At 39.0% G+C, this 144,179-nt stretch overlaps 5 protein-coding genes and 1 long non-coding RNA gene across 10 annotated transcripts; 4 read left to right on the top strand and 2 right to left on the bottom strand.

The window, feature by feature from the left end:
- The first annotated feature begins 359 nt into the window (after window positions 1-359).
- On the top strand, window positions 360-13,292 carry vstm2b (V-set and transmembrane domain containing 2B). The gene is made up of 5 exons (XM_082161675.1): window positions 360-1,180; window positions 1,642-1,829; window positions 2,546-2,575; window positions 3,039-3,441; window positions 12,315-13,292. Exons 1-5 carry the CDS (start codon window positions 1,108-1,110, stop codon window positions 12,401-12,403), a joined length of 783 nt encoding a protein of 260 aa, XP_082017801.1. The 5' UTR covers window positions 360-1,107; the 3' UTR covers window positions 12,404-13,292.
- A 19,427-nt stretch (window positions 13,293-32,719) lies between these two features.
- On the bottom strand, window positions 32,720-65,462 carry LOC309492838 (uncharacterized protein). Its single transcript, XM_082161891.1, has 2 exons — window positions 62,991-65,462; window positions 32,720-32,770 (listed from the first exon to the last, which is right to left on the bottom strand). The coding sequence occupies exon 1, from the start codon at window positions 65,182-65,184 to the stop codon at window positions 63,529-63,531; it is 1,656 nt and encodes a 551-aa protein (XP_082018017.1). The 5' UTR covers window positions 65,185-65,462; the 3' UTR covers window positions 32,720-32,770; window positions 62,991-63,528.
- On the bottom strand, window positions 53,023-55,289 carry LOC309483307. Its single transcript, XR_014200538.1, has 3 exons — window positions 55,243-55,289; window positions 54,339-54,372; window positions 53,023-54,089 (listed from the first exon to the last, which is right to left on the bottom strand). It is a non-coding gene; the product is annotated as an uncharacterized lncRNA (long non-coding RNA).
- A 3,027-nt stretch (window positions 65,463-68,489) lies between the features above and the next one.
- Window positions 68,490-71,873, top strand: ciao2b (cytosolic iron-sulfur assembly component 2B). Of its 2 annotated transcripts, XM_082158108.1 has the most exons (6): window positions 68,490-68,728; window positions 68,915-68,994; window positions 69,109-69,234; window positions 69,324-69,369; window positions 71,124-71,246; window positions 71,409-71,873. In XM_082158108.1, the coding sequence occupies exons 1-5, from the start codon at window positions 68,602-68,604 to the stop codon at window positions 71,222-71,224; spliced, it is 480 nt and encodes a 159-aa protein (XP_082014234.1). In that variant the 5' UTR covers window positions 68,490-68,601; the 3' UTR covers window positions 71,225-71,246; window positions 71,409-71,873. The 2 variants fall into 2 exon arrangements, with proteins under 2 accessions (XP_082014234.1, XP_082014233.1); XM_082158107.1 differs by having other exon boundaries at window positions 68,491-68,728; window positions 71,124-71,873.
- Window positions 71,874-74,681: 2,808 nt separating this feature from the next.
- rrad (Ras-related associated with diabetes) lies at window positions 74,682-77,206 on the top strand. 4 transcript variants are annotated; one of them, XM_082161387.1, is made up of 5 exons: window positions 74,682-74,834; window positions 74,940-75,308; window positions 75,482-75,555; window positions 75,762-75,966; window positions 76,184-77,206. In XM_082161387.1, the coding sequence occupies exons 2-5, from the start codon at window positions 74,954-74,956 to the stop codon at window positions 76,459-76,461; spliced, it is 912 nt and encodes a 303-aa protein (XP_082017513.1). In that variant the 5' UTR covers window positions 74,682-74,834; window positions 74,940-74,953; the 3' UTR covers window positions 76,462-77,206. The 4 variants fall into 4 exon arrangements, with proteins under 4 accessions (XP_082017513.1, XP_082017515.1, XP_082017512.1 ...); XM_082161389.1 differs by having other exon boundaries at window positions 74,734-74,834; window positions 75,032-75,308; XM_082161386.1 differs by having other exon boundaries at window positions 74,739-74,834; window positions 74,944-75,308.
- A 171-nt stretch (window positions 77,207-77,377) lies between these two features.
- Window positions 77,378-119,194, top strand: cdh16 (cadherin 16, KSP-cadherin). The gene is made up of 18 exons (XM_082161857.1): window positions 77,378-77,455; window positions 78,341-78,399; window positions 78,490-78,585; window positions 82,236-82,370; window positions 82,786-82,915; window positions 83,982-84,140; window positions 85,769-85,965; window positions 91,437-91,562; window positions 92,811-92,961; window positions 93,058-93,270; window positions 93,685-93,761; window positions 97,929-98,120; window positions 107,197-107,438; window positions 107,876-108,006; window positions 112,027-112,266; window positions 116,989-117,105; window positions 118,527-118,643; window positions 118,751-119,194. Exons 2-18 carry the CDS (start codon window positions 78,343-78,345, stop codon window positions 118,849-118,851), a joined length of 2,481 nt encoding a protein of 826 aa, XP_082017983.1. The 5' UTR covers window positions 77,378-77,455; window positions 78,341-78,342; the 3' UTR covers window positions 118,852-119,194.
- Window positions 119,195-144,179: the final 24,985 nt, after the last annotated feature.

A 144,179-nucleotide genomic window follows, 5' to 3' on the forward strand; every position in this document is an offset into this window, starting at 1 on the left:
CCAAGGTGGTCTACCACCTTGCTGTAGCTAATGACCATCTAAGACCAGCTAAACAGTTCCCCATGTTCCAAAACAGTTTCCAGCTTAATCTGGATTTTCCAGCAGGGAGGAAGAGACATGCAGATTACCTCGATGGTATTATTATCAGTAACCAGAGGCAAATGATGGGTTAAGGAGATTAAGGGTATACTTTTAATCTGAGGTATCGGAGTTTCATATTAAGATTAAATACATCTGGTTGACGCAACGGCTGTTAATTTATTAGACGCTTGTTGATCTCGCAGAGTGAACCGCATGAAGAAGCGCCTTTTATTTCCCAGTGATTTGCTTTGTATCCGTCCGCTGCTACGGTTTGCCTCTTATTGGTCGAGCCGTATTCTGATTTGAGAGACAGAGACGGTTAGTTTTCTCCCAAACCCCGTCAGTCTGTCAGTGGTCTGGAAATGCCAAAGCGCCTCCTCGTTGCTCACGCGCTCGCTCTCTCACAAAGCTGAGGGTTCCGGTGGCGCGAGCTGGAACGATCCACTGATGTCGCTTCTTCCTTTAGGTGCTTAACTGCTCCTTAAAAACGTCGAGGGAATCTCATCCTCCGACGTTGGGCTTTTTCTTTTTTTTTAGTTTTTGGATTTTTTTATTTATTTTTTTGGTTTGCAAGGTTTAGACGCAGGATTGTTTTGTGATGGGTGGTGGAAGCGAATCACGGATTTCCTCTCTTTTTATGGAGACCAAAGTGAGCAGATTTTATACTGTTGAAAGCAAGTTTTATCTTGATAAGAAGCAAATGGTGGAACAGAGGATTCTTTAGGGGCGAAGGATAGTTACTCAAGATAACAACACTTTTCAAACACAGTTTTCTCAACAGAAAAGGGGTTTTCTGGTCCGCTACATTGGATTTTACATTTTGTTTGACTGACGCAGCATCGTTTTGGAGTATCTTATTTGGAGATTTCAGTCTTTTTATTCTACATTTCGGGGAAGAAACTATATCTTTAAAAGAATAAACCCGGACGAGACGAAGTTATGGAGATGCCGATGAAATAAAACCCTTATCTCCGGGTCAAATGACCGCTTTCACTCGTTCTCCAATCTAACCACCTTATTTATGACATGGAAAAACGGGGACTCCACAGCGTCCTTTATTATTTCATTCTGAATGCGTCCCTCCTATTCTGTGTAAAAGGTGAGTAAACTTGGGCAGATTAGTCTCTCGCACGTTGCGTAGGCTATTTACTCAGCGTTACTGCACAGTCCATTGAGATTCTCCACTTTTTTTTCTTCGTTTATTTTTATTTATTTATTTATTTATTTATTTATTTATTTATTTATTTATTTATTTAATGCACTGTACTTGGTTAAGTTTAATAGCTTTTTCATGCCAGATCGTTGCATGTTGAGCCTGTAATTGAATGAAAAGGTAAAACATTATGGCTACGTGTAGAGAATTGACCATGCTCCCAATTGAACCATAACATTATACGCCTTCTCAAATCAGATTCAATTTATAACAAAGGTGTTAAAACACAAACACACACACAAAATGTTATTCACATTTTACATACAGGCCTTTTAGTAGGCTATATCTATTCGAGGGGTTTCTTTTAACCAAACTATCTGTTGTTGTTGATGTGTTTTCTTCATAAGCCACATTTACTGAAGTGCCCAAAGATGTGAGTGTCGGTGAGGGCGAGGACATAGAGATGCCGTGCGCTTTTCGAGCCGTCGGAGTCTCGCCGTTCTCTCTGGAGATTCAATGGTGGCACCTCAAGGAAGCGGCCCCTAAAGAGCTCACTCACGAACTGCAAATTAGCGCTCCGGCCAACAGAGCCAAGGTAATGGGGCTTTCGTTGTTTTCAAAGCTGCCTAGACACAGGAAATGTTTGTTTAAGTTCTTATTCGACTAGAATGAGGACTGCTGTTTGATGGCCGCAGTGGGATGTGGCAGGGCTTTGCGTGCAGATGGATCCCTTGTGATGAGCGATCCCAACTAAACGCACTGAGGCTATGAGTTATTAATTTATGTCGTAAATTGAGTTGGGTTGTGTCTGTGGGTGGGCATTTACAAGGAGGATACGAGCGTGATGTCATGTTTAATGATAGATAGATAGATAGATAGATAGATAGATAGATAGATAGATAGATAGAAATCAAACAAACAAATAAATAAATGTGTTTTACTCTGCGATGCATGGTTCATTATGTAGGCAGCAAGAAAGAAAGAAAAAATCAGAACTTTCAATACTGACAGTCCAACCACATCAAAAATAAAATCTACTTTTATCAATGAAGCTGAAGGTCTCTTATAGCCTATTCAAAGTGGCATATAAACACTAGATGTCAGTTGAACCGGTAATAGGAATTCTGATGAAACACGAAAGGGAACTGTTGCTGTCCATGGTGCTACTGCCAATAGTGGGCCTCTCGTTCATTGTTAATTGTATGGACTTTCATAGCTTCAATAAAAGTTGCCCATGATATTTTGACACGAATAGCCTAATTAAACTACTCTTTCTGGCTACTTATGTTGTTTTGATGTGATCTATTACAGGTTACCCACCGGGACGCCACGAAAATAAGCGTGAGTAACAATCTGCATTTACAGTGATTGTATTTTTGATAATAACATTAGTGTAGGCTATGTGATGTTTAGTATAATCAGAATGTCGCTTGAAGAAAGAAACGAAAAAAAAAAAAACATTATGTAATTTAAAAGAGGTAAATTTAAGAGGTAAAATAACGCTATTATGACGTTCCTTAAATTCAACCGGAGAAGTTCAGCTGACATGTTTTATACCAATGACTAATAGGCCTACCATTTCAGATAATACAAAATAAAAAAATAAAAAAATAAATCTACAGGCAATTTTACACATTGGATTAGCTCAAAACCTATTGCTCAATTGCTATCCGCCAACCCCACCATTTCGGACATGTTTTGTTTAATGGCAAACAATATGAAACATAGGTCTAATGTTTAATAAGACTGGGTTGCACAAATCCCTGATTCATGTCAACAAAACCTGTTGTTTCTTTGTGAGCAGACGGTGAGGGTCCAGGGCAACGCCATTTCCCACAAGCTCAGCCTATCGGGTGTGCGGAAGGAGGACGAGGGAGTGTATGAATGTCGGGTTTTGGACTTGTACTCTGATGAGACTCAGGAATACAAGGTGCAGGCCACTCTGCGCGTGACACCGCGCGAGGGAATGCTGGCCGAGGAGGCCGTGTCTCACATCCAGAACCGATGGCCACTGAGGAACAGCAACACAGCGACGGGTGGAAGGGCCACTTCTGAACCGGGCCAAGGTCAGGGAAAACCCCGCGTGCCTCCGCCGGTTGGAATGGGACCCGCTCCCTCCTCAACGACTACGACGGGATCTGCAGTCAAGTCGTCTGCTTCGCCTCGGCCAGGCAATTCATCTATCCAGAGACAACAGCACGGATCCGGTGAGTGACAGTACAACAGCGACACCGAGCGGTCGAGTGAGGACAAATAATCAGGTTTATTTAGGTTTAAGAGACTTTATTATTAATGGAATTAAATTACGAAGCCATAATGTAAAACAAATTGATTTGGAGTTCTTATAGTGTATACTAGGCTATTATGTGGCTCATATTGAATTTCAGAAAAAATTTTTTTTTATTATTAAATTACTGAAATAGCCTATATGATTAAGGCCTTTAATTCTGATGTTATTTCCATGATGTTAGCTTTTTTTTTTTTTTTTTTTTTATATGAGCAGATTTAGCTTTTGACATGCCTCTTTAGTGCTTTCCATTTCTGATATATTTTTAGAAAATAAATGTGTGTGTGATGGGAGCAATTCATTTTTATTGCCCTACCCGTAAAAAGTGTAGGTGAATCCTGTAGGTCCATAAACATTGCTTTTCTATCATGGTGGGCCTGCATTGACTTTTTTTTTTTCCATACTGCGCTAATGATATTTTATTTATCTTAGCCCTAAGCCTAACCCTCCCATAACCGTCTTTGCACTTATATAGATTTTCATCAAGACATCATTTAGTATGTTTATCAAGCTGTTTTCCTCATGGGGACATTTGTCTGTCAACCCCCACCCCCTGCTTTCAGGCTATCACAGTGCGGACATTTGGTCGCCACGATGTTGGAGATTGTTGACCCACGCACACACTTATCAATGAAGCACATCACAGAATAATCACATTTGCTGGAAGGTTTAATTTGTCACCCTTCCATATCAAACCTCTGTCTGCTCAGTAGGCAGTCCGGGAGAAAATTGTTTGTTTGTGTGTGTGTGTGTGTGTGTGTGTGTGTGTGTGTGTGTGTGTGTGTGTGTGTGTGTGTGTGTGTGTGTGTGTGTGTGTGTGTGTGTGTGTGTGTCTGTGTGTCTGTCTTAAGCAGAAAGTGGCATTGCGATCTGTCCAGCCTCAGAGCATCAGTCTTGACCCTTCTTGTCTCTTTATGACCGTTGTGCAGTGTGACAGAGGAGGTTATCAAGATATCACCATGTCTCTTTAACTCTGGCCTCAGGGGTCAGGGCCTCTTATTTATTAGGGTCTTCATTGGAGATTTAGAGGCTTGGATGTGTTCTGACTCTGGCTTCTGTCACTGCGGGAGAGAATCCTGCAGACAACGGAGGGCGATTACATCAAGTCTCTAGCTGAGCCAGAGGAGTTTGTTTGTGGCAGGGATGCATTACCCTGCAGTGACTTACCTTGCTGTGGACTATAGATTGATACAGTGAATTCAGAAGTAGTTTCAGTTAATAGTGGAAGGTAACAGTCTCATGTCCCTAATAGTTGCGTTCTAGGGCTCCAATGGTGAAAAGGATCTAATATCATCCTGTTCATCCCATTTTATAACTGTAACATTTCACTTCTTCTCTTGAGAATGTTAAATAATATTTTAGATTTTCATTATATATCCTTCTAATATGCTGATTTTCTGCTCAAGAAACGTTCAATTTTATTATCGATGTTTTAAACGGTTGTGCTTAATATTTTTGTTGAAACAAAATAATCCCAAAAGAAAGTTCAAAAGAACACCTGAAATAGAAATCTTTTGTATCTATTAATGTTTTTACTGCCACTTCTGATCAATTTATTGTGTCGTTGCTAAGTAAAAGTGTTAATTTTTTAAAAAACAATCGTACTGATTTTACTTATCTGAACAATAGTGTATACCTTTGAGGCTTCAGCAAATGTCCCTGTGCATACAAAGTAAAAATGTCAAATGTTTAATAGACTAGTAAATTGAGCTTTTTTTATGCAATCTTTCTTGATGAAGAAGCTTAAGTAGCGGGATGCATTTGCTGATATATAAAACTGTGACGCATGCTGTTTTGGGACCATGACAACCGTGTGTATATATACAGTACATCCGTGTGTGTGTGTGTGTGGGAGTGACTGTGTGTGTGCCAACATGCATTGCTCAGCCAGCCCTGTCGTTAGTGCAGCCAGACATGGAGGCAGCCATTTGGCGAGCAAGCATGTCGGACATTAAGAGGGCCAGTGCTCTGATCCTCCACAGTATATCATTCCAGCCTTTATCCCTATATCTCTTTATTTATTTGGATACCTCATGCATTATTGTTCCCCCTGAGAATGGGTTAAATTTAGGATTGTAATGCAAAATCAATTAACCATATTTATTTATTTAAAAAAAAACAGGAATATGTTTTTGTATAATTAGGTAATTTGCCTTTGCTCGGAAATACATACCATGGTTTAAAATCATTAGTGGTTTGGATCAATGCTAATTTCTCCCTTATTTTACACAACTGCAGATCACAATAACAGGCATTATGGTATTAAAAAATTATATATATATATATATATATATATATATATATATATATATATATATATATATATATATATATATTAATTTATTGTTTAGTAAAAAAAAAAAAAAAAATGTTTTAGACTATTATTGTGTACCTTTGCATTGAATATGATGGAGAGCCTCTATATTACACTTATGAATGTGGAAAGGGATTTTTAAGCCTGTCTCTCTCACAGCGTCAGGCAAATTGATTCAAAACCAGCCAACCAATGCTAGTTTTATGTCTGTAAGTGTTTTGGCACATTTAGCATTGACAGAAAAATCTCAAATTTATCTTGGCTTTCTCTTTTCCCCCTTTTGGTTAAGAGTTCAGATTTTGTCATTGGAGTGAGAAGGTTAAAGAGTCATCTGCCACATTTGAAGGATTGCACCTTGGAGTTCTGACCACAGTCAGCTTTTGAGGACAGAAAGAAAATCCACCCCTCGCTGCTCACACTCACTCTCTTTCTTTCTCATAGACGCACATCTTGTCTTTTGGAAACATGTATCTGTCACTTTTCCACAGTGTCATCTCATTGAGTGGCAGAAACAATTAATATTAAAGGAATGCCACGGACGGGAGCTGATAAGCTTGGCCTTCTACACGCTGTCAGGTGCATCAAATTGCCTCTTGCTGCTTTCACTTCTTTTATTTTGTTATTTTTCCCAGCAGGGCTTGTTGGCATGTCTGTCCTTGCTGGAAAAAGCAGATTAACTCATTGGACTTTTGAGAATGGATACAGATTCCTAAAAACAAAAAGGTTACAAAAATGCTCTCTAAGAAACATTTCCTGTTAATATATTGTTTCAGGATGATGTTGGTTTTTAATTCAGATGCTCATTTCAAATTAATGTCAGTGCTTTCTGATTCTATAATTAAGCTCTTTGTGGTTGTCCATAGGTTTTTTTGTTTTGTTTTACAGTTTCAGCAGGTTTGAATAATCGTAATGCACAAGTTAATTACTCTTAGATTTGGCTATTTGCATCAGAAAGAGGAATGGGGCAGGCGAGAGGGTGAAAGAGGGAGAGTGTAAAAGTGATAGTTCACCCCAAAAAAAGAGAATAGTATCATAATTTACTCACCCTCAATGTCACTCCTAACCTGTTTGGCTTTATTTCTTTTGTGAGAAAAAAAAAAAAAAAGAGGATATTTAGAAGAATGTTTTAGCATTCCATACAATGAAAGTAAATGTTTTTTACTATGTTGATTGATCCTTTTGACTTTTTCATTGTAAAGACAAACAAATCTTCAAAATATGTGTGTGTGTGTGTGTTTCACACAATAATGCAAGTCAAACAAGGGTTTGTAAACGATTTTTGAGTCAGGTTGTTGAGTGACAATCCAAGAGCAAATAGTTTGTGAAAGAGAGAAAAAAAATACAATGAAGAGAAAAAGATATGAGAAGAGGAGAAGCACAAACAGGCTTACGCAATGCCTCTACCCACAATGCATCATGCCACCTCAGGTGACCTTGGCGCCCTTGATAAGTTAATATCACTCCAGCTGCACAGCTGTTTTAATCTAGTCTCTGTTTGTGTGCGTGTGTGTTCTCAGAACTCTACGTTCTCTCGACATCTAATGCGCTCCGACATCAATCTGGTTATTCTGCGTGTGATAATTATACAGTATGCATGTGTGCCAATCCTGGTTGATTTTTACTTACTTTTCAGCTCATTTTTGCCTCCCACACATTTTGCGAACTTAAAACACCTGTCATCAAATTGCTTTCCCCCCCGAGAGCGAGCGCAAGCGAGGTGGGTTGTGGTGGTGGGTTGATTGCATGCTTTAGGGGAGAAGCCCAGTGTTTAGTGCTGCTGGACAGCTTTCACACTTAACTGATGAGCCACATCCAGTTGTAGCCCCCCGCCACAGACATTTATTCACTAGATACGTTTGTGCATTTTCACTATGTGGGAAGCACTTCAGCGCTCATAGACAAGGGTTAATTGTTTCATATTTGCTTCTGTCATGTTGGGACACTGCTTAGTTGTGTACCTGCTGATTCCACTAGGGAAATCAAGGGGAGCGTTGTCTCAATCTACAGTAGCTTTTGTTTGGCTACATTACTCACATAAACAGAGAGAGAGAGAGAGAGAGAGAGAGAGAGAGAGAGAGAGAGAGAGAGAGAGAGAGAGAGAGAGAGAGGGCAGGTAAGCCTGAACAAAAGCTTCAGAGCATGAATCATAGATATATGATAGCTGGCTAAAATCTGTGTAAAAAGATGTTTAAAAATGGGAGGTGACCGAATAAATGGACAATCCAGGCGAAAATAAGAGAGCTTCATGACTCATTGTCAGCTATTTCAATAGTGCAGTGTCTCTCGAATTTGTATTTAAACCTGACATGGTCATAGTTTGTGTTTATTTATAAATTTTATTAAAGCTAAGGACGTCAAATTAAGGTAACAATTAACAACAAATGGTAGTATTTTTTTACACAAATTTCTAACCTTGTTGGCAGTGACTGTTTCCACTTACTCTGCCCACCATACTGTAGCTAAGACAATCCATTGAGACAAACAGCGTGTTACTTCTATTTAGACCTGTATTGATAGCATCTATTACTATTTGCACATAGTGCAAACAGGATGCTATTTGCTACACAGTATGTGCCAGTATTTACTACTGTAAATGGGATCTTACTTTGTTTTACACTTACACCAGTAAAAAATGTCCATTGTCTATTGTCAATAGTGTAGATGTATGAAACACAGAAGTCACTTTCCAACCAAGCAGCTTTCTGTTGAATCATATGTGAAGTCTGTGTGGGAAAACTTTCACCCTTACGCAAAATTCATGATTTGCATGGATTCTTATTGAAATGTCAATGAAATACGCCTGCACCTTTAGATGACTAGGCGGTGAGTAGATGGTGCTTCACCGCAGTCAGGGACACATTATGATAGATGAGCATTTCCACTACAAATGTGATGTAGTAACATCATATGTGGTTTCAGCGACCTGATCACAAAACATTTTTGATCCAATTTCCATGTGTATTTAATGCTGACCACTTGTGATCGGATCATGGAAAATGCATAGCTTATTAATATCAGGTGGTAACAGAGCCTGTCTCTCATGACATGCTACAGCTGAAAAGAGTAAAACTAAGAACACATCCATATTTAATGATTACATACAGTACATGTGTAGTGCTTCTTCAGACCCGTAAATGATGGGGGTGTGGCCACCTGGAGCGACGTCACAGAAATAGAAACCAAGCAACTGACAAAAAGAAATTGCTTATCATGATAATGGATGGTTAGAACAAAAATTCTGATTAAAGTGGATGAGATTGTTGTATCATTTGTTGCTGTACCAAGTTGCATCTGGTTAGGACACAGTGTAAATGTAGTTAGCTGCCAAAACATGCATCCTATAGACTTTAGTCAGATTAGACGGCATTTTGAATTTAACGTGGATGTAAACAAGGCAAGCACTGTAACAAGGTCTTCGATCACATTATGTTCAGAACAGCTTTCAAAACTCTATGTATTTTTTTTTCTACTGATTTATTTTTTTCTCAGAAATATGTTTCATCAACTGAACAATCTATATGTTGCTAAACAACAGTACAATCCATTGAATGTGATGTACTTCTATTTTTATTTTTTTTTTATGAAAAATATCATTACCCTGACTAAGGTCTATAACCTTTACAGTAACTGATTGTCTTTGTCTTTTTATTGGTGAAATGACTAAAACAGGTCAATTGCCAGTATATACAGAATACTGATTGTATTTGATCAATATTCCCTCTTTTTCAGCCATTCGGGCTTAAATGTTCTTGTTCGCTGAAGCTCTGCTCATGTCCAGAGGGAACAAGTGTCACCCGCCCTTTTTCATTTCCATAATCATTTATTGTTTATCATCATGTTTCTTATTTTCCTTTTCATAGGCTTTCTTTGTATGTGAAGATATCATAATTGCACTGCTTTGTACCACATTTTTTATATTATAATTCATTATAGATCCATTAGCATCTTAAGTACTTGAAACGAGAAATCATTCAAAGGTGTCATTGATTTACTATACCAGCCTCCGCATTCACAGGCATGCTGGGATGGCCAAACATATGCCCGCAGCTTATAAAGCAAGGCTTCGACAATCTATAGTCAATTGGATTTTGAGGTGTGCAGAGTGTGCTGCTGAAACTCTATTATCCCTCAGAGGGAGAGGGACACAGCCTCAGCTCAACAGATATGATCACACCATAACCCTCTAATCCTTCATCTTTAGAGTCCACTGCTTCTGATCCTCCAGTGGGTCCTCATGGGCCATTATAGCTCTGCGTAAGAACACCTGCTGAGATCAGAAGGGAGTAAAAACCGCTGATAAAATGACATGTGACTTATTTTTTTACAAATTCAAGAACACTGCATTTATAATAGTAATGTTACTACCAGTGTACAATGATTCATAAGTGGACTGCACATAGATCAGGATGGTTTGCCATCATTAAGACAATCTGCATTGCATCAGGAGAAGCTAATGGAGGATGTCAGGTCATTTATCCATGGCCCGAGGGCTGGACGGAAGGGAATATTACTGTGAGCTGATACATTTAAGCATTCATGTCTAGAAAAGAACAGGGTCGGTTAAGAGAATTCTGCTTTTACAGTGACTGGTACACATGAAGATGTAATCTCAAGGTTGTGGCAAGACCTGAGGCAGGATTCTTCATGTAGCATATAGTTAAAAGAGTGAGAAAAGGGGCAATGGGAACAAATGACCTAGAAATAAATGTTAGAGAATAAATATTCTGCATGCAGTCAGTCTACTGAAGATGTGCCTAAATTGACATATCTTAAATATCCTTACAATTCAATTCAGAAGACAATTCCCTCTTTTTTGACCAGCATTAATTATTAAACAAACAACTTGGGCTTTTTTTTTTCTTTCTTTTTTTTTTTGCAAGCATGTGATTTACCTTTCACATTTCTACAAAACCGAATGAGAACCATAATCCCTCAAAGGTTATAAAATATTATTAAAAGTGGCACTGACCTCGATCACTGGGGTGTGTTCATTAAATATGTTATTAAGCGAACAGACAGATTAATGTCCTTTTCTAGAGGGTTAAATGAGGAAGAGGAGGAGATTACCGATGACATGTGAGTAATGAGCTGGACGCAGAAGCCCTCTGCGTCGATGGTGACTGTAATTATTTCCACAGCAGTCAGGGTCATGACTTTGCCATTTTAGCTGATTTGCACGTCTGTTCGTGTATTCACTTACCCTTGTTTAGTCTAATCTCTTGTGTATCTATCATGTCCCTTGGTAAGAGATTTTCATTGCGTGCAGAGTGACATTTTGAAGGACGATCCTCTGGTTTCAGAAAATGTGTGACCCACTATAGCTCCAATATATCAGGGTTTTAAAGTCTGTTATGTCTTCATACAGTAATACTAATACAAAGTATAAAGAGGAAAAGCTGAATGTTTCTTTGTGTCAAATCAAGAGTAAGCTCTGCTGTAATGTTTGACTTTGCAGAAAGAGCATGAAATTGAACCACACCGTCTCTCCAAGCGCCCTGAACCAACTCAACCAACCATGCACGAGTACAACACCATCCTCTTCCCTCTGTAATAATGATGATCGAAGAGAAGAAGCAAAATAAACTTGGGTTCATCAGACATATGGACACGCTCCAGGAGCCCACTGTAAGACATGCTCCTAGAGCTTGTGTGATGTCGTGCTAGCGTGACGTGCGCAATGTTCGTGTCACGAAGCAGCCTGGCACACCATGCTAATCTGCTTGGGGATGATGGGAGAGTAAGAGTAAAGGAGCGTCGTGAGAAATGGCCATGGGAAAATCGGAACTGCAGAAAACATACGGCCGCTTCACACTCTAAAAGTCAGCGGCGCTGCAGCCCCGTTAAGCAATGAATCATTACTAGTGTGTTTATGTAGTGTGAGAATATGCGTACATTTCTATATTGGAGGGATGTGTGATCTAAATGCATCCTTCTGGCATTTTCTTGTGTGTTTGTATAAGTGCGCTCATGTCACAATCGGTTTCTGTATTCTGCTGTGCTGTTGTTGGCTAGCACTCAAAAGGCCCATGGGCTGCTGTTTTGCTGTCAGTCACAGAGATGATATGTCATGTAGTTTCCACACCAGGGCAAGTAGCTCACATGGAGGCTATTATCACTATAGGGCTATTATCTCCATGTTAGGAGCGGTGCACCTTGTTTTTTCAACATCTCCAGCAGAGCTGACTGCATTTTGGTCTTGTAAATTGAGATTGTCAACTTCGATGGAGGAATGAGGCGATAACAGCAAAATTGCTGTGCAGTTGTTATGAAAGAGCCATTTGAAAGACTTTAATGATGTGAAATATGGCCCACATGCTGAATCAGATTTTGATGCAATAAATGTCCTCAGACTAAAAGCAATGAAGATGCTCTGTTTGTCAAAATAATGCTAATGTTCTTGGTAAATGAAAAAAAACTGATGATATTTATTGTGCATGTGATCTAACAGACATTTCTGTCTCTCTCGCTGACATTTGCAGGTTCCGGAAACATGGCAGCCACTGAGCCACTCCTTTACATCACTCTGCTGATCCTGCATAAGCTCCTCCCCTTCCTGTTTGCCTACTAAGAGACCACAGCCAAACAACTCGCAATGATTTCACTTTATGTACCAAACAACAAAGGGAAAATATAACTATGTATCTATAAATATATATAAATATATCTACCATTATGGCACTTCACAAAGAGGGATGGGATATGACTTAGAAGAAAATAAAAATATCATAATAATAATGAGAAGGGACTTGTGTAGAAGATCTGTCTCAGATTTGGATGTAAATTGGATTCTATATGAAGCATGATGAAAAACAAAAATAAAAAAATTAAAAGGTGTCTATGTGAATTAGAGCTTCACAACTGTGTCACACACTCAACTGACATCCATAAACGCTTGCCTTGCCAAATGCATGGCTCTCTTAATTTATTTTATTTTTTCAATTATTAATTAAGGTCTTTTTGTTTGTTTTCCAGTTCACTACGGTTTTCATTTTAGCATTGTTCTTATTGGAGTATCTGATGTTGAATCATAAATGACTTAGTGTTTTGAGATTGCATTTATTTTTTTCATTTTATCAACTCTTTTTTTTTTTCTTTTTTTTTATGAACTGGTCTCATTTTTCATTTTATAAATGTGAAAGAAGGCACTCTCTCATGTCAGTTCTTTCTACAAGACTGTGTATAATACTGTGTATTCTGTTCCCTCACATCTGACTTCTGAGTTCAAGCATTTTTTGTCTCATAATGTATAAAAATGCAACCATATATATTTTGATCAAATAAGGCACATGTTACCATAGTGGTTGTTAGTCACCTCTAATAATGTTTATTTTTATTAAAGGTATGGTGGTCAAGATAAGACATTCATTTATAAAATTTAAAAAAGAAAAGAAAAAAAAACATTGATATGTTGCCAACACAGTTGAAATAAAAGTGGTTTCTTTAAATAAAAAAAACAAACAAACACTGTTTTTGTTTTATTCAGGTGCACAAGCACCAGGCAGCTGCATGACGGTAGTGTCTCGGCTAAACACTACAGCGTCCCACGGGTGTCATGAACTGTAATGTATTCTTCACAATAGGATAGGCCCAAATCCAGCTGAAAAACACATTACTCTCGCAAGCATCACCAACAGCTGCCGTGGTACAACTCACGGTTCATTTCATTGGTCAAATGCACGTCACCCTGTCAAATAACTCTGAACTCTCTGCTGCTGTCTTCACTGAACCCTGCTCCACTCTCTTCCACTCTACCTAAACACATCTCCTGATGAATGGCAGAGGCATTGCTCCTTGCTAAAACACTGCATTCTATTGTCTTAATGGAAGCCTGCAAGGCATCACATAACAAACCAGACTCTCACTGACTTAGACATTCATTGTGGTTATCGCCTTCAAGTAACTGACTTTCACTCACTTTGAATTTAACATGCATAATGAAAAGTCATCTTCCTTTCAATGGAATAAATAACAGTTTATACAAACATAAATGGATCTTACGGGTAAAAACGAGCAGCAAGCGAGTATCCACCACAGCATTAGCATTTTTCTTTTTTAAGCAAAATGAGCCAGGTGGCTTTTATTCTGCTTGGTGAAGGTCTCTTCTTCCCATCAAATTAATGAGTGTTTGACATGGCCATTTATATGTGTTACATAACAAGACCCTGAGTGCTTTCCCCACCGCTGTAAATCATCCCTCATTCAAATAAACTAACACAGCTCACTCTTGCTTCCACCTAAAATTCACCTCTGAAGGAAACATCAGGGACAGACTGCAAAAAAATCCCACTGCGGATTTGATGTAAATGCACTCATGCAAATAACTTGTGTAAGACACAACTGTTGACAACAACAAAGCACAAATATAGTGATTATAATTGGTTTGTCGTTGGTTAATTGATTTGCACTCTTTGGCTGTCAATGAGATGGCCATACCACAGAGGCTTGAAGATGTATATTTGGTTGCTCTTTTAAAGCTCAGATCACCTTAACTTTGTCTTATTACTATTACAATTACTGACAAGTGTAGTAGACCAATTACAATTAAGATGAATAGAACATTTAAGATGATTTTTGTTTTGAAAGAAAGATCAGAAATGTTTACATTAATATTAAAGTTTTACACACACAAAAAAGGTTCCCACTTATTATAGGTACCTTCATGTAATTACAGTCTAATGCCATCATATCTATAATTACACTGTTGACCCTTCCCTTACCTCTTAACCCACCCTTAAACCTTCCCAAACCACCAAACCTGTCCTTAACCTTATACCATATCCCACCTCAATCGCGGTTTTGCAAAACAGCATCAACACAATAACTACATTGTACTTAATTGTTACTTTAGACATAGTAGTTAAGGACAACTAATATAAAGTGTGACCAGAAAAAGGTTTGTAGGATTTACTTTGAAACAATCTTCACCCAGAAATTGCTTGTAAATTCCACAAAGAAATGCAAAGAAACAGCAAGTAACACATTGAATTAAACTTGAAATTTTTATGATGAAAGACTGAAATATATTTTTTGTAAAATGTACTCCAATAATCTTTTATTTACAACTTCAAAACAACTTTTTTTACAGTGTACAGGCAAATCTGAGAACAATTTGTGACAGAGATCTCCACTTTATATAGAGGAGACTCACATGAGATTGCAAGGGTTAAGATACAAATGTGAAAAGCAGGATACTCCTTTAGCTCTCCATTTTGGTCTGTGGAACAACAGAGATATGAAAGAGATATCTTATAATTTTTTCTAATATGCAGAAAGCCTCCAAGTAAAATGCTGTCGCTTTATGACACACTTTGTGTGCCTCCGGTTATAACTGTGCCTAAGCTGGAAACAGACAAACAGCCTAATGCTGGTATCCCTGGGATTTTGAGCATTGTAGATTAAAAAGAAACGGTAAAGTACATAAAAAAAAAAAAGATTTTCCTTAAATATATGTTGTATCCATCACTAAAGCGTGTTTGATCCAGAGAGTCATGAGTTAATATTTAATCTGTGGTAAAAAAGGGTTAGGAGAGGTTAATACTGTAGCTCCAGAACTAAACTGTGGTGATTTTGCTTTTATAAGGTGAAATAAAAATGTGTGCTGGACACAATGCACACAATATTTAAGTAATATACCGAAATAAATAAAATTGCAATCTAAATACGTTGTGTATCACCAGGTAATGGCTTCATTGTTTGCATGCAATAAAAGGTGATCAAATACAGTAATATATGCATTAGATTCTTGCTATAAGCTTTATGTGTGGTTGATCAGCAGATGGTGAGATGATAATCTTTGCAATGGACTAGCCGAGGCAGAAATTTGTGTTACCACACAAGAGACGCAAATCCTTACAGAAGATAAAGACTTCAGAGCAAGGTTTGCTGTATTACAGTGTGTTCAGTTCATAAGCCATGTCTGCCGATTAATCAGCTACACAGGGGCGAAAGTGCCTGGAATGGTGCAGGACATTGGGAATATGACTGAGTGTTTTTTTGTTTTTGTTTTTTTGTTTTTCATGGTGACAGTCAGCGCACATTGAGGTGATGCATTGTGTGCTAGAGACTTTTGCCCTCAGACTCTCACTTTCACTGAGGATGATAAATCCCTGATGCAATCTGTCCCGTTCTAATAAAGCGCAACACAGAGATAACCAAACAACAGCACAGGGGTGTTACCAGTGAAGTATGAATAGGCGTAATGCCAAACATGGTCTCAGAACACTGTCAGTTGGAGTGGCAGTGTCAGACCTCTTGACAAATTACAGATTTTTTCGATTGCTAAACGACAGTGAGCACAACTGGAGCTACATGAGCAAAACTCTAACTACAGTCTGCACTACCAACAGTCACCTGAGCTAAACAGTTCACATCACCTGCAAAACTCATTCCAAGCAACACAACTCTTAAGACACGGCTCAAAACAGGCTCAGTGCAGCCAAACACTATACACAACCCTCACTGAGATAACACACACTGTCACTCAGAACACACTGAGAGTAAAAGCACTAGCATCAAACACCAATACAGAAAATACTAACTTTTCATCTTTACAGTTTGAACAATTTCAGTGACTTCATACAAAGTAATGTTTTCTTCAAAGAAAAGAGTGACATTCTTTCACATGATTTATTAAAATTGTTAGAACATAATTCTTTAAGGTAAATGAAAATTAGCAGTTTGCTTCAATAGTCTGTAGTAATTTACGGAATTACAGTAATGAGAAAAAAAAAAGTAGAAACTAAAAGTACATACTGTAATTCGAACAAATAATTGAGGGGCTAATCCTGCCTCTCTCTAGCATCAGGCCACAGGTTTTCATCAACATCACATCTAATGTTCTCTCTTGCCATGAGAACCTTCTGGAGTGCCTTATCCATCCCTGGCAGTCGTGTCCTCACATCGGCACGCATGGCTTCCAAAAGAGACATTTGGTCATGTGGGTGGTGACCAAATACTTTCCATCTCCACCCATACAGAAAAAAAATATATTGAAATATATTTTACGTAAAGTGTCGAAAATATATGTGGCATATATTCCAAATACATTGAAATATATTTGCATTGTTGGTCACTTATATTTATCATTTTGAAATATATTCTGAAATATAACAAAAATATATGATGTTACAGTAAGTGTGAAATATATTTACATATATTTAACTAAAATATATTTATTGGGCCAATTTCGAATATTTGCATATATTCCAAAAATATTTTTCAAATATATTTATTTTGTGTATGGGAGTCTTTCAGCTGAAATTGCAATCAGCAGTGTTTGAAAGGCACAAGGCTGAAATCTATTCCGTTTTGAATGTGTGGTTCACAGTTTTGACAGCAGTGTGTTAGCATTTGAACAAAGTGCTGTAAATCCACAGTGTTGTGCAGGTTGTGGTTAAAGCAGCACTCAGTAGCTTCGGGACTTCTTCGCTGTATTCTCGCTTTTTGCTCGCAGGTTTCTCTCTAGAGCTCCCCCCACAGCTTCGGAATAGATATTTGACAACACTGTTGTAAAAACTCGTTGGTGATTCTCAGACACCAGAGGCTATAGATCAACGACATCAAAGCAGATGGGACGTTCTTTAAAACGTCGTCTTCATTCGGGTTCGGACAGCGTGAGGGAGCGCAATAATGACAGCATTTTAGCAGATTTCTTTTGGCCGTAAAGCAATTGTTTACATCGCGAGACCTGATATCACGCGAGACTTCCTGATGCAGCGGCCGGCGGCCCGCCGGCTCAAAGTTGCAAGTGCATATTTTCCGCTCACGGGCACCAGGGGGGTGCGAAACGACCACCATTCAACCCGAAATAAGTAATTCCAATGACTCCGAAGCTGTTCAGTTAAGGTAAAAAAAGTTACTTAGTTCACCTTTAAAGTCATGGGATAAGTGTGTAGAGTTTTGAAAACTGTGTTCAAGCAATGAAAAACGAACTAGAGTTTGGTCCACATGAACTGCTGCTGTGCAGACTGTTTTGCACATGTGACTCCAGTTGTGCCCACTGTCGTTTAGCAATCGAAAAAAACTGTAACACAGCTGATGCAGTTTCATAACTAATATTTTATAGGTCCTTACTACTCCAACAGGTTATAGCAATGGCTACATACTACAAAATTGTAGTCTCAAGGGATGTCTTAAGTGGTCACTGTTAATGAGATGCATTAGCTATAAATGCAAAGCAGCTGATGAGATGAGAATGTAACAGCAAAAATAAGGGAATTTGATCATTTATAACATCCTTTTAACTGGGTTGTAGATGTAAAGATATAGTAGGTTAAGTAAAGATATTGTGAGGGATTCACAAGTAGTTCGTACACTTCCTTCTTAAATCATAAAATTAGTTTGTGAGGAACTGGTCCAGAATAGAGAGACTACTCACAGAAAATCTTTTTCTCAGCTCTGCCCTTTCAAATACTGATACAACCGTTAACTTTAAGTGCATCCCCATCATGTACTTATGCTATTTTTTTTGTAGTGTGAGTGTGAAAACTTCACTTCAAATACTCGGATGATGCACTTACTTAAAAGAAAAAAAATGAGTTGTGGAACGTTGGTCAACTATCACAGCTTTATATGTAGCAGAGAGAGGGATGGGGTTCTCAGGCCCCGATGCTGGATGCCAAAATAACTTTATAAAATTCATACAATATACTGTTGAGTACATATGGCATAAGTGCATAATGTGTAGTATGCCATTTGTGATACAACTTTTGGCATTAGTGTGTGTTATTCAAAATTAGAAGTGCAAATCTCAAATCATGATGTAAATCTAATTTGAATAGACTGGTTTGAACTTTAAAGTAAAACAAATTTTTTTTACAAGCTAATGTGTGTGTGTGTGTGTGTGTGTGTGTGTGTGTGTGTGTGTGTGTGTGTGTGTGCGTGCGTGCGTGCGTGCGTGCGTGCGTGCGTGCGTGCGTGCGTGTGTGTGTGTGTCCTACAAAGGTAAAATATAGTAACTGTGATTTTAAATCTAAGATATCTTAGATTTAAATCATTTTTATCTAAAATATCTTAGATAGATGTGTTACATTCTGCTCTAGTACAAAATGACATGACCCTGTGTCAACCGGAATTCTGGGAAACTAATTTCCACTCGCTGTTACACACATCGCTGGCATCAGGAAGAAGAGATTACAACTGTTCTTCTCAAGAATACAGAGCTTGATGTATGAGTGGGGTTTTGTATCCTTCACCTTATGGAAAGCTTTAGTTTTTTGTTTTGCATTTAATTTAGATTTGCCATTGCATTCGTTCCTGAAGTTTAAATAGAAGCAATATTAGAAAAAAAACAAAAAACAGTAACGCTTTAGAAAAATTGTGAGATTTATAGGCAATTATGCATTAGCCTCATTAAGAACTAATAATTAGACATAATATGAAGATCTCCAAAGCCAAGCTTCCTTAAAAACACATGAACGCACACAGCAGAGTCTACTAAACTTCATGCGAGAGAGAGACAGCGTTAAATGTCTCAAAGCACATAACATTACAATAATAATGAACGTAAACAACTTACAGATATCTTACTTGTACCAGCTCACTTTTGCAATGATAGGACCTGTCATTTGGTCCTAAAGCCTGGTTCACACGGGACGATTTAAAAATTGTCGGCCGATTTTCCAAACCTGAGAGACCCCACACACGGGGATAAAAAATCACGGGTCTAACAGTTTTGGTCGCACAGTGTGTGGTGCGCAGCCACACAGCAAAATCAACACATCACACACGAACCGATTTGACTCCCGAGCATTCCCAGATCAGACGGAAAATCGCGCAAAATACCTCGAGATCAAACGTGACTTCAGAGTAAACAATCATGGCGGACAAAGAGGATGCAGTGGCAATAGTTTTTAGTTTGTTTTTAACCGAAAAAAAAAACGTTATCAAAAGAAGAGGCGATGATCTCTGACGTCCACCGGACTTTCTGGTGCTCCATGCCGCCGGCTGTTTTGATTATATTTCCCGGTGTTTCCTCGCCGCTTCGTCACCTCGCTTTCTGATTGGCTACACTCCACAGTCCACAGGCTGCGTGCTCGGGGGACACCACACACGAGAAGAAATCGGGCCAAATAAATCCAACATGTTGGATATCCCCGATTTGAGATCGGAGCGGTCCCGACGTCCTTCCGAGCAGACGAGAGCAGCCTTAACACACCACACACGGCAGGAATATCTGATCAGATTATTTTACGATAATCGGAGCATCCTTAAGATTGTCGGAAGGGGTGAATCGGGGCTAAAATCGGCCTAATTATCCTGCCGTGTGAACCAGGCTTAAGACTTCCACAGCAGATATATGTAAAAAAAAAAAAATATATATATATATATATATATATATATATATATAGAGAGAGAGAGAGAGAGAGAGAGAGAGAGAGAGAGAGAGAGAGAGAGAGAGAGAGAACTATTATTGATTGCTTCAGGGTGTGAGTTTCTTTCAACTAGTATAACAAAAAAGTGTTTATTAAAAAAATTGCCTGCACTACCTTTAATTTTGCTCATCAGTCCTTGTCCACCAAGTGTTAGATTTTCTTCTGTCTATATAGCATTGGTCTGACATTGCCAGTTAGACCATGGCTGGAAAGGACAATGTCTTCTAAGACAAAGCGACACACTCGAGCTTTAATGCCTTTAATGCCTTTTTTGTTGCCACGGACTTGTTTTGAATGCAAGCAGGCGCACTAACAGGACTCTGCACCCTCAGGCTAATTTTTTCAGTGTTTTAAAAATGTACAGCCACATGCAAACCCTGCATTTATCACGCTTGATTAAAAACCATATGCTTCACAAGTCCACATTAAGTGCTTATCAGCAAACGAAAGCAACGGGCTTTCTGACCTGACTCATTAATAATGGGTGTAGGTAATCAACGAGGATAAATTTCTAGCGCAGCTATAAAGGTGTTCGAATAAAGAGCGTTTTGGTTCCTCTCCCTGACACTAGTATCACTCTTTTACTGCTGTTTGGAATGCACAGAGGAAAACAGTCCTAAAGCTTATTTATAGTCCAGCACTTTAGGAAGCACATTGATCTTTTATAAAGCATTTCCACTGTGGTCGGCACTGCCTGTGTTCTTTGAATTTTAAGCTGTGGATGAATGTGAGATGTCTGGTGATGCTCACATCATCTTTCCTCGAGAAAAGAGAAGGAGCTAAACCATGAAAATATAAATTCAGGGCTTTTGTTCACTATACAGCTGTTCGTATCTCTGATCAGCTTGTGCAGTCCCAGCTAACCAAATTATATTCTAAAAGAGTGTTTTGCTCCCATTAAGTTATGAAAACATTATTTCTGAGGGGCTGTTTACACTACACCGTTTTCAACTAAAAACATAAAACTTTTTATGCGTTTTGGCCGTTCATTTACACGAAAATGGCATTTTGGGTGCCTCAAAACGCAATCTTTTCAAAACGGGTTTCAAAGTGGACGTTTCTGAAACCGGTCTCTGTGTAAACGTTGTAATGTAAACGTACCCTAAATGTTCTGATACAAGTAGTACCATTTAAAAATAGCGTTAGATAAACGTCCAACTAAAACTATTCAGAAAAAGAAAAGAAAAATGTTCCATGTATACCTAAATAATTTTTTGAGCTAATATTTTAAGAACAGTATTAAAGACCAGATTATTTGAATGAACATTCTATTAATGTTACAGGAAGAATGTTTGTTCATAACTTTGAGGAAACCTTGCCATAACAATAGCCAACGTTCTGAGAACATTCCCTGTTAGCTGGGTTGATGGGGACAAGAATACATTATACTGTGGAGACTTTAGGCCTGAATTGACTTGCAGAGAGCCTGCATGCAGTTGAGAAGATAGAGTGATAGCTTGATTAAATGTAAAAAAAAAAAAAAAAAAGAATAAATGAAAAAAAAAAGAGAAAGTGGATGTGTCAACTGCAAAGCCTCGGTCTAATCCAGTTATGCTTAAATCAGAGAGATTCTGGGTAAGACTCAAAACAATTACCCCTGCCAACAGCCTGTGTCAACTCTAATATTGTTATTGTCTGAGCGACACAATCTGGGAGAAGCGCACCTACACACAGATATATTCCCTGACAAGGCATGCAGACAAATGTAAACTCATTAATAAACCCACTTGCCAGCTGTACGCTCAGGCACAACAAAACTTCAAAGTAATGCCTGCCAAAGTAAGATGCGATTTGAAAGGGAAAAAAAATGCATATTTAAGGGGTAAATCAATTTAGATTCAGGCAATTAATGTTTATTCAGAACTTAATTTTTTGCTTGCTTGTTTGCTTCTGTTTAAAGCAGCACTAAACACTATTTAAAAATTCACACTACATATGCTATTGCTGACTTTTTTTGACACAAACAAGTGGAGCTATGGAGACTAAACTGTTTTTTAGGCGAAGATATACAGTCTGTAGAATTTATCTCTGTTACTTTTATGTATTATGTTTACTCTATACATTCCTTTAATTTTGTCCTATCAAGACAGATGGAAGTATAAACTGTATGTGTGAGCTCATATCAGTCTAAACCTGTGTTTCAAAACCTCAATGTATTTATCAATGTAGCAAACCTTGACAAATCATTTGGTCCATATCGCTTCAGAATATGCTTGAAGCTTCACTTTATTATCGTTTGTTTTGGCTTTATTTTGACAACAATATAGATTCAGAACATAAAGCACATTAATGATTTACAGCCTAGGTCGTGTAATGGCCGAGTAACATCTAGTAGAACCAGTGAACCTGCACAATGTTTACACATAAATAATTGATGTCAAATTATAGGGAAATTATTACATACGCATACTGTCAACAGACGAAGTTGAGGAAGACGGAAGACAAATATAAATGTAATTTAATAAACAAAAAGGCAGACAGGCATAACAGTGTGCATAACATTAGTATAGGCTACATGAACAACAACCGACAACCAAAGACTGTAAACAGAGGAACTAAATAAACAGAGATAATGAATACAAACAGGTGTGATGATTAGATGAGTGTGTGCAGGTGTGAACTAGGAGGGATTATGGGAAACGTAGTCCGAGGTGACTGGTCCGGTGATTTAGGATTCAGAGACATACTGCTTTTTCAAGTTACAACAGCTGCTGTAAAGATTTTAGTAACACTGGCTGTTTGTTTTCTTTTTAGGCAGTTTTAGCACATATTTTACTTTGTAGGCTTATGAATAAATAAAATTAAATAAATAAATAAAATGTAAAATATGAAGATGGAAGTACTAGAGAAAACGTCTCAGGTTACGAGCAAGACAATCACAGGCATGCAGGAAGTATGTCAGGGTGACACAGCGTATCATTCCCTTCTCAGGGAACAATGGTCACAGTCATAACCTGAGACGTTCCCTTTCGAAGGAACTTGTGCTGCATCTTAGTAGCGAGGCTGTGGGAATGATAATACCCACTACACCGTACTGACAAGTGCCTGTCTAATGTGAATCACAAGCATATGACATTAGCACCTGAAAACCTAGTGCACAGCCCAGGTCCACATCATAAAACCTTACAAATGTGAGCGGAGAGGACCAGCCCGCCGCATCACACACATCACAAAGGGATACTCCTGACAATAAGGCTTTAAAAGCCGCCAAACTTCTCGTTAAATGAGCTCCGAAAGCCATAGGGGAAGGTTGTCCAGAACTTGCTCAGCATCTGCATCAGCTTTCCCTGAGCCCACAGGAAGATCTGATCTGGCAGTTTGTAAAGTGGGTGTGACCCCATCCCCCCTGATTATTTATATAGGAGACCACCGATGTGTTGTCTGTACAGACAAGCACATAATGGCCCCGTAGGTCTGGAAGAAGGTGATTCAAAGCAAGAAAGGCAGCCACCATCTCCAGGCAATGTATGTACTACCACGAAAGACAATGGCCCCTCAACAGACCCTGTGCTGAGCGACCACTCATGATCGCTCTGTAGCCCTGTCGCAATTGTCACACGACATCAAGGAGCTCACAGCATGGGACCTTGGGACAAGAACCAAGGTTTTTCCACATCACCAAGGTATGAAGACCCCTGCACGTAACCTCGATCATGCGGAATGGGTTGCCCCTTGGGGAAAACCCCTTGGTCTTGAGTCACTACTGCAAGGGTCTCATGTACAGCAGGCCAAAAGGTATCACGATGAATGCTGCTGCCATCAGACCCAACAGTCTCTGAAACAGTTCAACAGTGAGTGACTGGTATAGCTTTAGGCTGCGAGGATCAATACGATATGAGCAGGAGACTGCATCGGCGCCGAATCCCACAGGTGATAAAGCTAGGCCGAATGGAAGAACCCGATATTGGTATGCTTCTTGTTGTGGAAGAAAGGAATACATGGAAGTATACGTCCTTGAGGTCTATGACAAACCAGTCCTCGGATCTGATTTGTGTCACAATTTGTTTTAATGTCAACATCTTGAGCTTGAAATCTTTGAACAAACAATTTAGATGGTGCAGATCTAGTATTGGACCCAGATGTTTTTTTATTATCACCCCTCTTCCATTTTAATCAGTAAGTGTGACAGACTTCCACCAGAAGAGGGTGAGATTTTAGCAAAAACAGTTCACATTAAGTATGAAACCCATGACCACACTTGAGTTGTTTGGAGTTGGTGAGTGGGACCTGAAACTTGTGGGATGGAAATCTTTGTAAGCTAAAAACTCGAAAGCAATTTGCCACAGCCAAAAATTTACATATTTTCATTATTAAAATACCCTAGTATGGTACAGTATAGCCGTGTTTCCACCGCAGTAACTTTCCCCAGGAACTAGGAACTTTGGGGTGGTACTCAGTGTGTTTACACCGCAGGAACCAGGGTCTAAATCAGGGGTGTCAAGCTCAGTTCCTGGAGGGCCACAACCCTGCAGAGTTTCGCTTCAAGCCTAATTAAACCCCTAATCAAGGTCTTCATGATTACTAGAAACTTCCAGGCAGGTGTTTTTGGAGCTGGTTGGAGCTAAACTCTGCAGGACAGTGGCCCTCCAGGAACTGAGTTTGACACCCCAGGGCCCGTATCCCTAAAGAATTTTTGTGCAAAAAGTGGCTCCTAGCGGCCAAATTCTAAGAAAATTCTCAGAGTCATGACGTTTTCTTAGAATTTCCCCTAAAAGTGACACGAAAATCCCAGTTAATATAAAAGCTATTCCTCAAGATTCCTAGCGCTTAAAAGGGCTCCTAAGGCGAGATCTGTTAAGAGCAGGGAAGAGGACTTTTAGTGGCTTAGGAGTTCCCCTAAGCAGCTGCACAAAATGGCCAACAGAGGAGGCAGGAGAGATGTCCTGCAAACACTGGATGACAGGGAATTATTGAGACGCTACAGATTGGATCGTGCAGGAATCATGTTTGTGGTGGATCTCCTTAGAGATGCAATTACTTCACCAACTCGACGCCACAACGCTATTACACCGGAGAAGAAAGTAATCACAACCCTGAGGTATTTGGCAACAGGGAAAATGCAACAATGCAGCAGTGATGACTTGGGTCTGTCCCAATCCTCCGTCAGCAGAGTCATCACCCAAACACTGACAGCTTTGTCACAACCTAACCTATTAATATGAGCAAATAAGACATGAATCATTATTTGAACAGGGTGTAATGAGCTTAAGTTTTCACATATTTTAGATTCTAATGTTAGGCTATAACCCCTACAGCTTACTATTCATTTTCCAGATATTTTCTTGAATGTGAAATATTATTTACAATTATAGTCTGCATAAGATTAGAGTGTATAATTATGTTTATTGATTTGAGGGTACATCCTTTGCTCATTATCACCAAAAGTTCATTTTCATCAAACTTGTAGGATCAACCAATCACGGCTTTTGAAATGATGACTCATACCTAGCAACGGGGTCAACCACACCTCCTCACTAAGATAGGATTTTCCATCCATTCCTTGCTCAGAGTTCACTGAAAATGTTCTGGAATCACTTCTAAGCTAAAACTCCTGGCAAGGAATTTTTAGGTTAAGGTAGGAGCTCTCTGAGAGGATTCTCAGAATCTTTAGGGATACGGGCCCTGGTCTAAATGAAGTTCCGGGTAAATATTTCCCCCTCTGAAAGTCCCTGCTCGTGAGGTAGTACGTTTTCAAAGTTCAGGAACGTTCAGGGGTGGGACTTGGGCGCTGAACATGCTGATTGGTTGAGTTCATGCCACATTTTGATTGGTTGACTCCACGCAGCATTTTATTCAACCACCATCTGTTGCGGTGCGTGCAGTAACAGTCGTCTGCTATTCGAATCAACAATGGAGTTTAAAAAATACGACCGATGGACCAACGACGAGGTGCAGGCTTTATTAAGCTTAAATTCAGAGGATGAAATCCAGTGGAAACTGTAAAGTCGCGCACAGTCCTACGTTACCGGACTATTTGCCTAATCTTCACGGTACTTTAGACCGCGGTGGAAACGTGGCTAGCAACAGGTCTAGGGGAAAAAAGTTCCTGGTAAAAAAGTTCCTGGGACAAATTGTTCCGGCTAATTTCGGTGGAAACGCCGCTGTTGTTATATTGTGTCTAAATATCAACAACAAAATGTGGTTTTGGTGTTTTGAATACTAAATATACAATGTTGAGTGTAACTGATAACTTCAGTTGTTCATTTTACCAACATTTATTCAATAAGGATTTTATTTGTCCTACTTTCTTTATTATATAATATTGTAATGCTGTTTTTGTGTTTCAGTCTGAAACATACTGAGGTGCATAAAGCCTCTGTAAATGGAAACTCGTAGCTTGAGAGATTTGTTATTTTCAGGGAGGCAAAACATTTTCACCCATGCAAGAGAAAATAAAAGCTGTTCAGAGTTGGATTTAATCATTTGACCCCAGGGGGAACTGGCTGGCAAAAAAGAAAAGAAAAAAAAAGTAGTAGTTCAAGTCCTCAATCTCCCACTGTGATTCCTGTTACTATTCACTATTCAGCACAGACTGTTCCACGCGTACATCTCTGTCAGAAGTACAAGTGCTATGAAGTTTTCTGTGACTTCTGCAAGAAATGTTCAAGTATAAGGTAAGGTAGCATTAAAAATATAGAAGTGTTTGATGACAGCTGTCCAGTGTTGCTGAAAAATCCATAATACACCAGCATGGATTCCATGCTAGTCCAGGCTGGTTTATGCTGGTATAGTGCTGGTCTAGCTGGTGGACCAGAATTTGCATGCTGTTCTCAAGCAAAACGGAGCTGGTTTCAGCTGCTGAAAGTAAAACTGAAATATATATATTTTAGTTATAATTACATTATTAATCAATGTCACTGGTAAGCTGAACGCATCAAAGGAATTGTCTCCTGTTTCAAAAGATCTGTACACAAATCAGTTAAATCAATTGCAAAGCAAAAAACATTTAGATATTTGAAAGCCAAGAAAAATGCCTAATAAAAACATAATCATTAGCAATTATTATAAGTTTGTTCAATAACAGGGATTATGAGAAGAGCTTTCAATGGGACAGTTAATAACAACTTGATAATGAAAGTTTAAATTGAAAGTTGCTGTTTTCAAAGACTTTCATATTTATTTGGGAACTCACATGTGTCAAAATCCATGGATTTTTACTTAATTTGTTTTACAGTGCAGCTGTCAGTCACTGATTCCAAAAAGCACACATAGTAAAAGGTTGCAGACAGGAACATGCAATATTGTCAACAATAGTGATGGTATACACTTTCGACAATTGCTGAAAGAGAATTAATTCAACCAAAGTCATTGGCCAAGTGCCAATAAGGGCTTCAACAACATTTGTACATGTACCACATTAAATAAATAAAGCCAAAAGGATTTGTAATAAGTCAATATAGTAATACTGTTAATCCTCTGGTGAGACATTGATTTTATTTGCAGTTGCTTTTATTTAAGGCTGTGTGGATGTAAGTCAGTTGTAATTGTTGTGTTTCTGCTCATCTCTTCTCCTTTTTTTTCTGTTCTTGTTGTTCCTCTTATCTTCAGTGATTTTGCTTGTTAACCACAAGTATCATTACTAATGCTCAATCATCACTTGTAGAGTTATACTTTATTTCACTAACTGCAACATTGCTTCTGTCTACTCTCTATAGATTGGGACCATATGCAACTGAGCAGTGTTTGTTTAACATTGAGAATTTTACTGTGTACCAGTTAAATATGTAACCATCATCATGCATTTTTCTTCATTACAGTTTTTCTCAATTGCTTAAACACATTTCTTGAAACTATGCCTCGTATTCTCAAAACAGTAAACACAAATCCATAACGTCTCACCCAATTCCCCAAACATCCTATTTTCAGGTCAAAATGAAGCTCTACACTCAAAACCATTCACTCTTGCTGAAAAAACAAACTTTGCCCTCAGACAGGACACACAAGCCCTCAAAATCACACACACTACAACATAGTCTAAGACACTGGTGCAATAAATTCAAAACAACATTTCCAAAACTGGTAAGTTATGTTGCTTGTGTTTCCCCATATCACAAACCGTTTCACATAATGAACACAAAAGACACAACCAATGGATACATTGGCACATTTTTATTTATTCATGTACTACACAATACAACACACAAAAAAAAAAAAAACTTTTTTTTTTCCTGTTTTACTTTCTTTGTTTTTCTTTTTTTACTCTCTCCTCAATTTTTTTTTATATATTTTTTTATATTTACTTACAGTAAGATGTGTGTGACCATCATATGACAGTAAAAGAGCACACACAAACCTTATTCTAATATGGAATTGTATTGGAATGGTAAAGAGTGTTGGTCGTGACAGGAGGGCCTCCACTCAAGGAGACAATGATGAACACGTCTAAGAATGTTCCACGTATGGTTGAAATACCATCATTGGCCCAGAAAGATAAAATTCTGGGAGTCAAGACTATAAAAGAGGAAGGGTGCCCTCCCTTCACCGTCACACTCTTCAGCCACTCTGTGTGACTGTATGACTGCTGGCCTTTTCTTGTAAGAAAATACACCTCATCAAAGACTATTGGAAATGTTTGTCTCTTATTCAGTGATAGAATTTTGTTTGCCACCACACCTCCCTGAAGGTTCTCGAGGCGACGGTAAAGCGACTCAAATTTGGCCTTACTCGTAGCCCAGCCTCCCTCATAGTCATACCATTGACAAAGACATGGGCAACTAGAGTGGCTTGAATTTCATTTGAGACTGCTTGTCTTCTTGCCCTTCCTCCTCCTCATTCTTATCCCTCTTCCTTCATGTCTTTCTAGATCCATTGTTCCAAAACTCAATAAACTGATTTGGGCCCTTTTATCTATCTATTGAAGGATCTGATTGATGTGTGTTAAATTTTGACTCTTAGTGTTTCCACCTGGGTAATTGTGTGCTAACTGAGCTGAAGCTGTGCTGACTTGAGTGAACAATATTGAATGCTAGTGCTTTATACATGACAACATGGTCTAGGCAATGAGAAATGAAGGGATTTGTGTGTAGAGTTTTGCAGTGAGAGTTCAACAAATCTGACTCATGTGTCAAAAGAGGGAATAGTGTTTATAGTTTAGTGAAATGGGTGTGCTTTTTGATAAATGGCATTATGGTTTTGAAAGTTTAGTTCAAAAGCCTGGTTATAGTGTTTAAGCAATCGAGAAAAACTGTAAAATTAATTTGGAAAATTGTCTTGGTCTTTTTTTAACTATGAACACCCACTAAGAAACGTGATATGTAACACATACACAAGTTTTGTTGTGGTCTTGCTGGGGTCATACCAGCACTCATATGCTGGTCCATCAGCACACCAGCATCCCAAGCTGGTCCCAGCATGTAAAACATACCTTATGCTGGTAACCAGCAATGCTGGATTTTTCAGCATGATAGCTTTAGCAATCTAATGGTTTCACAAACATTACAACTGCAGCAGAACTTAGAAGTTTTTTTCAGTCTGTCACATGGGTATCATCATTAGGTGATTATGTTGACCATCGTTATCAGTGTCAGCAGTCATGGCACTAGCTTCAGGGGAACTGCAGGACACAGCCGTTAGAAAAAGTGTTTGTGCTAGTATGGTATATTCTCGTCCAAAACACCAGAATAAAATGAATTTCATTCCCACTATAACTTTTCAAAGCTTCCCTATCAAAGGTCCTCCTTTCTGCCAGCGAAGGACATGCACATCTAACAGCAGGGATCTTTTTATCCAGGCCGTATACTGCCAGCTTCTCTTTTTAGCTCTGCCCATTTCAGCACTTTGTTTGCACAAGATTGCTACATTCATAACACATCTTCCATCTCATGAGATATGACAGCTGCACATCTGTTTCCACCTCCTTCACTTTCAAGGAACGGATCAGTCAACAGTCTCAGAATGCCACCAGCTGCGCTTTGTAAAACATGGACTGAAAGCGAACAGCTTCCTGACATGGACTCATGATTGAATTAGTTATCATTCTACTTATGGTATTGTCAAATTGTCAGCAGATGTTTAAGAACAGCTGGGGTGGAGACTGTTGATCAGTCCGTGAGCATGTGAGCCTTGTGTTTACGACTTAAACTGGTTGATATGCATACTAACTGAGCTCAGTTCTTTATTTGACGGAATGGGCTGAAGAGTTGACTGGAACCAAGCTACTAAAACATCACGCCACCAACGATCATACTCCGTAGACAACTTTTCAAAACATATTTTTCCTTTTTCCCCCTTGTGCTGAACCTAATCATTATATAATAACATCATAAAAGCTTCACGCAGGCAATATGACTTTATGAGCATAGTTGTCAAGCTGTCAAAGGAATTTGGTCTTGTTTTAGAGTTTAAAAAGAAAATATACTGCCACGCCATTGAAGGGGCAATTTGATCTTCCTGTGGCAGGTTAATGCTGATTTGATGCCTTAGAATTTAGTACCGATCCATCCATCCTCTTTTGCGCGCTTCTCCCTTCTGGTTTCTCAGCAACAGTCTCTGGTCGCATATTGTCAGGGGAGCTGTACACCACCCACCTAAGCATTTAATGAGATATTATATTAAGAGGGTATTAATTTGTTTCCATTTTCATATGCTTATTAAAATCCCGGGCAGGCCGCAGGCATTTAAAACCGTCCTTTTTAATTTCATTTAGACACAGTATACATATTTTCTGTCTCCATAAAACAGAATAAGAGCTTAGTCTTTAAATGATGAACTGTCATGCAGGATTTGTGTGTCTGTGGGTCTGGTATTGCTAACATTGTGGTAACCAAATGACCCACCTGAAATCACTTACATTGTGGAAACCATTCAACTGGGCAAATGAGAAAAACAGCTTAAATTACAATGTTATGGTGAGTCTCTGTTAATATGACCCTTAGGGCCAGATTTACTAAACAGGGCAAATTAGCATGAGAGCGCAATTCCAAAAAAGTGCAGATGGGAGTTGAAAGTTTAGCGCATGATCTAGTGATGATGCGCAAATTAATGAACAAATACCGGTAAACTGAGTAGCGCAAACCTTAGTAAATCAAGTTTGCGTGATTCATTTAAATATTCTCCTCCCATAAATTTTGCCTCTAAAAGGGAAACTCCTATATAACGTCAGCCACAAAAATATCTGCAATTCTTTTTCTAAGAATGTGTATAGGGTTGCTAGCTATGCAACAATAATTTAATTTCTGATGAGTCATTAAGTGTAATTCACCTTTATTCTTCAAGGTGGCAATGTCTGATACACAATGATGGTGTGATGTTTCACTCATAAATACTGCAGGCATAAAACCTACACAAGTATCATCAGCAAAACTTGAAATGGCTCAGTGATTTACTGCAGAGCAAGTACTGAATGCAATCAGATATTAGTGTCACTGTCACTTGATGGTGGATCTGGTGAAGAAGCTGTCAGCGATCAAAATATTGATTTTGAAGACGATGAAAATTATAGTTGTTTGGTTAAGTGCGCGGATATGAGCCAGATGCTGAATGTACTGGGCAAATTCATTCTAAGTGACTGTAATAATGGCAAAAAGCATCTGCTCAAATTTAACTCTTCCAAGTTTCAAAAGGTAACAAAATATGTTTTATTTTATTCTTTTGTAGTTGTTCTTAAAATATCAGGAGAGTTTTATACAATTGCAGCAGTTGACATGCCCCCACGGAAGAACATTTTGAAAACTAACCCCTGAAATGATGACTTCTGGTGAATATGGTGGAAACTAATTGATACATTTGGATAAATATATTTCATACATTATAGCATATTATAATACAACTTATTAGGCCTATATATTTATAGAATAGCAAAGTAGGCCTAATCAATATATAAGACTGAACCACATAGATGTGAAATATATGTGAAATAAAGGCTATCATGACCATTTTGCCAACAATGAACCATGGATTTGTTTAGTTTATAATACGTTTTATTTTTAACTTAAACAAATACAACATATAACATTCAAAACTCATCGGCTTAGACTGCATTTGAAGAAAAATAAACACAACAGTTTTCTGTTGCCTTGTGCGAACTTATTCAATAGAATTAGACTTGGCCTTGTATTCATTGTCCCTCACGCATTCCAGTCACGGGTAGTCATTTTCCCATTCAATTCTATATTTTTTTGAATATGTGCTTTTTTGTGCTCTTTTCTTTTTCGCCGGCTGCTCGGAGGTAGTCATTTTTACATTTCCCGCTGTTGTCACTTGTCGTCATCGTTGCTACAATACGTGAGTGACTCACAATGACTGAAACGACCAATTAAAAGGGCATTCTCTGATGATGTTCCAAGAGGTTAAAAACACTACGCTGATCATAGACAAACAGGGGAAGAAATTAGTATCTACCGCACCGTCAGGTTTTTTTTTTTTTTTCATAGCCTACAAATGTCTTCGTTCATAGTCTGACATATATTAGAAGCTAAGTGTCTGTCATGGATTTGCACTGAAATGATTCTCAAAAATACGGAACAAAGAGCGTTCCGTATCAGTTCAATGCGGAACAAGACTTTAATGTGTCAAATATGGGACGATTCCGTATTATACGGAACGGTTGGCAACCCTAGCCCTAACTGAAGACTCTATACAGTATGTGACACCGCTATATGTGACACCGCTATATGTGATGCCCCTGCTGTTTTGCTTTAATATTTTGCTTGTATTAGTTTTGTTCGTTTTGCTTTTGGAAATATATTTTTTTGTTTGTTTTGCTTCCTGGCAACTTTGTTGTTGGTTGTGTTTCTTGCCAACATTGTATTAGTCTTGTTTGTTTTGCTTTTGGCAACATTGTCTTTTTGTTTGTTTTGTTTTTGGTAATATTGTCTTTGTTTTATTTGTTTTGCTTTTGGCAATAATTTATTTTTGTGTTGATGTGTGTCCCTTTCTTCTCTCTCCAGGAGCCATTGAGGACTTGGTGTGGAACGGGGAGGCTAGCTGCTTCATTCGATTTGTGTGCTACACCGTGTGCTGTGTGCGCTACACCATGTGCTGTGTGCAATTCACTGTGTGCTGACGAAACTTCCTTATGATGTGGGCGCGTTGTGTCTGATTTGATGTGACTTGAGGTGGGTTGGACGACCCCTGGAGTAGTAGCCAGCCTGCCCTGTTCCCGCTAAGCCTGGCTCGGGAGAAGTTTGTCATGTGAGAGTCCTGAAAGCGAGAGAATTTTATTGACTCTGTTGATTTTATAATAAAGTGTATTTTTGTACTGCCCCTCACGTCTCAAGTTATCTGCCTTCTAAACGGTAACACTTACCTGTGTGTCCTTATTGGGGTTATTTCCCTGGCGCTCCACCAGGGAACTCCCAGATTGCTAAAGCTCCCGGACCCTCCATAAGTCATTAGGGACCCCCCATAATAATGTATTTTTGATTTTGGGGGGTCCCCGACAAATATATATTAACATTAAAAATTATTGTGAAAATTATAGGTCTTTAGTGACGTTTTATATTTATAACAGTAATTAATTAATTTCCTAGCGCGAGGCAGCAATCAGGGCAGCTATTAGCCGAGTGAGTTCCTATACAGCATCACAGATTGTTGTTGTGGTGCTCCCGCAGACACACACTGTAGCTGAACGTGGCAAAACGAAACCTCACAAAGAGTGAAATCCTGAATGAAAATCCTGTAAGTGCTTCGATTATGTTTATATCTCCATAATTGCTTATAGTAAAATATTAGGAGTTCGAGTTCCTATATCAAAAGTTGCATTAACTAGATACCCAGTGTAATGATTAGAAGAGTAGGCTACGTTTGTCAACGTTTCTTGCTAGCTGTGTGTGTATGAAGCCAAATGATCTGCCAGCTAACAGCAGACTATGGAAGCTTGTTTCCGCCAGAGTGAAAAATAAAAAAGGTAATTGCGACTTTTTAATCTCACAATTCTGACTTTTATCTCAGAATTACGTGATATAAAGTCGCAATTGCAGGATATAAAGTCGCAATTGCAGGTGATAAAGTCAGAATTGCGTGATATAAAGTCGCAATCGTGTGTTAAGTCAAAATTGCGTGATATAAAGTCGCAATTGTGTGTTATAAAGTCAGAATTATGAGATATAAACTCGCAATTGCGAGAAATATACTTGAAATTCAGACTTTTGTTTCTCAGAATTGCATGTTTATATCTCGCAATTCTGACTTTATAATACGCAATTGTGAGATATAAAGTCAGAATTGCATGATATAAAGTCGCAATTGCGTGTTATAAAGTCAGAATTGTGAGATATATATAATTCTGACTTTATCTTGCAATTCTGACTTTATATCTCACAATACTGACTTTATATCTCGCAATTCTGAGAAATAAAGTTAGAATTGCGAGATGTAAACTCGCAATTGTGAGATAAAAAGTCGCAATTATCTTTTAAAATGTTTTATTCTGTGTCGGAAACAAGCTTCCATAGCAGACCAAGCAGCTAGACTAGTTATTCAAAGCTAGCATAATAACCTACTTGTCCAGTCAGTGATTACGAAATATAACCAGGACTTAATTCAAGTCAAGGAATTAGAGTTGAGTTGATTAAAGTGAATGTGATTTGAGCATGAATGAGTATATACATGAGAGCTTGGTAAGCCATCTAAGAAGCTAATATTATTTTTCTTAATTTAGAATCCTGCATCATGGAGAGAAAAAGAGGAAAAATAACTTGTAACTTTGTTGCTCCAGAGTTAGAGGTTTACCTGTTAGATTATAGCCACTTCTCCAGACACCACTACAATACTGGGCCTAGCCCAAACCATGAAAAACATCCCAAGATAATTTTGCCAACAGTATATAGTGTAGCAAGGTAGTCTTCAGAATTTTTTATAATTTAATAATTTAATTTTAGGGGACCCCCCAAGAGTCCTAAGTCATTTCGAACCCTGCCTAAAAGCCAAGGCCAAACCTGAAGTCAGGACTTGCATCGGAGGACTGCGGACCGCGGTTGAGAGATGGCGGCAACGTCAGCGGGACGAGATCGAAAACACAATAGTCACCAGTTTACGGGAAAAACAAATCAAGCTGAAAATATCTTTTGTGAGGCGGTTGAGCACGACAGTTCCGTGAATGGATCTGAGGTAGATAGTTGGTAGGGATGGACAAATGAAGCCTCATGAAGCACAGAGGCTTTCCCCGGAAGAGGCTTTGTGGAAAACAGCACCATCTAGTGGCAGGTCAAAGTTATAGCAGCCATGTTTATGAGTGCGCAGCACCGTTGTTGTATCCATTAAGCACGAATAAAAGCTGACAACGCTAAATGTTCCGTTTTCTGATAATATAATTCACATATTAAAGTGTGGCAATAAAATAAATTTAACAATTATATTAATACTAATTATAAAAATACAAACAGAGTTGCTTGATGCAAGTAAATGTTGGTCTAATTATTTTATGGTTTCTATGCTGTTTATGTGTCAGAATATATGATCATGTAACATAGGCTATAGGCTTATATATATATATATATATAAAAAAATATTAGTAAATGGACTTAAACTTCCAAAAACCTGTAGAGTAGTGGTCTGGGTTCAAACATTCCGACACGCAAAGTGAAGCATTCACGTGACTGGAAAGAAAGTGAGGCTTCGTTTTTCGTCGATCACGTGTTTCTCTGAAAACAATACGCGCTTGTGCATGGAGCTTCATTAGAAATTGCGCTGTGTACTCAATACGTGCTTTGAAGCTTCAGTGTCAAATGTAACATCACTAGTAGTTGGGCAGAAATGGAATGTAATGATGAAAGGGATAAAGAGAATGAGGAGGAAACAGGGAGAATGATGCATAAAAAATCGAGGCAAAGGGAGTAAAAGAGTAAGATGTAATATTGAAGAGAGATCTGAAAGTGAAGAAGACAAGATAGATTTCAAAGAGAAAGCCCTGACAAGTACACTGTCATAGTAAGGTTTAATGAGAAAGCCCAAAGTGACATGAAGAAAATCAACCCATTTAAGTTGACAACAGCCCTGGCAAATAAAGTAGGGGAAATAATATATGCAAAGGTCCTAAATGATGGTAATTTACTGATAAAATGTGCAAATGAAAACCAAGTTGAGAAAGCACTTAAGATTAAAGAGATAGGAAAAATTAGGGTGGAAAGCTTAGGGAAATTGGGAGGGAGTAATGGAGGTGGATGTAAAGGAGTCATCACAGGAGTACCAATGAGTGTAGGCATGGAGGAACTCAAGAAGAATGTTAAAGGAGGAAAAATAAAAAGTGCTCAAAGATTGAAAACAACAAAAGAAGGAGTGAAGAAGGACAGTGAAACAGTATTGATCGAATTTGAAGAGAATATGCCAAAGAAGGTCTTCCTGGGTTTTTTTAGTTACCCAGTGAGAATATACGTTCCAAATCAAGTCAAGTCAAGTCAAGTTTATTTGTATAGCGCTTTTCACAATACAGATTGTATCAAAGCAGCTTCACAGTATTAAATTTAAATAATACAACAAAGTTTGTTTCAAGAGGAATTTATTGATTGATAAAATTAAATTAAATATCCCCAAAATATCCCCAACTGAGCAAGCCAAAGGCAACAGTGGTAAGGAACCGAAAAACTCCATCAAGTGACCTAATGGTGTCCTAAAACTCCATCAGGTGACCTAATGGAGAAAAAAAAACCTTGGGAGAACCCAGGCTCAGTCGGGGGCCAGTTCTCCTCTGGCATTTATGAGCTAGAGGCCGGATTGTAGTTTGAACTGTGGGATTATATGAATGCCTGGCTGAAGAGATGCGACTTTAATCTAGTTTTAAACTGGGAGAGCGAGTCTGAGCAACGAACAGTATCAGGAAGACTATTCCAGAGTTTTGGAGCCAAATGTGAAAATGCTCTCCCTCCTTTGGTGGTTCTGGATATCCTAGGTATGACCAAAAGCCTTGAATTTAGTGATCTTAAAGAGCGCGATGGATTATAGGGCGATAGAAGATCCGTTAAATAGACTGGAGCTAAGCCGTTTAGGGCTTTATAAGTCAGTAGCAATACCTTGTAATTAATACGGAACTTTATAGGTAACCAATGCAGTGATGATAAAATCGGTGTTATATGATCATATTTTCTTGATCTCGTAAGAACTCTAGCGGCGGCATTTTGGACTAACTGAAGCTTGTTTATTGAGGATGCAGGACAACCAGCTAATAAGGCATTACAGTAATCCAGTCTCGAGGTCATGAATTCATGAACTAACTTTTCTGCATCAGAAACTGATAGCATATTACGTAGCTTAGCAATGTTTCTAAGGTGGAAAAAGGCTGTTTTTGTAACATATGAAATATGATTTTCAAAAGACAGGTTGCAATCGAGTATAACACCCAGGTCTTTTACTGTAGAAGATAAAGTAACAGGACATCCTATGATGTTAAATTTGTATTGTGCGAGGTTTTGTGGGCGGTTTTTTGAACCGATAAGTATTACCTCTGTCTTGGCTGGATTTAATAAAAGAAAATTACGCGTCATCCAATCTTTTATATCTTTAACACACTCTGCAGTGATGCGCGGGTCAATGTATAAACAACCCGCACCCGACTGATGTTTTCAACTAACCCGCCCGCAACTCGGACCGCAAAAAAAAAAAGAAGAAAATATTGTACCCGACCCGCTTCCTGACCCGCATTTTTTTAAAGTAGTAAATGCATAGCAAGAAGTACACATGACAAAGCCAGCACTTTGGTCATCATCTTTCATTATTTCGGCAAATGTCTCCCACATTTTGCTCTTTCTGTTTTTTGTATTTGCGGAGCTTCCACTCCCCAGTCTTCACCTTTTCTCTTGCCGCCTCCATCTCTACCTGAGCTCGACTGAGCTCGTGCCTTCGCGCCAGTTATTCAGCCAATAAAGTGTAGCAGGCCTATGTATTTCATAGAAAATTGCATGTGAGCGGAGTGTGGAGCGGGAGCGAGCGGGCGGATCTTGGACAGAGCGCAGAGCGGCATTTTTAAAAGGATGGAGCGTCGCCCTATTTCCCGCTCCAATTTCGCTCCGCGCACACCACGATTCTGAAGCATGCTCAGCCTGACTCAGTTGATGACTGCAAGATGGATTCTATTTTCAGTCAAAACTCGGCTCAATAATGGAGTTCAAAAAGTAGGCTACTTCAAAAAGGAAAATAAGAAGTCATACAGGTAGGCTACACTATAATATAAAACTAACTATAATGTGGTAGAAGAAAACGAATGTGGAGACATCGTTTCAGTCAGTAAAGATTCATTTTGGAATCTAAAAAGACACATCTCTCGAAAACATGCAGTGTGCTATCTGAACACGCTGGGAAGAAAGCAAAAGGTTAGCAAATTGAATGGCCTACGGTAACTTGTAACAAAGTGTAAATTAAATATAGTGTAATATTCAAACAATTGATACAAGCCCATTTCAATTTTAATCCTGCGCGCTGCGCAAAAGTTCAGTTATAAGAATGTTGGCCTAATAGAATTTAGCCAACTTTTAAAACGTTTATGTATATTTTTTTATATTTTTGTTTATATAAATTTTATTTATATTATTAGGCCCATTTATTCGTTTTATTTTACAGCAGTTTATGTGTACAATGGATATAAGCCCATTTAAATTTTAATCGTGCGCGTTGCGCAAAAGTTAACTTATCAAAATTCTGGCCTAATAGTAAATTTATTTAAAAGAAATGTATGTAGGCTATATTTTTGTTTATATAATTGTTATTTATATTATTAGGCCCATTTATTCGTTAAATTTTACAGGACTTTGTGTAGGCTATATTCCTTATAGCCTATAGGCCTAATTTGAAATAAAACATTTCTATTTGAAAAATGTTGTTGTTGCTCATTAGTTGTTTAGGAGGTAAGGCTGTGGTCTAAGCTAACAGTGATATCCATGTAGATTTTTTTTCCTTTTTTGGAGCGAGCGGGGGGCGATTTTGGTGGAGCGCGGAGCAAACTGCGTTGAGCGCTGAGCGATAATGAGCGGAGCGGCCTGATGTTTGAGCGGGGGAGCGGAGGGGTGAACAGTTCCGTGAGCGATGAGCGGAGATTCTCACCGCTCCACTCCGCTCATATGCTCTCTAGTACTATATCAATTACAAAGGTTTAATTGGCATCTTTATTTCAAACGACCCGACCGACCGCGACCCGAATATCATTACAAATATTTTTGGATGACTCGTAACCGCGGGTGACCGCGGGTGACCGCAGGCACCCGCTCATTTCGGATCAACCCGCGCATCACTGACACTCTGTCAATTTGGAAAATTTTGCGTTTTCATCCAAATCCATTGAGATGCTTTAATTGTCAAATATTTGGTCATACAGCAAGTAACTGTAAAGAACAGAGAAGATGTGCAAGATGTGGGGGGGATCATGAATATGGGAAGTGTGGAGCAGGAGTTCAGCCAAAGTGCTGTAGCTGTGGAGGAGCTCATAATGTGGCTTACGTGGTTGTGAAATTATGAAACGGGAAAATCAAATCCAAAAAAAGAAAGTAGAAAGAAAGGCCACTTATGCAGAAGCTGCTAGAACAGAGATGCTAGAAGCTGCTAAAGAAGCTGCTAAATGGGCAGAACAGAAACATCAATAATCAAGGGACAATTAGGATGCAAGAGCAACAAAAAAGAAAGAATGACATGGGGTTTACGTGGAAAAAAAGAGACTTGGTTACATTCATTGCAGGAGTTATCAATAGTACAGCTGATGTTAAGTCAAAAAATGATAAAATCCAACTGGTAGTCAAAGCAGCAGTGATCCACTTAGGGTTAGTAGGACTGACATGGGAAGAGGTGAGGGAGAACCTTGGGGGGTTAGGGTTAGGGGACTTAAACCCTTCCATTTAAGTCTAACACTGACTTAAATGGAAGGGTAATTGAAGAGTTGATGGAGGATACACATTTTATCTGTATGAATGATGGTAGAGGTACGAGAATAAATGTAAATAAGGGCAAGGAATCAGCATTATATTTAACCTTAGTATCCAATTCTTTAGCTGGTGTTAGTAACTGGGAAGTTTGGACAAGTAGTAGAGTAGGCAGTGATCATTACCCAGTCGCTTGTTCAATTGGAGAGAGGAAAGAAGAGATGAAACAAGATCAGGAAGTGGAAGTCCAAAGTGGATATTTGGAAAAGCAGATTGGGACAAGTTCCAGAGACTGAATGAGGAAGAAATAATAAAGATTGATTTATCTGGAGATGTAGATGAAATGAACAATAAGATTACACCAACAATTATAAAAGGAATACAAATTTATTAAAGTCTTGAGGAATAAAATATTCATTGTCCATACCTTCTCAATATTCGGATATGCCAAATCCATTTATTGTCCCTTTTTAGGTTCTCAGTGGAAAAATCCCAAATTGTTTTCTTTACCAATAAAATGGACTGAGAGTAAGGATGTACTGTATGGAAAAGAGAAAGGGTTGGAAAAGTTTAAATTTCTGAGGGTGCTTTTTGATTCCCGGTTAACATGGGCAGAACATATTAGAAGAGTTGAAGGAAAAAGCAAAAAAGTAATAAATGTAATGAGATGCTTGACTGGTAGAGAATGGGGTGCAAGTTGTCAATCATTGAAAATAATTGATGTGGCCTTGATAAGATCTACGATGGACTACGGCAGTATAGTGTATACATCAGCAGCTCTCATCTAAATAAATTGGATGTAATCCAGGCTCAGGCATTGAGAGTGTGTGGTGCTTTTAAAACATCGCCTTTTTGAGTGATACAAGTGTCTTATGTCAATACTAGCCTATGTCAAGCAATAAAATGCGAATTAATTATTTAAAAATCATACAATGTGATTTTCTGGATTTTTGTTTTAGATTCCGTCGCTCACAGTTGAAGTGTACCTATGATAAAAATGACAGACCTCTACATGCTTTGTAAGTAGGAAAACCTGCAAAATCGGCAGTGTATCAAATACTTGTTCTCCCCACTGTATATTATAGTTTTTTTTTGTTTTTGTTTTTTTGGTTTATTTTTCCCTTTTGTTCTTTCTTTGGTACTTTGGGTTTTTTGTCATTTTTGTGGGCTTGTATATACTTGAATATATTCTACACTGTGGACAAACCTCTCTGACACTCTAAATAAATTCCACCTTGCACAAAGTGCTTCTGCGAGTGCGCCATCATTTCTACATTCCTTTACGGACTCACATTTCTTCCCGAAGGCGAGCTGGTTGGCTCGTCTTCATCACACTGAGCTACGGTTGTTTCTTCAGACACTGTGCATGAGGGATTGAGTGTGCACTGTGCACTAATGATAGAACTGCTTTAATTTAAGCCGGCTGTCTCAGGCTGCTCTGGGTAAGTGATATTTCAGTGGGTTATTTCTCTTCATTAGGGCACAGTGTGCACAGCTGCATAGGCACAAAGAGCATGAGGTGCACAGCCTCTGTTGGGATCTTATCTGGTCTCTGTGCTGTGACAGGGATTGGGGCAGCATTAGTGTGACTGTAGCTATCGTAGTATTGCACATTCCCAAGTCCATAATTGGTCTGTCAGTCCTGCAAGGAAAAGCCCTCCAAGGACTTCATAGCAGTCTTTGATTTTTTGATGGCAGAAATTTCCAGTTGTTAAACAAATAAAAATAATAATAATAATTTTCTTTCCCTAGGCTTGCATCAGGCACAAGAGTTTAATTCTCACTTTGGTTGATCTGTCTGGCTGATAATAAAAGCCATAGAAGTGTTGCACATAATAACAAACCTATGTGGCACACATAATATTTTCACCAATATGAGCAAGCAACAAACATATAACATAAGTTATATTTTACTGACTAAATATGAAATATTGGAGTGCAACAGAGCCACGGGCGACTTTCAACAAATATGCAAAATGCAAACGGGAAAACGTCCCCGATGGCCATGTTCCATTGCAAAGGTTCAGGAGGTCTTGTGTCAGTCATTTCGAGTGAAATTGCTGTCTACTTTAAATCATATCCTGCCCCCAGGACTGCTCAATAAGAGGAAATGAGGAAAATAGCCTTACCTCACCCCCAGATCAACAAAGACAATGGCTGTCGCCAAATGGACGGTGAATTCTTGCCTCTATTACAAACTGAGCACTTAGATGATTTCCCAGAAAAACAATGATTTTAAAAAAATATATAATTAAGGGTCTTGTGCAGCTTATTTCATTTTCAACAATACTAGAAATTTCCAAAAGCTCTGTTTGTTTTCAGTCACTGTCTGTTGGGTGGAACACATCACCATGTTTCATTGACAAGGAACAAGTTGGGAACTACTTTAAAAACATGTCCTCTCTCCATTCCGACATTGTTCTGTGGTAAGTGTGTGAACAAAAGTGCTTTATTATTTAAGATCCCCTCCGGTTGTTACATATTCTTCATGTTCATGCATTGTGCTTTTGAAAATAATCCGTGCAAAATTAATCTAAAATATAAAAGATCAAAACATTTTATCTTGGATCATTTATTATTCCTTTTTTTTTTTTTTCATGTGAATAAGTTTTTTTTTTCATTGAAGAACCCAGTATGTACAGAGACCACAGTGAGAAGAGCAGTAATCCCATTTTCCCTCTGTCTTCACTCTTTGGCTGTCTGAAGCCCTAATCCTTTTACATCCTTTTATCAACCTGATCTGTTCTTCACCCTGATGAACAGCCATCAACAGGCTGAGAGAGAGAGAGAGAGAGAGAGAGAGAGAGAGAGAGAGAGAGAGAGAGAGAGAGAGAGAGAGAGAGAGAGAGAGAAAGATCTGTCAGAACAACTAGATGCACTAGCAGTTTATGGTTATCCTTAAAGTCACCATGCAATCAAAATTGATACTTCTTATTTTCTATGGAATATTGTGCACATCTTTATTTTTTTATCCATGTGCCTAATCTTTAATCAAAATTAGTTCCCCTCCTTTTTGCAGTGACGTGTTTACTGGCACGTTTTTACCTGTCATTCACATGCGATTACGTGCAGCAATAGCTAACCACAACCATCCAATCAATTCCTAATTGACTAAATCAAGTCCCACCCAACATTTTTTCTTGATTTTCTTGTTTCACTTGGATATATGTCTCAATAGGAAAGAAAAGGCTATTGCAATTTCCGTATGCCAACAAACCTGAACCTGCCAAATTCTCAGTTATTGAACCTGCCAAGTTTAAAGTATTAAAGGATCAAATAAATATGTTCCATAATAAAAAGCTTGACATCTAATTTAATTAATGTTCATTAATGTCTTTTGATAACATATTTATCATGATGATTACAATTAAAACGTTCCAGAAATTGTGGTATGTTTGTATTTTTATCATTTATTTTGAAAATTAATGAATTTTCCAAAGCTCATGTGACATTCAACAGAGCAATTTAGCAATTTATTATTTAGGGGACCTTTAGACTGATAAAGGTACTATTAAACCAATAATTAATTTCACCCATGAATAAGTAAATGAAAATAAAAACAATTTGTATGTGTGCGCAATAACAATAAACAGGAGTGATGTTAGCATAAAACATAGCAAGGATGCTTGAGGCACTCTTATATAAATAAATAAATAAACACATACACACATACACGCACGCACGCACGCACACACACACACACACACACACACACACACACACGCACACACGCATACACACACACACACACACACACACACACACACGCACACACACACACACACACACACACACACACACCCGTCTGGTTTACTATCTTTGTGGGGACTCTCCATAGACGTAATGATCTGTATACGGTTTAAACTGTATTATGTCCCCTACACTAAATCTACCCATCACAGAAAACTTTCTGCATTTTTATATTTTGAATAAAACATTGTAGTATGTTTTTAAACCATTTTAATTACAAGGACTCATGAAATGTCCTCATAAAATACATTTACATTGTAACACCAGTGTAATACCCATGTCATTATTCAAATTTGTGTCCTCATAAATCATATAAACAAGCACACACACATAATATGTGCATACATAAATGCATACATAGAATCAGGAAGTAAGTAGTGGAAAGTGGAGAAAATGGCTCAAATTTCAGAGCTTATCTCATGCATTCATTGATTCCACCTTTTTCAGCATATCATTTTAAAATGTATTAATACGTTAATGCTTGCATATTACACTGAGACTGAAAAAGATTAACCACAACAGATTATGCTGGCAGACAGGGGATTCGTGCCTTGTATAAATGGTGTTACCTGACTCAAGGAAAATATTACTTTGGAAATCACATTGTACTTTTTTCCAGTAACACTTTGTACTCTAGTACTTTGAACTTAATGTTTCATTAGATAATGGTACTTTGTACTTAAGGTTCCTTCATCACTGTATAATTCAATTAAATATGATAATGGCTAGCCATCTCATTAATAAAAAAAACATATTTTCAAACAAACACAATCATATAGAGTTAAATAGATTTTGGAGGACATCAGAAAAGCATTATGCATATTTCATTCTTGCATGCAGTGAAATGAGAACATACAGGGCATTGAAAGAAAGAAGGACAGAAAAGGCTGCAAAATGCTTTTAATTTGATCTCAGTTAAAAGACACGCCTCCATTTTCTTTCCCACCTGACTTTGGAGCTGAGTCATTTCCATCAGCTCCCTAAAGTGGCCCTCTGAAAATTCATTTAGCCTTCACTATTAGATTGATCTAATCAGTTCGCTCCAAGTTTTGTCATGCATTTAACAGCAGCAGAGGGAAATCAGGCCCATAGTCTAGGGGGTTGCGAAAGCCCTTTGCTACTAATGGCAGCTTTGTTCCGCAAAAAGTGATTTCCTGGCTGAAGAATCATTGTGTTTAGTCCCCCCGGTTGTGCTGTATGCAACTTTTTCCATATGCTTGTCATACCAAATATGCCCATGATGCAACTGATAGTTCGCCTAACAATTAGTCACTCTCACACTTTAATTTCTTGGGACCAACTGGCCCATTTTCACAAAAAAAAATCATCAGCATTAGGCCCAACTAACACAGCCAGTCATTTTTCTGTAATATGATAACCTTAGATGTGCAGAAGCTCAGCTGGAGTGTTCAGGCTTCAGTGTTCAGTTCAAGGAATGTGACGGGTCTCCCACTGCCCTGTGCAATTTAATCAACGTCACCCGAGTCACATACAGTGGAGAGGTTTTCTGAAAGGTGCAGGACTGATGGTCTGCACATGGGCGAATACTTAGAGGAGCATGTTGGTTCAAGTTGATTGTTGCATTCTGCACACGCACCAGTGATAAGATGTTTGCACCCATGCTGCTGTAATATCTCTGTTGTCTACGATACATTTCATTAGTAGGACTTTGCTGTTACAAGAGCACCTGTTATTGGTATTTCTCAAGGCAACATCGAGAGAGCAAATTAACACAAACACATTTAACGTGAACATTTTCAGATGAAGGAAATTTGGTTCAGACGATTGAAAAGAATGAGTTCATGTGGGATTTTCCCCCCCTTTCAACCATTCTGAGAACATCGGCAATGGTAATAAGACATTGAGAGTTTATTACCTTCTCATGTGAATGTAGGTTTGTCATTAGCTGAAGCCCCCTTTCATTATTCATCATTAACATTAGAAACTTGTTCTCTATTTGTTTCATTTTTTTTTGTAGCACAGTGGTCTCACACCGAGTTGACAGCTGCCCTTGTGTAATTTTACTGCTAATGAGGTCACTCCTCGTTTTTCCTTTGAAAGGTGAAATAAAATAAATGAAAACTATAGGACATTCTTTGATGGCAGTTTCCACACTTTTCAAGGTTACTCATCTATTTGTGGTGTATAAAATTTGGTATTCTGAATTTAAAGGGGTGGTTGATCATGATCATTGATTATGATTCCTTCTCCTTTTCCCTCTTCTTTGCTATTTGTTCATCAGAATGTCGTCTCTTTGGTCGTGTGTCGGCCATATTAAAATTCAAAAGAATATAATTCTAACGTTAGTTGTTGTCGTTGTCTAGGACATCTCTCCTCTAGCTAACTCCACTCCCCACACCCCCCTTCATGTGCACCTGCACTTAGAGCACCTTTAAGGACTAAAAAACGTCTGGGACTACACGACATTCCTTCCGGATTAGTGACATCACTAACCCTAAAATGTACATAAACTCTGCCCCCGGGAACACGCAGTCCATGTTGAGAAGAGGAAGTGTGTAGTAGTAGAGCACATTTGTGAGTCGTATCTGTCGTATCCGTCTTTTCACATGCAATACAGTACGTAACACAAATGCAATAGGGTGTCAATCTGTAGGCATCTTACAACAGTTCCCACACGAGCGATTTTATAGATTATCATGACAGAATATGCTAATCAAAGACTTAGCCATGCAGCCATGTCACCCTGTAGCCCAAGACCGGTTGCCCACTGAAGCTAAGCAGGGCTGAGCCTGGTTAGTACCTGGATGGGAGACCTCCTGAGAAAAAACAGGTTGCTGCTGGAAGAGGTGTTAGGGCCAGCAGGGGGTGCTCACCCTGTGGTCTGTGTGGGTCCTAACGCCCCAGTATAGTGATGGGGACACTATACTGTCAAAGAGCACCGTCCTTCGGATGAGACGTAAAACCGAGGTCCTGACTCTCTGTGGTCATTAAAAATCCCAGGATGTCTTTCGAAAGAGTAGGGGTGTAACCCCGGCATCCTGGCCAAATTTGCCCAGTGGCCTCTGTCCATCATGGCCTCCTAATCATCCTCATATACTGATTGGCTTCATCACTGTCTCCTCTCCATCAGTAAGCTGGTGTGTGGTGGGCGTTCTGGCGCAATATGGCTGCCGTCGCATCATCCAAGTGGATGCTGCACATTGGTGGTGGTTGAGGAGATTCCCCCCTTCAATGTAAAGCGCTTTGAGTGCCGAGAAAAGCGCTATATAAATGTAATGAATTATTATTATTATTATTGAAGATAGTTAACTCCACATCAGCAACATAAATTCATCAACTAACCATTCAGAAATGTCCTGTTGCATTCTACATGTTGTCACTTCTTCTTGAGTCTCTCCATCATTGTCCAACTCCAGTTTAAACAAAAGGCAGAACAGTTTCTGACATTTTAGTGCTTGTCTGCATGAGGTAATCAGAGCTACTAACACACAAGAGCTCTTGAAGCTCCGCCCTCTGTGCCAGGAGCTGCAGCACATTTGCATTTAAAGGGACACTCACAAAACAACTGACCCTCAAAAAGGGACAATTTTAACATGCTGTAAAAACTTATCTATGGGGTATTTTAATCTAAAACTTCACATACACAAACTGGGGACAACAGAGACTTATTTTACATATTGTAAAAAGGGGCATTATACCACCCATTTAAGCCTTCTTGGCAAGTGCACTGAAATGCTCAACTTTAATGTTGTTTACCTCTCAAGACAAGTGCCAAATGATGTTTTAATTTTCCATCACCACTGTCACTATGATCTTACTCCCAATCATCACCACTGTCACTATCAGTCATGCAGAGTCCAATGCAGATTATGCCTGTCTGAAATAAAAAATATTTGGTTACAGTTTATACTGTATTTCTGCCAAATGAAGCTCTAAGTCTGATGCATCTGTCTATGAGGAACTGAAATATAAATAACACCCATTCGATTTGACAAAAAAACATTACTGATTAGACTAAATTAAAGTTTATACTATATACTAGTTATAGTTTATACTAGTATTGAGAATAGAATAATAAAGAATGAGTAGTTTTTTTCCAAACATTTGACTGTTAGTGTAAATAAAACACTGTTTCAGATTGGCAATGTCCACAGATGCAAATTCAGTCAACTGAGAAGTGAATACTTCTGCAGAATTTGCATAATCATTTTCAGTTTGTGCAAAACTGAGATTATAATAAGATACTCTTTACTTTTGCACTTTCCGTTTGTGAAGCATAATAAGTTAAAGTCATTAACTTTTTATCTTTTTCCAAAAATATGTATGTGTGTAAGTGAAACTGAAAAGTCTAGTCAGCTCAGCCAAAAGAAAAATGCCTCTTGACAGTCTGCTTATGCACAAAAGAAGTCTGACTGGCACAAACCCACTGTCATCTCAGTGTGTCCATTTGACCAAATGACTAAAATAAGACCAAATAAGTATTCTTTTTTTTTTTTTTTTAGCTTCAGTGGTGGACAGTAACAATGTATTTTTACTTTGTTACTGTAGGCCTACTTAAAGGAACACTCCACCATTTTTTGAAATAGGGCTTATTCACCTTCTTTCCCACATTTAGATAGGTGGGCAAATGCATTTTTGTCTCAGTGCATGCATTGTTTTAGTTTGACAGGGTCGGCGTGAGCTTAGCTTAGCATAATGAATGGAATCCTTTGTTGCCAGCTAGCATGTCCTGAATAAAAGTGATAAAAAAATAAAAAAAACCTACCTAATTACTTCTTGTGGCCTGCGTATTCACAACAAGTACAAATAGCGATGCAGATTAACACTAGGCGATTTCCTAGGCAGATATTGACTTATATATTAAGGACTATATTAGGGGGAAGCACAGGCAAAGCACTGCTACTTGGGCGTGATATCTCTGCGCCCAAGTAGCAGTGCTTCGCCTGTGCTTCCCCCTAATATAGTCCCAAGTCAAAATCTGAATAGGAAATCGCCTAGTGTTAATCTGCATCGCTATTTGTACTTGTTGTGAATACGCGGGCCACAAGAAGTAATTAGGTGGTTTTTTTATTTTTTTTATCACTTTTACTCAGGACATGCTAGCTGGCAACAAAGGATTCCATTCATTATGCTAAGCTAAGCTAGCGCCAACCCTGTCAAACTAAAACAATGCATGCACTGAGACAAAAATGCATTTGCCCACCTATCTAAATGTAGGAAAGAAGGTGAATAAGCCCTATTTCATGATGTGAATGATGTGTGCTGAGCTTCCTAAAGGCACTGTAAGATCAAAGTTGATCATAGAGACCATTGGTGGCAACTGTTCTATGATCAACTTAGGTTTACGATGCTTTTGGAAACTGCAGCCTAGGTCAGAGCAAGTCTCCAGTAAAATGTTGTAGCTGTGTCTAATTTCATGTCCTCCGAAGGTCATTGAGTCTGCCTCATTTTAGAAAAGTAGCCATTAGATTCCAAAGTAAGAAAGAAATTGTGAACAATAATTTACACCACTTGAGGAATAGGCTTCTGTGGCCAAAAGACAGCCTCCGGAGGGCGTAGCCTCTGAAACCTGGAGATGAGACACAGACTAACGTCAGGAACAAGGAGATCCTCTGAGCTTTGGTGTGTTCAAATAATGCCGATTCTTAGTACTGATTGCAGAGTCCACACCTCTGACATGAGTAACAAGTATTGAAATGTGCAACAAAAAAAAGGTAGACTTTCTTTCGTACATTTTGAGTGAAAATACTGTATAATGTCCATTTTATTGTTTAATATATTACATATACTGCATGGTAATAATCAAATGTAAAAGCTGCTCCAGGAAATTATGACATTAATATGAGTAGATTACTCACTGTTCATGTAATGACAGTATAAAGTCCAATTAGGTTAGACATGCATTATTATTTATTGTTTAAATATTTAATCTAATAAACCTGTCAGTTAGACATTTTTTTATGAAACAGACACAAAAAAATCTGCTGTGCTTGCTTTTATCTTACAACACTGGTGAAAATAAACATTTTCATATGTCAGAATACAGATTTCAATTCATGCACATACAGTAAAGCCAAATTCCATATATACTATAAAAATTATATATATATATATATATATATATATATATATATATATATATATATATATATATATATATATATATATATATATATATTAACATGCCTAACACTTTTGCACAGTACTATCTATCTATCTATCTATCTATCTATCTATATCTATATCTATATCTATATCTATATCTATATCTATATCTATATCTATCTATCTATCTATATATATATATACACACAAACACAAACATTATGACCCAGTCACAGGTGAACCGAATATCATTGATCATCTCCTAACAAGGCCACATATTAAGGTCTGGATAGATTAGATGGTAAGCAAACAAGTAGTTCTCGTAATCAACTTTTTTTTTTCAACAGGAAAATGGGCACGAATAAAGATCTGAGCGACTTTGACAAGGTCCAAAATATTATGGCAAGGCAACTGGGTCAGAGTATCTCTGAAACGGTAAGTCTTGTGGATTGCTCCCAGTCAGCAGTGGTAAAAATTTACCAACAGTGGTCCGAGGAGGAAAAAAACACAAAACGGCAACAGGGTGTTGGGTGCCCTAGGCTCATCGATGCATGAAAACAACAAAGGCTATCCCGTCAACAGCCTAGTTTGTTCCCTGGTGCCGTGTTGGTTTTGTGTTCCGGTTGTGATTACTGTGAACAGTTTGTAGCAGGATGCATGTGGGTAGTCCTCACTCAATAAAGCAGCGGAGCTTTTTTATTCTTTCTAATTAAACTTGTGCATAATGGTTATGAAATAAGTGTTTTACATGTCTATGTTTATGTGATTCCTTAAGGTAGAATCCCATTCATCCTTCAGAAAAATCTCTTTAAAAACACACCAAACAAAATGTCACTGTTGCCTGCCATTTACAGAAGTTACTGCAGAATCCAGATTTCATAACATAAGTATATACAGCCTACCATTTATTACTGATTTATCTACACATTCCTGATAAAGGTCTACAGAAGACCACATATAAAATGTGCCACAATACATTTTATTATTAGAAATGGCCAAATTGTCAATGTCAAAATGAGATGGCCAATCAAATTAATGTTTACAGAAGCAGAGTGTGAATTCCAGCGTGAAAGCATCATTTTCACTTAACGTTGAAAGAGAGTGAGGTAAGATGTAAATAGTGAAACATTTAATACGTCAATAAAATATTTTTATGAAATAAATGTTAAACGACCGACAGTAACATCCAGTTATGCAAACTATTCAAGTTTTTTCCCAAATATGGCAGTTTTGAAATTGATCCTACTAAGTGTGATGATACAAGAAACGTTTTACATTTTCAACATATTAGGCATACATTTTAATGTAAATTAATGCAAACATTATGTGTGAATAGCTCAAATTTATTATTTCCCAACAAGAATTAAGAAGACAAGGAAATATTGTTGCGCTCAGATCAAGGCTAGTTATAAGTCCAGGTGCGTGAAAACCAATGAAATATTGAAGAGACTGTAGATGGTTCGCACTCTGAAAAAATAGACAAAGTCTTTAACAAAAAGAATCAATTATTTTAATAGAGCAAGGGCAGACGTTTCAGCCATCCAGCTATTCTCAATGCTCATAATGAATCAACACCAGACATGCAGTCAATTAATACCCTATAAGTAATCAGGAAACAAGTAGCAGGTGCAAAGGGAGGGGCTTCAGCCCAGACCCAGAGAACAAATAGAAACACAATTCTTTTAATAGAAAAGTTAACAATATTTATCTCTAAAAAAGAATAAAAGCATTTACAGAAAACATGAATAGTTTATCTCTTCATTCATCCCTTTCGGGAAAAGACTGTTGAGTTCAAGAATTAAACCTAGGATTTCCTGCACTTTTCTTTTTCTTTATGCTTTCTAAAAAAAAAAAAAAGGTCCCCACAACATTCAAGACATGGTAACTCTAACCGTTTCTGTAATGGTTACTTGCCGTTTAGTCCAAGGAAGAAGAAGATAAACGAAGCATATCAAGATTGAGCATATTAAGCTTAATAAATTAAGCAAGCTCAGAAAAAACCACAAGAGGTAACATATCAAACAGTGTGCATAGCACAAACAATACCCTACAATGAATGAAAGGAAATGAGGAACTTAAATACACAATAATGATTAACTCAAAGACTAACATGTGTGATTCTAAATGAGTGTCCATGACAACTGACTAGTGGCAGGAAAAGGAGAACAAAGGAAAACAGATGACTAAACATACTGACAGAAAACAAAAACAAAAAGGCAAAACGTGACATTTCAATGGTTATGATATTCTAAGTATGATAAATAGTGAGAGCAAAATATTACAGTTTGGTCTGACTCTGAAAATACGAAAACGAGACAGAAAGCAATGACTGCTCTTTTCACCCCTCTGTGCCCAGTCAGCTGAACTGCCGAAGAAAATGGCTGCAGCTGCCTAAACCCAGTGATTCAGCCTGTCAATCCCGCTGGAGAAAGAACCAAAAACAGTGACATCCCCAAAAGCCAACAACCTCAGCATTTTACCTCTCCCTGAAAACCCTTACATCAAACACATTTCAATCCAAAGTCTGCCTGGCAGTCAGCATATTTTGCACATAATTGTCAAAAAGTGCACAAGTTTTAAGTATATATATTTAACCTCCTAAGACCCGAGCTTTGGTTTGGCGTGCATTTTAGATTTCTTCTAGCTTTTTGGGGTTAGGAGGGACCAATACATATAATAACCAGATATTATCTTTGAACATGAAGCACTTTTTGAAAAAAATGATGTCCACATATGTGGACACCGGGTCTGAATTCACAGAAAAAAATGAATACACCATTGTGTAACAAAGTGCAAATCTCTTTTATTTACAGCCAGTGCCTGAACATTTTTCGTTGTTACTCTTGTATAACTTCTAAACATACATATATACATCTTCCGCTTATCCGGGGCCGGGTCGCAGGGGCAGCAGTCTAAGCAGAGATGCCCAGACTTCCCTCTCTCTACACTGTAAAAAAAAAAACTGTGAAAAAACGGTATTATTCCGGCAGCTGGGGCGCCAGAAAATTACCGTAAAATAACGGCAAAAAACAATCTCGTTAAAATACAGTAATTTTCCATAATTAAATAACAGATTATATCTTTAATATTACATGAAATCTTATGTAATTATTGGGATTTTTAACGTTTAAAAAAAGTCATATAGACCTTTAAAACAATTAAATACTGTAAATTTAAGGTTTTATACAATTATTTTATATAATAATGCTGTCTATCTACAGTAATTTTCTTTTAATATAGTTTTTCTGTGTAAAATAACAATGAAATTATGTATAAAAAATGCACACAAGTACATAAATTCAAATACAAATGTTTGTAAATTTACAGTTTTTATTTTTATTTGTACCGATCCAATTTCACAACATCTCTAATTAAGTTCTTAATAATAGCAAATGTACAGTCAATTTCTTTTAAATTAACTAAATGTATGAGTACAGAATACCTGCATATTTACAGTATTAGTAATTGAACAAACACTAAACATCAAGATAAGTGATTGATAGGAAATAGATGCTTAGTATATAATTTAGAACATGTAAATATATCCACAATAAAAAGCAATTACCGTATACCTTTACAGTATAACTTATTTTTACATTTACAATTACATTTTATCCAAAGTGACTAACCAATTAAGATAATAATTAAAGATAATAAAAAGCAACAAGTGCAGTGACAAGTCCCAGTTAGTCGCACAGTACACATAGCAAGGTTTTTTTTTATTTATTTTTTTTACAAAGATATAGTATTATTGGGTGAAGTGTTTATGAAAAAGATGGATCTTTAGCAGTTTCTTGAAAATGTGTTGAGTTGCGCCGGTCATTCCACCACCAGGAAACAGTCCAGGTAAATGTCAGTGAAAGTGGTTTTGTGTCTCTTTGGGATGATGGCACCACAAGGCGCCGTTCACTTGCAGAACACAAGCTTCTGGAGGACACATAGATCTGAAGCAGTGAGTTTAGGCATAGGGCTACCTTTAAAGACAACTCTTGCTGCAGCATCTGGATCAGTTGCAGAGGTTTGACTGATACTGGAAGAGCTGCCAGGAGAGCATTACAATAGCCCAGTCTGGATAGAACAAGAGAGTTGTGTAGCTCCGATAGGAAGGGCCTGATCCTCCTAATGATAAGGCAAATCAGCAGGATCACAGCAAGTATGTTTTGGCTGAAAGTTGAACCATAAGCAGTTCTGTCTTGGCAAGGCTGATTTGAAGGTGAAGGTCATTCATCCAGCAAGAATTTTCCATCAGGTAGGCTGAGATGCGAGCAGCAACCGTCAGATCATCTGGCTGGATTAAAAGGTAGAGATATGTGTCATTAAGATATTAGTGATAGGAAAAGTCATGTTTCTAAATGACAGAGCCTAGTTAAAAAAAAGAAAGAAAGATGGTTGGAATCTAACACAATCGTAATCTTGCTGTAGCAAATCCAAACCTTGTGCATACTTTTAGTGCAATCATATGGAATCAGAAGACTGTTATGAACATATGGAATCAGAACCATTATGATTTTTATGTTTTAATGAATTCTTCCCATACCTTGTTTGCCATGATCATCTGCTTTCCACGTGACCTGAAATCACACACACACACACACAAGTTATTTTAAAACTCAGTATTAGATTTACACATGTCAGAATATGTTCCATTGGGACAATGCAAAAACTCAACTGACTATGATCTTGAAGCTGAGCTGGAAAGGCCAGCAGTAATATTTTGAGCTGCCATGTGATTTTAGCTAAGTTACATTTATAGAAAGTAACATTAAATGAATATGATTTACTGTGACCTAGACCTAGATACACCTAGGGGTTCATCATGTTGTATTCATATTCTAGTCTTCCTGTTCTAGGCTTTCCTGTATCATCAACAAGTACGTTAAGTTACAGACAGTATTTCGATTTCTTAACGGTCTTAATAAAGTTAGTCATGTTAACTATTACGAAATAAACAAAAGAAACACAGTAGGCCTATTTTTAGTAAAACTGTGGCTATTACAATGGTAAAAAAATCAGCTAAAAACGTGTTTACTACAATTTTACTATAATAAAATAAAGTTTAAAAAAATAAAAAAAAAATTGAAAAATAAAGTTTTCAGCTTCCAGACATGGTTTCAAAATGTCCCGCCATTTAAGAGATTGGTTTAATGTTACTGACTATCATAACGAAGATTTTATACACAATTATGGACTTTAATATGAATAACAAGTCTACTAAAGATTGTTTTAGGTCTATAAGTTAACAAGTAAGTTAGGGTGGGTTCAACTGATCTTTCTTAACACAGATCGATAATTGAAAAGACCCATGCTGCATTGGGTTTTGCCCTCGACGCCAGTTATGACTGAACATAATTTAAGAATGCTAACGTTAGCATGGAAACAGTCTAACCACTTAACACAAATGTAATATAAAATTTCATTTACATGTAGTATTAGACTCTTACCTCAGCCGTTGATCGGTCGGGATGAGGTCTGCTGTGACGAACCAGGCTGAAAAAGGGCGCGTTATTTCCGGACTGACTGACACCAGACTACAACTAATATGTGTTCAGCAGCGCTCCTGCTCACGGCTGCTTCTGTCGAATACGATTATAGCTCTGAATTCAAATCTCCCGCTTGCCCTTGACACAGATCGACGACAGAGACAGATTTGTAGCTAACCGTTGTGGGCTGGGCTGGACTAAGCAACGAAACGTAATGGCGGATAATTTGAATCTGCGCGCGCGGGCACACACACACACATTCAAACGCACACAAAGCCACGCAATGTGCAGCAACGCAGATTTGGAAAAACGATTCATAAAAGACATAAAATATAGGCCTAAATGAAATTTACGGGCAAATACAAATGATGATCAAAATGAACCTCTATTTGCAAGACAAAATTAAAAGATTATAAATAATTAAATAGGCCTGCCTAATGTGTGGACAAATCTTAAAACTCACTTTAACCCCCACATGCTTAATAATCATTAAGGAAAACATGTTAAGTGACTGCTGATTTCTGCAGTTATACCTTATTTTCTTTGTTTTCTAATTCCACAGAAATAATCTGTAAAATATTACTTAATTTTTTATGTAAAATTACACATAACCCTATAAAATTACAGATAATTTCCTTTAAAAAACGTTAAATTAATGTAAAACCACAATAAAAGCAATTACCTGTAAATTTAATAGTGGATCTTTAAATTACAACAAATATCTGTAAAATAACAGGTATTCACTGTATAATGACAAAACGGCAAAATTCTGTAAAAAATACAGACAGTTTCCTGTAAATTTACAGTTTTTTTTTACAGTGTAGACACTTCCTCCAGCTCTTCCGGGGGGACACCGAGGCGTTCCCAGGCCAGCCGGGAGACATAGTCCCTCCAGCGTGTCCTAGGTCTTCCCCGGGGTCTCCTCCCAGTGGGATGTGCCCGGAACACCTTCCCGGAAAGGTGTCCAGGAGGCATCCGGAACCTCAGCTGACCCCTCATGATGTGGAGGAGCAGCGGCTCTACTCTGAGCTCCTCCCGAGTGACCGAGCTTCTCACCCTATCTCTAAGGGATCGCCTAGCCACCCTGTGGAGAAAGCAAATTTTGGCTGCCTGTATCCGGGATCTTATCCTTTCAGTCATGACCCACAGCTCATGACCCACAACTCAGCCCAGGTGAGTTGGATCCGAAAATGTAGCTGGGGCCCCACCCTGGAGCCAGGCCTGGGGTTGGGGCTCGTATGAGAGCGCCTGGTGGCCGGGCCTCCCCCCATGGGGTCCAACCGGGCTCAGCCTGAAGAAGCGATGTGGGGCCGCCTTCCCGTGGGCTCACCACCCGTAGGAGGGACCGTAAGGGGCCGGTGCTTAGAGGATCGGGCGGCAGTCGAAGGCGGGGGCCTCGACGACCCGATCCCTTGACCCTGGAGGGGTGCTGGAAAGTGCACCGACTGGGGACTCCGTCGTTCTACTTGGGGACTTCAACGCCCTTGTGGGCAGCGACAGTGACACCTGGAGGGGCGTGATTCGGAGGAACGGCCCCCCTGATCTGAACCCGAGCTGTGTTCTTTCATTGGACTTCTGTGCTAGTTACAGCTTGTCCATAACGGACACCATGTTCAAGCATAAGGGTGTCCATCAGTGCACGTCCCAGACAGAAACATAGTGTCGGCCCAGATCCGGCCCACATCTGGACCATATGGAATCCACATGAACCAGATTTGGGCCAGATCTGGGCTGATACTATGTTGCTGTCTGGGGTGGCACCAGGACACCCTAGGCCAGAGGCCGATCGACTTTGTGGTCGTTTCATCTGACCTGCGGCCGTATGTCTTGGACACTCTGGTAAAGAGAGGGGCGGCGCTGTCAACTGATCACCACTTCTGAACATTGATATGGAAAAACAAAATTTATATCCAAATAAAAAACATGTACAAAAAAAACTTGAAAATGTGCTTTCTTTTTTGTAACACTCCAAAATTTCAACTTCTCCAAACTAGGAATGCTATTTTTATTTGTGCGTGTGTGTGCGATCGCGGGTGAGCAAGAGAGTATGTGTGTGTGTGTGTGCGCGAGTTAGTGAGTGTGTGTGTGTGTGTGTGTGTGTGTGTGTGTGTGTGTGCGCGCGATCGCGAGAAGCCTTGTTTATACTTTCGCCTGGCTCCGCAGCGCGAGTCTCCGCAGACTGCGCGCGCACCTCCCCAAACGGACGAGGCGTTTATACTTGACGCGCTCGCCGTTGTACTATTCTTTGAAACGATAGGGGGCGACTCAAGTAATTATCCTCTAAACCATCAGGAATCAGCGGTTAGAAGAAGAAGCTATACACACGTGACAATGTTTAGTACACGGCCACCAATACCACACTACAAGAAGAATCGTGTAAAACCCAGTAAACCCAGAGATTATTACTTGTGACAATTTACAAAATATATGGATATGAGAATGTGTATACAATATAAATAAATTAACAATCTCTTATATTTTCTAATTTCACTAAACATTTCATTAAGTTTCGTGAACATTTTTATTAAACATGGACCTTTATGTTCATTAAAAACACTTTTTATGCTATTGCATGCTCATTTGTTAAATGTAAGCAACTAATTTAGACGTGCAAACTGGGTGCCGGTGTGGTGAGAAGTTCGAGCTCGGCCAGATTCGGCTCGAAGTCTTTCATCTTCGGATGCGGCGCCGCGCGCGTTGTTACAAAAAATGTCGCGCACACCGCCAGGCGAAATGGGGTCTTGCGAACCCAAAGCGCACGACCGCCCACCCGCAATGACGTCATTTTTGCCGCGCGCACCTTCGCGCTCATGCGGACGCTTCGAGTATAAACAAGGCTTGAGCAAGAGAGTGTGTGTGTGTGCGCACGATCGCGAGTGAGCAAGAGAGAGAGAGAGAGTGTGTGTGTGTGTGTGTGTGTGTGTGTGTGTGTGTGTGTGTGTGTTCGAGTGTGTGAGCCAATGTGCATCACGAAGCTCAGTGCAACTACAAATTTTCATTTTTTTGCTACAGTTTCATCGAAGTTAAGTCCCATTGTCCACATATGTGGACATCAAATTTAGCAGCCTAGTAAATCTTTCCTGTTACAAAAGTTTGTCAAATGTGCATGCCATTTTAATCATACAACACTATTATGCATAACTTAACAAGAATCAACAATGAAATGTTATTACATTTTTTACCTTGTGGACGTTTTGGTCTGATGTGCCTGTGTGACATTTCGCCTGTGTTCTCCGCCATCTTGACATTATTTATGTTAATTTTTTTTTTCTTCTGACACCACCAGATGGCAGTATAGGTGTCCGCGTTTGTGAAAAACATGTTCCAGTTACACAGAATTAAGTATTATGCTGCACCAAGCGGGAAGGAAGTCGACCGGAAGTTGAAGCCGGCCGCGTGCCACCATCTTGTTGCAGAACTTCACCTGCTGTTAGCATCCCATTGACTCCCATTCATTTTGGCGTCACTTTGACAGCGAATAACTTTACATCTGAGGCGTTTGAAGACTCCATTTGTCCATTATTTATTTCTAAAGAAACACGACAATGTATAAAATGCTCCATTACCTTGTAGCTTACGTTATGGCCCAGTAAAAACTGTTTTTGTAAAAGTAGGCTAACGGTTGCGTCATAACCACACGACTCTCTGTCGCACAGTAGAGAGATTACCGTATTGACGGGAGGAGAAGCTGGCAATCGGGGAGACATGGAGGCAAAATGACAAAATAATTAATCAGAATACCTAGCAAAAGTTTCTCCTGCTCCTAGCTCATGGACACCTCCTACTCACGATCTCCGTCTCTGCAAGATTCAGAAGGGAATGATTCAGATTTATCATGCCACAGCCACTAGAAGACAGACGGGTTGCTCACGTCACATCTACGTCGTCAAGCTCGGTTTGAGTCTGCGCGTCAGGAACGGAAGTCCTAAAAAATCGCTGAAAATGGGCTTCACTTGCCTCAATTGAGTTCCAATGATGACTCTGTCCATTTCTTATACTGTCTATGTGCTGCACACAGCCAAAAATGTGATGTCCACGTATGTGGACACGGGGTCGTAGGAGGTTAAGTATACTGGACGTACATAACCACTACTTTTCATATCTCTTATATCACTTGCTTGTGTAGTACACCTATAAGCAGAAGCAGAACTGTGATTGTATAGTGGACACTTTAAGATAATATACATGTGAAATGATCAAATAATCAAATAAAATATATATTGCATGTCTACATATTGATCTATTGGGTGAGTGGCCTCCAATCTGTGTCCTGATCACCCTTTGAGGGTTTATTTTTGCGATAATGACCAACCACATTATCCCTTTCTTAAACTGTTTATTTGTAGTTTATTGTGGTCTTCTGCATTATTACCTCTTCAAGTGGAACAGATACATAGGCCTGCTTAGCTCCAAAGAGTGTGTATCAAGTTGGATTTCTACCAGCCATCTGAGTCTTTAATCAGCAGTATGGCTGAAATCCAGAGTAAACAAATGAATCTACTGCAAGACTGAATATCTGTAACACCCTCCGCAAAACCTGTGGTTAACCCTGGCACTCTGAGAGAGCATGCATGGCCCGCCAAATATTATCTAAAATCTCTGTCAAAGTCATTTGCAAAAACATAAATCCCAGACAAAACCGTGAACTTGTGAACAGCTGTGACGTTAGTTAAGAGGCATTTGACTTTCTGACTAAATGAATGGATGTTACAGAGAAACCCATTATGGCAGCGTTCACACTAAATGGGTCAGTACTGTTGGGTGGGTATATCTGTGTGGCACACATTTCTACACTAATACCTCCCCCTCATGCTCACCAACCCTGACAATGATATTGTAATCTATGACTTGTTTCCTACCTATATGCCCTCATTTCAAAACTGTATGTGTCCCCCACTTACTCTGGTACTTACCTGTTATATCATAATGTTCATTCTTTATTCATCACAATCAGGCCAATCACTCTTCCTATAAACTTTTGAACAACTTCTGTTATTATATTAAACAGAATGACAGACCTACTTGCACTGAAAATGTCAAAAGCACTCAACAGGACCAAGACACCCAGATTCAAGCGTCATTCCTGGCCCTTTTACGAGGGTCGGGATGCAGTCAGGTGACCTTCTTGAAGGTCCTGTGGAGCAAATAATGTAATCATTTTAAGTGTGTGTACATGTGGGCTGTTTTTTTTTTTTTTTTTTTTTTTAGTAAACCATTGGATTTGATTCTGGTATTGAGGAAAGAAATGGAGTTTGTTTTCACAGCACCTTAAATAATCCTCTTATTTGTGTTCAACCAATGAGGGAAGAAAGAAAGAAGGATGTCAGAGATTATCTGCCTTCCCTATCAACTAGCATTAACCCAGTGCAGATTACTGCAGTTTTTGTCATTATGAATACATGGCAGGTATTAGCATGTGCTAAGACTGCACCCTTGTGGCAGCAAAAATCATTTCTGTGGTTGCTTTGCCTTGAGATAAACCGAGATGCTAAGATCAAATTTAATCAGCACAAAAGCCTCTTTTTTTACATCCTACCCCTGGAAATCTTTGAGATTCAGGGCATTTTTAAGAGTGGCCGTTTGGTTTAATCATTCACTCTGGATAAAATGAGTAATTTGCTGTTTGGAGAAAGCTAAAGTTCTTCAGACATACTAGCAGACCTTCCACTCTTGAAGCTCTCCATATGTATTTGAATGTAGAGCTCATTGTGCTTCATCGCACCCCACTTATACCTCCCCTGCTCTAGCCATCAAACCACTAGTCAAAGTTTTCCACTTGACATGAGACTATCCTGTGTCTGTGAAAATTACACTAGTAGACAGGTGTGATGTTAAATTGCTGAGAAAGAGGAGCACTAACAGTTAAGAAAATGTGCAGCATATAAAAAAAGTATATTTGGTAGTGTTTTTGAGACAAGTGGGAGAATATCAGAGAGTGATAAGAGGGATGTGGTGGCAATTTAGATGTTATTTTAACTTCTCAATTTGTTTGGTTGGAATATTAATTACGGTTGGTCCTGAAAAACAAATTGAAATACAAAATAAATCAAGGGATTTATAAACATTGTGCTTATTAAAGTTATTAAATAGTCAATTAAAGGGAAAATAATGAAAATATAAGTAAATGTGCATTTCATGCAAATAAGTGGGAATGCATTTCTGACTCATTTAACATTTTAAACAAAAGGCTTTGAACAATACCAGCTCCTCTGTGATTTTAGGAATGCACAAATGTCTTACTGGAAAGGAGACGGAGGTTGTGGCACTTCAATAAATTCCTTTGTTACTTAAGTTTTCATACAGTTAACCTTTGACCTTCACATTAGCACATAGAAGCAGTCAGTGGAATAATGGTAATCTTTTAACAGGCTGATGCTGAGCAGTGATGCCAGATTTATAGTCTCATTGGTTGGAAAAGAGCCTGCAATAAAAGCACTTGTCCATTAAATATAACATGTGACTCTCTTGATAATCTCTTTGTCTATAAATCCTTTGTGTGAGTCTCAGGAAGAGACTCATTATGAACTGAACACTGAAGTAGTAGCCAAATTGTGTCATTTAATAAAGCACACATTGCATTCTTAAAATGCCAGAGCTTCTAAGAAAAAGCATAAGAGACAGAGCAAATGTGTAACATGAATTCTCTATGGCAGCTAATGGAGATATGCAGTCTTGCAAATAACACCATACTAATGTGACACAGTACAATACTTTTAATGAGAGCAAAAACAAATAGCAAGGATTGTGTGAGAAAACATAGCCAGAGTCTGAGTTTTTCAATTGATTGATTGGGATGATTCATAAAAATAAATAAATAAATAAAGAGTTATGTACAAATCTTCAAATAGCGTACTAAAATTAAACATTTTTTTTTTAATTGTTAGGACTGTATCTGAAAGTTATTATTATTGTGCAAGGAAATGTACAAGCAAATGCTGGCTGTCTCACAATGATTATTGTCATTAAATGAAATAAAGAAGATTTATAGCACACTCTGTCACTGTGATTGTATTGGTTTATAGGATTGCTAGGCCTTGTGTAATGTCTGTGGTACTCAAGATCTATGCATACAGATTCCTAACAATTAGGTCAAAAGGCTCTTTATAACTGGAATAAGCATTGGTTGGCTCACAAATAGCCTAACCTCACTGTTAAATCAAGGTCATGCTTTCATGGTTGATGAACACTGCTTTGATGTGAGCATATGCTAAACCTGAAAAACTAACAATTTCAGTTCAGGGAAGACAGAGCTGTTTTCTTCACCAGTTATGTTATTCTGGAGTGTACTGATGACAGTGGCCACCTTGGCACGACAGATGTTTTGGAAATGTTTTGCTCACATCTGCCTCACGTGTGTTAGTTAGCGAAATAGGTGTATGTAAATGCATAATACTGAATGCCCATGTCTCAGCCTACTGTATATCACAGAACGTACTCGGTTACTAACGTAACCTCGGTTCTCTCTAGAAGAGGGAACGAGTACTGCGTAAGATATCTTACGCTAGGGGAAAATCCTTTTCCGCGAGATATTGAAGCCAAAAATTATCCTTAATTTTGTAATAATGCAAAACGCGTTGCAGCAGCAATGCAGACATAGGCGAGACAGCTCGCGCGCCTATTGGCTGCTCTGCGGCAACTGCAGCAGCCTATCGAGCGAGGCCTGGCGTGACGTCAGACCCAATCAGGGCACTTCGCGCCCGCTGCGTCACGTCCCGCCGAAATGGGCGTGGTCTAGGCCTTTAAATATCGCTCGCAGGCAGCTATTATCTGGTTTTTCATCATCGAAGCAACCAGAGCGTGTGCATGCACGGCAAGATACGCAGTACTCGTTCCCTCTTCTAGAGAGAACCGAGGTTACGTTAGTAACCGAGTGCGTTCTCTTACGAGAGGTCTCTCGTACTGCGTAAGATATCTTACGCTAGGGGACCCAATGTAAAACGCCGTGCATGCTGAGATCTGACACCAAAGACCCAAGGGCGAAAGCCCGGGGTACATATAGTGCACAATCACTCAGGGAACTCACAGGGAGTCCGGGGAGAGGGAGGGGTGCAGCCTCACTCTTCCACATATAGCAGAGTCGATGGGATGCGAATTTCATCATACAGACAGGGCGGGGTACGGCCTGAACTGATGGGGAAATGTGGGTCTTACACAGTTTGCCCAGCTTTATACTGTCGAACATTGAGCTGTGCTCAGCAGACGCAGCATTCTGAGCTGATCGCATCAGGTCAGATAATACTGGTAAATTTAGACCGACAGCAGCCTGGCCTGCAGGGCGGGAACCTCTAGGTTATAAAACCTTATAAATGTAGACGGGGAGGCCCAGCCTGCCGCCATACAAATATCTTGCAAGGCAATCCCACTTGACCAGGCCCACGAAGAGGCCATGCCTCTCGTGGAGTGCGCTCTGACACCCAATGGGCACTGCATGCCCTTGGAAGCGTATGCCAGCGCTATAGCATCAACTATCCATCTGGATAGGCTCTGTTTCGACGCGGCTAGTCCCTTAGAACGTCCGCTAAACGAAACAAAAAGCTGCTCCGTCTGTCTGAAAACAGACGAGCGAGACACATAAGCTCGTAATGCCCTGACTGGGCAAAGGAGGCTCGCGTCTTTTTCCTCATCAGGGACCGGTAGGGCTGACAGGGAGATAACCTGCGCCCTAAACGGTGTGTTGAGGGATTTTGGAACATAACCGTGCTTAGGTTTGAGTATAACTTTTGAGTCATTGGGCCCAAACTCCATGCACGCCGCGCTCACAGAGAGCGCGTGCAGATCCCCTATGCGCTTCACTGAAGCGAGAGCCAGCAAAAACACCGTCTTGAAAGACAGGTGTTTCAAATCGATTGACTGTAAAAGCTCAAATGGCGCACCTTTCATGGCTTCCAGAACCGTAGAAAGGTCCCATACGGGGACTGAGGGAGGTCTGGGAGGAATCAGTCTCTTAGCCCCTCTAAGGAAGCGGATGACTAAATCGTTCCTTCCTATTGACTGACCAAGCGTTGTTTCTGAGAACGCTGCTATAGCCGCCACATAAACTTTGAGCGTGGAGGGGGCCCTGCCCCCATCCAACAGCTCTTGTAGGAAGGAAAGCACCTCCGTCACACCACAGTTTGTGGGTGACACACCACGGGCTGTGCACCAGCCCGAAAACACCGACCATTTCGAAGAATAGAGTCGTCTTGTAGACGGAGCTCTAGCCTGCGTGATCGTGTTTAATACTCCTTTAGGGAGTCCAACATGTACCCGTTGATGGCCCAGACATGAAGGGACCATAGTTCCGGGTGAGGATGCCAGATCGAGCCGCGGGCCTGTGAGAGGAGATCTCTCCTCATTGGTACTGGCCACGGGGCAGTACTTGCTAACTGCATCACGACTGGGAACCAAGGTTGGTTTTTCCAGAACGGTGCTACCAGCAGTACTGAGCATCCTTCTTCCCTGATCCGTTCTATCACCTGAGGCAGGAGAGAGACGGGGGGGAAAGACATAGAGCGGGCGGCGGGGCCACACATGGGCCAGCGCGCTCCTGCTCTTGGAGAAAAATTCTTGACAGTGAGCGTTTTCTTGAGACGCAAACAGGTCCACTTCCGCTCTGCCAAAATTCTTCCACAGCAGATGGACTGTCTGTGGGTGTAGAGACCACTCGCCTGCCGGAACATTGTTCCTGGACAGTCTGTCCGGTCCTATATTCAAGATCCCTGGCACGTGCGCTGCTCTGAGCGAGCGCAGGTTGCACTGAGCCCATACCAGGAGGCGTTCTGCCAGCCTGTACAGTTTCTCGGATCTGATGCCGCCCTGGCGATTTATGTAGGACACCACAGACATGTTGTCCGAATGGACCAAGACGTGGTGACCTTTTATTTGGGGACAAACACGCGTCAGCGCGTTGTCTACTGCCAGCATTTCGAGGCAGTTTATGTGCAGGAGCTTCTCCCGTTCTGACCATTGGCCGAAGAACGGTCTGCCCTCGAGCAGCGCTCCCCATCCCGAGGTGGACGCGTCCGTGGACACCACTTTCACCCTCGAGGAAGTCCCCAGGCTTACACCTGATTGGTACCAGTCGTTCGCTTTCCAGGGTTTCAGAGCTGTGACGCACTTCTGATTGACCCTGAGGCGAAGCAAACCGGGTGCCCACGCTTCGCGTGGGACTCGCGCTTTCAGCCAAAAACTGCAGCGGGCGCATGCGGAGCAGGCCCAGCTGGAGCACTGACGATGCTGAGGCCATGAGACCTAGCATCTTCTGAAATCTCTTGAGCGGAACAGACGCGCCGCAGCGAAAAGAGTTCGCTGTGCGTCGAATGTCTACCGCGCGCTGTTGTGATAGTCGCGCTATCATGGATAGTGAGTCCAGTTGTATTTCTGTATTTGAAAATACGCGTCTTTCAGATCTATTGACACAAACCAATCTCCTTGGCGAATCTGCACAAGGATTTGCCTGGTCGTGAGCATCCTGAACTGTCGCTTCACAAGCACTTTGTTCAGTTGCCTTAGATCTAGTATGGGTCTGAGACCCCCGTCTTTTTTCGGTACCAGGAAGTATCTGCTGTATAGCCCTCCTTCGCTCTGAACTTGAGAGAGAGGCTCTATGGCCCCTTTGCTCAATAGCTTCGCCACTTCGGCTCGAAGTAAATGTGCCACTTCTGTTTTTACCGTGGTCTCGACGCGCGCCACATAGCGGCGAGGGCGTCGGCGAAACTGTAGCGAATAGCCTCCTTTTATAATGTTCAGCACCCACTTCGAAACCCCGGGCAGCTTTGCCCATGCGTCCGCATGAATAGCTAGGGGTTGAATACGAAGCGCGCTCCGCTCGCTCAGCGATGGAGAGGCTTCGGAGTGCTGTAACACAAGCGTCGCGCTCGTGACATTTGAGGCATGGGGCGCGCTGATAACAGCGGGCAGAGTGCCCGCGCTCGACTCCTCTGCGGTGGTCAACCGCGAGGGGGAGGGCTGGGCGGTTCCCGTAGGAACTGTCATGTCTATGTGTGGATGTGGGCGCGGGACAGCGGGCACATTTACTACACTGAAAGCATCGTTCGCTTGAGTGAAGCGAATGCACGTTGGTTTCGTTTTTACAGAAACCGTGAGACATGCATAACGTGGTGTTAGTGGGCACATTCACCATGTTTGAAGCGCAATCGATCTGAGTCGATTCATGTGCGCGAGCCCTGTGTGACGGGCTGTGCTTGTGTGTAGAGATGGGCACTGGGCAGTGGGCATTCTTCTTACACATAAAGCACCATCGGCCGTGGCCGGGACACCAGAAAAATTCACACTTATGGGATTTATCTGGGTAGCCGTAAAAACGGCGTTTGTGTGCAGGCAAGCGGGTGACAGAACTGACTTGTTTACTGCAGGATACACTGGAACAGTCACATTTACTGGAACTGAACGAGCGAGAAGTTGCCATAGAAACAGAGAGCGTCAACATGCTGGCGTTTATTGCAGGCCTGCGTGCATTACAACAGGCTTGTTCACTGCAATATTGACATTTCCAGTCGCCTGAATTCCAGAGGGGAATGGGAAATGTATAGGAAAAAGGAGGTTGGTCCGTCCGCAGCGGGACCAGAAAAACTCCCTTTTTTCCTTACGCCAGTGACGCACGGAACACCATAGAAACGGTGTTTGGGTGCAGGCGAGCGGGTTGTACAACGCGCTCGTTGGCTGCAAAATACACATCTGCAGTCGCCTTTTCAGGGAACTGACAGAGCGAGCATTGACGGCATAATTTTATCTGCCGGTAGACCCGGGGATCGAACGCGGGTCTCTCGCGTGCAAAAACCTGAGAGTCTGCCACTGGGCCACAGGGGGAGACACATTGTAACTCAGTTAGCGCGAGTATTATAAGAGAGTGTCAACGTGCTGGCGTTTGTTTGCAGGCATGCGTGTATTACAACAGGCTTGCTCACTGCAATACTGACATTTCCAGTCGCCCGAACTTCAGAGGGGAATGAGAAATGTACGAGAAAGAGGAGGTCGGTCCGTCCGCGGGGGGACCAGAAAACGCTCTTTTCTCCTTTCGCCTTTCGGGGGGGGGGGGGGGGGGGGGAGCAGTCTCGGAGAAGGATGCCAGGTGAGTCCTCAGAGTCACCATAGGCAGTAACTAACTCGCAGTGAGGGCAGTCGCCGTCAGCGAGTGCGAGAGCTGCGTGATCAGGAAAAGGGGCGTCTTGAAAAAGACGCCCAGCTCTTTTAGTGCAATGGGAGTGTGTGTCGCGGCGGCGAGCACACACACATACATAAACACAGTAGCAGAGAAAGGATATAATGCCGGAAAGCGCAGCAGGAAGGCAAGGAAGGCGGCGCGGCCAGCGACTTCAGTGACTCGTCCCGCTGAAGGTGCTCTCTTTCAGACGGCGCGGCTTCTTATCCAGCTCCAGCGATGCGTGTGCTTCGCTTGAAGGATGAAAAATCAGATAATAGCTGCCTGCGAGCGATATTTATAGGCCTAGACCACGCCCATTTCGGCGGGACGTGACGCAGCGGGCGCGAAGTGCCCTGATTGGGTCTGACGTCACGCCAGGCCTCGCTCGATAGGCTGCTGCAGTTGCCGCAGAGCAGCCAATAGGCGCGCGAGCTGTCTCGCCTATGTCTGCATTGCTGCTGCAACGCGTTTTGCATTATTACAAAATTAAGGATAATTTTTGGCTTCAATATCTCGCGGAAAAGGATTTTCCCCTAGCGTAAGATATCTTACGCAGTACGAGAGACCTCTCGTAAGAGAACTTTTACCACCCCTCTTAGTTAAAGACAAATAAAAAAAAAATTCTTTCAAAAACAAAATCACTTTAAACTGGAACATTGTCCTGATCCACGAGGTCATTCTGTGCAATGATAATAGTTTAAATATGAGGTCATTGTTGCCATACCTCTGAGATAAAATGTTGCAGATGTATATAATGAGAAATGCTAAAAGTATTGCATATAGGCCTATTTGTGTTGATCAGAACAACCCTTTTTCAGCATCTGTTGAACAAGTAAAAAGGATAGATTTGGGATTAGAATTTTTTTAACTCCCAAGTTTAAATAGGTAAAACAACTGCATGGAAATCTTCTTCTTCTTCTTCTTCTTCTTCTTATTATTATTATTATTATTATTATTATTATTATTATTATATGTCTTCAAAGGCAAAAATTGCAAGAAAACTGCCGGACTTTTATAAATAAAACTTTTATTTTAAAAAGCGTTTATACTGTTTCCGGGTTTTATTGTATAACTTCCGGCTGGTTTGTTTTGGAATCGCAGAGTTTGCGAAGTGATCTGACGTCTGACAGCGTTGGTTATTGGGTATTGGTTATTATTTTATCGTTGAGTAGATAATAATGTCAGGGGGAACTCGACTAGAAAACGCCAATCCTCTGATTTTTCAGCGATCAGGGGAAAGACTCCTAACTGCCACTGATGAAGATGAGGATGTAGCGGACCCCATCGATGACAGGGAAATCTTCGATATCCTTTCAAAATACGTTACATCATTTGGCTCTCGCTACACAAATGCTGTGTAAAGTCAGCCTTGTTGCTTTGAATTATCTGCCATGTTGAAAGTTAGGCTACTCTTAGCAAACTGCAATAGTTTAGAAGCCTCAATTTAAAGCGTTTTGAATACTTTGAGTCAGACCTTGACTAAATGATCACATCTAATCAGATCGATCAACGATCCTGAGCACCCACTGTCCCTCGAAGAACTGAATGTCGTGGAACAAATGCGCGTCAATGTGAGTCCGATCTGCGAGCAGTTTGAAGAGGAATAGACCTTTACACATTAATGAAATGGATACAATACTCTATCTGTCTGTATGTCTGTCTGTCACGTTCTTCTCTCCGAGTAGGTGAGTGATGAGGAGAGCACTGTGTCTGTGGAGTTCACACCGACTATCCCACACTGCAGTATGGCCACTCTCATTGGCCTGTCTATCAAAGTCAAGCTTCTGCGCTCTCTGCCTGACAGGTTTAAGGTACTTTAGTGAGCAGCCAAACACAGGCTTGCGTTAAGCTTTGGGATTTCCCATCTACAAGTCATTCGTTTTTGCCTTTTTGTTGTTAGATTGACGTTCACATCACACCCGGCACACATGCCTCAGAGGATGCAGGTAAACGTTTATTATAAAATGACATATTATGAAATGCATGACATATGACATGCATTATTTAATCAGGAATACAGGGAGGGGGTGGAGGGGGGCAGTAGTATTGTGAAATATTATTACTGTTTAAAATAATGGTTTTCTATTTGAATATACTTTAAAATATAATTTATTTCTGTGTTGCAAAGCTGAATTTTCAGCATCATTACTCCATTCTTCAGTGTCACATGATCCTTCAGAAATCATTATAATATGCTGATTTGCTGCTCCGTTATTATCAATGTTGGAAACAGTTGTGCTGCTGAATTATTATTATTTTTTTTATTTTTTTTAGGATTCGTTGATGAATAAAAAGTTTTTAAAAAAGAACCTTTTATAACAATATCTTTTATAACAATATAAATCTTTACTATCACTGTTTATCAATGTAACTTCTTTTAACAATTACATTTCTGACCCCAAACTTTTGAAAGGTAGTGTATATTGTTACAAAATATTTATATTTTAAATGGATGATCTTTTTTAACTAAAGAATCCTGAAAAAAATATTTAAAAAAAAATATATTAGGCAGCACAACTGTTTCCAACATTGATAATAAATCAGCATATTAGAACGATTTCTGAAGGATCAAGTGACACTGAAGACTGGAGTAATGGCTGATGAAAAGTCAGCTTTGCATATATATATATATATATATATATATATATATATATATATATATATATATATATATATATATATATACTTGTATATTACATACATTATACATGGCATATGCATTTGATATTATCTATTTTATACATCAGGCTTTTATGGCCCATTTAGGATGACATGGTGAGAATATGGAACTCACACAAGAAAAAAATACATGCATATTATTCAGTCCACTGAGCAAAACTGTAATTTTGTGCAGATATTGTTATCTTTATATGTACAAAACATTAGATACATTTCTGATAGCTTGTAATATAAATTATGAGATTTTTATTACAGTATGGCAGACCACTTTCCTAAAATGCATATGTATATGATTTGTTACTCATCTCCCAATAATGTTTTAGTAAGATCCAAGGTAATGTTATATAAGTATAAATATTAAGATATTAAACTACTTTTTTTATGATCAAAGCTCTGTAGTTTTAATTGTGGGTGGCAAAACGTATCAATGCACTGCAATGATGATCAAGAAATGTAAAAATAAACATTCCCCAACAGCCTGTTATATCATATTTGATTCATACATTAACATTATTATTATTATTATTTTTAAATATGCATGTGTAACCCCTCACCCGAGTCCTACTCGCCCCGCTCTGTGCGGGCTTCGAACACTGGTCTCCGGCGTGAGAGTCAGGCGCTCTAACAAGTCTGTTGAGATCAGAGGAGTGAGGTTTACTCGCACAGCCACTACTAGCTGGCCTCCGTTACACATGCATAATCAAATAAACAGAAAGTTCCCTCAGTCTAGAAAAGTTCATTTTTAAATATTAAAAGTTATTCTTATGTTTACATGTGTACTACGACCTGACGGTGGACTTTTTTAGAATTATACTAAAGGCCTTTTACTTGAACCATCAGTCAGTGTGCAGAAGGCATGTAGTAGATTGTGTGCATCGTGTTTTTCATATATATAGGCCTTACAAATCAATGTATCAAAAATGGTACAGTAGGCTTTATGAGTTAATGTAACATTATATTTTTTTTTATCACACAGCACCCTGTTGAGTTTGATCATATGTTGTGTTTTTTTCTCCTCCAGTCAATAAGCAGCTCGCTGACAAAGAGAGAGTGGCAGCAGCTCTGGAGAACTCTCAGCTTCTGGAGGTGGTCAACCAGTGTCTGTACACCAGAAGCATGTGATCAGAAGAAGCCTGTCGCTCTAGTGTGCTCCTTTGACACGTTAACTTGATTGAACTCCTAAAGGCAAGCCAGAGTTGTGTGATGATGATGATGATGATAATAATGTGAGCGCCTTGATCATTGTTGTTATTGTTTTGATTCTTTTATAATTATATTGTTACACTCACAGTACCAGATCAGGAAGACGGGTTAGTACTTATAAAGTGAGAGTTGAGCTAAAAAGGTGTCAGGAAAGGAAACCACAGTAATGGAGAACGTATGTGGAAACAGAATTCGTTTTTATGTTACGTGGATACAGAACGAAAAGTTATTCTGTAACCATGTCATATATTTGTGAATATGCACAAAATTACTTTTAATAGTAGTCTCATTTTGACATAGCATCCTTTTAGAGTTGTTTTCAAATACATTTATTATTGATCAAAATGGAGCATGTGTACAGCAGAAATAGTTTGGACTGCTTTGTTTTGTACCTCTTGTTTTTGCCAATAAAAAATTGAAAAAGAATTTTGTGAGTTTAAGAAAAAGTTCAAGCAATTACTCATAAGCAAACAATATTTTCCCAAGGTCAGTTGTATTGATGTTACAGCTATTTACTGTAATCTGATATTTTTTCTTGCATAAGCTTGATTGGAAGGTAACAATATATTTTTTTTTAAAAGGCTATAAATAAAATAAAACATAGGCCTAATTTGTATGCTGTGGTATAAATATTTCATTTCTCCAGATAAATCAAATACGGATTTACTGGTACATGGATATAGCATTATACATTATTATTTCATGGCTCTGTGGAATACTTGATTCTGATTGGTCAATAGTGCCATCCAGCGGTAAATTATTCCCAGATAACAACCGCTCAAAACAGATAACGCAGGCTCATCTGGGTTACTGAAGTTAGCTGTGCTTATATGCTTGCTAGGAACGGTTTTTCTTCGTACAAGTTTTGCATTTGGTGAGCAAATAAAATATTTAAATTCAGTCGAATCAATATTTTGTGTACAGTTATTTAATTATGCCATCCAGTATCGTGGACTCGCTCTCTCTTGTTTCATACAAACGTAGGCCTATCTGCTGCCATTTTGTGACTATTGTTTTGTACACTGTTATGAGATACAAACAGGTATGAATTTAAAACAGTTTAATCTGAAATCAATATATCTTATCCCCATAATTAGTTATGTGGCGAAATGCTGTGTAATAAGTGGTATGAATGACTGTAACTGTTATACCGTATCTCTTAAATGTCCGTTTAGTTTGAACTTGCCGCGCTACAACTGCTCTCACCGCGGAAGCTTTGCGTTTAAAGACCTAATAAAATATTTCAACTCAGATCAATATTTTGTGTCTAATTATGTACTTATGTGACAAGTAGTCATGTAATAATCGGGATAATGTACATCCAGCCGGTGGTTCTCTCAAAATAAACCCCTAAAGGTTATTTAGTAACCCCTTACTTAACTTTACACTAGACACTTTACAAAAGAGGTATGGTAACATCTGTAGAACTAGCTATTATTAACCTTCATCACAGACCATTGACCTTACACTCTGTTATTGCAATTTAACAAGTTTCTGACCTATGTTATAATTAAGTTATAATTTAAACTTTTTTGTCATCTAAAGGTTTGAAGATAATCCAGTCTGTCTAAGCTATAAAGGCAGAAGACAGTGATGATATACAGATACTATAATAAGCACAATATGTACTAAGCAGAGTCGATTTAGATTACACTTGGTTGGCTTTCAAGACATAAAAAGTGCTTTCTCTGGCATGCATTAAAAATGCATGATAGATATTATTTCATGTAACAGAACTCTTATTCAATAGTCTTTTTATAAATGACCAGACTAGCTAACGTTGCGTCTTTTTCTGTCCAGTCATAAAATACAGAACTTTCAAATATAAATGTGTGTTATCGTGCATCTATAAGTAGAAAGGACAAATGTCAGGTCACATCTTTGTGTCTCACAATCTCATTGTCTGAATAAAACAGTGCATTGTAAATGATGCACTGCATCAACTAACTGTGATCTATACATTTATTCTGACTATGCTTATGTCCAAGACTTGGTTATGTCTATTGCTCTATAAAGTGTTTCTTCATGGTTAAGCTGTTATATATACAGGCCTTGACATATTAGGTGAATTTTAGAAGCTAGTGGAGGCTATAAAAAAATCCCATTATTTTGGCAAGTCATTGCAATGCATAAACGCCCTCCACATAATAAGTCTGTGTGTAATAGAACTGAGTGGAGCCTACTTACCAAATTTATTCAAAGTCAGAGTCAGTCTCTACACATGAGAGCAAATGAATAAAATAAAAACAATCAGATCTAATAAAACATGAAGAAATTGTCATATGTACCGATCCTTGCCACTAGATGGCAACATTGAACTACCTATAAATACACTCCAGCAATGTGATGAAAGGGTCGTTTGCCCTTCAGAATTACTGGATATATATATATGTATATGTATGTATATGTATATATATATATATATATATATATATATATATATATATATATATATATATATATATATATATATATATATAAAGGTTTCAAGTGATGATGTTTCAAAACGTACGTAATGACATTTTGGTGACTTTACAATTTATCATGAATTAATTTAATGTTAATGTACCAAACTGTTCAAGTATTGTAATTGTGTTACTGTAAAATACGGATGATAATAAAAGGGTGGTACAATTAAAAGCATAATGATGACTTAAAAATGTACCTTTCCAGCAGCTGTAACCAATAATATTAGACTAATATAGAGCACAGTTTGCCACACAAACAAGAAAACATCTGGATAACAAACATAACACAAAAATAATGCTATAAATACTAACTAAATAACATAAAATGCTACAGAAAACACCCCAGAGAGAGAGAGAGAGAGAGAGAGAGAGAGAGAGAGAGAGAGAGAGAGAGAGAGAGAGAGAGAGAGAGAGAGAGAGAGAGAGAGAGAGAGAATTTAAAATACATTCTGTTATTCATACTTCTAAAACATTTGACAGCGAAATTACATAGACGTTGTCTATTGAAATATATTTGACCATATATGGTTAGGCAGATTGTAGCTACTAATTTACAACATGTTCACATTGTTTGACCTATAAAAATTACGATTTTTACAGTGCAGAGCTGTTCTCCGGCTATAAGACCATTAAACCAGGTAAAACCAGCAAGATGTCTGTTCCAGCAGCGTAATGGAAAAAAAATAAATGTTGTATTTTATTTTCTTGAAGCATTGACGACTGGCTATACGCCTTAACAGACAAAGAACGCATTTGGCGGAACCTGATTAAGCCCATCGTCCACGCACTACACGAGCAGGGGAGGGAAGACCCTCTCTGAAGGACGCCCTCGCAAGATTGTGAATCACACGCCCCTCCCTCAAAATCATGTTACTACTAGAAGAGAGACGAGTGATTCTCCGAGGCAAGCCCTCCCTCGGCTGACGTCACTCACTCGCATAAATAAGGCATCCGTATCGTCAGAGATTATAAGCGAAACCCTCAGTGGAAGAATATCAGAGTTAAAACGGAACAACTGGAATTTTGACATTGAACGGAAGACGTTATAGCCGCACTCACATGTAAGTATAATTTTGACATGTTTTCATATCTTCATATCTCTTGGTAGTATTATAGGTAGCCTATAAGTAAGTATATTATAGCTGTTATAATATAGTTCTATACAGACAGGTTTGGAGTCATGACTTTGAACAAAGGAGACAAGTTGAGGAACATGGATAAGAGGAGAGGTAGCATGCCGTTTCCTCTTCACCTGCAGAACTTGCACAGAAGGAGCATGCCGGTGGACGACCGAGAGCTGCACTCGATGCCCGAGGCTCAACCCACCGAGCTGTCCAGCCTCATGCGCTTCAGTCCGGGAGAGCAGCACAGGAACAGCTGCGTGTCCGACTCCTCCGACTCGGTCATCTCCTCCGGCAGCGACTCAGACGGACAGGTCTACAAGGTGGTCCTCCTGGGAGAGCACGGCGTTGGGAAGTCGAGTTTGGCGAGAATATTTGGTGGAGTTGAAGACAGTAGCGACTGCGAGGAAACGGGTACATATCTAAATTGCATCTTTACCCTACAGAGTACAGACCTATAATTTCAGAAGATTTTAGGACACAGTCAGTCTTTGGGCAGCATCTGTCTTAAGTGACGTGGTGCTTTTTTTTGTTTTAAAAACCTGTGTAATATTATCTTGTGCTTATGTATTGCACTTTCATTTCAGGAAACACATATGACAGATCGCTTGTGGTTGATGATGAGGAGACATCAATCCTTCTGTATGATATATGGGAACAGGTAAGCAATCAACATTAAGAGTAATATTTATCCACGAATTTATTTAAAATGAATAATAATAAAAATATTTAAAATTAATTACAAATAATAAAATAAAATATTTTAAATGAATTAAAATAAATAAAAATAGATTTAAAAAATGGAATCATGGCTTTAATGATCTCCATCAACTTTGCACTGTATAACCGTTTGTTTTATTCCTACAGGATAACAGCCAGTGGCTGAAAGATCAGTGCATGCGTATGGGAGATGCCTATATCATTGTGTACTCGGTGACAGACAAGTCCAGTTTTGAGAAAGCTTCAGAGCTACGAATCCAGCTGCGCAGAGCTCGGCAGTCGGAAAACATCCCCATCATCCTGGTGGGAAACAAGAGTGACTTGGTGCGGTCCCGAGAAGTTTCTGTAGATGGTAAGAGTTCACCCATCTCCTTCTGTATTTTAAATATGGCATGTAGAAACACAGACTTTGCAGCCTCTGGTTGGAGTCATGTTTTGGATAAAGTGCTCATCTCTCCTGAGCTTTGAGGAACAGCCAGGAGGCATATAGTAATGATGACACTGTAGCCTCAGTCCCTCTGGTAATGGAGTTATTGCTCACCTGCATCTCTTTTTCCGTGTCTCTCTAGAGGGCAGTGCCTGTGCCGTTGTGTTTGACTGCAAGTTCATTGAGACCTCAGCTTCCCTGCATCACAATGTGCGCGACCTCTTCGAGGGCATCTTACGGCAAATTCGCCTTCGCAAGGACAGCAAGGAAGAGAACGCCCGCCGCATGGCCAACTGCAAGCGCCGCGAGAGCATCAGCAAAAAGGCCAAACGTTTCCTGGGCCGTATGGTGGCCCGGAAGAACAAGAAGATGGCCTTTAGACAGAAGTCCAAATCCTGTCACGACCTGTCAGTGCTCTGAAAAACTGGACTAATATGCCCTCTGATACCCACGACCAGAAGCTGTGTGTTTTTAATGCTAATATGGACTATTTAGCTGTACAGACAAATATGAACTTGTTTTGTAAACTGAAAAAGAGATTATGTATGAAACAAAACTGACAAAATCATGTTGATTATGTTGGCCGGCATGAGGCTTTTTTATTGTTACGTTACTTTTTTTTGTTTCGTTGCCTTAATATGTATAGTTGTCAAATTCTACGCATGTAAATAGGAGGTAAATCCACTAATCACAATGTTCCCTTTGGAGAGCTATGGTTATGTTTGCACGGAGGCAAAAGAAATTGGTTCTTTTCCTGATGTGCACTACAGCTGTATCAGGTGTGGAATGCACATGTGTGCATATAGATGAGCACAAGTCATTTTTCTTGTTGAAATAACATATGGAATCTAATGTTACTTGAAACTGAGTGCGCGGGTTCGTAACTCAGCCAAGACACCAAACTAGAAGGTTTGGGGTTTTTTTTGGGAGGGGAGGGCAAGAGGCAATATAAATAAGAAGTTTCAATTTAAGAGGTCTGACATATGGCTACTTCGACATCTATGCTCCGTGTGCAAATGACGACATAGAAGCAATAAATTATGTTTTGTGAGCTGTTTTTAACAACGTTTGATTTGCACTTAAAGGCATTTAATATTATTGAGTTGTTAATTTTGTTACATGTTTACAATTGGTTTTATAATAAAATATATATAAATAAAAACAATCTGAGTTTACTCTTTCTACAAACACAAAATAGGCCTACATGATTCAAACTTGAGGCTATAATACCATGTAATTTATTCCCCCATACATATGCAAGCCAAGGACGGTAGTATAATTGGAGGAAACAAGGTAGTTAAAGGTTTTCAAAGACAAATTAAGAAAGCTAATCATTAATCAGATAAGGCAGATGCAATTCTCTTCTAACGCTTTAGCCATTCTCAATTTCGCTATCGGCAAGTGTGGACTGGAGGTAAGAGCTGCTTTTATTAAACAACATAGGCATATGATCAGATAAACAGAAGAAAAAAACGTGTACGATTTTGCTGTATCTGTCACAGTTCACCCTGACATTAATTTGGAGATTTTTGTTGTCGTTTTAAATTATTTGCGTTGTTTTTATTGGACTACACTTATTTAATCATAAAACATCCGCATTTTACTTGTTACAGTAGACTATCGTAACTTTATTTAGGCTATGTTTTATTAATTTTATTAAAGTGCGAGTAGCCTATATCTAGTTAGTTCTGTGTCACGTGGCGTATGTTTTTTTTATTTTTTTATTTTTTTTTATTTTTTTATTGATGTAATCGCTGCGTACGATTTATCCTTTTCTGAAACCGGTACCTGCCGGATATTCTTGTTTTATGTATTGTATTAAAAAATAAGTTAGCCTAAATCGTGTAGCTGTCCCTGACAAAAAAAAAAAAGGACACAGAAGTAACTCGACACTTACGTGATGTTACATTAATGAGATGTACTCGAGTTGAACATTAACTGGAGAAAAAGTATGATGGCACGCTTGATTCGTTCACTCAGCCAATTACATTCTCTTAAGGGTGTACCCAATGGTTTTTAGTTTAGTTTAGTTTTTATTTAAACGATTGGAGAAATACACTACAGTACATTCACATACTCTAAGTGTTCAGGAACAGGCCTACACGTGGCTCTTGGTTAAAATAAATTATATATATATATAAACACAAACTTAGACAGCTACTGAGTGCACATTAAAAGCAAATCCAGTAGTCAATGTATATCTTCGTCTCTTCTCTGTGTTAAAAAACTGAACAAAACTGAAGCTTGAACTTTAAAGCAAATAAGCATAAATGCTAAAATGATGTTGTTTTTGTCTCAGGTATGAAGGCCGCTGTTGGCTCGATGGAATCTCTGAGTGCTTGCTTTATTGCATTGAGCGTAAGTTCTCTTGGCCCTTTTGTCTGGAATATATACATTTTCATCACTCACCATGATTTAACTTCTGCAATTAATTGCTTTCTATTTTAGGTGCTGACTCAGAACATTTTGCTTTCTGAGACCGCTCATCTTAAAATTGGTGTTCCTGAAAACTATGATGGTATTTTCCCATGGTACCTCACCAAGGTGAGTTTTTTTTTTTTCTGTTAGGAGGACAAAATATTTTTGGAAAGTTTACATATTAGTAGAAGAGCTTGGCTTGGCTTATAATATTGGGTATATTTGTCCACTGTAAAAATAAATATATACAAGAAAATAATAAATAAAATATGTATAATAATAATAATTGACTGTGGAAGTGTGTGTAGACTGAGTGTAGCTCAAATAGATGAAGGGTAAGGGCCACAAAGAGCTGTGAAGGTTAAGAGGTTTTTTTTTTTTGCACTTAATACAGGATGATATAGGTTGCCAATCTGTCTAGCAGTGGTTTTGTTGACTAGGCGGATGAAAAGGGCATTGTAGTAATCAAGATGGGAAATTATGAAGGCAAGTGGCAAGTAGAATGTCAGACTCTCTCATTCTCATATGACATATGGTGCGGAGGTGTGCCATTTTGCAGTCCAGACCAAAGAAGTGATGTAATCTTCAAATGTGAGAAGATGTAACACCAAGGTTCTGAACTTTTTAGTTGGTTAAAAATTGTAATACGCAGTTCTGACAGACTAAGCAACATATTGTCAGATCTGGTGCCTAAAATACCACAAAGATTACTGAGTGAAAGAAATTGTCCTGCGTGTTATTTATAGACTGGATTTAGTTGGTTAAAATGGACTGTCCTTGTGCTGTGTTCAGAATGACTGAAGAGTTCTGGGAATTTATTAAGGACGGCTTCTAAGAGCAATGTAGAGAAAGGACTGAAAAAGCAGAGAATTGAACATGCCATTCAATAAATCCTACATCCCACTCCTCAGAACACTCAGAACTCAAGGTGTAATTATGAGCAGGCATTCACGCAACAACCAGTCATCACCAAACTAAATATGGAGCTCCTGTACAATGCTTTATTTCAAGCCTTGTGTCAGAAATCTTTACCAGATGTCGTTTAGTAATAGCCCAGTTGCTCTCCAAAAAGCTTTTTGCTTAGACACTGTAATTGGTTACATTTCTGAAGGACTGTTTGGGTCCTATTCCTTCTTGCTCACTATTTTCTGAATTTGACGGCATGCTATCAAAACAGTCTCTGTGCATTTTCCATATCAAGTATAATGGCCTACATGTGAGTGGGTGGATAATTACCCAGACCCTGTGTGATCACTGAAGGGACAGGATGATGGCTACAGAATATTTGTTTAGGCTTTAAAATAAGTGACAAATGAGGGCTGACGCATTCATGCATTTTATTTTTATAAAACTCACAGAAGTGTTGTGTTCTTGCTGCAAGGCCCCCAGATAGGATTGATACATTTTTTGCTAGATTTTTTTTTAACAGTCAATCAAAACAAGCAAGCATGGGTTTAAAAGACTGTTCCCTGGATATCCTGTGCAGGTGCGTAAGCTGTATATCAGATTGAACAGACAGGGGGAAAGGCGAGCTACAAAGTGCCACACGAGTCATGCTGTGTGCAATTAGCGCTTCAATCAATCTTTACCTTTCCCAAATAAACACTCACTGGCATGCTATTCTAAATAAGCAGGGCAAGCATGGAAAAACACTATTCAGAGTTACATTCCAGGAACCAAACCAAAGAATTAAAATTCACTGCATGGGAATTATTGGTATGACACGGGCTATTCTGGTTTGTGTGCTATTTAAGACATGTGATCACACTGTACCTAGCATTGGATGTGCCATTGAACACAAAGCATTTACAATGTGTAGCCTCATGCTCAGCTTAATTCAGAATATCCGTGCGAATTGGTGTCAACCACTGAGTCACATACCTGCTGTCAACAGCAGCTGCCATGTTTGTTCACACTCAGAGAAATTTAGAGAAGGGGTCAGCCAAACATCAGTCTCACTGACCGCTCCAACTATACAACCAGTGGCCCTGTTTACACTAACAGTGTGTGCCCTTCAAATGGAGTTGGAATTTCATAATTATTAGTTTCGAGCTCATGAATGTCCAAGTTGTATTTACAAGTGGGAAACTCTGAATTCTAGATGATACATGAGTTGACAAGTTGTGACGCTGGAAGGAGCATGCCAACTTGAAACACTGATAGATCAGATTGAGAGATCAGCAGTGTTGGGTTAAGTTTCTTTTTAAAAGTAATGCATTACAATCAAGAGAGGAAACCCAAGGTCTAGCTAGGACCAAGGAACAGGACCGGAGCACACAAAGTTTTAAATATTTTATTATTGGTACAAAACGACTAACGTTTCGACACCCATGCGTCTTCTTCAGAGTCAAAAGGGTCTTCAGAGTCTTCTTTTTGACTCTGAAGAAGACGCATGTTCCGTGAGCACCAACCAGGCTGAAGCGCAAGTGACTCCTTTATAATGCATTACAATATTACGTTACTCCCTAAAAAAGTAATTAATTGTGTTACTTAGTTACTTTTTATGGAAAGTAATGTTAAGTTAATTTTACGTTACTTTTTCTCACCTGGGCTGGACTTGATTGTTGATTGGACTTGATTGAAAATCTAAAGTTCTATTTTTGGCAAAAGTAAATGCCCTTTCACACCAAAAGTGAAATCATTGTAAAACTTTGTTAGACATTTAGTTTTGATACTATTATAAATGCGTTATAGATTTGGAAAAATATTCATCTTTTTTAGTTCAGATGTAGTTATATGGGTTTATGTTCACAAACTATCTTGTTTTGTTTAAACTACTTCTGTGTTAATTTTACAACTTGTGACTTAATTGTAAAAATCGAACAAGAAGATACATAAAATGTTTTATGCGTTTTGGCTGTTCGTTCACACAACAACGACCTTTTAGGTGCCGGAAAACGCAAACTTTTCTAAACGGTTTCAAAGTGCAAGTTTTTGAAAACGGTCTCCGTAAACAACAAAAACGCGAATCTCTGAAGACGATGACGTGTGCACATGCGTATTACGTGTTCAGTCTCTAGTGTTTCATCGCCATCTAATGGCCTGGCAGCAGAATACTGGGTTTTTAGTCGTTTTTGTGGATCCTTGTGAATGGGGATCGTTTTGAAAAGGGTGTCGTCTGTACGCGGAAAACTCAGAGGAGAAACTCGTTGTCGTGTAAACGTAGCCTGTCTGATAAAGCTTTCTTTGCTTGCATTCTGTGTATAATCTATTAACTATTTGAATATATATATATATATATATATATATATATATATATATATATATATATATATATATATATATATATATATATATATATACTGTATATTCATGCTGCTAAGAAGACAAGAGGTCACCTACACACTGCAAAGTTTCAGGAGTGACAACTGCACAAATGACCCCAAAAGCAAAGCAGTTTTCATGTGGTTCTTCTAAAAATAAATTACATGGCTGAGCGTATTAGACCTGGTAAAGCCCAAGCTGGAATGGGCAGGGTTTGTGTGATTTGAATGCAGATATGATGACTAGATAGCATTTAGATTACATTGAAATCATATCCCCAACTCTCTCGATATCAAGCAGTTGACTAAACAAAAGCTTTTACACTTGTTTTTCAGTGCATTTTAATGTCAAGTGTGAACTGAGCCAGTACTCACTAGAGCCTCATACTGTACATAATGTGTTTTTTTTTTTGTTGTTGTTGTTTTTTTTTTACAAATAAATAGTACACTAGTAGCCTACAGTTTCCCATTATAGATAAGTTTTTATATATTTACCATATTTTGATATTTCAGTTGCTGGATCTCCCCCTGACCTATTCTGATCTGACTGTGAGTGGTGATGATGAAGGGATTTTTGGGGTGGAGTCAGGCTTCCTGTATGCCCTTAAACCTCTGGACAGAGAGAAGCAGCCATCCTACTCCTTACAGGTGCAGAATCATAAAGAACATGTAAAAATCATTCAATAAGTAATGTTCCTTTGTCTTTGACTTATATTTAATGTAATTTTTTCAAGATACATTGAAGATATCAGGATAACCATGTATCAATTCCATTTCAAGAAGATTTGTTTTTTTAACATTCATTGTTACAGAAGTTCTTTGTAAAGTTACTTCGAGATGCATGTCAATTTGGCATTGACTACTACACAGCTTCTTGGATCACGAATGTTCAAATTAAACATATGCCACTCAGATCATTTGATAAAAATGTTCAGTTCAGTACATCTGGAGGCAGCCCAAAATAACAAATGCTGAAGAAAATGGTTTAACAAATGCAAAAGAAAAAGGTTTGAGCTCTTATAAGACATTTTATAAGTGTTTTGAACTGAGTGATTTTTCCCAGGTGTCCTTCACAAAGTCCATGCACACTCAGAGCTTTACTGTCGAAGTGTGCGTCATCGATAAGAACGACAACGTGCCGGTGTTCTTGGTTGAGAGCATGAGAGGCAGCGTGCAGCTGGGGCTTCTCAAAGGTGGGTGGGCAGTGCTCAGCAGGCCTGGATCAGAGAACTTCATTTGCTTGATGCTTATCCTAACTGCCTTGACTTTTTCTTAAATGATATAGGCGTGTGATGCTAAATAAGATAAACTGTTAGTTTGAATGTCCCACATTTCCTTCACCACACCATAAATTAGAGTAGCATAGTAGCGCAGTTAGAAAAAGCTTATTGTGCCATAGTTGAATGGGACTGTAGCTTTTTTTCCTTTCACTTTCTATAAGACACATGAAGAGCATTTTATGTCTGTTAGACATGCAGACAAGCTGTTTTACCTGTACACCATCACTGTGATAATAGATGAAATGTACTTGAAGTGCTAACAATTGTGAATTTAATTTCTTCATTTTCTCAGAAACGCTTGTTTGCTTGTAGACATTGGAGTGAATAACAAGAATGTTTTTCTCATTAATGTTCAGTGATTACTCATCTCATCTCTAAGAACATCAGAAAAGAGAGACTCATGTACTCTGACCTCAGAGGTTTCATGCTGAGGAAGAAAATTAATTGAAGAACAAACGAACAAACAGATTCACCGTTTTTTATCAGTGCAGTGAAGTCATCCTCTTGAATATAGAACATCAATAATGACCTGTTTTGAATGTCAGGCTAGTTGTGAGATTGTAAGATGTTTCACAATCACTTGATTGCAATCAAACATTAAGAATAGAACAATTACAGAAATTTAAATGTATTCCAGTTTCAACCAAATTAAGCTCTATACACAGCTGTTAACAATGATTTTGACTAATAGCCTACCCCATTTAGTAAAAAACTGAGAATTGTTTTCTGTGGTAATCAATGACAGAGATTTTACCTCATGCCCAATCCAATTCCTCTCTCTTCTCCATGTCATTTTCACTCTCCTTTCACAGTTAATGAAATGGCCAAAAATATAATTGTGAAAAAAATTACTTTTTGAAATTCTGTTCTGTTAAAATGCAAATAACCACCATTTGCTCATCAATCTAAATGCGTCAGTTCATGTAGATTGTGATAAATAATTCTGATGTGTGTCTGTGTGTACGTGTCATTGTCACAGGAATCCCGTTCATGCAGGTGGAGGCGCTGGACCGAGACGACCGAAACACCGCCCACGCGGACCTGCGCTTCAGTCTTCTGGACCAGATACCACGCATCCCTGCCAGCCACATGTTCTCCATTGATTCTATCACCGGAGAAGTGTCTCTTACAGAGGATGGTAATAAACTACTGATGCTTCTCTGTGACTAAGATTAGGATAAATTGAATGAATAGTCTGACTGATATATTCGGTAAAGAATAAGTCAGTGCATGTCATAATCACAATACCATTGCATTGACCAATCAAATCTTTAAAAGGCATAGAATAATACCTCTTTCCTTGTAAATTTTGGACTAGTGCACTCATGCTTTTTTAAGCGTCTTGGTGTAAACTGCCTTCCTCATCTGTCACTCCTCTCAGCCCAATTCCACCATGACATCAGCTAATAACTTTCGCTCAGCCAGTCCAACACGCTCTGCTAATTGCATTGTTAACTCGGCTGTTAACAACATTGTTTTTTTTTTTAAACACGGTCACTATTTGAATGAGTCATCAAGACCCCGTGCCTATCAGGTCAGCTCAGACGATTCTGGTTCAAATGCAATGAGAGCAGCCTGGCATAAGCTCAGAGAGAGGGATAAAAACAGAGGCTTAATACGCTCTCAGTTTGTACACTGTGTTTTTATGTGGCTGTGCAGACAATAGATGGTTTTGCAATGTTGGTCTTTACTGCTGCATTTGATTTGCTCCCAGAGTGATATACCTCGTGTTACCAATACATTAGATTATTTTGTGGAGTACATTAGATTAGATACATTACATTACTTTGTGTAGTAATCTAATGTTCTTACTAGTTAGGTTGATTTTGTCCAATTAACAAAAAATGTATTTGATTTACACTACCATCTTTTTAAATATTTTATATTTAGAAGGGATGCATTAAGTTGATCAAAAGTGACAGTAAGGAAATTTACATTATTGCATAAGGTTTCTATTAAAATAAGTGCTATGGATCTTTCTATTCAAAGAATCCTGAAAAGCATTGATAATAATAAGAAATGTTTCTTGAGCACTAAATCAGCATATTAAAAGGATTTCTAAAGAATCATGTGTCACTGAAGACTGGAGTAATGATGCTGAAAATTCATTTTCAATTGTAATAATATTTCACAATATTACTGTTTTACTGTATAAACAGTAGCATAACCTTGTAGCCTTGGTGAGCAAGAGACTTTTATCAACATTTTAAAATCTTTAGAATGGTAGAGTAAATAAAATCAATTCTATCATGACAACTCTCAGTTTTGCATGGTAATGGATATGACAATGTTAATGTTTTTGGTCTTGGCAGAATATATATCTGCTACACTGCTGCTGCTACTGCCAATACATACACAGACACGCTGCTGTGAGCGTGTAAGACATACTCTGTATAAAAAAATAACATATATGAAATGACCCGTAGCAGATCTATACAGGTGGAGCTGGGGAAAGTGGAAGGTTTCAGTGGAACTCTAACCAACTATTTTAAATTTGAGCAGCAAGCTCATTGGCTGCAGATGCAACAGGAACCAATCAGCTTGTGCCATGTAGTTGATGTAACTGTCAGCAGGTTCAGTTAAGGACCCATCAGCCTGCGCCATCTAGAGTAACATGATAGAATTGTATTTAATTTAGATTTTATATATATATACATACAATACTTACACTAAATAGTTTCACTTTTTAGCTGTTGTTGGTGTTATGGGGATCTTTTTATATCAGCCGTTTGTGGGTTTTTTTCTTAAATGTGTCTATCTGTCCAGGTGCCTCAACACTAGATCCAGAGATGTGTGGCCGCTACAAGCTCTCGGTGATGGTGCAGGACATGGCCGGCAAGGCCAACGCTTTCTTCTCGACTGGAACTGTGTTGGTGGAGGTGACTGGGAATGCGTGGGCCTCACCTGATCCAGTGAGATTGCAGGAGAATCTGCCTGGACCATATCCCATCCCAATTTCACAGGTAAGATGAAAGCAGAGGGCTCTAGGCGCTGGCGGCATGAGATAGATATCCTATGTTTATATATTATAGGTGAGTATGTTATATTGCGTTCAAAGGGAAGTGTGGCAGCATCCCTCAATTGCACATGGCTTTCATCATGACATGACCTTTTGCTTCTGATTTTATAATATTAATCATGACTCACTGCCATCTTAACATACAGTCTGAAACACCTGGTATCGTGATAGTTGATATGGGCCGTCTACTTCCGACCTCTTAGCACTTATCTTTAGTTTACTTTACATTTAACTCCACAGCAAAGGTTAAATCTAGCTTGACAATTAACGTGTAACATCAGAAAATGCTTGAATACAGTCAGTGAAATCAAGTACAATGTGCTATGTGAAGTGGAAAATATGTAAGTTGTGTTTGCAGAATAATATTTATTACCATCACAAGTTGTTTGTGGGTTTGTGGCAAAATATCCTCCTCTCTCTCCTTTATGGATGCCTCCTACACACACACCAACACATTTCCACCCACTTAAAATTCTGGATCACAAAAATGCTTTTCTTTCCCAGCCTGGGCTACTCTAGGGGTACTAAAGTAGCGTGGAAAGGTTTTGATGTTATTGATTACAAGAAATAGTCATGATATTTTAAGTAAAGAAAACATATCAAAGGGAGTGACATTTGTTGCAGAATATATGTGCTCCTTTGTAGATTTTGAACTGTAAAGTACTTCAACTTACACCCTCAACCATAGCGCACACTCATAGCTGCCTTTTGCGAGTGTCAGATTTTTGCGGCTTATTTCACATAAACGTTGTTCACAATTCGCGTCGGTTATGTGAATGTGAACAGCATATTGTCTCCGTTGATCAGGTCTTAGTGACAGCAGCCTTTAAAGGGGTCCTATTATGCCCTGAAGTCTTGATTTTGTTTTTGGGGTGTACTATATGTCTTCATGCTTGATTGTTCAAAAAATGCATTATTTTTCACATATTTTACATTATTACAGCTCCTCTCTCCCCAGTCTGGTTGAGCGCATCGTTTTCAATGAAGCCCCTCCTTCCGAAATACGAAATGTGCTGTAATTGGTTAGCTGGCCCAGTGTGTTGTGATTGGCACCGAAATTTCCCACCCCTTTATAACCGCAAGCTCTACTCAGATGTAAATATTAATGTTTGGTGTCAATTTCTAACCAATTCAAGCCCGATTCAGACCTTGACAATGTTAATGAACAAGAGGATTGTGCTGAACAGATTGCAAGCACAGATTTCACGGGACGTTTCAGAGTGGTATGTTTTTTTTTTCTGTTTTTTTTTTTTCTTACAGATACGTTGTTATCCACCATTTAAACATATTTGTCGGAAAACTATGGTAATCCAAACAGTAATCGATCACAAAATTGATAATTTTCCTAAGGGGTGGTGAGCAGTGTGACAAAAGCAAGAGCTTGCAAAAACTAAAGTAATATCAATACTGTAATGTTAGTTAGCGGGCTAGCGGAGGCAAAGCTTTGCCCTTCGTTTTCATCATAGCTTTCAAAGCAACTTCAAAAAGCTTTTAATTGGAACTGTTAATAGAAAACACAACTACAAATAATAAGACATACAAGTTGTGATCCATAAACAAATTGTCCCGACAAAATGGGAATGGCTACGTCTTTCAGGAGAAGCTTTTGTGCATATAGCCTGCATTGTACTCTCTCCTGGAAGCTGTTCTCCGTAAAATGTGCAGCACACAGACAAATGTTGAGGTTATAATGTTCAGGAACAGTGTCAGCCTTAGGACAAACTTTTTCCAAAGGGTGTAAAAAACAGCGGCAACAACTCTTCCTCTTCTCTAAAGCAGCCCAACAGCCCATCCCTTCGTTTTGTGTTCCCGGGGGCAGGGTTTATGTAAATTTTAGGGTTTGTGATGTCACCAACACGGGAAGAAGCTTGTTGTATTCCCTACCAGCCATTTGTTGTAGTCCTTAAAAAGCGATTTCTGTAAAATAAAATATCTCCCTTTGCATTGAACTTTGAGCGTCATATCTATGCAGATGTTGTTTATGCTCAAACAGCAACATTACACACTAACTAAAGTTAAAAAAGTGAAATCATGATCAAGGACCCCTTTAAAACCTGCTACTGTCTACTATTGTATTATTAATGATAATCAAACAACAAAAGAAAAGCTTTAATAAGGATTAATCTATAGTTTACTTATACAGTTATGACTATGCAGAGTTATTTTATATTTGATTCTTCAATTTATGTGGTATTTTTACTTGAATGCCACTGTTAGACCTAACTGAAAAAAATATACAGCATTGTTTAATTTGTATCTTTATTCTATTGTATTTATTTATGCTACTGCTTCTAATGTGTTTATTCATTATTGTTTTATTACTGACTATTGTAACAAATTACCTCATAAATACACAAATACATTAAGTGAGCTAACATTTTGGTAAGATAATTGTAATTTTTTTTATTTTTTTTTTATGTATAAAAATAGTGATATTGTTACCGACTACTAGATTTTTGGTCTCGTGACATCCCTAGTTCCTATGTGTTGTGTTATATGGTTCCTGTTTATTAAAAAGTACTTCTCTCTCTCTCTGGATAAAATACGTTTTTTAAAAAAAAAAATTATTGGAGGATACTTTAATAGAAAATACTGTTTCAGTCTTTCTATTTCGTAATTTCATATTTAATTCCAAGAGTTACTTGGCATTTCTTTGTGATTATTTGTGAATAAAGTGAATATTGTTTTAAAGTTAGGAGCTACAAATGACAGAAATGGTGAGACACACTGTTTTATATTATAGTACTGGTTTTGATGTATGCAATATAATTTTAACAAATACCTTTTTATATTAATACAATAATATAGTATTGCATCGACATTGCATTGTATTATATTTGAATTAATTTACACAAAATTACTCTTGATGTAAGGGAGTCAGATAAGGAACAATAAGACGTGTGCTATGTGAGCTGGATCTGTCTGGGTTGTTTTTTTTGTTTTTTTTAATGGGAAAAGCCTTTTCCCACCCACTCATGTGTGCTGTGATGTGCATGTGGGTGGCTGGAGTTACACTGGTTATGAAACAGATTAGTGGTCATGAAGGACTCAGACTCTGTGTGTCTCTCATAGCAACACTGCAGTACACTCCTCATTTCATCCTTCTCAATTCTTCTATTTTTAAAATGGTATAGATATAAACCTAAAAAAATTGTATCTCAATCCTCTTAACTCCATGTGTTCCTATAAAACACTTTTGGTATTTCAGATAAAGAGCTTTATTCGATCATAATGCTTAGTGGATGACTTGAGCTTAGGATGTCAGCTTTGTTTGTTTGCTCTCACTCAAATCCACCAAGTACAGGGGTGCCACAATTCAGAAGAGCAGCTAAATTCAGCAGATGCCCATTCTTTAGCCTCATTTAGCTGATGCCACAATAGTGCAATCCACTTCTTTTTTTTTTTTAGCAATTGACCCTAGATGACAAATCACTGCTCAAGAGTCACAATTTGCTTGTGAATGAGTGTGTATAGACTGTAAGGAACCGCCTACTCATATCTAGTTAGGGGCCTTATTGCAAGGTTCGACCCCTTTCCAATTGAATTTATTAATATTTTGTTGTGAAATTGCTTGTCTAGCTTTGTGAGCTACACAGACATATTTGATCGTTGTGCCACATTTTTTGAAGACGCTGCTTCATGTTAAATGAAGTAAAACTCCTCTAGAGACTTTTCTTTTCCTTTCCGTTCTTTTCCTTTATTAAAAACAGTGGCACTCATGGGCAAGACGCTGAACAGGCAGTGAGATGTAGATCACTAGGCGTAACAGCCAAAGATGCAGCTCATGTTTACTAAGAAAAAACACTATATAAATCACTGTGTGAACCTTTCCTAACACTTTCTTTTAGATTTGAAACATACAGAAGCCCTAAAGGTGCATTCATACTTAAGGTGTGGCCACATTTATCGCTGTTCAGCTAATTTTCGCAGGTGAAATCCAGTCATTTCAATAGGATTCTGCACAGGCTGGAAAAAACCCTTTTGAAATGCTTGAGCTCTTTAAAGTTATTATTAGCCAGAAAAAAATAGTTCTGAAAGTGATTCCAACAATATTGTTTGTTGTTGTTACAGTTGTGTTCTGAACCTCCGTATTCTTATATAATTATGATTATTAAAACTTTAGTTATTAGTTATACAGTAGTTATAGTTATCATCCTTAATTATTTTTTATTTTATTTTTTTTGACAATGTTTTTTGAGATCTTACGATCTCAACACACCAAAAATTGTTTAGCAAGATCTCAACTTACAGTAAAAGTTATCTCTCATTTTTTTACATTTTATAAGCACAATAAATATAAAAGGGTGCATCATGAGCAAATTATCTCGTCATTTTGATCAGATATTCACTTATGAGTGATTGAGCATTTCCAAATCTGTATACTCGAGGAGGAGGAGGCTACAACTTTATCTAACAGTTACATAATAGTGACTCTAAACATGTGGTCAAATTGTATTGCCAGCCAGCTCGAGGACCCAGGACAACTGTATGATAATAGAATAATATTTGACAGATGAAATTAAATGATTTTCTGCTGATCAAATAGATTTTTCTCTCATGATAACAAGAAAACAAAACTGAACTAAAATAAAAATAGCCTCTCCCTTATTAACCTGCATCTCCTCAGTGAAACTTGGGCATTGATAGACTGCTAAAGCATCATTCTCCTTATCACAAGAATACATTTTCAGCATCCAACTGTTAACACTCTCTCTTGTCAATCCACAGCACTAAGCATCAAAGGCATGAACTGACTCGCCCTAAGAGGATTCTATCACTTCTATCAAAAACAGGCCATGGAAACTAAATAGATGACATCACCTTAGTTGGTGCTCACCATTTTTAGAACAGCAGGACGACACTAATCTCTTCAAAGCTGTGCTTCCTTGACGGTTCATAACAGTGTGGGCAGGTCACCTTTAGAGAGGCCCGCTGATGTATACAGAGAGCTTGAGTTTGGAGAGCCATCTCCATAACAAACGGTTGGAGGGCGAGGTATTGAGGAGATACACATGTCCCCCTCGCTCTCCCCTCTACAGGGTCCTCTCCTTCTTCGGTGCGTTTCCACACCCTTTCCAGGACAGTTTGCATCATTTGTGGCAGTGCAGTGGAAAATCCCTCCATCGCAAAGGCAGCTGGTTTGTTTTGGCAGGTTCCCGGCCTCACCGCACTTATCAGCTAACTCTCAGCAGTGCCTAAACATGCAGGGTTTTCCTCAAACACTGTATCTCATCGTTGTTTAAATCTGATGTCCAAGCCATTTGGATGGTGCCCTCACAGGTGCCTTGTGAACACTGTATAATAAAGCAGGCTTGATTTTAAGATTAGCTTTTGGGTATACACTTTCACTCAAGTTAATGTTGTCAATAGTACTGATTGGTTATGTTATGTATTTTTGGGTGTGTGTCTTTGCAGGTGAAGTGGAGTGGCAGTCCAGTTGAATATAGTCTTGAGGGAGAGTTTCCGGAAATGTTGTTCACTATCAACAGGGAAGGAATCATTTACCTGAATGCTCCTCTGGACAGAGAAACACAGGATCAGGTGAAAGATAAACAATTCAGTCATACTTTTATGGATTTACATCAGTGCTAAATGTGGTAAATTCTGTCTAAATTTCATTATTTACATTTTATATACATTTCATATGTTTTTCTGTATAATGTTTAAATAATAAGAGAATAATAGTGTTCACTCTGATGTTCCTCTAACCCCAGTATAATTTATTGCTGCTATTTTTCTATCCATTTATATTTCTTTAATCAAGTAGTCAAGCAGGGATCAAGCTCGAGCCAAGTTTTGCACTCAAGCCCGTTTTGAACAAATCAGTGCCATGCTTGAGGATTATGTAGTGACTTTAGACTACCATTCAAAAGTTTAGGATTGATCAAATGTTTTAATGTTTTTGAAAGGAGTTTCTTATGCTCACCAAGGCTGCATTTATTTGATCAAAAATACAGTAATTATTGTGAAACATTAAAACAAAATTTTTAATATTTGCCTTCTATTTTAATACATTTTAAAATGTAATTTATTCCTGTGATGACAAAGCTGTATTTTCAGCATCATTACTCCAGTCTTCAGTGTCACATGATCCTTCAGAAATCATTCTAATACTGGTTTAATGCTCAACAAACAATTCTTATTATAAATGTTGAAAACAGTTGTGTTGCTTAATATTTTTGTGGAAACATAATGATATTTTTTTCAGGAGTGTTGAATAGATGAATAGAAAGTTAAACCGATCAGCATTTATTTGAAATAGAATAAAAATGTATTTACTGTCACTTTTAATCAATTTAATGCATCCTGTCCATTTGGAGGTACATATGCTTGTGGAGGTAATTTAATCAAAGGAAGCTGGAACTTTGTATCTGTCTTCATCAGTAGTACAGGGAAATCCCAATCATTTTTTTACTAAGAAGACTGTAACAAGACTTCACTCCTCCAGCTACAGTATGTAACTCACATAGCATCATAATTCTCATGATGTTTCTGTAAATAGGTCTACGTACGTACATCTCCGCCATCAGATAATTAGCCACTTTGACAGAACGTCTTCAAATTTACAAGTTCAGTTGCCAGTTTGTTGTAATAGTTTGTTCTAATTTTATTTTTGATACATTTTAATAGTCAATCTGTAGAACATTTGGGATTTAAGTGAGCATGATTTCTTTTCATCATCTATTATACATCAATAGACAGATGACATACAGTTCTGATTTCTTTGCAAATTATAATTCACAAGAATGATTTAGATTACCACTCATTTCTATGTTTTTTCCCTTTTAGTTTCATATTGACATAGTAGTGGAAAGACCAGATGGCAGAGAGATTGCTAAGCCCGTGGAGCTGAGAGTGATGGTGGGGGACGCCAATGACAATAGGCCCACATTCCCACAGATGCAGTACCACACTGTGGTCAAGGAGCTTGCAACTAAAGGTTACACACACATACATGCACAATAGAAACACAAAATCCTATGCAAATACAAAAAAAAAAGCAAATTTAGTGAGTGGTATGATCTTCTGCTCACAGGTACAGAGATTCTCACTGTCCAAGCAGCGGACAACGACGATCCGAAAACCGATAACGTGCGAATCTTTTATCGACTGGTGGGCCAGATGCCTGAGACTCCTCGAAATTTGTTCCGTGTGGACCGGGACTCGGGAGTGATCACAGTGCAGGCGGACAGCATGGAGGGCACCGCTCCACAGTACACACTCACCATCACAGCAGAGGACGCTAAAGGTCGACACAATGCAAAACTAGTCTAGTTAGAATGGCACCACGTAATTAAACAAGTGTCATTTTGTGCAATTTTCTCTGATTGGTTTGCGTGATTAAAGACACCTTTTTTTTTCAGATTTCACATTGTGATGCTCCAACATAATTTCCTATAACACCTGTGGTAGTTAGTGTAGTTATGCAGCACAATCTCAGTCACTTTATGGACCCCGACTAATGGCTCTTAAAATGTAATTTCTTTCCACATACATAGTATGACTACTCTGTCAGCTAGAATAAATAATATGCCATGTAGAATCTGATATGCTGTCAGACAGCAACATGATATCTTATCACCCTTGATATTAAATGGCAGTCTCTAATGCAGTGATATTGTTATAAATAAATAATTAATATGTTTTCTGACTTGTTCCTCAGGGCTGAACAGCTCATGCACTGTCATAGTTAAAGTTCTGGATGAAAATAACAACCCACCTATCTTCTCCCATCATGAGGTAAGGGGCTGTGCACTATGGGTACTACTATGTCTCTGTTATATATTATTTTCAGTTTTGTGAATGACATACATTTTCTTTTGGACTCTTGATGTTGTTGCTGTCATCTCAGCCTCTCTCTCACTTTCGTGTGTGTGTGTGTGTGTGTGTGTGTGTGTGTGTGTGTGTGTGTGTGTGTGTGTGTGTGTGTGTGTGTGTGTGTGTGTGTGTGTGTGTGTGTGTGTGTGTGTACATAAGGCCTGTGTTCTAGAAAATGTGATTTACAGAGTCAGATGAGATAAAGAGCTTTCAGGGAGAATCCATGCTTTAATCTTAGGCTTATGGGCATGTAGTAATTTAGCTGTGAGTGTTTCTTTTTTAGTTTTGAGCACTACAAATGGACAATGCTCACAGCTATAATTGGATGACACCAATTACGACAGTTTATTCATATTAATTCTGCATTTTACCAGAAATTATGTTATATTCAAGGTACCAACCACATCAGTTATTAGTTTTACATGTTTCATTTATTTGTATCAGTTGATATTAGAAACTTAATTGTACATTTTAATTTATCTTTTTTTACATTTAGATTATGTGTGTTAGTTGATTGCAATTTAATGTAGTGTATTTAATGTAGCTGTATTTAAGCAAATCTCAAAATGAATATCCAGTTTTGACTGTACTTTGTAATGTTGTGAAGCCGATTGTGAACTGATTTTAGAATCTCTCATGTTAACATGTGCATCCATAATTACATTCAGTGAGCAAATGTAATATATAATTCTGTGATGAGCATTTTTACAGAACATGTCTGATTCTGCTATTTTTGGAAGAGTTTCTTACCCTGAGGTGATGTTCTAAATATGACCACTTACTAATTTGTAGCGCTGTCTATTTATGGTACATGAGCGCATTCACTTATGCAGAACAGCCCTGAGCGCCTTTCTTATGTCATCATCTTTGTTCATTGATGTGTCTGAGTTGAATAATAAACAGTGAGATTATGATCGCTGACTAAAATGACTGGAAGAGGTGAGAAAAATGAGGGATGGAGAGCGGATAGAGAACAGAGCGGATGCAGGATGGAGGCAGGCAATGGTCCCTGATTTCTGGAAAACACCCTGCGTGTTTACGCCTACGTGTTGTGAATAATACAGGAGATGTATGTGGGTGCAGACAGAGTGCCGGTGTAAAGATGGAGGGCAGCTGCAGTGGAGGGGTAAAAAAGCAGTGCTGGCTTGAATTCAAGAGGTATATATAGATCCTCTTTGAAATAAGCTCTGTTCTGCATTCTCGAAACAACCATAAATCTCACCTCACTGGCTGTGTGCCTTCTCATTTTTATTATGTGTCCCCCATTTCGTTGACAATGAAGTTTAGTCACTATGAAGCAGCCTCAACTTAGATGGATGATGTTTGGATAAATTGTGCTGTACTTACATTAATGAACAGCATTGTTTGCAGAAATGAACACACATACATTTTCTACTCTCCTGATAGGCATTCTCCGGTCATGCCCACATATTCAGCTAATATTCTGGTTCCTTTTTACCTCTTTTTTCTATTTTTCTCTCTCTCTGGAGGTACATTTTTGAGAGGGTCATGCCTGTATGTCAGGAGTGAAGTAGTTCTGAAGGTCAACAACAATATAGCAAGCGGTCAAGGTTGTCTAGTTAGCATAGTGTGGTTAGCTCCATCGACAACAGTATAAATAATTATAATATTCTCCATTTTAACATTATAAAAGTCTTTACTATCTTACTGAATTTTTTTATTTTTCATTTGATAGAGCTCTCCTCTTAACTGGAGATCATTTATAAATGGAAAAAATGTTATGCATCCATTTGTTCAGTATGTTTTCTAATCACACACATCTTCATGGTTAATTTATTCTCCATTTTATCATAATTGCATACACATTTAAAAATAAAGGTTCCAAATGGTGTGTTTTGCCATGATTCCATAGAATAACCATTTTTGGGTTCCCCGCAAAAGCCTTTCAGTAAACAGGTCTTAAAGGCACGTCTCGGTTACGTATGTAACCCTCGTTCCCTGAGGAGGGAACGGAGACCTTACGTCAGTGACTGACGAATGGGGGTTTCGCTTAGAAGCCTATTACCTTCGAGTTCTTACAAAACGAGAACTCCCGGCTGTTCCAGCGGTTGTGGCAGGGGGACGTAACGTCTCCGTTCCCTCTTCAGGGAGTGAGGGTTACATACAGAACCAAGACGTTCCCTTTCGTTCAGTCACGCCGAGTTACGTCAGTGACTGACGAATGGGGGTCCCAATTCAATCACGCCACAGTGGCAGTCTTCCAGTGCCCTGCACAAGTCTGAGCTCCCTGTCGTGAGACTAGCAAGGACGAAGGGCTAGGCTTAACGCACCGACCGGCACTTTCTGGGATCTTCTCAGCGAGAAGAACACCAGGTGATGAAGAGGTTCCATTTCAGAGCATAGGCGTGTCTTGTGGACAAGGCCCTAGCAGAAGTGATGGTAGCCACCACCTGAGGTGGTAGGGTACTCAAACCTGCCGCGTCCCGTCCAGAACCCACACATGCAGGTTCCATAGATTGGGACATGGGTGCCAGAGGGTGCCCCATCTCTGAGAAAGGAGGTCCTTCCTCAGAGGAATTTGCCAGGGAGGGGCTGTCACGAGGAGCATCAGTTTGGAGAACCAAGTACGGGTGGGCCAATGAGGCACAACCAGAAGGATCTGCTCCTCGTCCTCCCTGATCTTGCACAGGACTTGTGCAAGAAGGCTCACTGGGGAAAATGCATACTTGTGGAGGCCCCGCAGCCATTTGTGTGCTAGTGCATCCGAGCCGAGGGTCCCCTTGGACAGGGAATAAAACCAGCGGCAGTGTCTGGGGAGGCAAACAGATCTACCTGTGCGTTGCCGAACTGTTCCCAAATCAACTGAACCGACTGGGGATGGCGCCTCCATTCCCTGGGATGTGGCCGAAATCGTGAGAAATCGTGATTCATGCAGCTCTCCCGGATTGAAAATGGCTTGAAGCGACCTCAGATGCTTCTGACTCCATAAGAGGAGATGGCAGGCGAGTTGCGACATACGGCGAGAGCACAGACCACCTTGTCGGTTGATGTACGCTACTGTCGCCGTGCTGTCGAAACGGACTAGTACGTGTTGGTCCTTGAGCAACGTTCGAAAACGGTGCAGAGCCAAACGTACTGCCAGCAACTCGAGGCATTTGACATGCCAAAGGAGTTGGGGTTCTGTCCAGGAGCCCACCAGAGGTTCGACCATGGGGTGAAGGTCTGATGGCAGGCCCGAGTAACTGGTACTCGGAGCATGCCCTGTTGCCATGCCCATCTCGGGACTCGATTGCGAAGTCGTTTTCCATACCGAGAAAAGAGATCCTCTGCACGGTGGAGAGTTTGTCCTTTTCCCAGTTGACTCGAAGGCCCAGACGGGTGAGGTGCCGGAGCACCAAGTCCCTGTGTTCGCAAACCTGCTCTTGAGAGTGAGCTAGAATCAGCCAGTCGTCCACACAAGCCCGATGCTTGCGGCTGCCCGGGAAAGCATGGCAGTCAGTTCTGGATCAGACTCGGGCAATGCTGGCACCCCCAAAGGAGGCAACACAGCCGAGTCTTCATCTCCAGATGACTCAAGCCCACCTTGTGATGCGGCGATAGACATGATGTCATCTGCCGGGGCGCCAAATGAAACGCTGGGCCCGCCATAAGACTGGCCAGCGACCTCATCCGGAAACCTCACGGGTGGAAGAGGGGGGTGTGGCCTGAGGATTTGTCGGGTTGTTCCACACCGACATGAGGGCCCTGGCCTCAGATCACCCTGGCCACCAGCCAAAGTATCCCCTCTCGTGGAGAGAAAAGATTGCCGTGTGGCAGAAGGGACTCTACCGCAGACCCATGGAATTGTTTTGCCATTGGCTCGTTTTGTAAGAACTCGAAGGTGATAGGCTTCTATGCGAAACCCCCAACCCCCAAACTCTGAGTGACTGAACGAAATGAAACCATTTTTTCTTACTGTGAGGAACATTTAATAAAGAACCTTTTTCTGCTATAAAGAGCCTTTTGTACAATGAAAAGGTTACATGGATGTTAAAGGTTCTCCATGCAACCATCAATGTCAATAAAGAACCTTTATTTTTAAGAGTGTATAGTCTCTTTGAAATCTTTCTTTTGTTTTTGTCTCTCTAGTATGGACCCTTCCACCTGGCTGAGGACTCCTCAGTGGGCACCACAGTTACTGTAGTGTCAGCATGGGATGCGGATGAGTGGGGTGGAGACAGCTGGCAGGTGGACTACAGACTTGAATCTGGGAATGAGGAGGAGGTTTTTACTCTAGTGACAGACAGACAGACCAATGAAGCTGCCCTCATCCTTGATAAGGTATCATCTCTGCCTGACTTTACTACTGCCATTTATAGATGCGTAGATAAACATTAAACCAAGTTGCACTTGTTTTAAAGAAGGAGCTTTAAAGTAACTTTCATTGGTCTGTTCTTTTTCACTGAAGTGAGCCACATTCAAAATGGGACTGACACTGCATATGCTCATTGTCAAATTGTCAAAATGTACGATTGCTCATATTCTTGAGTTACTAAAATTATTCCTGTTTACCTTCGCTGAACAGTTACATTTATACTAACTAGTATTTTTATAGGTAACGTTAAGTGCATGGATGAGGTTTAAAAGTTAAGTTTTTGACCACTCAACCCTCAAGAGTTCATACACTTTTCAAGCAACATATTTCATGAAAATATGTTGTTGTTGTAGTTTTTTTTTTATTGTGTATATACTTTTCAAAATTACTGTGAGACAAAACTTGGCACCTGTGTGAACTAGAAATGCCTTTGGGCCCAGTTGTTTAAAAGTAATGGCTCAGAAAAATGAAGAAAATTATGAGAAAATGTATAGTATAATTTGTTTCCAAATGCCACTTGGTTTGATCTAGCGCAATGAATTTAATGCATTTTTAAGTGGGGCTTTAGGTTTTCCAATACATTTTTGAGGCCGTTAAATAAAAACAAACAGTTAAGTCTTTCTTTAGCTGGCCATTCAGCCGGAGCTCAAGGCCCGATCCTCGCCGTGACCTACATTCCCTTCAGGTGATGCAGTTGTTCCACTGCAGGGTCACCACAAGCACGTGATTAGTGTCACTGATTCCCTTGATCTTGAACTCTGTCCACCCTGTCTGTGATATACAAACCGTTTGATCCATTTCTGACATATTTTATTAATGTGCTAATAGCTTTTCATCAGACTGCAGGCTGGGAGGTGGTGACATTACAACTGATATATATTTGTAGCCTATGTCAAGGAGCTAAGCCATTTGTTTTACATTGTGTTTATCTGTTTTCTAGTTTATTCTGCTTAACTCTCTTGGATGTTGATCTGTGCCTCAGTGATTAAGTAATTGTATTGTATTCTTAGTTAGCACTAATTACAGAAGTTTTCAGCATGCACAGTCAACACTGGAGACCACAAATAGTAGAAGGACTGTTTTTAAGGAAACAACAATAAATGTAATTTGCTGTTGCCTTGAAGCATGTTAGAGCAGTGGGCTGATGTTTTAACAGTTGTCAGGAGCTATAAACAATGTTTTTGTGTTCGATTTTATGCAGGGATTGCCTGAGGATTTGAGAACAGCTCATTTCTTGTCCATGATGACGGGTGTGCTGAACTCTCAGATGTATTCTGAGTGCAGCAAAAGGACAACTTATTATTGCATGGGAAGGGCACAAAGCTTTATGTAACAGTTTTAGAAATTCATTATTGTAAATTCAAATGATTGAGTTTTGAAAAAAAGATAAATGTAGTATTACATTTAGTCATTTAGCAGACACTTTTATCCAAAACGACTTACAGATGAGGAACGTCACAAGCAATGTGTCATATAAGCGCCAACAACACTCACAGTACCACAATGCAAAGTTTCAGATAAAATGTTGTGAAAATACACAACAATAAGTTGAGTTGTTTCCTGAAGATTTTGATGAGTAACTTGGGTGGAGGTTGGATATTCATTCCACCACACAGAGAACAAGACTTCTGGAAAGTGGTTTTGTATTTATTTCATAACCTTTTATAACTTTGTTTATTGTTGTGTTTTGCAAAGGCTTTATTAAGACAAGAAGGGTCTTATTTTCTTGATTTCATAAAGCATGAACCTGCAAGACTGTGTCTTTTTTCATCGAACACTGCCACCTGGTTCCTGGCTGCGTTTGATTTGTAAATCCTAGCTGTACACTGGTCAACTGATGGGTTGGCTGGGATGACAAATGTAATATAGGCAAAGAATGACAGAACAGCAGGGTCTGGTCAGAATGCTGTCTGCTCTTAAAAATACAAGTGGATAAAGTGACTTTAATGAATTAAATTAAGTGAAATTTGGTTGTAATATTACTAGTGGGGAAAAAACAGCAATGCTGTTCACTTCCCGTCAGTAGCATTAGTCTTTTTCTCTCTGTCTCTGTCTTTCTCTCTCATTTTCTGTTTTCTGGAAACACGCACACATTTAACATTTGCATCATCACTGACATCATCAGTTATTCTCAATTATAGAAAGGATGATTTTTGTTGTTGATTTTTCAACAAACACACATTAGAGGTGCAAGTGTTGAGAATTAAGTTAAATGAAAAATGAAAATGAAAAGATCAAAATTACCGGTAGGGATAAAAAAAGTGCTTTGACATCAATAATGACATGTCATTACCACCCACTTCTAAATCGTACTCGGTTACTAACGTAACCTCGGTTCTCTCTAGAGAGGAAACGAGTACTGCGTAAATCTTACGCTAGGGGAAATCTCTTTTCCGCGAGATACTGAAGCCAAAAAATTATCCTTAATTTTGAAATAATGTAAAACGCGTTGCGGCAGCATGCAGACATAGGCGAGACAGCTCGCGCGCCTATTGGCTGCCCTGCGGCAACTGCAGCAGCCTATCGATAAGGCCCTATCGTGACGTCATCACCAATGGGGGCGCTTCGCGCCCCATACGTCACGTCCCGCCGAAACGGGCGTGGCCTGGGGCTATAAATATAGCATCGAAAGGCTAGCTTACCGGTTTTTCATCGCCGGAGCGAACCGGAGCGTGCGCAGGCACGGCAAGATACGCAGTACTCGTTTCCTCTCTAGAGAGAACCGAGGTTACGTTAGTAACCGAGTACGTTCTCTTACGAGAGGTACTCTCGCACTGCGTAAATCTTACGCTAGGGGAAACAGTGTAAAACGCCGTGCATGCTATGATCCAGCACCAAAGTCCCAAGGGCAGGTGCCCGGGCTCATGTAGTACATGATCATAAGTGACTCACAGAGAGCCCAGGAAGAGTGGCTAGAATAGCATCATTCCTGTAATGCAGCATCCTATAAGAACAGTTATAGTGATGGTATTTATTCAGTCAGGGCGACCCCGGCCTGGACTGATGAATATAGTGGGTCTTACACATTGCCCATAGAGCTGCGCGATCTAAACGAGCGTTGCTCGAGCTATTTCGGTATTCTGGGCTGGACGTACTCGGGGCAGACAGTACCGATTTTTAGACTGAAAGCAGCTTAGCTTGCAGAGCGGGAACCTCTAGGTTATAAAACCTTATAAATGTAGACGGGGAGGCCCAGCCTGCCGCCATACAGATATCTTGCAAGGCAATCCCACTAGACCAAGCCCACGACGAGGCCACGCCTCTCGTGGAGTGCGCTCTGACACCTAATGGGCACTGCAAGCCCTTAGAGGTGTAAGCCAGCGCTATAGCATCGACTATCCATCTAGATAGACTCTGTTTCGAAACGGCGAGTCCCTTAGAACGTCCGTAGAGTGAAACAAAGAGCTGCTCCGTCTGTCTGAAAACAGACGTGCGGGACACATAAGCCCTTAGCGCCCTGACTGGGCAAAGGAAGCTGGCGTCCTTCTCCTCGTTAGAGACCGGCAGGGCAGACAGGGAAATTACCTGGGCCCTGAACGGTGTGTTGAGGGATTTAGGGACGTACCCGTGCCTTGGTTTGAGTATGACTTTCGAGTCATTTGGCCCAAACTCCATACACGTCGCGCTCACTGAGAGCGCTTGTAAGTCCCCTATGCGCTTCACTGAAGCGAGAGCCAGAAGAAACACCGTTTTGAAAGACAAGTGTTTGATATCTACTGACTGGATAGGCTCAAATGGGGCACCCTTCATGGCCTCCAAGACCGTAGAAAGGTCCCATATGGGGACTGAGGGAGGTCTGGGAGGATTTAACCTCTTAGCTCCTCTAAGGAACCGAATGACCAGATCGTTCCTTCCTAGTGACTGACCAAGCGTTGGTTTGGAAAACGCTGCTATAGCCGCCACATAGACTTTGAGCGTGGATGGGGCTCTGCCTTCATCCAGTAGCTCTTGTAGGAAGGAGAGAACCTCCGTCACTCCACAGTCCAGGGGTAAAAAGCCGCGTGCTGTGCACCAGCTGGAGAACACTGACCATTTTGAGGAATAGAGCCGTCTCGTAGAGGGAGCTCTAGCCTGCATGATCGTGTTTAACACTCCCTCTGGGATATCAGAGGGTACCCGTTGATGGCCCACGCATGTAGGGACCAAAGCTCCGGGCGAGGATGCCAGATCGAGCCCCTGGCTTGAGAGAGGAGGTCCCTCCTCACTGGTATTGGCCATGGGGCAGTGCTCGTCAGCTGCATAAGAACTGGGAACCAAGCCTGGTTCTTCCAGAACGGAGCAACCAGTAACACTGAGCATCTGCTTTCCCTGATCCGCTCTAATACCTGAGGTAGGAGCGTGATGGGGGGAAAAGCATAGAGCGGGCAGCGGGGCCAGACGTGGGCCAGCGCATCCCTGCTCTTTGAGAAAAATTCCGGGCAGTGAGCGTTTTCTTGAGACGCGAACAGGTCTATCTTTGCTCTGCCGAATGTCTGCCACAGCAGTTGGACTGTCTGCGGATGCAGTGACCATTCTCCTGCTGGAACATTGTTCCTGGACAGTCTGTCTGGTCCCACATTCAGGTGGCCAGGCACATGCGCTGCTCTGAGAGAGCGCAAATTGTGCTGAGCCCATACCAGGAGGCGTTTCGCTAACCTGTAAAGGTTTCGGGATGTGATGCCTCCCTGGCGATTTATGTAGGCTACCACTGACATGTTGTCCGAGCGGACCAAGACGTGGTGTCCTGCTATTTGGGGACGAAAGCGCCTCAGCGCGTTGTTGACTGCCATCATTTCCAGGCAGTTTATGTGCAGAAGCTTTTCCCGTTCTGACCACTGGCCGAAAAACGGTCTGCCCTCGAGCAGTGCTCCCCATCCCGAGGTGGAGGCGTCCGTGGACACCACCTTCACACTCGAGGAAGTCCCCAGGCTTACACCTGACTGGTACCAGTCGGTCGCTCTCCAGGGTATCAGTGCTGAGACGCATTTCTGATCGACCTTGAGGCGAAAGAGACCTGAAGTCCACGCACGACGCGGTACTCGCGCTTGTAGCCAGAACTGCAGTGGGCGCATGCGAAGCAGACCCAGCTGGAGAACTGTGGATGCTGCTGCCATGAGACCGAGCATCCTTTGAAACTTCTTTAGCGGGACTATAGTGCCGCGGCGGAAGGTTTCTGTCATGCGCTGAATAGTCAATCTGCGCTGTAGCGATATTTGAGCTGTCATTGACAGCGAGTCCAGTTCTGTGCCCAGAAAAGATATTCTCTGACTGGGAGACAGTGAACTTTTCGCCCAGTTGACTTTGAGACCCAGATTCTCGAGATGTTCGAGTAAAATGGTTCTGTGTTCTATGAGCTCCGTATGTGACTGAGCTAGAACCAGCCAATCGTCCAAGTAGTTCAAAACTCGCATTCCCCGAAGTTTCAGGGGAGCGAGGGCTGCGTCCATGCACTTTGTGAATGTACGGGGTGCTAGGGACAGGCCAAACGGTAGGACTGTGTATTGATAAGCCTGGCCCTCGAAGGCGAATCTCAAAAATCGCCTGTGACGTGACGCTATTTGTATTTGGAAATACGCGTCTTTCAGATCTATTGACACAAACCAGTCCCCGTGGCGAATTTGTTTTGAAAGCGCTTCGTTCAGTTGTCTTAGATCTAGAATGGGTCTGAGACCCCCGTCTTTTTTCGGAACCAGAAAATATCTGCTGTATAGCCCCCCTTCGCTCTGAGCTTGAGATAAAGGCTCTATTGCCCCTTTGCTCAACAGTTTCGCAATTTCGGTACGAAGTACACTTGCTACTTCCTTTTCTACCGTGGTTTCGACTCGCACCGCACAACGGCGGGGACGTCGAGCGAACTGTAGCGAATAGCCTCTTTCTATAATGTTCAGCACCCATTCTGATACACCGGGAAGCTTTGCCCACGCATGTGCATGCATAGCTAAGGGTTGAATGAGATCGGAGCTCTGGTCGTGACATAGTGGCGACCGGGGAGCTTCGGTATGCTGTATTATAGACACCGCATTTGCAGCGCTCGAGGCGGGGAGTGTTTTGATCACAGCGGGCGGTTCGCCCGCGCTCGGCTCTCTCACTGCAGGTAGCTGAGAGACGGCGAGCGTGGGGGAAACCGAGGGATTCGTCATGTCTGTGAGTGAATGTGGGCGCAGGACAGCGGGCACATTTGCACTGAAAACACCATCGACCTGAGTCGGTTGTATGTGTGTTGGTTTCGTTTTTACAGAAACCGAGAGACATGCAGCGTGTAGTGTTTGTGGGCACTGGGACGTGGGCACGTTCACTACATTCTGTGCGCAATCGACATGAGTCGATTTTATGTGCGCGAGCCCTGTGGGGCGGGCTGTGTCTGTGTGTAGGAATGGGCACTGGGCAGTGGGCATTTTTACTACACTCATAACACCGTCGGCCGTGGCCGGAATACCAGAAAATACGCTCTTTACAGGATTTATCTGGGTCGCCGTGAAAACGGCGTTTGTGTACAGGCAAGCGGGTAATGTAACCGACTTGTTTACTGTAGAGTACACTGGAACAGTCGCATGTAATGGAACTGGACGAGCGGGAAGTTTTGGTGGAAACCCGGCCGCAGCGGGGCTTGAACACCGTCGTTTTCCTAAGCTGGCTAGGAAGACTTTGAGGCCTCGGGCTTCATCTCAATCTTCGGCCGAGTCCCACGCTGTGGGGGGCGGCGGCTGGCAGAGCGAGAGCGTGGTCTCTGGTCCCGGGCCTGTCGACGCTGTGAAGCGGCGGCGGGGGGCGGCGGCTGCGAGCTGCGAGCAGACGGCTGTTTAGAGCGGCCTGATGCGGAGCTAGAGCGCTTTGGCAAAAAGTGCTTCATGGCCTGCGACGTCTTTTGTACCTCAGCGAATCTGTCCGCGAAATCTTTGACGGACGATCCAAAGAGGCCAGTAGCAGAAACGGGGGCGTCGAGGAACACAGAGCGCTCCGAGTCCGGCATTTCTGAAAGCGTCAGCCAGAGGTGTCTCTCAGCAACGGTGAGAGAGGCCATGTTCCGCCCTATGGCCTGTGCAGCGGATTTCGTAGCGCGGAGAGCGAGGTCCGTAGCGCTCCTTAAATCCGCCACGTTGACTGCTTCCGTGCCTTCCTCGTCCAGCTTTCGGAGAAGGTTAGCTTGGAAGATCTGGAGAGTGGCCATAGTGTGTAGCGCTGATGCAGCCTGCCCAGCGGCGGTGTAAGCGCGACTGTGCAGGGTAGAAGTAGGGCGGCAGGCTTTTGAAGGTAGCGCCGTCTTAGTCCGCCGTCCAGCAGAGGGCGGGCAAAGATGGGCTGCTACTGCCTCCTCCACTAGAGGGAGAGCGAGGTATCCTCTGTCTTTGGCACCGTCCACCACGGAGAATGCCGCCGAAGCAGAGGAACGCAGCCTGGCTGAAAAAGGGGCGCTCCAAGACTTTGCCAGTTCTTCATGAAGCTCAGGAAGAAACGGGGCGGGTCTTGAGGGCGTGGAAACGCGGTCCCCTTGCAGAAAACAGCCGTCCAGACGGTTGCGTGTAGGCTCGGCGGGCGCGGACCACTCGAGGCCGAGGCTCTCTGTGGCCTGTGTGAGCAGACGCATCAGCTCAGCTTCAATGCTGGCCCGTTTTCCTGACGACTCGCGGGCAGAAGAAGGGGCGAGGTCCACAGAGCTCGCCCAATCCTCGCTGTCCGAAGCCAGGATAGAGCAGTTGTCCTCCTCGAAAACTGCCGCTTCTTCCTTGTCATCTCCGGCGGAAGCGGCTAGCGGCGGCCACTGTCCGGGAGTGAGAGACTCGAGAGAAGCAGACGGCGAAGCTGGCAGGCGCACCGGCGAGCTTTTCTCGGTGGGAGGCTCAGGGATCCGCTGAGCACGGCGCTTTTTACGGCGCGGCGTCGAAGCGGGAGGTGCAGGCTCGTGGAAAGTTGCCATGCGAGTCCTCAGAGTCGCCATAGGCATAAGCTCGCAGTGAGGGCATCCGCCGTCAGCGAGCGCTAGAGCCGCATGTCCTTCACCCAGGCAGGAAACGCAGATGACATGGCGGTCCCCGTCGCTGAGTGGGGCTCGGCACGAGCCACAGGATGGACGAGACATCTTGAAAAAGACGCTCTGCTCTTTTAGAGAAGGAGTGTGAGTCGCGGCGGCGAACACACACAATGCAATAAAAGGATATAACGCCGGATAGCGTAGCAGGAACGGTGGTTGAAGGCGGCGCGGCCAGCGACTCCAGGTACCGAACTCGTCCCGCTGAAAATGCTGTTTCCACGGCGCGGCTTCTTCTCTCTGGATCCAGCGATGCGTGAGCTCCGCTGAAGAGATGAAAAACCGGTAAGCTAGCCTTTCGATGCTATATTTATAGCCCCAGGCCACGCCCGTTTCGGCGGGACGTGACGTATGGGGCGCGAAGCGCCCCCATTGGTGATGACGTCACGATAGGGCCTTATCGATAGGCTGCTGCAGTTGCCGCAGGGCAGCCAATAGGTGCGCGAGCTGTCTCGCCTATGTCTGCATGCTGCCGCAACGCGTTTTACATTATTTCAAAATTAAGGATAATTTTTTGGCTTCAGTATCTCGCGGAAAAGAGATTTCCCCTAGCGTAAGATTTACGCAGTACGAGAGTACCTCTCGTAAGAGAACGACATTTATTTGAACTCTGTTACCTTTTGCATCACAGCTATGTTTTCCTGGAAGACAGCCCAGTGTATAGCATACAGTCAGAGTGACGACAGCAGGTTGACGTCCAGAGAAATGTCTGACCTTCAGTCTGATGAATGACATCACAGCATACAATGGGTCACACAGAACCTGATTTGAACACATTTTTCCTTCAGAAATATAGTTTGACTGTGACACATTGTGATGACTTGTCAGACACTCTCCAATTTTGTTATTTTGTCCTGGACTACATTGGGCTGGTACAGATTAGGAGAGCTGCTTGTGAAAATCAGAGCACTGCTTTTTTTTTATTTATTTTTTTTTATTAACACATAGTGGCATTATTTTTTTTCTTAAAACCATCCTCCCAAGCATGAAAAAAAAAAAAGTGATATACTAACACTTCATTGGTCACTTGCATGTAGGTGCTGGACTTTGAGCGGGAGAATGAGTACATACTGGTACTGAGCGCTCAGAACCCAGTTGCTCTGGTGCGAGGCAGATACGGACCAGCATCCACAGCCACTGTCACCATTTTCATCGATGACATCAACGAAGGACCCGTTTTGTCTCAAAGCCACTATGAAGTCACTGTCAGAGAAGGGGAGGAGCCAGGACGTGTTATTGCCACAATCAGAGGTTATGACCCTGACTCTCATCCAATCAGGTAAAGTGATATTTCACTAATTTAAATAAGTAGTAAATATAACCATCGGTCACAATGTAAATGGTATCTATACATCGATTCATGCCTTGAAACAATTTCCATCTGTCGCATTCATTAGTATACTAAAGAGAGCCTCGGACCACTCATAAATTCAATGCTTAATTAAATATTTCCACTTGCTGTTTATGAATTAATGTTGTCCTTTGTCTCTAATAATAAATAAATAGTAAAATTGTGATTGTATTTGGGAATAATTGGGATAAAAGTATAAAAGGATGTGCATGTGATCTGAATGCACATCAGGAAACTATACATTTTGAAATGCTTTGATAAGCACACCTAACAAATTGCAATAGATTGCTGATATTCTTATTTGCAATTTATCTGTAATTTTTTTTATTTTTTTTTTATTCAGTATTTGACTGTTCTTTTCTCAGGTATTCACTGAGAGGAGACACTAAGAAATATTTCTCCATTGGGAAGTACTCAGGAGAGCTCAAGACAGTCCAGGCTTTAGACAGAGAGGAGAACAGCACCTACACCATGGAGGTGGTGGCTGAAGATGGGCGTAAGAAATATTTGTCTCCCTCCTAATGCTGTACATTCACTGAGATCACTTGGTTTGTTCACATATACACTCAAACGAATTAGGTGTGAAAACTGGCTGAAGATGGGCGTAATAAATATTTTCCTCCCCCCTCATGCTGTACATTCACTGTGGAGGGCTGTCAATTCATGTTGTTTGTTTGAATAAACATGTCTATCAAATTGAAATTATTATACAGAGCAAGTGCAAGAAAAAGAGGCTATAAATGCAAGACATCTGGGAAAATCAACATCCCTCTGCTTTCTCTTTTTCAAAATCATCAGTGCTGCTGAGACACTTGACATTTCAAAATGCTGTGACAGGCTCTATTCAGTATCAAATCTCATTGGAAATTCTGGGCCACATCCACACGCCGTGAGTGAAATCTCAGACATTTTAACTAGCGGTAAATGAGTCACCAGCTGAGATGTTGCAGCATGTGTGTGTGGAACAGAATTCCACATTGTTCCTACGCACCTGAACGGAGGGGTGCATATCAAAGTCTTGAGGTGTGAAGGTCACATGGTTCACCCTCCAATTACCTTCTTTCTCCCCATCTATGCTCTCAGATGTGAAATCAGTCCAGTCCAGAATGTTCAGTCACAAATGTTTACGGGGGAGAAAGAAAGGAAAGAAATGAGACTCCCGGTCCTGTGTGGTCTTGAGTGGTGAACCAGGGTCTAAAATGGGAGGAAGGGCATACGAGGAGAGATAAATTAAGAAACTATAGATACATTTTTGTGTCAAATATTCAAATCTGTTTACAAAATGTTAAGAAAAAATACTATTTTAAGTTAACTTTAACCTATCCCAAAGTTAACACTAGAAGTGCCATGGCGGTCATTTTGACCGTTTTGAATTTTATATCTGCAATAACTGTTGAAAAAATAAATAAAATCCTGCCGGTACCTGACTTTTCCTAAAAGTGTCTGTATTTTCATTTAAAATGTTTTTCATATAAATTGCACATAAGGCAAAAAAAACAAATGAACATATTTACCTATTGCGGCCATAGACGGTCATATTGACCGCACTGAATTCCGCGGTATTATTATAGGCTATACCAATATACACAACAATAAAATGTGGTAAAAATACACAAAACATATTCAACAACAAATCATTTAAATGTAATGATATTCAGAACAGAACAAGAATGAAAAAAATAACTATAAACAAGCCAAAATGAAATACTTTATAAGCGAAAGTGAAAGTAAGCGGCGTTAAGCTCACGTAATTCTCTAATTAGAATCAAAATGTTTCAACATTTGCGATGTATTTGGATGGTAAACTATTTTAAACTAAACTACTTTATTATAGGCTTTGTACTTCACTCACGTTCCAATATCGACGGAAAAAATCATCCTCCACACGTGCAAAATGGTACGAATTGTACGAGGCTATACTGACTATATAAACAGAGCAGTGGAATTTTTATATGTTAGGTTGACTATTTTATTATGGCTATAATGAACAGGCTGCAATGTCAAGACTGCAATGCTGTAATATGGTGTGTGTGTGTGTGTGTCGGCGGGCGCGGGCGCGATCGAACAGTGGAAACATGAAATCATAGGCTACTCCGTTATTTTGTTCAGGACATCTACAGATATTATTTATAAATGTATAATTAAACTGGTTTAAATGTACAGTTTGGTGTTGTTTTGTTTTTAAAATATATCCTAATACAATAAATGCATTAATCTCTCAATTGGGTATGTATCATTAAAGATATAGAGTTTGGAATCTAGCGGTCAAAATGACCACTTGCGGCAGTTCTAGTAGTTATGGAATTCTGGCACACTTCTACATTAAGTTAAATATAATAATGTCTTAACAAAGTATGTAAATGTGTGACTATATGCATGTTATTGTAGGTTAGGCTTTAAATACAAACACTCAATTTAAAAGGTTTGTCTGAAATGAGTTGCATTAGTGAATGAATGAAGGAATGAATGAATGAGGCATTTATATAGTGCTTTCATGTGTACTACTGTACACCCAAAGCGCTTTACCAGGGTTTATCAAGGAATCTCTCCTCAACCACTACCAGTGTGCAGCATCCACTTGGATGATGCGACGGCAGCCACAGTACAACGGCACCAGTGCGCTCACAACACACCAGCTATAGGTGGAGAGGAGAGAGAGAGTGATAGAGCCAATTTAGTGGATGGGGGTTATTAGGGGGCCATGATTGGCAAGGGCCAATGGGTAGAATGTGGCCAGGACACTGGGGTTACACCCCTACTCTTTACGAGAAGTGCCATGGGATTTTTAAGGACCACATAGAGTGCATTTGCTGGAGTGTGGTTGAGGATGATTTGAGCTATTTAGCTCTTTTTTTAGCTATTTCTTTTTTCAGGGCTTTCTTTGAAAGATGGCCAAGGAAATATAGTGACTGTCCATCTTATCAAGATGGTCACGCCTTATCAATACCTATGATGTTGAAATAAATAAATAATTATTGTTTATTGTTTGGGTCTTTCTAATGAGAGTTGTGGTTTTTCAAGACCTTTAAGAAAATTAGGGTTTGTTTTATTTTTCTTTGGTGGTTTTTGTTATCGGTTTATTTTGAGGATTTTTTTCTCCCTCTTGCATGCGTATGTTGCAAAACGTATGTTGGCTACGTTTTCACTTAATGTGATTCAGGCCGTAAGGGCTGTTCTTTTCTAGATACAGTATAATATTATAAAGTTAGAAATTCCTTTTAAACTCAGTTTTTATTGATTTATAATAATATCTCTCTCGGTAAAACATGACTTGTGCCATTGAGCTTTGTAGCATTAATCTCAATCTGCACAGCCTTTAATGTATCTCCTGACCAATATTTAGCATCAGTTTAATGCCTGCTTTAAAACATCTGTTTTAACCCTTAAACACATACCTCGGGCCTTTAGTGATGTCATTCACTACCCTCCTCCTCATTCATTTTTTTATTTTATTTTTTGGGATATCAGCCTTCCTAGTATTCCTCGATAAATTCATTATAAATAATTTAATAAGAAAAAACATATATAAACTTATAAAAGAATGCCTGTTTTCCCATTATTTTTTTGTAAAAATTGTATAGGGTCACTAATGACCCGAGGTGTGTAACAGTGTAAGTATATTTTTTTTCTGCACAACAATAATTGAATCTTTGCCAACTGAATAAGTGCAATTCATCTTTATTCCACAATGTGGCAACGTCTGATACACAATGATGAAGTGACGTTTCACTCATAGTTACCGCAGGCAGAAAACAAAAGAATAGGAAGAATCATCAGCAAAACTTGAAATGGCTCAGCAATTTACTGCAAAGCAACTACTGAACACAATCAAATATTAGTGTCACTGTCACTTGATGGTGGATCTGGTGAATAAGCTGTCAGCGATCAAAATATTGATTTTGAAGATGTTGAAAATTATAGTTTTGAGAATATGTTTGAGATTGTGAATATGAGCCAGATGCTGAATGTACTGGGAAATGAGCTCTGACAAGGACAGTGATGATGGTATAAAACTTCTGCTCAAACGGAACCCTTCCAAGATCCAAAAAGTAACAAAATATGTTTTCTTTTATTCTTCTGTAATTGTTACTCTAATATCAGGAGGGTTTATATTATCGCGACAGGTAGGCATCCATCACTGTTGGATACAGTTTCGGGTCGCTAAAGACCAAAATATGTAATAATGCTTGGCGAAACATTCATGCATTTAAGAGTTAAATGTGTACTGCAGAGAGCAAAGAAGCAGCAGCTTTATCATACCAACATCTTAAATCCACTGAACACTGGCTGGAGTTGTGTCTCTCTTTATACATAGTAGGTTGATAATACATGACTTGATCTACTGTATAATATGTATAATGTGGTGTGTGAACAATGGTAGTGTCTGTACAATGGTAGTCAATGATCACCAAAACTATTTGGTTTCCAACATTGCTGAAATACACAGACTAAATGCACACTAAACAGAGTTCAAGATAAAAATGATTCATATTTTGTCATCTATTTTCTCCTTCAGGTAATTCCTCCTTGTCTGCCTCCACGCTAGTGACAGTCCACATTCTCGATGTAAATGACAACAGCCCAGTTCTGGTGGGTGATTACTCCTGGAAGTACCTGTGCACACCTCGCTGGGAGGATCAGGCTCTGGTTCTGGCCTCTCGAGACAGCGATGGACCCCAGCATGGAGGAAGGCTCAACTTCTCCCTCCGCAGTGACACCACTGTTCGTAGCAACTGGAAGCTCACTCCCATCAATGGTGTGTCTAGTCCTCTCACCCATTTCCATACACTCTATCTATTGAGTAATACTGGGGTTGAATGTGAAGTGACAAATCGTGCCTGTCGCCCAAGAACTACATGACCCGTCTCTGAATATCTATTTTTCTGTCAGTCATTTCAAAATTACATGTCAGACAAGCTTCACTCACTTTATAGTTCCGTTAATGTTCTGAAACGTTGGATAACCACAATAGCATTGACAAACCCAGTTACACTGACCTCCTCTAGCAATGACGTCAATGTGGATAAAATTAGAGATTTGAAATGGGAAAAAAAATTGCTGTAGAGTCTGTGCAGTCAGATTGAGACGTCATCTGAAAAGGGTATAATGTTTACCACCTGCTGAATCACACACACAGTGCAGGTCTAGGGAAAAGAGTGTACTGACAAAGAAGGAAATTGCCCTCCAAGTCTGGTGTCTTCAGATGAATCTGTCTTGGATGTAATAAGCATAATGGTTCTCTTCCTGATAGCTTTAGGCATCATTAATGTGCCAAGCTGATGCCGGTGAGCAAGTTGACTTAGTTGCAGCATCTGAGTCATGGACCAGAATCAAATAGATTTTGTTCACATGTTGTTTTTTGCACATACACTTCCTGGTCTGTGTCAGTATTTCTCTCTTTTTTTTTTTTTTTCATTGTTAATTGATAAAAAGGCCTCCTCTAGTAACATGGGTAATTATGTTGCCTTTAATTTATATGAACTCACAGCTAGTGTCGACTGGTTAAGGAGCTAAATGTGTACATCCATTGACTTTTAATCTAATTGATCTTTTGACATCCAACAGAGAGTTTCCTCTCTCTCTCTCTCTCTCTCTCTCTCTCTCTCTCTCTCTCTCTCTCTCTCTCTCTCTCTCTCTCTCTCTCCTCGCTTTTCACTCGTCCAGCTTTACCTGCTCTATAATGAAAGTGTGTCAAGAATGATGGGGAGGGATGACGTAGTATGGCATCTGTAGGTCTTCATTTATATTTAACCCTGTGCGTGTAATGCTGTTTATCCACTCATGATACACGAGCACATCCTCTTTAATGTCTGATGGATATTTAACCATGCTGTGCACCATTTAGAATTGAAAATATCTTTTAAATTCCAATTCCAAAAAAACAGGACTCAGAATTACCCTAACAATTTGCATTTAAGGAAGATCATTTTCAATGAATTAGAACTCAAAGAAATCCATAAATTCAACTGTACCTTTTAAATATAACAGCAAGTTTTTTTAAAGAATTTAAAAAAGTTTGAAGGTCTATTCATAGTTTTGACTAGTTGACAATTGTGACACCCACCTGGAGGGCAGAACAATGCTTTCCTCCAGTTTTTTTATTTATTTATTTTTGCCAGATTTGTACTAATGTAGGAAGACTGATTCAGTATACACCCTATTCGTGATGCATAATATATACAGGAATTCTTAGAATATGAATGCAACACACTAATTTGCATTTGAAGCATTCTCCCATAGAAAATCATAATAAAGAAAATGCTTAATGTGTCTTAATGCACTAAGAAAATGATAGCTGAGGACCATAAACATAGCCTACTACTATATGTACTGTATGTCCAAGCAAGCAGATGAACCCAACATATGAATTCAATGCACAAAGTTTCACATTAAACATTTTCCCATCAAAAACCATTATAAAGAAAACTGTTTTAAGTATATTTAAATATATTCCAAAATAATAACTTGTGGCTGTAAAACATTTTAACATTTTATTTGTGAACTGATGTTCAGCAGTTCTTTTTTAATTATTAGTCAACTTATATTCGGATCATCAGTCATGCTTGGTAAACACTGGTCACAGACGTACCGTTACCTTTAATTTCCTTTGATTTCACCAAGCTGATCGCTCACTAAAAAAACCCACAGTCATCATGACGTGACATAAAGTGGTGATATCTGGTGATATCTAAGTGGCTGAGCTGTTTACTCACTTTTTAATTAGTCTTTCCATTAAAGGTGCTCTAAGCGATCCCGGGAGTCGTAACTTCTTGTTGACATTCGAATTGTTGTCAAACAAAACAAGGCTAGCTAGACCCTCCCTCCTCCTCATCCCGTCTCCTCCCTCCTCCCCTCCCTTCCGGCATAAAGGAAAGTCAAAATAGTCACTACAAACAAAGTTAAGTTTTACTGATACTTCATTGAATGTGTAATGTCGCCAAGTTAGATAAATGCTTTTATATATTGCAGAACAGAATGCAGAAAAATAGAAACATTATCTTAATCGTTTCGCCACCTGAGGTTACTAGCTCCCATACAAGGACGCAATAATAGCAAGATAACGTTAGCTTCGCGTTTCCCAGTGAGCATAAACAACGGCGGCGGCGTAAACAAATTTAGTCAAAGTTGTCAATAGCCTATAAATGAACATTCAAATTCATAACAAACAGTGGATGAAAACAAGCATTCACACAAATTGTCGCCCTACTGTGAATTTGCTTGATCATTTACAATAGAGATTGATCGCTGCTAGAAACATGTTGTATTCAACGCTATTCAACAAGTAAACGCTGACTGCATAGATCTAGCTAATTACATCCTTGTGTTGGTTTGGCGAACATGAACGTCTGTTTAGAAAGAAAAATGGATTTACCTGTTCTGCAAAAACAGAGCAACTGAATGTCGGATCGGAAGCCCTTCTGCCGGCGGAGTTCTCGCCACCTTTCGAAGGTTTTTCCGATGTAAATTCGGGAATTCACGCGTTCCTTATCCTTGTCCCTCTTCTTTGCAATTTGTTCATCGAAACGTCGTCTCTTTGGTCGTGTGTCGGCCATAATTCAAACTTCCCTCTTCATGCTTCTCTCTCCTCCACACACCCCCTTCATGTGTACGCGCACTAACCCCCCAAACCCCACCCTCCAATGCTTCTTGTCGGTCATTGGCTGGAGCACTGTTTGTTGTGTTCCGTTGTGCGGGTGAGCCCAGTTTGTTTTTGTTGCCGTTTGTGGAGCCTGTGGTGTCTAGAGAGACCGCGTTTTTTAGAGTGTGTTCAGGGGACAGGCAGCTAGCGGATAGTGAGGAGATGTTTGCTGTATGTGACAAAAAATGTTTGGGCCTAAAAAACGCGTCGCATCACTTAGAGCACCTTTAACTCCATCATTTGTACAAAAATAAGAGGCAGGACTTATCGTGTGAATGTATCATAGCCAATCATAACCACTGATACCCCATCATAGCGTGATGGAGGCATTACCTCCTCTCACATGACTTTCCTCATTCATTCTCAATTGCCCCCCACTAAACCCACCGCACGCTTTAGGGAGTCTGTTAAAAATCAAAGGGCTCAGGGGAGGCAAGAAAGATCGAACTCCTGCTGCTGTTTTATTTTTGTAATAATTATGGATTATTTTCCAATTTTTTTGAGGCACTGCCTTCCTTGCCTCCACGGAGGAAATGCCCCTGATCATAAATAAAGTGTAAACTGAACTTGATCTTTTCAAATCACTGTCTTCTTAGTAAGCCACGTTAAGGAATTGCAAGTGCCCAAATGTGAAGTTTGGTCTTGGTCATATATCTTTGTTTTTCTTCTTTTGAGAGGGATCTAAATATTCATGGCCTGAATCAGTTGTTCTATTGAGTAGAATTAACTGCATTGATGTAGAGGCCATGGGCAACATATTGGTCACCTCTGACGATAGATAATTCTATGTTAGTTCATTACTGGTGACCCTGTTGTCTAGCACATTAAAGGACTGGTGTCAAAGGATACTAGTGGGGCTTCTTGGACCATTGATAAGAGTGAGCAGAGACTGATAACACCCCCTTGTTTACTGGACTGAGTTCATGCTTCTGCGTCACACAGCCGAGTCCTGATTAGGCCCAGTCAGGAGTTTTTCCATAAGATTTACTCAGCAGCATTACTCAACCGCTTGACTTAATGTCGGGTCACCTAATTCATTAATTGTTAATATCAAGGGTGAGAAAGCCTTATCTGAAAGTTTAAAGTTTGATGATTATAAAGATGGTTATAGCCTACAACTAGCTAGCTAGACATTGATATTATGATTTAGCATGTTGCTAGAATGTTTTATCACACCGTTGGTATATTAAAAAATTTAGCTAATAGGCTATGTTTAGCATGTTGCCAACATATTTTGGTACATTGCTAATATGTTTATGTTGTCAAGGCAAAATAGCAAGTAGTAAGAGCAATAAAATTGTTCGTTATGACTAATCTTAGTAACACTTTATGTTCATAGTCCACTTTAGACATTCTACTAACTTTAAGTAACTTTGCAAATACTGTACATGTCAACTAACTCTCATTTCTGTCAGGACCACTATCATCAAATACGATTGACACTTAGCATATAGTTTGGATTGGCGATATGGTTCTGTTCACAGCAAGAACTCCCTGTGCGCACATGCAACCTAGCATGGATAAGAGCAGGGGGAGCAGCAATAACCCCAGCGTGACCAGCCAGAACTGACGCTATGCTTGTTTAATTTGCAACATGATGTCAACTAACTCTCATTAGAGTATTAGTAGACTGTTAGGTTAGGGTTAGTAGAATAAGTTGACATCTCCTTGCAAAGTTACTTATTGTCAGTAGAGGGGAGAGCATCAAAATAAAGTGAAAGAAGACAGTCTATTGATACTCTGGTAGTTGAAGTAAGTTACTTATAGTTAGAATGTCTAAAGTGGATGATAAAGTTACACCCTATAGAAATGTAAACTGGAATTATATTGTTTCCACAGACACTCACACCAACCTGTCTTTAAATGTCCCGTACCTGCCTCCAGAGGTTTATATCGTACCTTTTACCATCTCAGACAGCAGCTCTCCTCCCAGAAGCACATTCATCAATCTGCCAGGTAACATACATGGACTAAAATTAAACTGAATGATTGAAGAGAGCGTGTTTGCATAAAGAGGAAAATCATGTACGTAATTTGATTACATTCATGCTTTGCATTTATCAGCTGTCTGAACACAATGTTTAATGGGCTCACTGGAGACTGTAATATTCATTGGAGGTCACAAATGGCCTGTTTAATTTTAGATCTCTAACAAATTTTCCCAGACACATTAAAAACGCAATTCAGCCACGTCAATGATAAACAAGCATTCACGTCATTCGTGTTATTTAAATGTACAATGAGCTTAATTACTGTTCAGTCAGAGGATTTTTGTGAAACAATTTAGCTCTAATGTAGTCAGTATCTGTAATAATTGAGTCTTGTTCCTCATAAAGCTCACTGATGTAAGAATGTGAGGAATAGGTGAGACTTTTTGTTCTTGTTTAATTGATGTCTGACATTTTAACATTTTTGACATTTTGCATTCTTTTACATTTTCTCTGGAAGGTACATGCAGTTGAGGGTACAATTTCTGCTTCATAATTTAATTTAATTTAATTAAAAAATAAATAAAACATACATACATACAGTACATACTGTACAGGTTGATTAAAAAATAAATAAAACCAGTTGGTGTAGTGACTTCGATGTTGAAGGAACCGTTTTCACATTTCACTGGACTTTTTTTACAGTGTGCATGTGGCCTCTAAGTCAGTGGTTCTCAAGGGGCCACAGGATGACTTATTAAAAATAAATAAAAACTGAATGCTAAAAATACAAAAAATGACACAAATTAAAATAATATTTTTTAGTTTTTTTTTTTGTTATTTATTATCATATTTATTTTAATAGTTATTTCCCCTCAATAACTATTATTTTCATTGAAAAACACAGAATATTGAATCTCTGAGAATCACAAAATAAATTGTTAAATTAATCTATAATCTACACATCCAGTTTCTGTAAAAATAAATAAAATAAAAAAATCTAAAAACAAGCAGCATTGTCATAATTACAGCAGAAATACAAGAGGAATTATCTTTGGGGTGACCACCTGATCAAAAAGGTTGAGAACAAGTGCTGTGTGTTTTTGTGTCTCCTTTGACTTGCATTCACATCCATTGGTTTAATGGATTCTCTCCTGAAACATCTTGTTCACACAGTCTCCAGTGATGCATAGCATGGCCACAGGGTAATGGCACCTCTCTCTCTCTCTCTCTCTCTCTCTCTCTCTCTCTCTCTCTCTCTCTCTCTCTCTCTCTCTCTCTCTCTCATGCCCTCATCTTGTCTGACTCTCATTCTAGTTTCCCACGAGACCTCTCCATTGCAATCACCCTCACCTAGTGCTCCATAAATATGTCCTATTTCCCTGTGTGCAACCATTGCCCCTTCTAATGCATTTAAAAAGAGCTCAGTGGTCATTGTCTCTCTCACAGTGACGGTTTGCCCGTGCAACGTGAGGGGGAATTGTAGAACTGCACCAAAACAGCTTCAGGGCATGCCCACTATTCAGTCAACAGTGGGCATCCTGCTTGGGACTCTGGGATTTATAGGTGAGACACGTACACAGCTCATTCAAAACATCCTGAAATGATTGGAAACGGAAGAGGATAACACAATTTGCGGTTCATGCAATCACATTTTATGTTTTTGTTTACAGGCGTTATACTTATTGTTATATTTGTGAAGCTGTCCTACCAGAATTCAACGCCACCAAACAAAGACTGCCAGGAACGAGTGCCACTTAAAGTCTCTCTCTAACATCTGCGCTTTGGTCACTACAGTCTTGAAACTAACGTCAGATCATTGAGGGATTTCTTTGTTTTAAAGAACAATTAGCTTACTTTTTTTGTGGTTTTAGCCAAAAGCAAAATATTAGGCAAAAAAATATTAGCACCACTGTGAAGTGTGAAATAATTGTGTCTACATGAGATATTTCTATGTTATTTATTTGTTTTTATGCTATGTAGTTGCATTATCTTTTTTGCAATCGTAATCTATTATAATTAGTAGAGATTAAAACATTTTGATTGATAAATATGCATTGTGTTTCCCCGCCGAGTTGTGTGATCAATGAACTGAAATAAAGACAATTAGAAAACAACCTCTGTTTGGTCACTCATATACATAAAGGAAAAAAATGTGCACCCTCTTAAATTAGGGACAACAATAACTTACAATTATTATAATATCACTTAAAAAATGAATTTAAATATAATAATAATTTATAGTCTATAATAATGGAAGCAGCTAATTTGACTCATTGAGAGTTTTTGGTGAATTGACAACTACCTCATGATTTTGGTTAATGAATTTTGAAAATTATTTTCTATATATTTCTGTTATTTTAATGCAATCCGGTTAGAATGTCTTGTTTGCGATCAAACACGGTAGTGCTGATTAAAACATTTTGTATGCTGTATTATTGATTTTGTTTAACTGAAATAAACAAGCTTTGTTTGGTCTCTAATATAAATAGAGAAGAAGATAGAACGACATTGAGAAAGCAAAAGAGTCCATAACCACATAATTTTTGTTCAGGCCATCTTCAGGTTTTAGAGATATAGAATAATAATCCCATCCCCTGGGATAATAATCAGCCTAAAACAGTTTCACATTTAGTGAGACAGGAAGATTAACCACAAACCCTTTTAGCTAGCCATATCCTTTTTATGGTGAGATGACACTGGCGAACATGACCCAGATGACCTTACAAGTATGCTATATATAGACATTCAGTGCGCCAAAAATAGACATGCCGCTGAGTGACGCCAAACATCAGCCTTCCCGCTACGACTGTAAATGAAGCCTGTTTGGCATTGAATGTATAGCTCTCACTGTTGTCGTGTCCCCTGCTTTTTTTAAATTGCCACATGCAATTCCTGTCATGTTGCTGCTGATTCTTGCCACGAGCCAATAATTCAGAGGCAGCAGATAAAGTATATTCTCCCAATGTCTATTTCATGAGTATTCGGCTATTAAAGCGTAGGACCAATATATGACATCCGGGGTTGTTCATCCTTTGAAATAGAAAGGGAGACTTGTAATGTCCAAAAACAACATGCTGATTATTTACCTTCGAGTAGAGTTCCCAATACAGACGTTTTCAAGACGTTCCCTAATGGAATCTTAAAATAAAACATTTGCGCAAATATTACAAAATATGAATTGCTTTTGGAACTGTCAAAACATTATTTTGCTACTAGCAACCCCATGAGGGATATGAATGGTCATGGATGTGTGTTTTTGAATGGCAGTAGCCCAAAATAATATTTACAAAAAAGCCTGAGTCATTCATAGGTCAAGCCTAAAAATACTATGAATGGCAGGAACTATATTTAGATTCTCTGGCCTTGTTTTAGTTCTCTTAGGATTAGATCGGTACAGCTGGATAACAGGGCAGATTAAACTATCAACAAGCTGTAACTGTGAGCTTTCATTCTTAACCTCTGTCGATGTTATGTACATTTTGTATTTTAAAAGAGAAAATAAATGCTCATTGGAAAGAGAGCATTTCCAATGGACATTTTTGCAAAACTCAGTCCAAAAATATATCTATACATACAATTCACTGCTTTTGTTTACTATTGATTAGATTTAGTGTAGGGTCAAGTGTGGTACGTTATTTTCAAAAGTGATTTAGCATTAACATTTTAGTCCCACTAGCATTTCATTTCCAAGCTGCTATGATACATACAGTACAACATATTAAACATTGCCAGATCAGAAAATATATTTTTTTACCTGTGATTGGACATATTCATAATAATAAGGTTAAATGATCTAAGATGGTTTATTTTGATTGATTGACTGATTATTTTAACTTTTGTGAAGTGTTGTATGTGTTTTTTGTTTTTTTATTGCTGGTGTGGTCGAATTGAAATTTCAACCTTGGTTGACAATAAAGTTGTACTGTATAATTCTGCAGAAACTATTTTTCCAATGAGTCTGGGTTGAAATATGTCTTTCTGCATGAGTCCTGTAGTGATTTGCCAAATGTCAGATGTAAGTCCTGTTTCTATTCTTGGCCAGGAAGAGTGCAGACGTGAACTCTATGTGAGACATATAAACAAGTTTCAGGGTGATTAAGTACCCATGATGCTGTTGGTTTGGTGAAAATGACTTTGTGGAAAATATTCGTCATTTCCAAAGCTGGACACTGTCCTCTTTCTGTTAACTGTCTCTTCACTCTTCACTGCTTTTCCAGACAACATAATGTTCGCAACGCATCGGCAGCTCTTATCGTTTGCTGTTTGCACATGTGGAGGCAGGGACTGGTGACCTGAAAGTGATGCCACAGGCCAGCATAAGAGATTGACCATCCTTGCTCCTGCCAGTTTCAGCAACCACACAGGCAGTGCATTCACACTTGGTCAGGATTCAATATTAGCAACACTCTGAATCTTTCTATTTATAATCCTTTTTAATCTTTCCAAAATGAGCCAAGTGTTCGCCTACCTGATTAATTTAATAGGACCTCTGCCACTTAGCCTCTCTCCACTTCTGCCTGTTGACCCGTCTTGTTTACCGTAGCTGAGATTGGAAAAGGTGAATGAAGGTTAGCCATCTAAATCGAAGAGGCCTACTTCAACCAGAAAAACCTGTCACTGTCTTTATCCGATGCAAATTTAATCTCACCACACTGAGTGATGCAATCTCCTATTGAGCTTTTTGGAGAAGGACAAGCATGAAATCCAATTTAGTCAGTGATTCAGAATCAGATCACCCTACCCTGTAGTGTGGCGTCCAGTTGTTCTCTTCAACATTCACATTTTCATTACCCAATAATAGTGTTATTCTTTGGTAACACATTGTGCTTACATCTGTTCCATACACTCTTGTCAAACATACCGTTTTCACATTTGTTAGGTGCACTTTTTGCATGTCTGTTGTTGGCAGGTCTTCATGTCACTTTTTGTTACTGTTTTTTTTTTATATACTTACATGCATAGGTAGCTATAATTGAGCTGTACATATTCCGATTTCTGAACTGAAAACTGTCATTTCTATTTCAGTATAGTCAAAATATCAATTACATTTTTTATGTTATTATACATGAATTAAAAAAGTTAGGACAATTATGACTTTCTGTATTTTGACCATTGTCAAGTACTGTGATGATGAACTACTGTACCATTGTAAAGGTTTTTGTGTATGTTTCGTATTAGCATCTCGCGCCATGAGCACCACGTTTTTAGATAATGTTTAAAAAACAGCACGCAACACATGGCAACATGATGATGATATCTGATTAATCCATGGTGATTAACGATAGTCTAGTGTGAACAAGTAATTAGTACAGTTAGGAAATTGATAGCACCCCCTGTTGGTCCAAACAAACATAATCTCTGTTGGAAGACTCCTTTTTGAAGACTCCTTTTTCTCACATTATGTTTTTCTTATGGTACTTTAACATAGTTTGTGGAGAACAGTATCACATTTTCTGTTCTGTCAGTTCTGCATCAGTCAGGCACATGATAAATTTGATCTTCGACATGCTGTGAGGCATGTACCTTTGAGTTTCCAGACTGTTAGACTTCGCAACTACGAGAATACCAGATCTAAATTTAACCACCTTACCGGGCAGCAGTGATAAAACTCATTACTGGCATTTGCTCACTGTAGGAGTTGTGGTTCCTAATCATAAATATGGGTCAAACTGTATCGTGTTACATTAAAACTGAACTACACAACCTTGCACTGAATGATCATTGAAATTTCGAGGCAACTATAGAAATGTTTTTACAGTTTTTCTCGATTGCTTAAACACATTTCTTGAAACTATGCCTCGTGTTCTCAAAACAGTAAACACAAATCCATAACGTCTCAAAACACTACACACAATTCTCTGCTTTTGGCACAATTTTCATGCAGAAAATCTCTTGTTTTCACAAGGAACACACTGCCATTCAAATATGCACACTGACTCATCACATGGGCAAACACCCGTCACACAGTTTTACAATTAGCAATCAGAGCTTTAGCATAAAAGGGCAACAGGTCAGCTCTTCAATGGAGCAGTGGATGCCAACATTGGATTTTTTTTTTTTACTGTAACTGTATACATTCAATTTTTCTGTTGTTTTGTATGTAGACCACTGTGTGTACAACTTTGTGTTGGTTGGGATGTACACTGTGTACATTGTTTTTGTGGGAAAAATAAAATATATTTTTTACCATGTATTTGTGTGTTCTGAGTTTAAAAACAATATTCTCAAATATTTTACAGCTCACTTATGTATGTACTGTCTGTAGCAAGTGAACACTGAACAAAAAAAAGGCCTAAGTCATTATGATGAATGGAGAAGAAGTGTTTTCCATTCATCATAGTGTTTTACATTGAGCACATCAGTGTTCAACTGTTTCTTATAAATGTCTATTCATATGATGGTTTGTGTGTGTCATTTGAAAACAAAATACCATTTTGAGAAGAAATAACATTGTTTTGAATGTAAAGTTTCATTTTGCAGGAGAATTGAGGGGTTTTGCCCATTGTGTGTGTTTTTTTTTTGGATTTGTGTGTAGAGTTCTGAGAATATGAGGCATGCTTTCAGAAAATGTGTGTAAACAATCGAGAAAAACTGTAATTGGCGGCCCGCGGGCCAAATGCGGCCCGCCAATCATCTCCATCCAGCCCGACGGCACCAACCTCCCTCCTTTTCCTGGCGGTGCGGCTAATTTAATTTGATACTCGCTCCGATTGACCTGAGAAACGTTTTACGTGCAAATATTTCAGCAGTTATTACATGTGTCCTGAATTTATGTCGACTGAACCAGCGATACCAATCATTCGTGAATTAATCATTCTTTTGGTTCGATTCTTTCTAAACGCGCTTGCATAACGGTCTAAAACTATTCGGATTCATTCAGACCGCTCCGTCACTGAATCATCTGAAGCGGTTTCTCGGTCCGTACAGTAACAACAAATAGCTCTGTTTTCAGTTGTTTCACTAGTTGTTTCAACACGGCCCAGCACAGAGTTGCGTTTACTCCCGGTCCCGGACACTAATGTTAAACAGCGTTGCGACAACCAGTGGGAAGCGTTTCAGTTCGACAGAAACCTCTATGTTACAAACAAATCACTCGATGATTTAACTAGAATTAAATCGGATGGAACAGCCTCAACATTCCCAACAAGACTGATGAGGAAAGCAAGAGAAACATTGTGGCATGAACGAAATTAGAAGACTTTAAATCCCCTAATCACCCTTACAAACATTTACCATGAATATACTGTAGTAATTTACCATGGGTTGGGCAGAAATGTGCAATATTTATATTGAATACTATGTAGTAATAAATAAATATAGTAAATATATTTACTATAATATTATATAGTATAATAGTAAATATATTGATTTATATTGCATTAGATTTATTAGGTTGGTAGAGGAATATATAATTAATGTTCAGTTTCTTTGTAAAGGTGTGTAGAGTTTTTAACCTGTGTTTAGGCATTTTTTTATACAGTGGGAGTGAGTAGCCTGTGGTTATTAAGTCCCACTGTCAGAATATTTCCATTTAAGCATAACAATTATAAATAAAATTATAAATGAAACTGTTATGTTTCAATAAGATAAACCCCCAAACCAACCCACCGGCCCACACACAAAAAAAAAAAGGTTCTTCAGGGGTTCTTTGCGGTGGTTAAGGTGCTATATAGCACCACTACCATTTAAAGAACCTGTTAAGCCCAGTTTGGTTCTTCAGCGGTTCTTTAGCGGTTCTTTGGGGTGGTTAAGGTGCTATATGGCACCATACAAAAAACCTGTTAAGCACCTACAGTTATTTAAAGGCTCTCTTAGTCTCTTAGTTTAGTTGGTGATAGGATTAGAAAAACGACATTAAAATATAGTGATTGTCCTGAATACAAGTCCCGCCTATATATATTCCAGGGCCCCCACACAAGACTTTTTGAATTTTTTTTACAGGATTTTGAATCTTTTAAGCCATGATTTGGTAAGAAATTAATTATCCATCTTGTAAGTAATTGTCATTTAGGAGCATATTGACTCATCAATTGTAGTATCTGGCATGATAATGGGCCCTACTACCTCAAATGAAAAAAAAATGAAAAAAAAACATAAATGGTTCTATATAGCACCATTTGACAAATGTGCTATAAAGCTTCTTAAGTGCCATATAGTACCAAAAGAGGTTCCCCTATTATTATGAGCCAAAGAACCACTGTTGGGTACTGTTGAGCACCATTTTTGTTGAAGCAGTTATAAACAACCAAGGTGCTATATGGCACCTCTTATGGTTCTACATAGCACCATTTGACAAAGGTGCTGTATAGCACCTTTAAAGATAGGTGCTATATGGCACTTAAAGTGGTTCCCCTATGATTACAAGCCAATGAACCACTTTTAGTGCTATTTAGCACCATTTTTGTTTAGAGTGCACCTCAACTTTTCGATTTGATAATCCGGCCCTCAAACGTAGCTAATTGAATAGCCCTGGTCTAGACAATGAGAAATAAAGGGATTTTTTTGCAGTGACAGTTCAACAAATCTGACTCCTGTGTCAAAACAGGGAATAGTGTTTATAGTTTAGTGAAATGGGTGTGCTTTTTGATAAATGGCATTATGGTTTTGAAATTTTAGTTCAAAAGCCTGGTTATAGTGTTTAAGCAATCGAGAAAAACTAAAAAAAATACACTTAAAGACTCATCTTTTTGGACAAGCTTTTAACTAACAATTTGATTTGTTTGTTTTTGAATTTTTATGGAATCTGATGGTAGTACAGTTGTGAGTTCTACAGTTGTTATTTTATTTTATTGTTTATTTTTATTACTGAGCAGCACTTTGTGACCCTTCCTTGTCTGTGAAAGGTGCTATACAAATAAACTTTACTTACTCTCCTCCTCCTCCTCCTCCTCCTCCTCCTCCTCCTCCTCCTCCTCCTCCTCTGGGATTTATGTGTCAAACAGGGGAATAGTGTTTATAGTTTAGGGAAAGGGGTGTGCTTTTTGATGAATGGCGAACAAAGCCTGGTTATAGTGTTTAAGCAATCAAGAAAAATGTCTCTGTTACGTATGCAACCCTCGTTCCCTGAGTACAGGGAACTCCCCCGACGACACGTTGGAGTTCCCAGGACAAAAGGGAACTGTAATACAAGATCATCAGTAGCCTACATGTGGTGTGAGGGCATCTTCAGATGGCAGTCTAGATGCACAGTTCAACCCCTCTCCATGTGTTCACAGGTTTTATGATTGTTGCCATTTAGCAGGAGCAGTAGGGGAGAGCGGGGCACAACCTAACACATTTTGGTTTTGGCTCAATTATTAAAAAAATAATTAAGTAAGATTAATCTCTTTTTTTTTACACAAGCAACATACACTCTACTACAAATGACCACTTAAAGTTTTTTTTCTAGGACCTACCATTTTCGTACAGTTGCACTGAAAGTAATAAAAGTGTAAATGTTACAGCTTAGGCTACCCCATATTCGGGGTTAATTGTAACAGACAGAGTAACACTTGTGTGTAACACACATAATTCAGTACTATTTTATCTGTGTAGTTTGATATTGTTTGTGCATCTGTATAGATAGATATCCATACATCCATCCCTCATCCAATCATCCTTATTATGGATCAATATCATGGATAGAGATATAGGAAAGGGCTGCACAGTTTTGCAATAAATAAATAAATAAAATTGTAATTGCTATTGAATTATATTTGTGTGTGGCAGCTGCATGCAAAATTATTATTATTATTAATAATAATATTAATAATAATAAAAATGAGCTCAAAATCACATTTTAAAGGGTTTATTGCATGAAAAACAGGCTTTTTAATAAATAAACAAGTGATCAATGCATAGTAAACAAATGTGAAAAAAATCATACTTTGACATTTAAATTCCAACATTGTTTGTGAAAGTCCAAAAAAATGAAATGTGTCAAAATAAATATATAAATAAATACTCAAACCTGAAAAGTTGTGTGGCTCCCTGTTTTCATTTCATTATCGTTGTACGCTTGGCGGCTTAGTTGTAACACTGTGCTACAACACACCCAACTCAGAAACCGAAAAAAAACGTATGATGAAAAAATGTACTTGCATGGTGTCAAAACACTCTTTGTCCAGAATCTTCACGAAATCGTATCAAAACTTTCCACAAAACCGCGGTAGACCGTCTTCTGGCAGCGAGAGAAAAAGAGCGGAAACACAACTTGCTTGACCCTGACTAACCCAGACTAGGTCCGTGTTACATTTAACCCCACGTTAGGTTGTGCCCCGCGCTCCCTAGTGAGGAATTTACATCACAGTCTTTTAACCTAGTTTTTTCTGCAAGTCCAGCAATGACTTGTATTGTGTAGATTTAGAGCTCTGTCATACCAATTTTAGAAAGGTTAATAATTTAGGAATTTAGGAACTGTATTGTGCAACAACCAGTTACGATCCTCAATTTTTTTTCAATAATAACGCCAGTAAATGAGTCATTTAATCAACCAATTTGTTCAAAAATACTGATTCACTCAGGAACAGTAACTTTGGCTGCGTCTGAAATCGTATACTTCCCTAGTATATAGTAGGCGAAACCGAATAGTATAAGACAGTATAAGAAAACAAACAGTATAAAACAAAAGAAGTATGACCGAATTCACAGTACTCATAAAAGAGTAGGCAAACAGTACTTCCGGTGAAATTCTGAAGTGTACATATAATGGACACTTTACTATCCCATAAGGCCACGGAGAGGACTGGCGAATGGCAATGAAGCGATGCAACTAACGCTGGTAGGTCACATGACAATGACAACATAGTAAGGCCGGATTACATTACTTCTACACACATTCATACTGTATAGAACATACTTTTTTGGCGCTCGCAAAAGTAATTATTCAAAATAAGTACTTTGCAAGAGCAAAAAAAGTACCTAAAGTGCAATTTCTGACAAAGCCTTTCTTTATGAGCAAGTCATTGAATCATTCTTAAAGGGGTCATATGATGCGATTTGTTGTTTTCCTGTTTCTTTAGTGTGCTATGTAGCTGTTAGTGCAAGTATAAGATCTGCAGAGTTACAAAGCTCAAAGTGTCAAACCCACAAAGATATTCTTTGTAAAAGTTAAGGCTCAGCCACGCCTTCCTAAAACGCTTCGTTTAAACTCGCCCCCACAAATCTACGTCAGTGTGTGGGGGGCAGAGTTTTATAACACCGCCCAAATGTTAACGCAAACCAAAAAGACGTAACTGAAATTCTTGCTGTATTGTTGATGCCGCCGGCGCCGCCATGTCGTGGAGACACTGTGTTTTTCGTTGGGAAAGCCAAACTACTTTGTTTGACCTTCCAAAAGAGGACACAATTATGAAACAGTGTAAAGCTTTATTTACAACACTGTTCCAGAACAGTACAACAAAAATTTTCGACTGTGTGCTGCGCATTTTTTGGAGGACTGTTTCCAGAACCTGGGAGAGTACACAAGGCCGGCTGTGCACAAAGGCTGATTCTAAAAAATGGGGCAATTCTATCTTTGCATGTACATTCTGGCGCTTCTGACTCACACAGCCTTTAAATATGTTTTCATGGTTTAAGAATTAGCTACTGACTCAAATGCGAGTTTTGAGCAGTATAGAGTAGCACTTGCTTGTCGTTTCTACGATCACAAATGCAGACATGGTTTTATGTTTACATAGTGTTCTCACACCCATAGCGCAACGTGTAAAAAGACAGTATAAATCATTATAATCAGAGCATTATAATGTCCCCCAATGAAATAAAACCTTACCAATCTTATACGATCTGGTCCAGTCGCGCTGGCAAAGTTGATCGATAAGCTTGGTCATCTGCATTTTCCGGACCAGATTCGGCTCGAATTGATAAGTTAGTATCGACATTATCACCTGTCATTATTGCTTTGGGAGCTGATGTTCCAAATATGGTAAGGGGCGTGACATTTCTGTCACACGCTTAAGGTATTCGCGCCAATCACAATGCACTGGGTCGCTGGCCAATCAGAGCACACTGCGCTTTTCAGAACGATGAGCTTTGTAAAAATCTACGCGTTTCAGAAAGGCAGGGCATAGAGGAGCAACAATAATGTATGGTATGTGCAAAATAATTACTTTTTTAAAACTAAAACCGCATAAACACATTGCACTGAACCAAATACACAAAATAATGTTATTTTTAGAACCATTATATGACCCCTTTAACCGACTTGCTCAAAATTATTTGTAATACAAAAACACAGCTACTGGGTTTTTCATTTGGCTGTGGCATCGCTTGGAACTATATTTGTTGGCCGAGCAAGAATACACAAACTAACTTAAATTTATCTAAATGTAAGTTACTCAATATTAACATCATGTTTATTAAACTTCTTGTTGTATCCACGTTATTTTTAAAGGCACACTATGCAAGATTTGTACCTTAATATAACATCTTCGAAGTCATTTCGATTGTAAACAAACTTGTAGTAGGGCAAATCATCCCGATATCAAAGCAGGGGGGGACAGCGCTGCCAAAACCAGCAATGCAGGTTTGATAGTGGCGCCACGACAAATCTCGCGAGAATCACAACTTGCTTTACGCACAACGTCACATACATCAACAACATACGAAGCAGCCTCTGTGGAAGACACTAGCACGCATTTCAGATGTGAATCATGGCAGAGTCGACGAAGAAAACTAAGAAAACGCGGTCGGAAAAGTCAAGGAAAAGAAAACGAGAAACTATTTATTACAGTAACGTTAAATACAAGTACTCCACAGCGACTCTAGGGGTCGCTGTTTAACGTATAAGCGGGCGCAGCCATTTGTAAATTGAATGTGTTCAGCTAGCTTTCTGTGTCATTTTATCTGTACAAAACAGCTCGTTATGCTGCTTTATATTGTAAACTGGTATTTCTTACCAAATCATTTTAATGTATTGCCGTAATTATAAACACTGGTTTGTAGCAAAAATAGTACTTTGTTATTCTTAGTTATTATAGTGGCTTATGAATCAGAAGTCTTGCACATTCACAGAAAAAAAGCCTACTACCACATTGCAAATTAAGGTGTTATAAACTTGTCTAAATACCAGCACAGCTGATTGCCAGCCACTATAGAATATGATAGGCCTACACACTGATAAGTGGCTAAAGCACACATTTTTCCAAAGATTTTAGATGGTTGCATAAATTACAGTCCATGCAATGTGTATAGACTGTATATACTGTATATAGGCTATATATATATATATAGGAGCTCTTCTAAAATTACATTTTACCTAGACCCACACATTTTGTGAATATTCAATTTATCCTGTTAAAATGTTTGTTTTTTTGGCTCAGTCTGAACATGTTGAACAATGATTATTAAATCAAACAACAATATTGTTGATGATAAATTCAAAGTTATTCTTTTTTTTTTTACGCTATAATCCATCAATTTTCCCCCAAAACGCTATAAATCCAGGTTTGTCTTTAAAAAAAAAAATCTGTAAAAAATTCAGTAAAGTGTCGAACCCATAAAAAGTAGAACCATTGTCCACTTTACATAAAACAAATCACGACATGACCTTGTGTGAGTGAGAGAGTGAGTGAGTGGCGTTCACACCAAATGCGAATAGAGCGTCTGGCGCAAGTGATTTTCATGTTAAGTCAATGTAAAGATGCGTTTACACGCGTTTAATTGAGCATCTGGCGCGACACGCGCGAGTGATTTGAGGGTGATAGAGAGAGAATTCTGATTAGTCCAGAGGATGTATCGCGTTTAGGCTAATGGCGTGTTCACACCAAACGCAAAGTGTATATTCGCATCGCGTTACTCGCTCTCAACTAAGCGTCATGCGAATTTTCCGCTCGAGTTGACATTTTTCAACTTGCGCGGAATACGCGATTGAGGCGATTATCGAGCGTTTGCGGCAAACGCGTAGCCCAATTCGCGTCATTCGCGCCGTCCGGACGCTGTTATGCTGTTCTTTTGAACTTTCTATTCATCATAGCATCATGCAATAAAAATGTAAATAACTGTTTTCAACATTGATAATAATCATAAATGTTTCTTGAGCATCAAAACATCATAGACAATTAGAATGATTTCTGAAGGATCATGTGACACTGAAGACTGGAGTAATGATGCTGAAAATGCAGCTTTGATCACAGGAATAAGTTACATTTTAAAATATATTAAAATAGAAAACAGTCATTTAAAGTTATCATAATATTTCACAATATTACAGTTTTTTTTTTTTTTTATTATCAAATAAATGCAACCTTGATGAACAGAAGATACTTTTAAAAACCTTAAAAAAATCTTACTGACCCCAAACTTTTGAATGGTAGTAGTCCTATATATATATATGAAGAGTTCAGATGCAAAAGCCTCTAAGTGCCATCTGAAATTTTCTTCTAGAATGATAATTTTTATCAAGCTGGTATATTTAAGTTCAGTAATTTCACTTAAATGACAATGAAAATTACCTATTAATTGTCATTTAAGTGAAATTACTGAACTTAAATATACCAGCTTGATAAAAATTATCATTCTAGAAGAAAATTTCAGATGGCACTTAGAGGCTTTTGCATCTGAACTCTTCATATATATATATATATATATATATATATATATATACTGTATATATATATCAGGCAGATTGATTTTGCAGCTATCAGGTGTTGACTAACTTCTGATATTGCATAGAGGTCCTTTGTGACCTATTAATATATCACAGTTAAAAAGACTCACTTCGTCAGCCATTATTTGTTTAGCCACAGGTGCAAGTGCTTTGAGGGTTTGAGGGACATTATAGGACAAGAGCCATGACTATGAACCTCTGCATTGGTTTGTAATTTCCTTTTCCCTGTTTTAAAAATAAAATGACATTTTCTTGTCTCGTCAGCCTGGTCTTCAGTATGTGCACCTCTATTATTATTTGTGTCATAACAACACAGCAGACTTTGTCATTAAAATGATCAGATTGTAGTTGGCATTTACTGTGATTTAGATGGCCGCGTGATTTGCTATTTTCAGAAAGAGGTCCTGTTGCTTAAAAATGCCTGCCAGCTAATGGCCCTAGTTATCTCTCAAAGAAAGCTACAGACTTGGGGCTAATAGAATAGACCTTTCTGTTATTGCATTATGATGTCGGCTAGTTGCTGCTCAGTGAAAATGGTGCCTGGCCATGCTAACTGCATTAAAGCGATTTTTACACTGTGGAGAATGCAACATGCTTTACATATCAGATGGTCTGTCTTTGTCAAGATCTCTAAATGCCAGCATGTTGAACAGAAGGGTTGACTGTATAACAGTACCGCCTACAGCAACCGTACCTACTTTATAACATTCATACAGTCTTTGAAAGTTGTTGTTTACTATTACACAGCTTTCTGGAATACTTCATTTTGATTGGTACTATAATACTATATAACTAATACTAAAATAACACTGCGGATCATCACCCTGTCTGTCTCTATTTTGTGTTGACCAGCTGACTGTACATATTAACTCTTATCTTGGTAACACATCAGTTTAGGGTCCAATTCTCACTATTAACCAGTTGCATTTTAACATGCACATTTCTAGGGGTTTGGCTGTTTATTAGTACTTATAAAGCACATATTAATGCCTTATTCTGCATGACTATTTTCTACATAATTTAATCCTGCCTAATACCTAAATTGAACAATTATTGAAAGCAGTAATTAGGAGTTTATTTAGGCAAAAGTCATAGTCAATAGTTAGTTAATAGTGAGAATTGGACCCTAATCTAAAGTGCGACCCTTAACTTTATGGTCAATGCTTGCATGGCACTAAAGCGTCTTCTCTCTAATGCATCATCAAAATATGTCCGAGATTTACTCTTTAATGGATAATCAAAGTAAAAATTATTCACAGAACAAAACTTCAGTCTAACTCAGTGACATTCAGCTTTAGTTAAAAGCATGCGGTTTATTCTCTTTCTATTAAGACTGATGACATAAGTGCCAAAGACAGTGTGGCTGTTGTGATTGGTTTGATTCTAACATAGAGACACGACCACACAGCTGGAGAAATAGTTCACCGTGATTCATAGCCAGGCTGAAAGCAGTGAATCAAGTACAAATGTGAGAGCACAATTCTGCCAAATCATAATAGCCTCATTACATGTTATATTCCACATAAGAAGGCAGACATTATTTTAGTTTAAACCTTTTTATAGGCAGTACTGCACAGTGAATACCCCTCCTCAAGGGGTGACCTTAATGTTATAAAAAGTGAAATTATGCTATTCTTCTGTACCTTGAATAGGAAGTTAGATTTTTCTGTGGACACATCCGCTGCATTGTCTCGGTTGTCATAGAAACAGCCCAATTCTGAGCCTTTAATTCAGATTGATTCTCTTTCTTTTCCCTTTTGAACGACAAACAATTTTGTACGTCATTCTCTTTTGTGTCGACGATATCCTGCTGAGCAAAACTAGCACTTAAATAACTGCGTTTATCCACACCTTTGACAGTGCGCTCACAAAGCGTCCTTCTGCAAAATGAAAAGATTTATTCCAGATGAAGCCAGACATGAAGAGCTACAGCTCAATTATTACATGCACCATGTGACAGAAAATGTTCAGTACAAATACAGCTATGTCTGTCCTCAGAGCAATATGTGTATTTTTCACTTTTAACATTACAGCATAACCCACCTACACTACTGGCCGCTCTGTCTTGCTGGTGGTAATGAAGCTCACTGAACTCAGTCTTACTACAGTCATATGCCCATTCGCCCACACGAGCCGCCCACTGTCTGAGTCTTCACTAGGTGGTGTGAACGCAGGCCATCACGAGCAGACTTGCAGGCATTATGTGTGGGATTAGCCTACATCCACTACTATGAACCCATGTGGGCCATGTGCATTATCATTGTGATATTTTCCACACCGACTATTGCGTGCCAACACCACAATGATTCACTCTTTATTATTCTGTGTGATTTGGCTTTCTAAATGATTCAAAATGGAGCAGTATAATGCTGTCCATTTACAGATAATTATGCCATACTGCATACATTTAAATAGCAAATAGAAAAAAATAAAGGGATACTTCACCAAAAACTGTACCTTTAAAATGGTATAATTTACCAACCTTCGTGTCACAATGTCAATGGGGACAAATGTTGTTTTGGACCACACAGACTGTATTGACAAAGACAGTTTATTCTCCATAATATCTTCTTTTGTGTTTCAAAGAAGAAAAAAAAGCCAGGCTTGAAATGACGTGATTGTGAGTAAATGATGAGAAAATGTACAACTCTTGCTTTAAATCTAACACAACATCCTGTTGCAGTGTTACACAACAGTGCTGTTATTGTTAACTGACTTTACCCATTACTGACGGGAATTTCCGGCTTTCCGTGTTTTCACTGTTATAGGATAGGGGGCACTATTACACATCTCCTGAAAGAGCACTACAGAATCTCCTCCTGATCAAAACACAGGCTAAGAAGCAGCAGAAACAAGCGATAGCGCATGTAATCATATGCATTATGTAAAATTACGCGATCACCAACATTAAACAGCATATAAATCAAAACTGCCTAATGTTACAGAATGAAATGTTGAACCCAGGACGAGCTGATGGACTCGATCTCCTCCATCTGTGTTTTGATCATCGTTCTGAATCCCATTCATACGGAGCCCCGACCCAAAGGGATGTGCTGGTGGAAAAAAAATTAGGATGGGAGAAATTTTCCCTTGCAAAACTTTTGCATTCCCTCGCAAAGTTATTTGCGTTCCCACGCAAAGATATTTGCGTTCCCTCGCAAAACCTGTTGTGAGCTCGAACAGACACCTCACGTTTAATGTCCCGCTGGCAGTGTTTCAGAGCTCCGTAAGTTAATATGGAGTGTTTCATAGTGTTTGAACTTGGACTCAAATATAAAGAAATGCGGTCAGTGTGGAGTTCAGTGAAGTTGGCAATATATTCACATATTCGAACTTCCCGGATCAATATTCGTGAGCTAAACGTTGTTAAAACACCACAAACAACGAGCTACAACCCAATTGTCAAAGCTTTGTCAAAGCTCAAAACAAGCTTTAATATTTATTTGTCTCTAACCAGGCGATTGACTGAATAAGGGACCGTCTGCAAAGTGCAAAACCCAAAGACATTTTGCACATTTTATATTATTAAACATATTCAATATAGCTTCACTGTGACACTTTACTGTCACCAAATTCAGTTCACACATAACTGCCCTCCTGCTGGTTATACTACAATACTTAGTTTGATGAACTGCATTTGGTGTGTTACAGTGTTATTGAATATTTTCAGAATATAAAATGTGCAAAAGCAGTGTAGTATGACCAGTGGGAGACCATTGATGTGTAAAATGGACCTTTGTAGACGATTCCTTCGGACTTGTCTCTCAGCCGCCTGCTCATAGAGATACATTTATTTTATTAAGCTCGTTTTGAGGGAAATTTGGGTTGAAGCCCGTTGTCTACGTTAGGCCTACTGTGATTGTAAATAATTGTAATTTGTGTTTTAACAACGTTTAGCTCACGAGTTATTGATCCGGGATGTTTGAATAGCTAAATAACTCCTTAAGTTAAGCACTGACCGCATTTCTTTACATTTGAGTCCAAGTTTAAACACTATGAAATGCTCCATTAACATACGGAGCTCTGAATCACTGCCAGCGGGACATTAAAGCTGCTGTCCGTAACTTTTTGGGGTTAAAATTATCCAAAATAATTTTTTGAGCAAGTAGGCCTACATAACCAGCCAGTGTTCAAAACTATCTGCTTGCCTTAGCTTGATTCAAAACGGTAAGCTTGTAATAATGTTTTTAATTCCAGTGGTTCTGGTGGAATTCTGCGGGAAATTCGAGCATGTCTTTGCGTCATTACGTCACATCTGTACACATAAAGAAGGAGTCTCGGCTAGTAGGCTATATTGCGTGTGAGGATGTTGGAGGTGGAGATTTATAGCCTTTTCTCACAGCACTTGATATAATTAAACATCAATTTGATGGCGAATCCAGAAAGGTTCAAACGGCAATCACCAGTGTAAAATGCAAAAGACTTCGGACTTCGGAGTGGCTACAGAAAAAAAGGGACTGCAACTGGGCCCATGCGAAAACAGGGACAAATATCGGAAGGGCATTAAATGTAGTCACGCAATGCTGATGTTGTTAACATTAACAATTTGAGAACAAAGTATAATTTGCACGGTTTGACGTGATATGATAAGTGATCGTTAATCAGCGTGATTTACTGCAATGCCTTTTTTCCCTTAGTTTTAACAAAAGTGGATGTTACTTGTTCAGATGACATTTCCTGTTGAAAATTCTTACAGTATGTTGGTCATACTTCCAAAAAGTAGAAGCTGTGATTCCAAATGACAGTCTCCACACCGGCACGGTGACTGACAGCTGCACATTCTCCTCAAAACATTGGATTCCTCCGCGCTGTGCTGTGCCGAGGCACAACCCACGTAAAGTTGATAATTCCGTGAATAACTGCAATAGCAGATTTTGAACAGAGATGGCGACAAAGAGGAAAACTACGGACTGCAGCTTTGAACATGAGGTGTCTGTCCGAGCTCACAACAGGTTTTGCGTGGGAACGCAAATATCTTTGCGAGGGAACGCAAACGTTTTCTAGCATGAAGCTAGAAAAAAAAACATCTTTTTTTTTAAAGCAGAGTGTCTGTTCTTTGTTTTGATATATTGCATGTTCAGATATCCATACAACAAAATAATCTGGGGGCCATGAAAACTTTGTGAAAATGATCAAAAACGCTGGCGGTGGCTGACAACTAAAAAGAAAAAAGAAAAAAGGTGAATATTTAACGATTTAAAATAATTTTCATTAATTGAAATACAGCTGAAATAAAATGAAATATAAATAATAGATGGAAACAAGAATAAGTTTAATAAAAATATTAAAAATGGCAAAAGCACATATCAAAATTACTAAGAATAATTTTGGTCAGAAACGCACATTTTTAATGATCATCTCTCTGTCCCCTTTGAGAGGCCTTGAACCTTATGGCTCTTAAATGTGACAAGTATAGGGCTTGAAGTTTTTCCATTTGCTCAGGCTCTCCCTTTAAACAGTTAACCTCTGACTCTTTCTTTTACGTGCAGGCAGGCAGAGAGCCCAATTTGAACGTTTTGTTTTGTCTCCCACTGTGAGGGAACTATCAGTGGTTTTAATCTTGCTGTGCTCTTCCAGGAACAACAGCCCCGATATGGCCGCATTAAAGTTTAGACAGGCTAGTGAGACAGCTGCTCAGCTTAGATCTCCTGGAAAGCCTGCCCGACCCCTGCCTTTCCCCCCTAAACCCTGGAAACGTCCTGCTGTCATCTATGAGTTGCTGCTGGTCGACATGGACAGTGGTGAAATTTTCTAAACTTCAGGGGCAGCAGTGTGTATTACATACATACCTACATACACACATACTGTATAATATTTTTAAATGGTGGTATAGTTGCTGAATACAAACTGTATGAAGCTAAATCCATCATGTAACTTCCACTTTAAATAAGTTCATTCTATAAACTCAAATAAATAGGTAAAAGGCATTTAATCTTCTATAAACCTAAAAAAAAAAAAAATCTACAAATGTTAGAAATTATATAGCACAAGTAATATGGACTATTATAATAATTTGTCCTCTTTTGAGCTTTACAGTAGTTGTTGAATTACATCTTCTCTTTAAAAAACAAACAAAAATAACACTACAAATTGATTGCCACCTCCTGGTTCAGTACAAAATCAATAGGGTCATAGATAATAGAAAAAAAACTAATTGAAAATGCAGGTATTAACTCAACTTCATATATATTTAAAAACAACAACAACAACAATTATTATTTTTATGTTAACTATCAATTCCTAAAAAACAAAACAATAATGTATTTTCTGTTTAGTTATTTGTTTTTATTAATTGACTTATTTATCCAGGTATTAACTCAACTTCATATATATAAAAAAAAAAAATTAAAAAAATTGTTATCAATTCCTTAAAAAAACATAAACAACAATGTATTTTCTGTTTAGGTGTTTGTTAAGTGGCACAAATAGGCTCCCATGGATTCATAATTTTGATTGGTAGACCCAGGCATAGACTTTTGTCCTATAGATGACATTATATTTTAGTGAATTTCTCAGAGACCATTTCACGTTCTTCAGAGACACTGTACTATGGGCTTTTCAGAGATACCAAATGTTTTGAGGTTTCACCATGACAACCCTCTCTCCTTGGTCTTTAATGATGGACATTGACTGAATAATCAAATTTAGAACTATTTTTAATTATCATTTAAATCAGACTAATTTGCAAATAGCTTGTTGTAAATAAACATCTAAGGAGAATGCATAAATTTCATACATGTAGTAGTAACTTGGCAAAATTATCTTTTTTCATCACATGTTGCACCAAGGGCATTGTAGTTACATTGTAAAGAATGGGAAAACCCATTTATGGACATTTTTACACACATGTTGTATAAAGTAAAATAGTATATCAAATCATTATGTTATATCCTTCATAACATAGTTGAGAGTCATTAAAGATTTGTTTTCAGCCTGAAACCTAAAAATCGTTTGGAACGCAACCGCGAACTGATTTTGTTCTGGTTCTCAGGAGGTTAAACCATACATAGGCTGTATCTGTCTTCTGTGAGATCAGCTGTGTCAGAAATAATCCCTTATAATACCTTTGATTGGCCATGCATAGACTGGTTTCAGGTCTCCTGTTTATTTCAGCCATTACCAAGAAAACACTGGAGTCTAAAAACAGGAGTAACCCTTCTCAGTCCCCTTGATTTCACCTGGTGAAAACTGCCATACGTAGGCTATCCTGTGTCACGTTAGCTCGGCTGCCAAATAAGCAGGTGATAAGATGGTGGCCATTTTTTGGTAGCAAACTCTCTGGAAACTTGAAAAATGGATTACATTGCCTACAAATCTAAAGCTACGGTTGACGAGAGAGCTGGATATGGCAAGCCGTTTTAACATTTAATCCTTAAAACCTACTAGTAGCTATCATAGTACTTATTTTTTAGATACTAGTGTTTATTGCATTAAGTACTAGTGCTTATTCTTTAGGTACTAGTACCTTTTATTTAGCAGCACAGTACTGTAATAACCTACAGTACAATACTGCATTTCTATATTACAGTAAAGTACCGTAATTTGCATTGTATTGTGGGTAATTTTGTTTGAGCGGGAACATTTTACAGTAAATTTTAGTGTTGCTGTAACCTAGCTGTAGCCTGGCTGTAATATGCCTGGCAATAATACAGGGTTGCTGTAAACAGAGAGCGCGCGCGCCGCCCGACTGACGTCAGAGCACAACTGCAGGCAGACGCAGATCACTCGCTGGATGGATGGATGGATGGATGGATGGATCTCTGCGGATATCTGGACATTTGGTAAGTTAATTTTGAATTTTATAATAAGGTTTTAGGATTTTACACTATAGTGTACAAATAACAGTGGAAGTTTAGCCAGCGACGGTTGCAAAAACACTGTTAGTTAGATCTGCTCTTTCACCCCATTGCTTGTCCCGACATTTTCAAATCTAACTCGAGATTTGAACATTGAATTAACATTACCTTACGGTTCATTTCGACCAAAACAGACTTGGTGATTGTTGGAACGGTGGAAGGACAAATCGAGGTGGTTAACTAACGTTAAATGTGTTATACGATGGTCTGCGAGATAAAATTACTGCATTTGACATGTTATGTTTGAAGGATCTTAACAAACATGTCTAACGTTAACTGTTATCTGTAGGGATCCTTTCCATAACATCCGAGCCCGTCAGTGGTAAAAACAAGCACTTATAGACATAACGTTATTTTGCTCAAACTGCTATTTGCAGTCCGTTTCTCGGATGGCGAACTTTATGATTTTATGATTTTACGAACTTTTATGATAAATACTGGACCAAATTTAATAAGTCGTTTAGACACAAAAACACGTGAAAACAAGGGTTAAAAATACTGCACTTTCCTTTGCAACGCAAAATGGGTGATTTGGGCTTAGAGAGATTGGCTATTGGTACCAGTTTAGCCTTTTATTTCATTTCTATTTAGGCGGGAGACCCAGTTCTGTAGCATTGTGATTTGTAATGACAAATAATGATTATTATAATAATTAAAAATATGAATAAAGGTGTAAATTGTAAAAAAAAAAAAAAAACTATCAGAGTTAATAATGATCTATTAGGCAACAAAGACAAGTAAAATGCATGCCAAAAAAGCTATTTAGAATATTTAAAGAGGTCAAGTGAAGCTTAAAGTGAAGCTTATTTTTATTTTTTTAACCTAGATGTATTGTAAGCAGATGAATGAAATATGTCCTCAACAAGAAACATAACAGTTAACTGAATAATATGTATTTTGATTTCTTACAGCTCTACAGTGTGGGACAATTTTATTTGCAGCCTGGGAAGGAGTTTTCTGTAAGTATTAGCCATGTTAATACAATGTTTTAAACTTAAAGTTTTAAAATCTAAAGGTTACATTTTTTTTATTTTTTATTTTTAATTTTTGTTATTTCTACAGAATTTTCTTTTACAATTTCTCTCTTACACTGTCTGCTCATCTTTATTGGTGCTGTGGATAACAGGTTTTGTCATACGTGTTTTTGTGTGTCATGTCTTTTTCAGTTTTGGTCACCGCCAGGTTCCAGTACCACCTCAAAGTCCCAGTCAAATTTAAAAGTATGTCCAGCTACAGCCGCAAGTCATGCAGTTTCTCAACCTCTCACACCGACTTTTTGGAACTTCAGCTTATTCACCGTATCCCCCAGAGTTAGATAAGTGAAGTCCATACATACCCTTTTAATCTCCGTGTGTGCCGTAACACTGTCTGACGCACCCACTGCTAGCCTAGCTTAGCACAAAGACTGGAGGTAAACGGCTCCAGCTAGCATACTGCTCCCAATAAGTGACAAAATAACCCAACATTTTCCTATTTACATGTTATGATTTGTATAGTCACAGCGTGTACAAATAACAAGGTCACATGAGACACAGCCATCTTCTAACCGTACACATACTGGGAACTATATTCTCAGAAGGCGAAGCACTACTACATGGGCAGAGTGATTAGCGCAACACTCTGAGCGAACTCTTCTCCTCACCACCGAGCTTCTCAGGTGCTGCGAGTAAATCACTCCGCAGAAGTAGCAGTGCTTCTCTTTCTGAGAATATAGTTCCCAGTATGTGTACGGTTAGAAGATGGCCGTGTCTCATGTGACCTTGTTATTTGTACACGCTGTGACTATACAAATCATAACATGTAAATAGGAAAATGTTGGGTTATTCTGTCTCTTATTGGGAGCAGTATGCTAGCTGGAGCCGTTTACCTCCAGTCTTTGTGCTAACTAGGCTAGCGGTGGGTGCGTCAGACAGAGTTACGGCACGCACGGAGATGAGAAGGGTATGTATGGACTTATCTAACTCTGGGGGATACGGGAAATAAGCTAAAGTCCCAAAAAGTCTGCGTGTTCCTTTAACTATATCCCTTTAAAAGCTGTTTACCTGTAAAGTGCTGGTGTACTGGACATGCAATGTTCCTAAATGAAATGTTTTTTTCACAAATACACAGTGTAACTGATTAATAAAAAAAAATTTTGACTAACATTGTTTGGATTGATTGATTTGCAGTTATTCTGAAGTTGCATTATAATATTATTACCTGTAAATTTATATACTGTAATAACTACATATTATATAAATATAATATTATCATTATTAGTAATGTTTAGCAATAATGTATCAATATAGATAATACAGTACAATACTGTATAATTAATTACAGCAGAAGCAGAAACATTACAAAAATACAGTAAAAATACAGTAAAGTACTGTTTTGTAGTTTACAGTACTGATCTTCTGTACTGTAAAGTAAATTACAGTACAGTTACTGTAAATCAAAATACAGTAACTTGCTGGCAACCTTGCTGCCAGTACTGTACTGTAAAAATACAAGAAAATCGTTAACAGTGTAGTTATTCATTAGATAGCCTACTAGTACCAATTAAATAGACACTAGTACTTATTAATTAGATTATAGTGCCTATTAAATTGGTACTAGTAGGCTACTTATGTATTAGATACTAGTACTTATTCATTAGATACTAGTACTTATTTCGATAGTGACAAGTAACTATTCTTTTCTTACTAGTACCACATTTTAAATGTTTGCCATTGACTTCTATGGGGATCTGTCATTCAGCTCTGACTAGTATGTATTCCAATTGTGACTATATTAGATACTAGTAGTTATTCATTAGCTACTTATTCGGTAACACTTTACAATAAGGTTCGTTAGTTAACATTAGTTAACTCACATTAGTTAGCATGAACTAATAATGAACTGCACTTATACAGCATTTATTCATCTTTGTTAATGTTAATTTCAACATTTACTAATACTTTATTAAAATCGTGTTAACATTAGTTAATGTACCGTGAACTAACATGAACAAACAATGAACAGCTGTATTTTTATTAACTAATGTTAACAAAGATGAACAAATACAGTAACAAATGGATTGTTCATGGTTAGTTCATGTTAGTTAATACATTAACTAATGTTAACTAATGAACCTTATTGTAAAGTGTTACCACTTATTCAATAGATACTAGTACCTATTTATTAGATACTATGTATTCCAAATGTTACTAGTAAGATTATTTTATTTTACTAGTAAGATTTTTTATTTAACTCTACAGTGGTGCTTCTGACTAGTCATAACATAAGACGAGTAAAAAAAAAAAAAAAAACAGTTGTGACTAAAATAAGAAATGTTAGTTACAATTAAAAAAGATACTAGTGTCTAATAAATAAGTACTAGTACCTAACGAATAACTACTAGTATCTATTAAATAGGTACTAGTGAATAAAAAGTAAGGTAACACTTTATTTTACAGTGTCCTTGTTACATATGTTACATGTACTTACCATAGTAATAACAGTAAATTATGCATAATTACATGCAATTAACCCTCAACCTAATCCTAATCCTACCCTAACCCTAAAGTAAGTACATGTAGTTGATTAATATTACTCAGTACTTAAATATATAATTACACTGTAACAATGACACCTTAAAATAAAGTGTAACCAAAAGTAATTGTACAATAAATAAGTACTATCTAATGAATACTTATTAGTAATATTTAAAAAGATACTAGTCCATATTGGAATAATTATTAACATTTTTAGATAATATCAAAACAGAATAGCTACTAGTATTCATTTGCAGATATCTTAAACCTCATAGGGAACTAGTAGGAAAATACAGCAGTCAGAGTTCATATGGTAATGGAGGCTAAACTAAGGCAATAGAAGATAGATTTTTTGTAAGTAACTGGCTTTGTTGGTGTATAGCTAATTGGTTAGCATTAACACATGGAAAGATATATGTTTAATATGACATTTATTGTTTTGAATGTACAGTAGGCTATAATAAAGACTTAACTGCCAATAATAAAATTCAAACAACAGTTAAGTAGATCCAAAAACCGGTTCATACCCACCATCCAAACAACCACAATACTCAGAGATTAAGATTTTTGGTGAGCATTCATAATTCCTTACAATGAAAAATTCGGAATATTAATCTGCGTCTGAGAATGAGAGTCATGTCAAAATAAGAGTATATAGGCCTATGCACTATATTACATATGCCTATTCATTATATATGTTTTACTCTAATACCATTAAAAAAGGTATAGGCTATTATTATATTGTTATTATAAAAAACGGCCTTCTGCAATTCAGTCCGTTCCCTGTGTCATCTCTCTTTGATATGTTGTTGGTTCATTCATTTTCAACATATTATTTGCACACTGATTATTTAAATATATTACTAATATCTATTAAGGTAAGGATATAGTTGATCTAAAATATTAATAGTAACTAAAAATAAGCACTAGTTCTATTGTTTCTTAACAAGTTAGGTATAATTAAATACTAGACACTATTGGAATAAGTACTAGTATCTAATAAATAAGAACTAGTATATAATGAATAAGTACTAGTATCTTTAAAAAGGTACTAATACCTAAAGAATAATCATTTTATTTCAATTTTTTTTTTTAAGTGATTTATTTTGTATTAATATATAAAGAAACCACATCACTTAGAATG

Source organism: Leuciscus leuciscus (genome assembly GCF_965113295.1).
Source record: "Leuciscus leuciscus genome assembly, chromosome: 2".
Taxonomy (NCBI): Eukaryota; Metazoa; Chordata; class Actinopteri; order Cypriniformes; family Leuciscidae; genus Leuciscus; species Leuciscus leuciscus.

What these genes read in the sequence shown, in the direction of transcription:
- rrad (XM_082161386.1), top strand. An exon ending in TAGCGACTGCGAGGAAACGG is followed by an intron (nt 75,309 to 75,481) that starts GTACATATCTAA and finishes CTTTCATTTCAG; the next exon opens with GAAACACATATGACAGATCG. An exon ending in TGTATGATATATGGGAACAG is followed by an intron (nt 75,556 to 75,761) that starts GTAAGCAATCAA and finishes TTATTCCTACAG; the next exon opens with GATAACAGCCAGTGGCTGAA.
- ciao2b (XM_082158108.1), top strand. Translation starts at nt 68,602, where the DNA reads ATGTCAGGGGGAACTCGACTAGAAAACGCCAATCCTCTGATTTTTCAG. An exon ending in CGATGACAGGGAAATCTTCG is followed by an intron (nt 68,729 to 68,914) that starts ATATCCTTTCAA and finishes CTAAATGATCAC; the next exon opens with ATCTAATCAGATCGATCAAC. An exon ending in CTCTGCCTGACAGGTTTAAG is followed by an intron (nt 69,235 to 69,323) that starts GTACTTTAGTGA and finishes TTTTGTTGTTAG; the next exon opens with ATTGACGTTCACATCACACC.
- LOC309492838 (XM_082161891.1), bottom strand. Translation starts at nt 65,184, where the DNA reads ATGCTGGCAGTAGACAACGCGCTGACGCGTGTTTGTCCCCAAATAAAA.
- vstm2b (XM_082161675.1), top strand. Translation starts at nt 1,108, where the DNA reads ATGGAAAAACGGGGACTCCACAGCGTCCTTTATTATTTCATTCTGAAT. An exon ending in CTCCGGCCAACAGAGCCAAG is followed by an intron (nt 1,830 to 2,545) that starts GTAATGGGGCTT and finishes GATCTATTACAG; the next exon opens with GTTACCCACCGGGACGCCAC. An exon ending in GAGACAACAGCACGGATCCG is followed by an intron (nt 3,442 to 12,314) that starts GTGAGTGACAGT and finishes TGACATTTGCAG; the next exon opens with GTTCCGGAAACATGGCAGCC.
- cdh16 (XM_082161857.1), top strand. Translation starts at nt 78,343, where the DNA reads ATGAAGGCCGCTGTTGGCTCGATGGAATCTCTGAGTGCTTGCTTTATT. An exon ending in CCTGACTCTCATCCAATCAG is followed by an intron (nt 107,439 to 107,875) that starts GTAAAGTGATAT and finishes TTCTTTTCTCAG; the next exon opens with GTATTCACTGAGAGGAGACA. An exon ending in GGTGGTGGCTGAAGATGGGC is followed by an intron (nt 108,007 to 112,026) that starts GTAAGAAATATT and finishes TTTCTCCTTCAG; the next exon opens with GTAATTCCTCCTTGTCTGCC.